The 144,179-nt window shown below is 46.0% G+C and overlaps 3 protein-coding genes and 1 long non-coding RNA gene across 7 annotated transcripts in view; 3 read left to right on the forward strand and 1 right to left on the reverse strand.

Moving 5' to 3' along the window:
• Positions 1-2,750: 2,750 nt before the first annotated feature.
• LOC142204466 (piwi-like protein 2) lies at positions 2,751-67,727 on the forward strand. The gene is made up of 23 exons (XM_075275778.1): positions 2,751-2,912; positions 4,328-4,418; positions 4,728-4,866; positions 9,691-9,782; positions 10,113-10,173; positions 11,780-11,890; positions 18,396-18,528; positions 18,620-18,744; positions 19,395-19,475; positions 23,124-23,237; positions 25,041-25,229; positions 32,794-32,878; positions 32,996-33,082; positions 33,935-34,075; positions 34,299-34,412; positions 40,271-40,459; positions 57,974-58,075; positions 62,279-62,395; positions 63,274-63,362; positions 64,099-64,204; positions 64,978-65,231; positions 65,316-65,423; positions 67,556-67,727. The coding sequence occupies exons 1-23, from the start codon at positions 2,751-2,753 to the stop codon at positions 67,710-67,712; spliced, it is 2,847 nt and encodes a 948-aa protein (XP_075131879.1). The 3' UTR covers positions 67,713-67,727.
• A 37,124-nt stretch (positions 67,728-104,851) lies between these two features.
• SLC39A14 (solute carrier family 39 member 14) lies at positions 104,852-123,181 on the forward strand. Of its 3 annotated transcripts, none has more exons than XM_075272719.1 (9): positions 104,852-105,140; positions 105,936-106,177; positions 109,097-109,277; positions 111,162-111,331; positions 115,483-115,605; positions 116,022-116,198; positions 116,311-116,518; positions 118,108-118,292; positions 121,976-123,181. In XM_075272719.1, the coding sequence occupies exons 2-9, from the start codon at positions 105,944-105,946 to the stop codon at positions 122,120-122,122; spliced, it is 1,425 nt and encodes a 474-aa protein (XP_075128820.1). In that variant the 5' UTR covers positions 104,852-105,140; positions 105,936-105,943; the 3' UTR covers positions 122,123-123,181. The 3 variants fall into 3 exon arrangements, with proteins under 3 accessions (XP_075128820.1, XP_075128819.1, XP_075128821.1); XM_075272718.1 differs by lacking the exon at positions 111,162-111,331 and adding an exon at positions 113,080-113,249; XM_075272720.1 differs by lacking the exon at positions 111,162-111,331 and adding an exon at positions 113,080-113,249 and having other exon boundaries at positions 116,022-116,171.
• Positions 123,182-130,567: 7,386 nt separating this feature from the next.
• PPP3CC (protein phosphatase 3 catalytic subunit gamma) overlaps positions 130,568-144,179 on the forward strand; it is a 45,140-nt gene continuing 31,528 nt past the window's right edge. Inside the window, exon 1 of one of the 2 annotated variants that reach the window (XM_075272716.1) lies at positions 130,568-131,052. In XM_075272716.1, the coding sequence (XP_075128817.1) occupies positions 130,998-131,052 (55 nt within the window). In that variant the 5' untranslated portion in view covers positions 130,568-130,997. Of the gene's footprint in view, positions 131,053-136,976; positions 137,141-144,179 lie in introns of those variants that run through there. The other variant, XM_075272715.1, reaches the window with a different exon arrangement.
• On the reverse strand, positions 130,961-131,572 carry LOC142202558 (uncharacterized). Its single transcript, XR_012716087.1, has 5 exons — positions 131,537-131,572; positions 131,394-131,496; positions 131,292-131,332; positions 131,141-131,189; positions 130,961-131,089 (listed from the first exon to the last, which is right to left on the reverse strand). It is a non-coding gene; the product is annotated as an uncharacterized LOC142202558 (long non-coding RNA).

Consider the following 144,179-nt stretch of genomic DNA (forward strand, 5'->3'; position numbering starts at 1 on the left):
TTGGACTTTTAAGATTTATTTACTCAGCAGAATTTGTGGGTGTATATGTGGGTGTAATCTGCTGTATGGGAACATGGCGGGGCTCAGAATGGGAAGATCTCTATTTGCCTTTTGAAAGGGAGATTTTGCTGGAATGGTTTTCAGGCTCCATGTCGCATTTGCAGAGCCCCTAAAGTATCAATACAATTGCAGTCCCCCAAACAGTGACTCCATTTTAGAAATAATGCCCCTCAAGGGATATTATTATTATTATTTTGAGCCCAAGACAGCTTCCCAAAAGTTAATGTACAAAATGAAATTAGAATTATTTTTTTTTTAGAAATCTGCAATTTTAGTGCCCAATATGTTGTGCCCACTTTATGTGATCAGAGACCTGCACTCCTAAAACTATTAAGTGGGCCATCTCAGGGGCAAAAATGTATATATGGGTGTAAACTGCTTCTTGGGCACACAGAAGGGAAGGAGTTCTGTGCTTTTTATACATTTAGAGGGACGTTCTGGACACCATGTTGTGTTTGCAGAGCCCCAGAGATGCCAGTAAACTGGAATTCCTCAAGAAGTGACTCCTTCTTGTTTTTAGAGTCTCTGCAAACATAACATTGCATTAAAAAACCTAAACCTAAGAATCTAAATCTGCGCTGTAAAAGTACATATTCTCCTTCACATCTGTAGCCTGGTGTGTACCCAAACGGTAGTTTATGCCCAGACTAGCTTCCGCCTGCGACCTTTTCTGTGGGTTGTTGGCGTTGATGATCGGCCTATCTTCAGCAAATTGCTGTCATCGATGGTTTGCCTGCCCCGGCATTTTGGCAGCTCTCAAGCTGTCCTGCTGCTGAATGTGTTTCTTACAGCATGCCTGTGATTGTTCCAGCAGCTCGCTGGAAAGCCATATAATGCGTGTGTTGTTGGTGTTGATGATCCACCTACTCTGGCATTTCGAAAGCTGGCCTGCTGCTGAACTCGTTCTTCGTGCTGTGCCCGTGATTGTTCTGGTATCTCAGCAGCTCGCTGGGACGCCATATAATGAGCGTGTTGTTGGTGTTGATGATCTGCATGCTCCAGTGTTTTGGCAGCTCTCAAGCTTGCCTGCCGCTGATCTTGTTTTTTGCACTGTACCTGTGATTGTTGCGGCATCTCAGCACCTCGCTGAAGCGTCATATAATGAGCGTGTTGTTGGCGCTGATGATCCGCCTGCTCCGGCGTTTCGGCAGCTGTCAAGCTGGCCTGCCGCTGAACTCATTACTTGAGCTGAGCTCATGATTGTTCCAGCATCTCAGCAGCTCGCTGGGATGCCATATAATAAGTGTGTTGTTGGTGTCGATGATCCCCCTCAGCTCCGCTTGAGGAGAACTCTGTGACTTCTGGTTACATTCATAGCTCTCGTTGTTTGTGACAAATTAGATTTTCTTTTTCCAGGCAAGTTGAAAATTGGCAAACTGCCAATTTGGTTTAAAGGTGTTTGCCTATGTCAGTTTGTCAGCAGTGCCTGGAGCAGATCAGATGATATGCAGATGCATGTACACAATCCATTGAGGATTAGTGTATGTTTACATAGACAAATAAAAGCCCTGGCTTTCTCAGAAGCTGAGATAAGAGCAATGTAATATAGTATGAACATAAATTCATAACAGTTGTGAAGCCATGTCATTTACCGGGATAAAAAGAAGCCGATGTTTTAATTGAGGTTACAATCTATCTATGTGCCGAATTTCATTCAAATCCGTTCTGCCGTTTTTGCGTGATTGAGGAACAAACATCCAAACTCACAAATTTTCCCATTTTTAAAATTAAATTAAATTTAAATTAAATGAAAATTAAATATTTAATTAATAATTTAATTTAATGAATATTTATATTTATAATATTAGTAGGATGTATGACACTCTTGTACCCAGGATAACAATGTCATATTTGGGTATAAACTGCTGTTTGGGCACAGAAGGGAAGGGGCGCTATTTTGACTTTTGGCCACACTTTGGTTTTTGGACGCCATGCCGCTTTTTCAGAACCGCTGAATTTCCAGTAAAGTGTAATCCACAGACATGACACCCTCTTTTTGGTAACTACACCCCTAAAGGGATTTATGAAGTGGGGTAGCGAGTAGAGATGAGCGAGTACTGTTCGGATCAGCCGATCCGAACAGCACGCACGCATTGAAATAAATGGAAGCACCTGGTACTTCCGCTTTGACGCCGGCCGCTTAACCCCCCGCGTGCCGGCTACGTCCATTCATTTAAATGCATGCGTGCTGTTCGGATCGGCTGATCCGAACAGCACTCGCTCATCTCTAGTAGCGAGCATTTTTAACCCTTGAGTTGCATTAATTTAATTTCCAGAAATGATTACACAATTGATAATGCAGAGATTCGCCATTTCAGTGCCCAGTATGTTGTGCCCAGTTTATGTCAGCAGAGATACACACTCCAAAATCTGGTAAGCAGGTATCCCGGGCACAACAGCTTTTGGAGCGTTCATCTCTGATACAAGTCGGGTACAACATATTACACTCTGACAGGACATATTCCTGGAGAAAATGACAATTTTTCCAATCCCCATCAGCTGCGTATTCATTTCTGGAAAATAAATTATAGAAACACTTGAGGGTTAGAAATGCTCACTGCACCCCAGGATAAATCCCTTGAGGGGTGTAGTTTCCAAAATATGGTCTCATGTCAGGAGATTCCACTTTAATGGCATTTCAGGGCTCTGCATCCAACAACCAAACCATCTAAATCTGTTTGTTTTTCAGAATGCATCCTACCAGACACCCGTTTGGGGGCTCTCGTGGTCCAACACCCTTTGGAGTTAAGTTACCATCGCCTGAATCCAAAGAAGGAGCATCTGGGAGAGCGGCTTATCTGACAAGGGGGCGTGGATTCGAGGTACCTGACGGTGTTGATCCAACAGTTAAGGTTAAAAAAAAAAACTGCAAGCACAGAGGTTTTTTTGTTTTTTTTTATCGAACCAGATAATATTTATGGAGTAGACATAATCTCTGCCTCCAGTTTCTTGTCCCCCTCCATCTCTGCCTCCAGTTTCTTGTCCCCCCATCTCTGCCCCCAGTTTCTTGTCCCTCCCTTCATCTGACCCCAGTTTCTTGTCCACCTATCTCTGCCCCCAGTTTCTTGTTCTCCCTTTCATCGGCCCCCAGTTTCTTGTCCCCCCATCTCTGCCCCCAGTTTGTTGTCCCCCCATCTCTGCCCGCAGTTTCTTGTCCCCCCATTTCTGGCCCCAGTTTCTTGTCCCCCCCCCCATCTCTGCCCCCAGTGTCTTGTCCCCCCCTTCATCTGCCACCAGTTTCTTGTCCCCCCCCTTTTTCTGCCCCAGTTTCTTGTCCCCCCATCTCTGCCCCCAGTTTCGGACAACTCACATCCCCCCCTCACATCCGCCCCAGTGTAGGTGGACTCACCTTGCCACGCTCCCCCGTCGCTCTCTCCGCTCGCTTGCTGCACATCGGTGTCGGGCGGCTGGCTGCGTGTGGCATATAGGAGGCAGAGCGAGGACCGGCGTCAGGTTGCTATGACAGCCGAAGCCTCACGCTGCCTCCCTGGCCTGTCAGACGTGCGGTTGTACTGCAGCCTAGGCAGGTAGCTGCAATACAGGCGCCGGTATTATACAGTGCATTGGCGAATACCGGCACCTGAATTGCAGTGTACCTGCCTTACGCAGCCAGCCGCCCGACACCTATGTGCAGCGAGCAAGGGGAGAGAGCATCGGGGGAGCATGGCAAGGTGAGTCCAACTACTCTGGGGCCGATGAAGGGGGGGGACCTGAAGCTGGGGTATATGGTTGATCCCTGGGGACCCCGACGTAGGGACATGGCCCCCGCCCCCGGGACACCCCCGTCCCAACCCCCTGTTCCCACTTACCTGTGGTGTGTCAGCTGCAGCAGCCTCCTCCGTCCACGAGCTGTGTAGGTGGGCTGGGACAGCTGCGGCGCTGGGACCATGTGGGCTGCTGCCTCAGTGTTTCCCTGATGAATCGGCACTCCCACCTTCAGCCCCCAACCTATGGTGCCACAGCCCTGGCTTCAGAGCCCGCCCACAGCCTGCCATGCACCAATAGGAGGTGCGTGCACAGTCCAGCGCTGGCGGAATGCCAGCTGCTGCAGCCGAGCCGGAGGATTGTTTGGAGGGTCACGGTGGCGATTTGGGGTGAGTGACCCACATTTAAAGTAGCCTACTACCTTTTTCTGGCAAATATGTGTGTGTGTGCGAAATTTCCCCAAAATCCATTCAGCCGTTTGGCTGTGATTGAGGAACAAACATCCAAACTCACAAACTTTCACCTTTATAATATTAATAGGACTTCCTAATTCTTTGTACAGGATCCCAGAAATGTGCTGCCCTCCCTGTCCCATGGGTTGGGCTTTGAGACACAGTCAGCTCCAGGTCTTGGTCGAGCAGGACCCTTTATAGGTAAGTCCTGTGTTAGTAGTGATGGGGATACCGTATACAGTAATGTATACATGTGAGTGTCACCAGGCAAAGCTCCTCATATTGAATATTGTGTGAAGTACAAGACTCTACTACATGTCCCTTCTCAGCCGCAGTGACAGAGCTCATGTCATACGTCACTTCTTGTTTGCCAGGGATTATTGTCCACCATTGTACCTTATTATTCTGATATATGAAGTGGCGGTGTAGAGATTCCACATTGCTCCATGGGCTTTTACTAATAACAGTGAATGTTTTCTAGCTAGTTTGACATTCCCTTTTTTCCTCCAGGCCGGGGAATTTTTGGAGCTGTTGGCCAAGACAAAGTCCCTACCCCTCATCCTGGTGCGCCTGTACCCTCTGCCATTAAACCTCTGGAGATGACACATTTAGGTAGTGGGGATTCAGCTGTACCCCTGGGCAGAGCCAGGTGAGTAATGACATGTATGCTTTGTGATGCCAAACACACGTCTTTAATGTTCCTGTAGGGGTAAATTCACACAGCATAGAAAATCTCTAGACTTTTTATGCAGATTTGCACAAATAAGGTTTGGCTGTGGAATGATAGTGAATTTGTCATTTTATTTTCCCTATTGTCTTCAATCACATCTATATATTTAGTGTTGCGGAATTTACTTCAGATCCACAGTGAAATCTGCAAATATGCATTTTAATTGAATTCTTCATTTCTTAGTATTTCAGGAATTTTGCAGGTAACGGTGTTCAGTTTGTTCCCAATTTGACGCTGTGGATTCTCTGCATAAAAGAACCGCATCAGATTTGACCTATGTAAGGCGGCGTACCGCCCACGACAAGGAGGGCCCAGCACTGAATGGCTTTTCTCCCTTCCTACAAAAAGTGAACTAGATTCACTAAAAAAAACCCGGGTGGCGCACAATCCCTTGTGGGTGGAATGATTGAAACCGATACTTCAATTACGGCAACAGTTTATTTAAGGACAATTTTGATAGTAGATAACGCGTTTCAAGGCCTATGGGCTACAAAGCCCACCCTTTCATCAGATCTTGTTCAAATCAAAGTCCAGAGTCAGATCTCCCTTCCTGACACAGTCACAGGGTTTTCCAGTAGAGTCCACTAGGGGGCGCACACTATATAGGGATTTGTTCTGCTCACATACTAGTTATATAAATCCATGTGCCGTGATCTCCCCCTAGTGGTACCTGCAGGCAGCAGGATCTTAATGGTTTTGTATGTGCAGGTAACCTATGAATTTGGGGTTAGCAGTGGGACATGTATCGGGGTATTTATGTCATGTTTTCTAGCATAAATACATTGAGAATACGGCATTAAACTCCATATTTGTGTCACATCAGTCTTTTCACTAATATAGAGGTGACATAAGATAATGGCAGGTGCGGCCATACCATCTTAATAGACTTTACGTGTGCGCCCCTGACTGTGTGGACTTACCCTAAGAGGTTCCTTAGAATAGTTACTTACTAGTATTTAGTATTCCAGCCTGGTATTACTGGTGAGATGGAACAGGATGAGATTATTCAGTAGTTTTGTAGAATATCTCATGAATTATACATTGGAGAATATACTCTTTTACATCAATTAATACATTACAGTACATTGATGCGTTTCCAGTTATCCGGAGTATTTATCAGTTTGGTCACAGGTCTAGCTCCGCGCCCGAGTTGAGCCCATGGTAGGTTCATTGAATAAGCTTTCCCTTTCTGGATGGCTCAGGATTGCTGGGCCGGTGTGACTGCGTCCTTACTAGTCCTTGCTTCCATATTCTCAGCACAACTGCCATATATACTCGAGTATAAGCCGACTCGAGTATAAGCCGACCCCCCTAATTTTACCACAAAAAATGGGGAAAACTTATTGACTCGAGTATAAGCCGAGGGGGAAAATGCATGACATTCTGTTTGTGCTCATGTTTATGCTAGCCGGCTTCAGGCCTATATGGTAATATTCCAGATGTCACGTGGTCTGGGATATTACCATATAGGCCCAAAGCCTGTAGTAGTAGTAATAGCCTGTTACTGCTAGCACAGGCCCAAAGCCTGTGCTGGGGCATTATCATACAGGCCCTAAGCCTTATAGTAGCACTAGCAGCCTGTTGTCATACAGGCCCAAAGCCTGTGCTAGCAGTAACAGGCTATTACTACTACCACAGGCTTTGGGCCTATATGGTAATCTCCCAGACCACGTGACATCTGGAATATTACCATATAGGCCTGAAGCTGGCTAGGATTAACATCGGAGTAAAACTGTTTATTATGTTCTCTCACCTCCACTGGGGCTCTGATTATTATACTCGGGGGTCTGAAAAGGGGGAGGGTATATAAAGAGCAATGGAACCGCACACTTTTAGATAGGGAGTATGGGTGCTAGAAGACAGAGAGTCCTGCGACTCACGTACAATGTAGATTAATGCTGCTGCACACCGTATGCATGTGAAAAGTGAAAATTTATTGGTACATATACGCCATGAATTGGATAAATTGGTTTGTAAAGCATAAAGAAAGCACTAGATCATTTCAGTAACGTTTCGGTCATATTAGACCTTCCTCAGACAAGATCTAGGAGATAGCAGAGTGCGCAGCGGGATCATGGCATGCATACGGTGTGCAGCAGCATTAATCTACATTGAAAAGGGGGAGGGGGCCGGGACTGGAGCGGACGCCCGCTGCAGCCGAGTCAATACGATCGAGTCAATTACCATATTGACTTGAGTGGTAATATAACTGGTCCGCAGTGAAAGACATCTGTGGGAGGCCGCTGGAACAGGTTGCGGACCAGTCATGTGACATTTTCAATTACCGTATTGACGCGAGTATAAGCCGAGGCGCACTTTTTCAGCACAAAAACTGTGTCTCCCTGTTTACATCTTGGGAGACAGATTTGCATATTCTTCCCATATTCCCTTGCAGTGGAGCAACTATGGCTGTCTAAGTCTCCACACACCTGAAAAGGTGGGCTCTCCCTAAGGATGGACGTTATCCCCATAATCTGGAGCATACTACGTGACATTACTTCACAAGCTGAAAGCGGAAATTGAGGAAAAACTGCCCCATTTGCAGAAGAAGAAAATTCTGTTTCACCAGGACAACGCGCCAGCCCACACCTCAGCGGTTGACATGGCGGAAATCCATGAACCGCTGTTTGAACTACTTGACCACCCTCCTTACTCACCAGATCTAGCCCCAAGCTACTTTTTTTTTTGTTCCCTCAGCTAAAAGTTAAGCTCGGAGGACAAAAATTTTCATCAAGTGAAGAAGCCATCACTTTCATGAACAACTATTTTAAAGAGAAAGATTCCAACTTTTTTTGGACGGGTTAGGGGGCGTTCACACTACCGTCGGTGTCCGACAGGTAGTGTCCGCTCCTAGTGTCCGCTCAAAATCTGTCACGGACATTAGGAGCGGACACTAGCTGTGTCCGTGACACCTGTCATTCATTTCAATGGGCATCGGGTGCGTTCAGGGTTTTTCTGTCCGCTTGAGAAGTCGGACATCTTCACTTGCGGACAGGGAAGGACAGGCACGGAGTGCAAAAGAACGCACCCGATGCCCATTGAAATGAATGACAGGTGTCACGGACACACATAGTGTCCGCTCCTAATGTCCGTGACAGATTTTGAGCGGACACTACCTGTCGGACACCGACGGTAGTGTGAACGCTCCCTAAAAGAGATGGGAGCATTGCTGGGAGAAGTGTATACAATTACAAGGAGATTATGTTGAAAAATAAAAATAAATTTGAAGAAAAAAAAAAATGTCTTATTTCTTTGTTCGGTTGGGAATCTTTTCAGACTACCCTTGTACAGTCTGGCCCTGGTAGCTCTTTGGTGCAATGAGAACAATTATGGCGCCCTCATTGCACCAAACAGATCCTTTGCTTATCGAGAGAGCCATTAACCCCTTCCCGACATGCGCCGTAATAGTACGGCGCATGTCGGGTCTGTAACTATGGTGACCGCCCGGGAGCCTGGTGGCCGCCATAGCCGCCGAGTGTCTACTGCTTTAGGCTGTATTCACACTGAGTAACGCTGGCGTTTTTTGTGCTTATTTTTGCACATAGCGCCGTGTTAACGCCGGGCAACGCCACCGCAAAATAGCGCGGTGTATACGAGGCGTTAAAGCGGCACTACGCGGCGTTAACGCGGCGCTATGTGCAAAAATAAGCACAAAAAACGCCAGGGTTACTCAGTGTGAATACAGGCTTAAGCAGTAGACAACCGGCTCTAATGCCTCCGATCGGTCCCCGGACCGATCGGAGGCATTAACCCCTCCGGCGCCGGCGCTCCAGAGCCGACATCCCGTTGCCATGACAGCCGGGAGCCTGTACAAGGCTCCCAGGCTTGTCTGCAAATCCTCTCTTTTGCAGGCTGGTCTATGCAGCCTGCCAAAGAAAGGATGATTTTTTGCAATGCATTAGCATTGTAATGCATTGCATTAGTGATCAGACCCCTGGGGTTCAACACCCCTAGGGGGTCTAATAAATGCAAAAAATAAAAAAAAAAGTAAAAAAAAAATATAAAAAAATATAAAAAGTATTAAAAGTTCAAATCACCCCCCTTTCCCTAGAACACATATAAAAGTAGTTAAAAACTGTGAAACATATACATGTTAGGTATCCCCGCGTCCGAAATCGCCCGCTTTACAAATCTACCTGTTCGGTAAACGCCGTAGCGGGAAAAATAGTCGAAAGTGCCAAACCGCCGTTTTTTCACTGTATTGATTCCGATAAAAATTTGAATAAAAAGTGATCAAAGCAATAACATTTCCCGAAAATGGTAGAACTAAAAAGTACACCCGGCCCCGCAAAAAAAGACGCCCTATGCATCCCCGTATACTTACGTATAAAAAAGTTACGGCCGTCGGAATATGGCGACTTTTAGAAAAAAAAAATTTAACACACTTTTGGAATTTTTTTAGGGGTCAAAATGTAAATAAAACCATATAAATTTGGTATCCCTGGAACCGTACCGAAACACAGAATATAGGGGACATGTCATTTTGGCTGCACAATGAACGCCGTAAAACCAAAGCCCGTAAGAAAGTCGCAGACAGTTTGGCTCCATTAAGTGCAGTTTGGCTCCATTTAGGCCACATCTTTCTCCCAACACTGTCACTGACACAGTAAATAGACACAAGTGGGATTGCCAGTTTTGGGGACAAGTTGATCCAGAATTCTTGTACATTTCTCTTCATCTCCGCTGTTATCTGACTCCTAATACAGGTAAATGTGAATAATATTTGTGTCACATCTTTTACAGGTCACCGGTGAGCCCTCTTGCTGCAGGACAGTCACTGCCAAGCCTTATTGGTAGGGGTGTAAGGAAGCAGGAAATGGCTCCTGTCCCAATCACTACACCTCCTGGCAGAGCAAGCCCTCCTGCTACACCTACTGGCAGAGCAAGCCCTCCTGCTACACCTCCTGGCAGAGCAAGCCCTCCTGCTACACCTACTGGCAGAGCAAGCCCTCCTGCTACACATCCTGGCAGAGTAAGCCCTCCTGCTGCACATCCTGGCAGAGTAAGCCCTCCTGCTGCACTTCCTGGCAGAGCAAGCCCTCGTGCTACAACTCCTGGCAGAGCAAGCCCTCCTGCTACACATCCTGGCAGAGCAAGCCCTCCTGCTGCACTTCCTGGCAGAGAAAGCCCTCCTGCTACACTTCCTGGCAGAGAAAGCCCTCCTGCTGCACCTCCTGGCAGAGCAAGCCCTCCTGCTACTCCTGTTGTCAAGAAAAAGGAGAAGAGGTAAAAGTAGAATTGGGATGAGCATTGTGTTTAATAAATGGGACTGCAAAGTTTTAGCAAATAATTGAGGTCACGATAATAGTTACTTGGTCTTTGAGCTGAGATGTAGGTGACTAAGGCGCTATTGTCCTGGTGTGCGCTCTCATATCACATCTAGATTTTTAGAGCTTTGTTATGACAAACCCAGAGCCCATCTGATCGGGAGAACTGGGTAGTTTTGTCCCCCTTCTGAATAGAGTAGCGGTTAGGCAGCATGCATCGTGCTTTATTCATTTCAATAGAACTGTTGGAAATAGCCGAGCACTATAGTTTGGTTATCTCTGACACTCTCTCCTTAGTGGTTTGGTGTAGTTTGGCTCTGACACCTCTCTCAGGTCTGTATCCTTGGTGGTTTATTACAGCAGAAGGGTTCATGTCTGTGTGCATGGCCATCTGCGTCTGTAAAGGTGTTAGTGTCCACATCCCTGGTGATCTAGAGCCAACATCCGATTAATGAATACAGGTCTTAGAAACCACCAGTTCTGGCTCCACAATTTGTTCCACAGCCCGGCTCCTCCATCATAAATGGCTGACAGTCCTGGTTAGTCAGTAAGGCGAGGTTCACATCTGCATTGGAGACTTCGCTGCAGAATCCGCTTAAAATCGGCAGAGAGAAAAAGTCATGCGGAGAGTTTTATACTGAAACCAGCAGAAATCTGGCAGACCCCGTATAGTCTATGTGGTCCGCAGGTTTCCATGTTTAACCGCTTTTTAAGTGGACAGGGTCTCTGTCTTTCAGGACACCATGCGGACCCGAAGGATGGAAACCCAAATGCTAGTGTGAACCTAAAGTACCAGGAAAGATCCTCTAATTGACAAAGCCAGTGATTGATTCCTATGACAGTAAATGAGTGTCAATATAATTAACACCCTACTTACTTAATTAATTAATTAATTATGCAATATTGATAATTGTGTAATATAGTCAGTACTATTAACTTTATCCAACTCTACCTAAAACTGACTCTGAATCCAACAGCCCTGGAAAACAGGGTAAGCTCAGAATCCCTCGCAGTGAAGCGTTAATGTCTGAAGATTAATATCGGAGTCCTTGGTGGTCTGGGGCCGTGAAGGGGTTATTCTCAGTATCCCTGGTCAGTCACATGATACATTGGTAGGATTGGTGGGGTTAAAGCTGCGTACCGGGGGTCACTTACCTCTCTAGACTCCAGTGTAGTCCTGAATACTGATAGGTACTGTATGACTGCTCAGCTCTCTGTGATCCACAAGATGTTTCGGGACCTTGTGCCCAATCATAAAGAGAGGGTAGGCTATGTGTAGAGACGACCTTCCTTGAGTTGGGGTAACATTTGAGCTCATGACAAAACCGCTTAGTGTGCATCTTGGACCATCTCTGTAGGTGAATGACTACTGTATAATTTTCTGTAGCTTTTGTGTGCCACTTTGGGTAACAAATAACTTTTCCAGACTATTACCAGCAAGTAAAACAAGATTTCCCATTGTGTAACCATTGTGCAGCAGAATGGTTTTTGCCATCTCTAGTTTTGTACCCCTTGTTTTATCCAGAGGAGCCCCTTCCCCAACACTCATTTATTTGTCTTCACAGAGAACCTCTGATAAAACAGGGCTCCAAAGGGACCAGCACTCCACTAGGCCTGAACCTGATAAAGATCCACTGCAAGAACGAGGCTGTGTATCAGTACCACGTCACATTCACGTAAGCATTTACCTGATGTGTCTTTAATACACATATATGTATACATTTCTATATAGGCTTTTTTCTTTTTTTTTTTTTTTTTGAGTTTTTAACATTAAAGTTTATTGAAAGTTTTTCGAAGGAATTTTTTACAACAAAGGGAAAAGGGGCAACAGGAAGGGGAGGAGGGAAGGGAAAAAGACCAGGGGCAACATTCCAGGTCCAAAGGGGGGCCAAGGGAGGGGAGGGGATAAGGGGGGCAAGCAAAATCTCTGACGCAGCAGAGTCAAAATATACAAAAGCGTAAAACATAAGATTGTCAAGTAACAATATCAACAAATGCAAAGAAACATGTAAACAAGACTCAAAAACACAGACAGACAGCATTCTCACAAGGGTACAGAGGGAAAGAGGGATCGGAAGTCGGCGGAATAGTAGAAATAGTCCCAGAGCAGCCAAGTCCGACGGTGATGCCCTTCATCGGGGCGAAGCTGGGCCATTAAATTCTCCATAGTACGTAAATGCAGGAATTCCTTCAGCCAGGAAAGGAGTGTGGGAGGGGTCTGAGACTTCCAGAGTCTGGGGATAACAGATCTGGCAGCTACTAGCATAAACCCCAAGAGCCTACGGATCGACTTTCTAAATTTGCGCGTGAACAAGGAGAGGAGAAGAGGAGCAGGATCATCTTTCAGATCTACCCCTGTAACCTGATGAATAACCCGCCTAACCCCATCCCAGAAGGGACGCAGGAGGGGGCATCCCCACCAAATGTGGGCCATCGTGCCTTGAGCAGAGAGACATCTCCAACACCTATCGGATGCGGAGGGATAAATAGCATTGAGGAGAACCGGAACTCTGTACCACCTGGAGAGGATTTTATAGTTCGTCTTCTATATAGGCTTTTACTCTTCTTACATTTTGGCCAATGAAGATTTGTCATTATTGTAAGACCTGAAATATGAGGCGATGAGCTGGGAGCCACACAGGGATATGAGAAAGGATAAAGTGACAGATATATACATAGGATATCCTCTATAGACTGGGCAGTCTAATGAGGTCCTAATACCAGAAATACTTATCTGTAAGGTTCAATATATTTTAATGGGAACTAAAGGTTTAAATTCTCCAATAGCCCTATACTAACTCTTCTGTGTCTGTTATGAAAAAATCAACCTTTTATATTCTGGCATCCCCGGCATTATATACTGCTAGAAAGCTGACAGTGCACTGAATTCAGCACACTCCCAATGTGTGCCAGGGTGCAGGGGATGTCAGTGCTGTTAATTTCGGCACCGATATCTCGCCACTGTCAGAAGGGCGGGCAATGAAGCTAGGCAGTGAGGAATGCCTTCCTTTGACAGTACTCTTCCATAGCTTTGTACTGACAGAGAGGGAGGTGCTGAGCATTAAGGCCTGCCCTTCTGACAGTGAAGGGATATCGGTGCTGTTAATTTAATATCTCCAACACTTGGCCATGTACTGTCAAAGCTGATGTCAGCGGTCAAGAGACGTCTCCGAGAAAAGGCTATACAGTATTCTATGATTTATCCAGCCCGACTTCGTGTCATCCATGGTGACCGTTCCCTTTTTTTCAATTCTCCCAAGGATGCGGAGGACTGGTTGTCCCTGTTGCCCCGATCTCCTCGGCGCTGACATCATATCCTGGTGGTGAGAGGTCCTGTTAGACCGGAGGCCCGGCCTTATGGCTTTTGTCGTTACAGTGTTTAATTGACCCGGTGGCCTAAGGTGTGTTCACTGCTTTGGTTCTGCACCTTCGGCTTTATTACATGAACGTACTTTGCTTATTTTGCGCAAAATTTTTTCGAGAGAGTGCCCAACAATCCATCTGTATTGGGTGCACTTTCTCCCCCGTTGATAGTAGCTACGAGACTGTACTACTCCGTATTTGGTTAATGTGTTCGAGACTGTTTGCGCCCTCCATGGGTGTGTTGTTCTATTTTGTCTGTGTTTTCACGTTTTTTTGTTTTTGTTATGCCACATACTGAATTGTCTTTTTCTCCTGAGACCCCGCTCACTGCCCTGTGCCTCCTGCCCGTGGCTCACGCTTTACAGATATAAGAGATTGTATTGTTATGGCGTCACTTAATGTTTTTTCATGGAATGTGAGGGGTCTAGGTAGTCCGCGTAAGAGATCTACTGTCTTCTCTCAAATTAGGCAGGTCCATCCTCATATTGTTTGCCTCCAGGAGACACATATGGTGGCGGAGACTGTTAGCCGGCTTCAGAAGCCGTGGGTTCAGTGGGCCGCTCATTCTATGCATACCTCCTTCTCTAGGGGGGTGTCTATCCTGGTGCATCGCAGTATTAGGTGGGAACCGGGGGTGATTGAGCGGGATCCCGAGGGGCGCTACATATTTGTCCAAGCATGGATAGACTCTACCCTGTATGTGATTTTAGGTGTATATTTACCGCCTGCCTCCGATATGTCTGTACTCCAGGGTGCGACTCAGTTTGTGGTCAGGTTTCCTGGGGCGGTGGTGTTATGCCTGGGTGATTTTAATCGGGTGATGAATGAAGCTGCAGACCGATTTCATGCTGGTGTGGATCCTCCGCTGTCTTCTCGTCCCACCTCTATGGCCAAATTGGTCCAGGAGTTGGGTTGGCAGGACTTGTGGAGGGTGGTGTTCCCTGATTCCCGAGTTTTTTCCTGTCATTCTGCTCATAGACATGCTCTGTCCCGCATTGATTATGCCTTTGGGAATGTTAAGACCTGTTCCATTCTACAATCTGTATCTTACTTGCCTAGGACGGTTTCCGATCACTCCCCTCTCTTGGTTATCTTGAATCATGGGGACACGATTAGATCGAGTTTGAGCTGCCGTATACACCCCTTTTGGCTCAAATTATTTACACCCAATGATAGGATCCCTGACCAGCTTCAGGTATTTCTGACCGTTAACTCCCCGGATACATGCCCCTCCCTCCTTTGGGAAACCACGAAGGCATACCTACGTGGGTGTATTAGGTCCTCCATTTCTTTTATTAAAAGGGAATCCTCGTTACTGGAGACTTACCTAGCGGCCCGGTGTACCTCCCTGGAGGCTGCGTATGTTGCGAACCCCACGGATGAGTCTAGATCCCAATGGTTGCATGCAGGCAGACAGTATTTGCATGCACTCCATGAGAAGGCCCGCAGGTCTCTGTTTTTTAGCAAACAGAAATTTTATGAACTCGGGAATCGGTCTAGCAGCCTATTGGCCCACCTGGTACACCAAAACACGGCCTCTCCAGCTATTTTCCGAGTACGCTCGGAGACCGGCGATATCCTCACCAATAGTAATGATATTAGAACCCGTTTCCACCAGTATTACAGTGACTTATATAGTTCTAAATTAGGAGTTGGTGATCAGGATCTGGCTCTTTACTTAGATTCCATTCCCTTCCCCGTTCTGTCTGAGGACCAGCGTGCTTTTTTGGACTCCCCCTTTACCTTGGAGGAGTTGACGGAGGCGCTGGCGGACATGGCGAGGGGGAAATCTCCAGGTCCTGACGGTATTCCGATAGAGGTGTATGCTCAGTATGGGGATGTGCTCCTGCCAGTGCTGTTAAAATGTTATGAACGTGCCTTTCGGGACCGCAGTCTTCCGGCGTCCTTTTATGATGCCACAATTGTTGTTCTTCTCAAACCAGATAAGGATCCGCTGGACTGTGGTTCTTACAGGCCTATTTCTTTGTTGAATATCGATTATAAATTACTGACTAAAATGTTGGCAAGGAGACTGTGGTTCTTGATCTGGTTCATTCGGATCAAGCTGGTTTTATGCCAGGCAAATCTACGTCTGATAATCTTAGACGTGTCCAGGTGGTGACCCAGATTGGCTCAGCCACTTCGGCGGACTGGGCAATAGCCTCGTTGGATGCTACAAAGGCATTCGACTCTGTCGAGTGGCCTTTTCTTTTACAATCTTTGCGTAAATATGGGTTTGGGGATGGATTTATTACTTGGATCTCCATTCTGTACTGTTCCCCTAGGGCGGCGTTGTCCATTAATGGTTCGCTGTCTCCGTATTTTACTTTGGGTAGGGGCACGCGGCAGGGTTGCCCTCTCTCTCCGCTGCTATTTGCTTTAGCTATAGAACCCTTGGCCATACTCCTGAGGCATGACCCTCTCTATAAAGGTATCTCCATTGGCCCTAGTGAGGAGAGGGTTGCGCTTTATGCTGACGACCTCCTTCTACTTATGTCTGACCCCTCTATATCCTTGCCCCGAGCCATGGAAGTGGTAAATGTTTTTGGCAATTATTCGGGCCTACGCACTAACTGGTCTAAGTCCTCTTATATGCATATAGGTGGGGTGCCGGCGGCAGCGGAGGGGGAGGTAGTATGTGGATTGCCGGTGGTCTCTGCTTTTAAGTATCTTGGGATCGTCATTCCCAGAGACTATAAGAGTTATCTGGACCTTAATGTTTTCCCCCTTCTCTCGCACTTCCGCTCTAAATTCCTGACCTGGGCTGCATTGCCCCTGTCCGTAGCGGGCAGGATAAACCTGATTAAAATGATTGTATTACCCAACTGTCTATATTCTTTAAGTAATTCGGCCGTGCCTGTGCCCCTCCGATTTTTTAGACAGATGGACTCCTTGATGATCTCTTTTGTGTGGGGTCATTCTAGATCCAAATTGAGATTGACTGCTCTCCAGAGGCCGAAACAGCTCGGGGGGGCGTCACTCCCTGATCTGTTTCTTTATTATCTTGCGGGTCAACTCCGCTTTATAAAGCCCTGGCTTTCCTCGGATCGGCTCCCGGGGCCGGAGAGGCATTTGGCTCACCATCTGGACCTGAATATCTTGTGGCCTGTGCTGGACCAGTCTCGGTTGTTCAGGGGTAGGCTTTTGCCCATTCATACTCTGGCGGCGCAGGTTTGGGCGCAGGCCCGGAAAGTATCTTCTTATTCGGACACCCCTGCAGAGACCCCCTTGTGGGACAATCCTGGCTTGTCTGATCTATTCGTGTTACCTGATGCTAGGTCTTGGTCACGATATGGGGTGTCTACTCTAGCGAATTTATATACACAGGGGGTGTTTGTTACTTTTGACTCTTTGACCGCATCACATGCGATACCAAGACACCAGTTCTTTAGGTTTCTTCAGATACGCCATGCCCTTTCCTCGATATTTCCTGCCCAACCGTGTGCCATTTCCGAATACCCGCTCATTGGTGTGCTACGCTCTCAGGGCCCTGGGGGTCTTATTTCGGTTCTATATAACCATCTAATTCATGTAAAGGTATCTCTGGCTGAGTCCCCGGCTCTGACGCGTTGGCGCACCAATATCCCGGAATTGACTGATGAGCTGTTTCAGGAGGTTTTGGAATCTCCTCTTTATGTCTCTCCTTCAGCTAATAATAAATTGATCCAAATTTTTATCATACACCAATGTTATTTGACCCCTGTCCGTTTGCACAGAATGGGCCGTATGTCTAGCTCGACTTGTCTCAGGTGTCCATATCCTCGTGCAGATTTTTGGCACATGATGTGGGGTTGTCCGGTGGTTCGCACCTTTTGGAGGGGAGTGGTAGACCTTCTGGCAGATGTCCTGGGCCGCCCAGTCCCGTTTTCTCCCGAAGTCTGCCTGTTTGGCGTTTTGGAGGAGGAGTTGTGGCAGCATCATACTCGAATTTTTCTTAGAGAGTGCTTGTTTTATGCTAGGAAAGCCATCGCCTTGCGGTGGATGGCCCCTAGATCCCCATCTGTCTCCCAATGGCGGAAAATGGTTAACTCGGTTCTCCCATTTAATCAGATTATATATAAAGGGAGGGGCTGTCCCCAGAAATTTACTACGGTATGGGGTGCGTGGTGTGATTCTCCCGTGACCCAATACTCTGCTCCCATGATGCGTTTGGCCTTAGACACCTTTGCTCCATAAATAGGAGCTACTGCCAGATAGGTTTGTGACTCCTCGTGTGGGGAATATATGTGACTGTTGTAACTTTGTTGTTGTGTCATGTGATATTGTGTTCAGAACTGTGTTGTGGTCGGGGTGGTTGGGTTGGGGTCGGGATGGACCAGTGCTGTGGCTTGTTTCTGGTTAACTGTATGTTTCTTGTGCTTATACTGTACCTGTGTTTTTCTTTTGTTTTGATTGTATTACTTGCTTTGTTATGTAATCTTCAATAAAACGAGTTTAAAAAAAAAAAAGCTGATGTCAGCACAAAGTCGGCTTTCCAGCAGTATATAAAACCACCAGTGCCAGAGGACATGAAAGGTCAGCACTGTCCCAAGTAGGGCAAGTAGTGCCAAGTACTCTTGCGTCATCAGCGCTCCCTTCACTTCTATAAGGCTGATGGTGATAACGGTGAATGGAGCACTGATCACATAACTGCACTGGCGCTTCATTCACAGGGAGACTTTTAATTCTGTTTTCTTCATCGCTGACCCTTCTTAATCCTGTGGATAAGTAATATAACAACCCCTCTAACTGTATGAGCTGGATAAACAGAATATGAAGTGGAGACACTAATCAGTGTATTTTAGTTGTATGTGGAGCTTTCTCTCTTGCTTTGTGCAGACCCAATGTGGAGTGTCGCAGCATACGCTTTGGCATGTTAAAAGACCATCGTTCTGTGACCGGACAAGTGACTGCATTTGATGGTTCCATTCTCTACCTTCCTGTCAAGCTTGCCCAGGAAAAGTGTCATATGGTTATTATATTCATTGTCACCTTGTCTGAGATACCGTACACCGGACAAACTATTATCTGTAACTAGATGTATGATTATTGTGTTTCTGCAGACAGTGGAACTTGAGAGCGAGCGCCGGACAGATGGACAGAAGATAAAACTCACAATACAGATGACCAAGATCCTAGAACCCAGTTCAGACCTGTGCATTCCTTTCTATAACGTTGTGATCAGAAGGTAAGGGACATGTTTTATGTACTGTAGCAGTGATCTCAGTGGTGCGACACATCACAGCTATGACAGCAGAGATTTCCTGCCACAGTCTCATATCAAAATGGCACGTTAGTCCTGAAGCCTGGTAAAGAGACAGACAAGACAGACAGACCGCTCCTTGTAATGTACTGTGGTATTTCCAACATAGCAGAACCTAAAGCAATACACACAGCTAGGACTGTAGGAAGCAGAAACAGCACAAATCCTTAATGTTTACTTCCAATTCTAAAACCACTTTTCCTAATTGAATAGTGCAGGTGAATATAAGAAACATTGTAATAAATCTTATTATTGTATCAGGCTGCTCTCTCTTCCTTATCGTCTAATGTCTCATATTGTCTGTTCATGTGCCCTCTGATTTGTAAATTGCTACAGAATATGTTGGCGCTATATAAATAAAGTTGTTAGTATGGAGCAGTTTTTTCTTGTACTAGGACAAACTTGTAAAACCCCAGTTTTGCCTTTGTATTGATGCCTCGGGGGAGGGGGGAGTCTTTGTGAAGCTGCTACTGTGATAATCTGAGACATATAGAGCTTTGTTTGGGACTAATGCTATATTTGGGGCTTGTGTGTTGGTACCATTATACTTGGGTAATGTGTACATTCTGTTCCAGAGTAATGAAGAGTCTGGATATGAAACAAATTGGTAGAAATTACTATGATCCCACAAGCGCCACAGTGCTGCACAAGTACAGGTAAGCAGTTAAAGGGGTATTCCTGTTACAACTTTGGATAGAGGGTAACTTTCTTAACCACTGAGACCCCCGCCAATCCTGAGCATTGGGGTATTTTGCACCACAGTTAGGCTCCGTTCTCTGCGCATTCAGACACATATACACGTGTCAGAGTGTGAGCGCTCAAAACAGATCCCATTCACTTCAATGTGTGCCATTTACAAAGCCTCCCATTGCATGGAGAACTTGACGGCCACACTTAACCATAATGTTGAGGCGTTCCAGGCTATATGGTCATCTTGGGACGCATACTGTATTTTGAATGGTCTCTGACTCCTTCCCCTTCCCTTCCTCGCCCACCCCCTCATTTCCACTCTCAGGTTTTTGTGATGTGTGTACATTCCCAGTCTATTTGACGATATGTTCATTGTTTCACGTTCATGTTTTTTATGTTTTCAACTCTTGTGTTGTATTTAGAGATGAGCAAACACTGTTCGGAACAGCCGTTCCAAACAGCACGCTCACAGCACACTCCCATAGAAATGAATGGAAGCGGCCGTCACACAGGGGGGTTAAGCGACCGGCCGCCAGCAAAGCGTACGTGCCAGGTGCTTCCATTAATTTCTATGGGAGCGTGCTGTTCGGATCGGCTGATCCGAACAGTATTCGCTCATCTCTAGTCGTATTGTATTTTACAAAAATCCTTTCAATAAAAATTGCAGTTAAAAAAAAAAGCCTCCCATTGATTTCAATGCGTAGCGCCCGTAAGCCGGCACACATTGAAGTGAATGGGATCTGTTTTGAGCGCTCACACTCTGACACTTGTATACGTGTCTGAATGCGCGGCGCGTTACTCTGTGGGAACGGAGCCTTATGGCCTCATTCATATGAATGGGGATTGGTCAGAGATGAGAGAGCCAAGTAAGCATTCACAATCAAAAAGATGCAGCGCTCCAAAGTAATGGGGAAGAACTGATGTGAATTCATTCCTAGAACTGCATTTCGGTCCTAGGAGTGTTAGACCTTTGTCAGGCTAAGAATCCAACACTCCTAGGACCGAAACGTAGTTATTGGAATAAATTCGCTTTATTTCTTTTTCACTACTTTGGAGTGCTGCCTTTTTTTTCATTATTACTCGAGAGATCAACCTCCGGACCCTATGGATTTGCACCCACATGTGAACACGTACATGGGGCTTCTCTAAATACTATGTATTTTTTTTCAAGTAAGCATTCAGCTATCTCTAGCAGTTCCCATTCAAATGAATGGAGTTATGGGCACTGTACGGTCAGGCTCCCTGGTCAGAACTGGGGTGCAAACCCCCCCAGTTTTTGAGATCAGTAGGAATCCCACCAAACAGCAGGTTTCCCCCTACCCTTTGGATGGCGATACATAACTGGAATATCCCTTTATTGTGTGTATATGGTGCGTGTATGTCTTTGCATCCTGTTTTAGCCCATTATTACTTTATTGTAAATCTTTGGATAGGATAGTATTACATTTATTAGATCTGTGCTTGTATATATTACCCTGTGACCTGGAGACTCAGTGATCTGAACGTGTCACAGTGACCACCAGGTTTATGGCACTTTATGTCATTATCTTATGGGAGTAATAGCATCAGACATGGGGTAGCACAACATTGCCCCAAAATATCAGGAATGGATACTATTAGTCTGATACAGTTCAGAAGAAATAATCTCAATGTGCTGCTGGTAGACATTGAAGCATTTTCCTGATTTTTAGATTCTAGGTTATTTGCCTTTTTGCTTGTCTTGGCTATACTAATTGTATACTAATTGTTGATGATGAGGACAATAAGTATTGTCTCCCTGCTTCCCTCCTCCCCCCAAACATAGGGTTACTCAGAGATCACAGCTTAACTATAAGTGCTCATTTTCCATGTAGAACATTCCCACAATTTGATGTACTTAGTATTATATTGTAATAGTACTTAAATGGTGTAATGCAGATGAGACACCTTGACATACCATCAATACATTGGGTGATTGCGTGGGCACTACCACCGGTAGAATTTGGGTAGGATCTTCAAACAAGGGCTCTGTTCTGTGAGTCTTCAATTCTTAAAGAGGAACTTTCATGACCTCTGACATTGCTGGTGTTATATACCACTACAAAGCTCACAGTGCACTGAATTCAGAGCACTGTAAACTTTACCGATATGCACCTCAGTGTCAGAGATATTGGTGCTGTTAACTTAAGCACAAATATCCCTCCATTGTCAGTAGGACAGGCCATATAGCTCAGTGTCATCTCTGGATTACGAGGAATTCCTCCTTGACTGTATTCTTCCATAGCCTGTACAATCAAGGGGGCATTTCTCACAGCCAAGTGATGATGCTGAGCTGTAAGGCCCGCCCTACTGACAGTTGAGGTATATTAGTGCCAGTACTAGCAGCACCGATATCTTTGGCATCAGGGAGAATAATAGCAAAGCTAACAGCATACTGATTTCAGCGCACTGTCAGCATTCTAATGGTATATAATACCGTCAATGTCAGAGGACATGAATAGTCCTTCTTAAGTGCCCTCTTGGGGGAAAGAAAAGGGAAAAATTCCAATCAGGAAGATAACATATGGGCAACACGGTGGCTCAGTGGTTAGCACTGCAGCCTTGCAGCATTGGAGTCCTGGGTTCGAATCCCACCAGGAACAGCATCTGCAAGGAGTTTGTATGTTCTCCCTGTGTTTGTGTGGATTTCCTCCCATTTTACAAAGACATACTGATAGGGAAAAATGTACATTGTGATCCCTATATGGGGCTCACTATCTACTTAAAAGAAATTTAAAAAAAGAAAGATAACATACAGGACAAGTAGAATCTGTGGCATCTTCTTCATGACCGTATAGTAATCTGTATATTTTATAATATCAGACATTATCATATAAAAATATCTTCCATCCAATGGTAGTGGTGCCTTTAGGTTATCGCTTCCAATCAGAATTGCCATAACATATAATGCATGTATACAATAAATGTATAGAGTACCCTCATCAGACAAAGAGATTATTTCACAGTATATGCAGAAGGGCGGGGAAGATGTATACAAAAGAACATCTGGATTCCAGTTGTTCATCAGTATTTTTGTACATCATGACATTGTAGGAGGGCACATCTATTGGTGCCCTCCTACAATGTCATCTAGGGCGAATGTCTGTGGTGACCTCTATGCGGGAGAACAAATCCCACCCCATGTATGGGACCCTGATGGGACTTGGCAGCACTGTAAGTGACCGTCTGCTTCACCCCAAGTGTGGGAAGGAGCTATCGCAAGTCCTTCCTTCCAACCACGACCAGGCTGTATAATCTACATCAGACCAAGCGTAGATAACTCCGCACAGACAATTAATGATTATGACGATGACCATGAGGTCTTCCTCTTTCTCTTCCGTTTTTCCTTAGCTGCTATGGACTCCTAGTATATCTTCTCTTCTCAGCATATGTGTGTCTACGTCTGTATTATATTACTGTGTATTATCCTGTACCTGTATTACTGTGCTGCTGTAAAATACTGAAATTTCCCCAATGTGGGACTATTAAAGGATTATCTTATCTTATGTCTGCTAAAGAACGTCACATATGTCCCATTACTAATGTCTGTCGGTGCCGTTAGACTGACTGACATGCTGTAATGTGCTGTGTTGTAGATTGCAGGTATGGCCAGAATTTGCAGCCAGTATACGCAGGACAGATGGAGGTCTCTTTCTTCAAGTTGGCATTACCCATAAGGTTATCCGTGATGATTCTGTGATGGACATTATGTAAGTACTGATCATCTAGTTATCTATTAGTTATTACCAAATTGACCTCCATTTTGCATAGTTCCTGATCTGTACTGTGGGAGGTAGAAGCAGCGGCGGACCCAGAGAGTCAGAGACAGACTCAAAAATTCAGGTGCAAACAGGTTTTACCCTGTACGTTTATTTAGCAAAAAACAGCAAAACAAAATAAGCCTTAACTTTAGGCAAAACAATAACAGAAATCCTGCTCGTCTGAGCTACTAACTATACAGAGAATACCCTAACTGTACGTGTGGCTTGCTTCAGCCACATGGTCAACACAAAGCACAGTAAAGACAACAGTTCACACTGGACTCTCACCAGTTTGCAGTGTGTTAGGACAGAACCCGGCTCCTGCCCAGAACTGAGGTGTTGACAATCTTTCATAGGCCTTTAATGAGGCCCAGCTCCCACCTGTGTTTGAAGGCTCCTTCCTAGTAGGACAAGAAGTAGTTAACAGAAGGAGCCGTCTCACAGCTAAGGTGTTATCTGAATTGTAACCTCACTTACCACACACAAGGAGGAATCTGGGAGAGATATAGCGACCTTCCAGAATCTCACCTGTCACCTTCTCATAGTACTTACAGGCATCTGAGGCCTCCTGTACTAGCGACGCTGAAGGGCCTGAAATTTTAGTGACTCTTCCCACCCTAAGGTGTTATTCACACATCAGTGTCTTCATCCGTGTTGGTAAGCCGAAAACCAGAGTGGCCTGAAATCGCAGTACAGGAGGAAATCTTTCCATGATCCCTTTTCTCTGTATACTCTACACTACTGGTTTTGGCTCTCAATCACTGATACAAATCACTTATTAAAGCTTATATCCACTTAGTCCTAAGCCTGAGTCTGTCAGTAAAGACACCAGACCCTGTTCCAGTGGGGCTCACATAAACTCACAGCGGACCCTTTCATGGCAAAATTACTATAGCATTATAATCGATCGATCAGGCATATTAATATTAAAACCACTGATAGATGAAGTGAATAACATGGATAATCTATGGTCAATGGGGCCAGTCATGAGATGGAATATTAAACAGGAAAAATGGACAATTGTAAGGATCTGAACAAATATAACAAGGGCCAGACAACTGGTTCATGTCTCCAAAACAGCAGGTATAAAGTGGCCCCAGGAAGGACTACTGGTGATGTGTATCCGAAGCTATTTGGGAGGTGAAGATGAGCCCGTCTGGTCCAAGAAGAGCTTTTGCAGCACAACTCTTTGTAAAGCTTGTGTATACACAGGGCACAGCTCACTGTATAGGGCTGCTTAACCACAAGCCAGTGATAGCGCCCATACTGACTTGTGTCCACTGATAAACGTATCTACAATGAACAATTGAGCATCAGAACCGGAAGCGGCATCCTGGTCTGATGAATCGGCTTGGCTTCTATATCATATGGACAGTTGGGTGCATGTGTGTCACTTACCTGGGGAAGAGATGGCACCAGCAGGCACTGTGGGATAAAGATAAGCCCGCAGAGACCATGTGATGGCCTGGACAATGTACTGCTATTATGTGGAGGTTACTCTGACTTGTATCACCTACCTGAACATTGTACAGACAAATGTCTGCAGTGGTATTTCCCACTAACAGTTTCCTCTAATGCCCCCGTCACACTACATTCATTGCTTAGGAATAGTTTGAGGAACAGAACAGAGGTCGAGGTGATGACTTGTCCTTGGATTATCAGGAATATCAAGAATCGATGTAACTTCTGCTAAATGACAGGAGGAGCGCTGTACCCTCGTGTCACCATTGTCTGTGTATGGTCACATTATAGGCATACCTTGTACCAGCAAAGTCGTGAACACTTTCAAGATGAAGTGACCAAGCAGCTGATAGGCAGCATCGTGATCACCAGATACAATAACCGCACCTACCGCATAGATGATATCGAGTGGAAGAAAACCCCTAAAGACGTCTTCACCATGTCAGATGGCACAAATATAAGTTTCATTGACTACTACAGGTAAGAATTGCTGTGTCTGTAATGACATTGTGCAGGTACATGGCAGAGCAAGAGAAGGGGATGAGATTTTGCAAATATTTCCAGTACAGGAAATTGTAAAAGCCGCAGATATCAATGTTGTCAATTTTCATGGCGGCTTTCACTACTTTCAGTGTAGCAGCCTTCACGTCCATGGTGATCTTCCTGCACTATGTGTGGACTTGCTGTAATGCTAGCTATGTCTGTGTTTTCCTATTTTAGCCACTAGGTGGCTCCATCCGCTATGTTATTCAGTCACTGGGGTTGTACATCATCTGGACATAACTATATCTCCTACGTTTCATTTTGGGGCATTTCTTCCATCTTTGAGTTATAACCTTGTTCAGATCCCAGATGTGAAGGAGCAGGGCACAGATTATTGAGCAGCCATGACACATTACATGTCACTTTTATCTGCCTATACCAAAAACTGAAGCTGCAGGCAAATCTTCCTTCACATCTGCTGGTATCTCATAGCAGGGAAGCACAACCAGGAACGACTTCTTATTACAACAGCCTCTACATAGTTACTTGAATCTGATACCAATGCTGGTCCCTAACACCAAAACACCCTAAGTCTACATTCACATCTGCATTGGAAACTCTGTCACGGCGTCTGCCTGAAATCAATGAATGAAAATCGTCTGGCACAGCGGAGACCCATTGGATTCCAATGTAATTCTGTTCGCATTTTAGTATCTCTATTACAGATTCTGTAACCCGAATTTGCTGCACTTTAGATCTCCTTGGTGCTGCTAGTTCGGGTTATTAGACCTGTGGTCATGGTGAGATTTACAGATAGGAAGGCTAAAATTCAGAAGCATTAGGTTGTCTGAATATGGCCTAAAGAGTTTTCTGCTGAGCTGCGGGGCATTTTTTGATATTGATCAGGGCTAATATATTAGAGAAAAAAACACAGATTACTCACCTATCCTTGTTCCCATGGACCTGCAGGCTCTGGCTGTAGTGGTGTCTATGGCTTGGCGCTCATTGCGCTTCCCTACTGCTGAATAATGGAGCTTGGAACTGATAGCTTTGCACTCTGTTATTGTATCAGTGCCTGCCGCCTGAAACAGCCGGACAGCACCTGAAATGTGGGATTGTCCCGCTCTATCCGGGGAGGTTACTACCATAGGGCCCGTTCTGGATACACAGATGGCCCTATAGTTAAAGCGAACCTGTAACGGATGACCCACCCTAAAATAGACAGATGGGGGTCTAACACACAGATCTGGCACTCATCAGCTGTTCTAAGCGCTGCAACCTATACAAAACATGGAGGCAGAAGCAGATGTTTCCATACAGTGTATAGCAGTGGTGGTGGAATACTGAAATCCACTCTGTCACACCTGCAATACAGGGTACAGAGCTTTCTGCTTGCAATTCCACCCCCTGTATAGGTTTTGGGGGAGTAGGCTGCTGGGAACAGCTGAGCTGTATGGGTTCTCAGTGTCAGACCTCACTAAGCTGACACTGATGCGAGTCCTGAGGATAGGTTATCAATAGAGATGAGCGAACAGTGTTCTATCGAACTCATGTTCGATCGGATATTAGGCTGTTCGGCATGTTCGAATCGAATCGAACACCGCGTGGTAAAGTGCGCCATTACTCGATTCCCCTCCCACCTTCCCTGGCGCCTTTTTTGCTCCAATAACAGCGCAGGGTAGGTGGGACAGGAACTACGACACCGGTGACGTTGAAAAAAGTAGGAAAAACCCATTGGCTGCCGAAAACATGTGACCTCTGATTTAAAAGAACAGCGCCGCCCAGGTTCGCGTCATTCTGAGCTTGCAATTCACCGGGGACGGAGGTTTCCGTCCAGTTAGCTAGGGCTTAGATTCTGGGTAGGCAGGGACAGGCTAGGATAGGAAGGAGAAGACAACCACAACAGCTCTTGTAAGAGCTAAATTCCAGGGAGAAGCTTGTCAGTGTAACGTGGCACTGACGGGCTCAATCGCCGCAACCCAGCTTTCCCAGGATCCTGAATGGAATACACTGACAGTGTATTCCCGTATACCCTATATATACCCCCGATCCCCGTTCCAACGGTGTGCCCCCCCCACCTTCACCCCAGAAATACACTGCAAGTCCCCTAGCAATAGAATTGGGGCTATATACACCCACTATGTTTGCTACTGCCATATAGTGCCATTGTCTGACTGGGAATTCAAAGAATATATTGGGGTTACATATAACTTCAATTCCAGGGAGAAGCTTGTCAGTGTAACGTGGCACTGACGGGCTCAATCGCCGCAACCCAGCTTTACCAGGATCCTGAATGGAATACACTGACAGTGTATTCCCGTATACCCTATATATACCCCCGATCCCCGTTCCAACGGTGTGCCCCCCCACCTTCACCCCAGAAATACACTGCAAGTCCCCTAGCAATAGAATTGGGGCTATATACACCCACTATGTTTGCTACTGCCATATAGTGCCATTGTCTGACTGGGAATTCAAAGAATATATTGGGGTTACAAATACCTTCAAGTCCTGCCACTGCCATATAGTGCCAGTTTCTGACTGGGAATTCAAAGAATATATTGGGGTTACAAATACACTCAAGTCCTGCCACTGCCATATAGTGCCAGTTTCTGACTGGGAATTCAAAGAATATATTGGGGTTACAAATACCCTCATTTCTTGCTACTGCCATATAGTGCCATTGTCTGACTGGGAATTCAAAGAATATATTGGGGTTACGTGCACCCACAATTTTTTCTACTGGTATATAGTGCCAGTTTCTGAGTGGAAATTCCCCAAATAATTTGAGGATACATTCACCCTACATCTCAGGCTCTTGCCATATTCACCCAGGTTGTCAGTGCTGCACCAGCTCGTTCCCAGACAGCTCGGCCCGAAAAACACATTACCTATATAGAGGATTTGGACAATGAAGACAACATGTTCTAAATCTAATGTCTGCACCTTCTCCAGAATTAAAATGAAGGCAGCTATTAACTTTCAAATAGCACTGTACAAAGGAAGATCTTATCAGCTTGTCTCATGACATGCTACTAAGAAGTGTCATTTGTGTATCTTAATGTAAATATAGTTGTATAAGCTTGTTGGGTTTTAGGCACTGCCAAGTTATTTATTACCACCCGCTCCCTTATAATGATGACGCCAAAGTCACTGTGGGTGTTCAGAGCTCACAGCTTTGGTTGACATTTGTCTTGCTCTCTGTCGGTACCAGCTGTCTTTTTGGATACTGTAAAGTTATGTTGACTTTATTAACAGCTATGGAAGCTTTAGCCAGGTTGTGACGGTGTGTAACCCTAACAACACTAAGTGGGATACACATTAATGGTCAGTCTATGTACGCTAAACGCATCACTGAAGTAATTTTTTTCCTTCTCCCCTAATATAAGAAAGGAACAGACATTAGACCTAGACCGTGGTTCGAGGCTTGTAAAAATCCAGTATTATTTGTTCTCCATGATGTGAAATATGCGTTAGACTCTTGAAAAGCAACCCAAGATGAAGTCAGCCATGTGTGCCAGTGTGTTACTTGGCATGCCTTTGCTGGCCCCAACTGTAAGGGTCACTCTCCATTTCCTCCATTTTCCACTCCCCTTCACACCATTTGTGGTGAAGCAATGGGATGCACTGAAGTGCACCCTCTAGCCTCGTGTGGGACAGGGACATCAGTTGCCACTCCAACCCCCTCGCCTTCCTCCGCCAGCCAACGGTGCGAAGATGAGAGGAGTGTGCTCTGAATGTTTTCTGCCTAGCAGTAGCCAATAGCTAATCAGTTGCTCAACCATGAGTGGCCATGGGTGGCAGACTTATGTGAAATCCCATCCCATCCATTGCACTGGACACGAAACATTAGCATGCGCTCATCACAACTCCGGATATGGCAGCTGCGTTAAGCAGGTGCAGGGTACAACACAGACCAGGCCCGAGCACCAGGAACAGGTGTTAGAAATACTGCAGCATCCGCCATTTCCTTCCAATTATGGGGTTTTGGACCCGCCACCGACTTTTCTGGACCTCAGTGGGGATCATGAGACACAGTTGCCATCAGGGCAAGCTGTGGTCATGTGCGGTTTGCAGTAAGGGGACAGTGCGCAATTGGAAGAGGAGTTGGTGGATGACGAGGCCACCGACCCCACATGGACAGGGGTGATGTCTAGGGGCTAAAGCAGTGTAGATGTAGAGGGAAGCTAAATCAACAAAAAACCTGGGTAGAAGCAAAGGCATAAACTGGGGTGATGTTTAGGGGCTAAAGCAGTGTAGATGTGGAGGGAAGCTAATTCAACAAAAAAACAGGGTAGAAGCAAAGGCATAAACTGGGGTGATGTTTAGGGGCGAAAGCAGTGTAGATGTGGAGGGAAGCTAAGCAGCAAAAACAGTGGGTAGAAGCAAAGGCATGCAAAACTCTACCCTATTGGAAGACTTATTCCTAGGTCTGGAACACGTTAATGGCCCCCCTGGACAAATTACTGCCACTCAGGGGCCTAGTGTCACCAGGAGGGACAAGTATAAGTGCATGTTGTGGGAATACCTGGCCGACACCAGCTCTGCCCTCTCCGATCCCTCTGTGCTCTACAGCCTACACTTATTTTCTCATCTTTTTTTCTGCACTGCACATCTCTTGCCTACTTCCTTTGGGATCTCAGAAGTGGTGGTCTCAGTGCTGAGAAACACATCTGAGTCCCCCATGCAATATGCATTAAGAGAACCCTGGAGCCTACCATAGCATCGAGCCTGGCTAAATGCAGAGAAAGATTTTGGACCACTTCCAGAGATGGTAATTTCAGTGCTGCAGTTGGCAATGGATGGTGTAATGGGATTAGCTGAGGGATCGCTGTCTTGACCACTTTTTGGCACAAAATGAAAGTCCAATCCAGCCAAGTATGGTGCAAGGATATGATGCAAGGACACCTACATATCTGTCTGTGACACATTGGGGAGTTCACCCTCATCCGCCCTTTTGGCCTGCACCATAATGCGCCTCTTCCCAGCTAAGCTAAGCGCTGAATTTAGGGACCGCCTCATGTTTGGGGGAAAGTGCTGGTGTGGACGGCACAGTGAGGTGGCGCAGTAGACACTCTGCCCAAAAAGGGCAGACTGTCCCCCAGCCGGGACTCCAACATCTCCTGGGCCAGATTTTTTGAGATGAGGCCGTTGAAGCCTTGGGCATGTGGGTGGGTTGCGCTGTACTTTAGCATGAAATGATAGGCCTGGGAGATGGGGAGTTGCTGGGAAGAGGCGCATGATGGCGCGGGCAAAAGGAGAAGTGGCAGGAAAAGGGGAGGATGAGGGAGAAGTCAACAAAGTGGCGGAGGCAGATGAAGTGATGTCCTGGCTCGTCCTCTGGCGTGCATCGCCAGCACTGTGAGCAGAGGCAGTGGCATGAACGGCGGGCGACGTTTGTCCTGCCGTTGCTGCCTTCCACTGATTCCAGTGCTTGGATTCCAAATGACGGTGCATTGAAGTGGTGGACAGGTTGCTCTTCTCAGGGCCCCTACTCGATTTCGAGAGGCAAATTGTGTAGACGACACTATATCTGTCCTCGGCGCATTCCTTGAAAAAACTCTACACCCTCGAGAAACGTGCCCTCGATGGGGGAGTTTTTCTGGGTTGGGTACAAAAGGGAACATCTTCGGACATTCCGGGTCTGGCCTGGCTTCGGCGAAGCTGCTGACCTCTGCCTCTAGCTACCCTTTTTGGTGCTGCACCTGCCTCAACATCCACACTACTTTCCCAGCTTGACATCCGCCTTGTCTAGGTGGGGTCGGTGTCCTCGTCGTCCACCACCTCCTCTTCCAACTCCTGTCTCGCCTCCTCCTCCTGCACAATGCGCATGTCAACTGGCTGCCCTGACAGCAACTGCATCTCATCGTCGTCGATGAGGGTGGGTTGCTGGTCATCCGCCACCAAATCGACCGGAGATGGAGGAGACTCCAGTGTTTGAGCATCTGGACACAGATACTCGTCTGTTAGGTCCATGGAATCGCGAAATGGAGGGGCAGGTTGCGGTACAGTCAAAGGAAGGGAGAACAGCTCTGGGGAGCAGGGACAGTTGGGGTTATTGTTCTGGGAAGATTGAGAATTTTGGGTGGAAGGAGGACAAGACTGTTGGGTAAGAGGAGGAGAGGAGGTAGAGGCTGACTGTCTGGTGGACAATGTGCTTTAAGCGTTATCCGACAGCCATTGCAAGACCTGTTCCTGGTTCTCGGGCCTACTAAGGTTTGTACCATTCAGCTTAGTTAATGTGGAACTTTTGTGCAAAGCGCAGAACTTAGGGCCCACCTGATGTTAAGGGACACACGCTGGTACAAGGCTCAACTCACCCTAAGTGCCAAAAACACTGCTGGTGCAAGGCTCTACTCATGGCGAGGGCCTCAATCTCTGCTGGTAGCTCAGCTTAAGGTCCTGTAACTTTGTTTGGAAGGGCTCATGTTAAGGGCTAGAAAAGTCAATTTTGGAAGGTCTTACCACATCTCACACACACACACACACACACACACACACACACACACACACACACACACACACACACACACACACAATGACAGTTGTGGGTGAGGACTAAAGGATTTCCCATTGCCTATTCCATCTGTGGTTGTCATGGTTTAAAGGGGTGGTTGTTACTGTTTGTTGAGCTTAAATTGGGGTTTGTGTCCATCCATTTGGGGAGTAAAGAAGGTTTCCAGGTATTTTCCCACTTTGATAGTGGTTTTTTTGAATGTGTAAAGTGTGTAGTTGTTAGGCTGTGATAGTGGTGTAACAGAGGGTCTTTGGTGTGTTAGATGCCCCCAGACATGCTTCCCCTGCTGTCCCAGTGTCATTCCAGGGTGTTGGCATCATTTCCTGGGGTGTCATAGTGGACTTGGTGACCCTCCAGACACAGATTTGGGTTTCCCCCTTAACGAGTATATGTTCCCCATAGACTATAATGGGGTTCGAAACCCGTTCGAACACACGAACAGTGAGCGGCTGTTCAAATCGAATTTCGAACCTCGAACATTTTAGTGTTCGCTCATCTCTAGTTATCAATAACAAAAATATCTCCAGCCTGGACAACCCTTGTAAAGTAATTCTGAGGGCAATTATCACATAACTACACACACAGAATTTTACTTAATATTAACACTGTTTCATTTCTCAATTATCTTGCTTTTTCCAGCGGCCATGATAGTTTCCCTAGTTGTCTGGCTGGCTAAGTCCAGTTTCATATATAAGCCTCTCTTTAGGCCTCTGATAGGAAATTCCTTCATGTAGATTGTAGTATAAAGATTATGTTAGTAAAAGCAAAATGCTGCCCATGTGCTTGTGGCACACAGTGACTGCCTGTACTTCTCTGTCCTTCCAGCACATGCTTTACAGTAACTGCAGATTAACAAATCCCTTTGCAAGCCACATTTTTGTTCATTGGATTTGCATAGATTATAGTTGCATTGCTGGTTTTATTGCCAGAACCCTACACCTTGATCTGAAAAGCATAAATGTACAGTATGTGAGTGCCCTTCCATACCTGCATCGGTCATACATATGATATACGTGCACTTATCTGGTATCTTTTGTCCTATAGCAAGAATTATGGCATCACAGTGAAAGACGTGGACCAGCCGCTCTTAGTTCACAGGCCTAAGGAGAGGAAAGATGTTCCTAGCAAGGTGATGTCTGTGCCTGTACTGTCTGCAGATGTTATGGATGTGTATATAAGATAAGATAATCCTTTAATAGTACCACAGTGGGGAATATCAGAGTTCATAGTCTCTTTTTACATTTAGATAGCAGGTATGGTCCTCCTCCTTCCAGAACTTTCCTACATGACTGGCATTCCTGAAAAAATGAAAAAAGACTTTAAAGCCATGAAGGTAACTGGGTGCTATATTTGCTGAAAACTGTAATATAGCCCGTTTTGGCAATATCTTGTTTATCCATTGTGGGGAAGGTAGCTCTGTAGCAGCGATGGTGCGGACCCAACTAGTCCGAGACAAGGACACAATGTCTGGTGCAAACAGGTTTATTTGGAAAAACAGCAAAATAAAATTAGCCTTCATGTCAGGCAAAAAATAAGCAAAATAAAATACAGCTTTAATGTCAAGTAAAACGTCAAACAAAGCCCTGCTTGTCTGAGCACTAACTAAACAGTAAAAAGCTAACTATAAGTGTGCCTTACTGCCACACAAACAATGTAGCACCGTACAGTCTCACCAGACTCTGTGTTTTGGGACAGACCCAGGCACCTTCTCTCGCTCCCAGGATCTGCAGCCTTTTATGGACCAGTAACAAGTCTGGGCCCTACACCTGGGCTGAGGACTACTCCAGACCCGCCCTGGACCACATGTATGTCAGAAACCTGGGGAGCTATACTGGGACTCCAGCACTCTGCCTGTCACCTTCTCACACCATCAACTTTCTCCATTATGTCAGTTTATCAGCATAGGACTGACTATTGAATCTTTTATAATGAATTGATATTGCTGGAGAAATCTACATAGTACCCATACAAATTACAATAGGTCTTTGTACCTGTTCATTGGTCAAACAACCCATTATCTATGGGGGAAGAGATCACAACGACGACAAGCTTGTAATACATATGTGGGGTGTAGGTGGGTGGAGGACAGCTTTACTTAATTTGACCTTTGCAAGCCTTTTCTCTCATGATATGTCTCCTTCTGGCTCAGCTTGTGGTGCCAACCATGTCCTTGTTCTGTTTCCAGGACTTGACCCAGCAGATACACCTCAGTCCTAAGCAGCACCACATATCGCTCGGAAAGATGATTAAGAGAATCCAGACAAAAGAGGAGGCGCAGGCTGAGATGCAGAGATGGGGCCTACAGATAGACTCCGATATACACGTGGTAGGGATTGTACAAATGCTGTATGTGCTGATGTATATTTATGTGTTATTTACATCAGTATTCCTTATATTCCCCTGTATGGAAATATTAAGTGGCTGTATGCCTTCTTACAGTAAGACATTCTTTACTTATCGGAGGAGATTGTTGTGATTTAATATTACACTGATGAGATTTTTAGTATTGTATAAGAATTACCTGAGTTTCCTATATACCTTTTCTGCAGACGTCTGGAAGGATTCTACCAGTGGAGAAAATTAACCTAAGGAACAATTCGTTCCCACCAGGAGAGGACCTGAACTGGACCAGAGAAGTAACCCGGGAACCATCCATTTCATCTGTGAGTATGTCTATATATATATATATATATATATATATATATATATATATATATGTAATTTAATTTTTTTTATAGTTAGGGTCAGCATCATACGCTAACAGCTGCCTGTGCAGATTTTTATTTCATTTAAAAGAATATATTATTTATATTCTTGTGTACATACATCATTTGTACTACAACATGTCTCCACCTATTTGGTACCCTCATAACCACCTCAATATCTCACCCCAGTGAGTTTTGCACTTGCAAACTACTTTAAAGGGGTGATCTGGTTTCTAAGATTGATGGCCTATCCTCAGGATAGCTAACGCTGTTAGATCTGAGGGTCCAACACGTGGGTCCTCCACAGATCACCGGTACCAAGACAGCACCAAATAGCAACACTGCTCACTCACCATTTAAACTGTACCAGCGAGTGTAGGTACTGCAAAGCTGCCCGATAGACTGCCGTGTCACCTCAGTACAGGTGGTCTATGGGGATCCCAAGTGTCGGACCCCCACAGATCTAATATTGATGGCCTATGGTGAGGACAGGACATCAGTCTCAGAAACCGGGTAAACACTTTAAGATCAAATAAACCCTAATGTATAAATCTCAAAATGAAACTGCAACTTGTCTTACAAAATCACAAACCCCTCTTATAGCTGCTTTAGTTGCTAGTGCTGAAAAATCGTGAAATCATGTGGGGCCTTAAGTACAAAAACAGACCTAAGGAGTTAAGGTATCTGAAGTGTTTGGTTCGTTCTTCTGTTCTGTGGACTAAATATTAAAATGGATCCGTCCAAGAATGGACAACAATTGAATCTGAGGGGCTCCTCTGACTATAATGGGGTCTCCTAGTTATCCATTGTTTTCTTTGACACGTTTGTATTTGACATGACATGTAACCTGCTCATGAAGGGTTTGAGGTTTGTCCTGCTGTATTATGTAACACATCCGCGTCAGCTGAACTCTCATCACTGTCTCTGGAGTCACCTTTGATCTATTGCACACCGCAACAACAACTTACAGGTTTATGGCCGGCTGTGAAAATAAACATGACTGTGATAGCAATGAGATTGTGTATTCAGGTCTCTAGTTTGTAAATATACTGTATATATATGTATGTACAGTCCTATGAAAAAGTTTGGGCACCCCTATTAATCTTAATCATTTTTAGTTCTAAATATTTTGGTGTTTGCAACAGCCATTTCAGTTTGATATATCTAATAACTGATGGACACAGTAATATTTCAGGATTGAAATGAGGTTTATTGTACTAACAGAAAATGCGCAATATGCATTAAACCAAAATTTGACCGGTGCAAAAATATGGGCACCTCAACAGAAAAGTGACATTAATATTTAGTACATCCTCCTTTTGCAAAGATAACAGCCTCTAGTTGCTTCCTGTAGCTTTTAATCAGTTCCTGGATCCTGAATGAAGGGATTTTGGACCATTTCTTTCTACAAAACAATTCAAGTTCAGTTAAGTTTGATGGTCGCCGAGCATGGACAGCCCGCTCTCAAATGATCTGAAAACAAAGATTGTTCAACATAGTTGTTCAGGGGAAGGATACAAAACGTTGTCTCAGAGATTTAACCTGTCAGTTTCCACTGTGAGGAACATAGTAAGGAAATGGAAGACCACAGGGACAGTTCTTGTTAAGCCCAGAAGTGGCAGGCCAAGAAAAATATCAGAAAGGCAGAGAAGAAGAATGGTGAGAACAGTCAAGGACAATCCACAGACCACCTCCAAAGAGCTGCAGCATCATCTTGCTGCAGATGGTGTCACTGTGCATCAGTCAGCAATACAGCGCACTTTGCACAAGGAGAAGCTATATGGGAGAGTGATGAGAAAGAAGCCGTTTCTGCACGTACGCCACAAATAGAGTTGCCTGAGGTATGCAAAAGCACATTTGGAGAAGCCAACTTCATTTTGGAAACAAAGATTGAGTTGTTTGGTCATACAAAAAGGCGTTATGCATGGCGTCCAAAAAGAAACAGCATTCCAAGAAAAACACATGCTACCCACTGTAAAATTTGGTGGAGGTTCCATCATGCTTTGGGGCTGTGTTGCCAATGCCGGCACCGGGAATCTTGTTAAAGTTGAGGGTCGCATGGATTCCACTCAGTATCAGCAGATTCTTGAGACTAATGTTCAAGAATCAGTGACGAAGTTGAAGTTACGCCGGGGATGGATATTTCAGCAAGACAATGATCCAAAACACTGCTCCAAATCAACTCAGGCATTCATGCAGAGGAACAATTACAATGTTCTGGAATGGCCATCCCAGTCCCCAGACCTGAATATCATTGAACATCTGTGGGATGATTTGAAGCGGGCTGTCCATGCTCGGTGACCATCTAACTTAACTGAACTTGAATTGTTTGTCCAAAATACCTTTATCCAGGATCCAGGAACTGATTAAAAGCTACAGGAAGCGACTAGAGGCTGTTATCTTTGCAAAAGGAGGATCTACTAAATATTAATGTCACTTTTCTGTTGAGGTGCCCATACTTTTGCACCGGTCAAATTTTGGTTTAATGCATATTGCACATTTTCTGTTAGTACAATAAACCTCATTTCAATCCTGAAATATTACTGTGTCCATCAGTTATTAGATATATCAAACTGAAATGGCTGCTGCAAACACCAAAATATTTAGAACTAAAAATGATTAAGATTAATAGGGGTGCCCAAACTTTTTCATAGGACTGTATATTATTTGTGAGTTGGAAGGGGATGTCTCATCAAGAAGACGTCTCCTCTGTAAGTTGTACAGGAACTTATCAGACCTTGCGTTCCCTGCTAAGAATTCAGGGAAACAGATATGCAAATAAGTCTCTCAAGTTCTCCTTTTCCACCAATAATAATAATAATAATAATAATAATAATTCTATTTATATGGCACCAACATATTCCACAGCGCTGCACAATTTTTAGGACTTATTTACATGTTTCTTGCCCACTTAGCAGGGTATGCATAATAATAATAATACATTTTATTTATATAGCGCCAACATATTCCGCAGCACTGTACAATTTATAGGGTTCAGATACAGACATACATAACAAAGAACGTCATTTCACACAATGGGACTGAGGGCCCTGCTCAAAAGAGCTTACAATCTATGAGGTAGAGGGGGTGACACAAGAGGTAGCAGGGGCGGCATTGCTTATACAGTGTTCAGACAATTTTGTGCATTAGGAATTGTGATAGGCTTGTCTGAAAAGATGCGTCTTTAGTTTGCGTTTGAAACTGTAGAAGTTGGGAGTTAATCTTATTGTCCGGGGTAGAGCATTCCAGAGAAGTGGTGCAGCTCGGGAGAAGTCTTGTATACGATCTTGTATAAGGTTCTGATAATAGAGGATGTAAGTGTTAGATCATTGAGTGAGTGGAGAACACGGGTTGGGCGGTAGACAGAGATGAGGGAAGAAATGTAGGGAGGTGCGGCATTATGGAGAGCCTTGTGGATGAGAGTAATAACTTTATATTTTATGGATATTTTATGCATGGTCTAAGGCCCCGTTCACATGGGGCAAGAGGGAGTGGATTTTGGCACTGAATCCACGTCATAATCCGCCCCCTCACAATAGAGGTCTATGTAGACCGCTAGCTTACTTTTTTCCGTGAGCGGCATGTTGCCGCTCATGGAAAACAGAAGCGAGCTGCCCTTTGTTCAAACGGATTCTGTGGCTGATTCAGCCCTGGCATCTGCCTCGGGCAGTACGCTCCGAACTAGACCCATTCATTTGGGCCTACTCTGGAGCGGCAAGCTGCAACTGTCGTGGAAGGTGCATTTTGGCCCTATTCTGGCACAGCTTCCCGCGTCAGAATCAGGACCAAAATCCGCCATTCTGCGCCCCGTGTGAATGGGACCTAAGAAGTCCCTGTACAGCTCACGATGGCCTCATAGAAGACTTCTTAATCAGACATAGTATCCCTTCTGTCTCACATCTAGGACCTCTCAATAACCTGACATGATCTGCACATGAGTCCCTCTTCCTTTTGGCTGCAGGTATTCTGACTTGGGTTTATTCCTAGATTATGCCGCTAGGTTTTAGGAAAGCCAGGCACTGATATTTAGCGTTGGCTCTCAACCTGCAGGATGTGTACTCCAGGGCTTACTCCCCGCAGTCCCCAGGGGTGTGCAACACATCATGGAACCACTGGTCTATTTTACATGTTGCACTGCGTGCAGGACCAGGCAGGATGCTGTGGGCCCTGTGCTTACTTTATCAGCACTGATGGAGGCGCTCATTGCACTGAGTGGTGAGCTGTACTCGTCACTCTGCGCCCCATTTTCTCTCTAATTCAGGTGCTGATATCACAGCATATCCTGGAACGGACAGTAAGTGGTAAGCAGAGGGGTGAGTGATATATACAGCTCACCACTTGCTTCTGTGGTGTCACAAACTACAATAAGCACCTCCATCAGTACTAATGAAAGTCAGCATGGTGCCCGCGGCTACACGTGGGTGTCTGTCCTGGGCAAGTGGGACCTGCATGTAACATAGACATCACTGGGTATGAGGGCCGCTATACTTCACGTAAGGCACTGCGGAGGCTATTATGTTACACTTTTAAGACCATTATGGCATATGTGGGGGTCATTGTGTTACATGTCGGGGTCATTACATAACTGTCAGAAGTAATATAAGAGATCGCTACTTTGGGGGTACTTGGTTAGGACTTTTTCTCACTAGGGGATACTATAGGGATCTACCTTTTCAAAAGGTGTCGCTAGAGCCAGACTTGTATGTATTTATATTTGCTGTTTTATACACATCCACTTTACAGGTATAGATGGAGATGACGTGAGGATTCAGTAAAAGTTGCAGCAAGTTTTTTTTTATTCTTTATTTTTCTTTGTTTGCTACATTCGCTTGTTTAACCCCTTCCCAGCAAGGCAGACTTTCAATTTTTCATGTTTACAACCTTCCCTTATGATATAGGCTTGAGAAAGGTTCAGGTTGAACCGAAACGTTGCGTTACTGGGCTACTAAAGTTTATTTGCATCAATTTTGGAGTGCTACCTCTTATTCCTTTGCTACTTTGGTGATTTTGCCCCTGACTGGAGGCTTGTACCCATTGCGCGTATTTACATAGTGCTGCTCTCTTTTCGGTGCTATACTGCTTTCCGATATGGCGATATGACAGCTTGTTTTTTGCAGGACAAGTTGTACTTTTTAACGGCACCATTGAATGTTCCGTCTAAATTAAAATTTGGTGGGGGGTGGAAACAACAAAAATGGAAATACCCAAGGTTGTAAAATGTCTGTTTGTTTTAGAGCCTGCAAAACAGATCTTTAGTGTAACAATAGCCTGATTCTGTGGGCCAGTATATAGCAAATTTATATAGTTTTTTCTATGCCTTTATATAGATCTTTTTTCCCAAAAAAATTTGCTTTGCATTGCTGTATTTTGATGCCTTTTTATGTTTCCATCTACAGAGCTGTGTGGTGGCTCATTTTTTGTGGGGTGAGCTGTAATTTTTGTTGATCTCATTGTGGAATATGTATGGGTTGGTTTTTTTAATCACTTTTTAATCATGTTTTCTAGGGGTGGGGAGGCGGCCACTCAACCATACAGTGGAGATTTGGGAATGTTTATTTTTTTTCTAGTTATGGCATTCATCATGTGATTGATTGCATTGATTCCGGTGATGTTCATACAATAGTGCACGCCGCTGTGACAACTGCTCAGCTTCCTATCATTACATTATAGGGGGGGAGGTCGTAAATTGAGCCCTTCCCTGTTGTAACTTTTTAGATGGTACAGTCTCAGTTGACAGCAGCTTTTTAGAAGATACACTTCCGGCATCAGAATCAGCGTTTTTCCAGGGTAAATCTTATTCTTTGTTTCCTCCTCAGGTTCCTCTGCAGTATTGGGTAGTGATATACCCTAAACGTGCCTGCACTCAAGTCAAGGGTTTTACTAGCGCCATTGAGAAGATTGCCAGCCCAATTGGCATGCGTGTGAATCAGCCCAGCTGTATTGAGCTTGGAGACGACCGTGTAGAGACATATGTCCAAAGCATCAGGTCACTGCTGGAGGGGGAGGTAAGGTCACTAGGCCCACTGTACGGGAAATAAACCTCAACATTCATCATGATAGGAAATGACTGATGTTGGTCAGAAGGACAATATCGGATACACAAATGAGTCATGTGAGGCTTTACTAGAAAATATACTAGGATTTAGCAAGTGGACTGGTGACCTTTGCATCCTGTTTGTGAGAACCGATGTCAGGCTTTTGTGTTTTTTACTTTTTAGGAAGGGGAGATTAGGACTATCAGACGTTTTATATCAGAACGGGTATGATGATGGTACATGATGTCAGTCACCAGTTTTTAGATTGGCTCCAACAGATTCTCAGGTAATTGTACATAAGGGGTTAAGACGACAGCTTTAGGGATGTGTCACCAGAAAATGAGCAATTTTTATATTTGTACATTTCTTATATTTTTGATGAGGTTTTTAAAACTTTTCCATGTTAGGTTAACAAAAAAAGAAAAAATCCTGCAGTTCTGACGTTGTCCACTAGGCTATATAATATTTTCTGTAGGAGATTTCTTTGCAGCAGTCACCTCACTTACCAGCACAATAACCATCACAGCTGTCATGTCTATGTATCTGCCAGTCACACAGTGGCGGATCCAGGGTTTTTGGGGCCCTGGGCAATTGACTTTGGCGGGGCCCTACTTACTGGGGGGTCTCGCACTTCTAACCTGTACTTCCCAACTGTTGAAGACTAGAAAGAGGGAATAAAACGTGCGGCGCGCGCAGCGCCCCGCCCACTTTTATGTTGACTCCGCCTATTCTCATTCATTTTCCATGTGATTCCACACAGTATAATCCTCCTACAGTCACCCGTAAATTATATGTCCCCCCTCCATCTCTCCCCCATTTTCATATACACCCTTCATCTACCCCTAGTTTCATGTCCCCCCCTCTATCTCTGTCCCCAGTTTCATGCCATTCTCCCCCTTTATCTGCCCACAGTTTCATGTCCCCCCCGTCTCTGCCCCAGTGTCATGCCGTTCTCCCCCCTTCATCTGCCCCAGTGTCATGCTGTTCTCCCCCCCTTCATCTGCCCCAATGTCATGCCATTCTCCCCCCTTCATCTGCCCCAGTGTCATGCCATTCCCCCCCTTCATCTGCCCCAGTATCATGCCATTCTCCCCCCTTCATCTGCCTCAGTGTCATGCCGTTCTCCCCCCCTTCATTTGCCCCAGTGTCATGCCGTTCTCTCCCCCTTCATTTGCCCCAGTGTCATGCCGTTCTCTCCCCCTTCATTTGCCCCAGTGTCATGCCGTTCTCCCCCCCTTCATCTTCCCCAGTGTCATGCCGTTCTCCCTCCTTCATCTGCCCCAGTGTCATGCCGTTCTCCTCCCCTCCATCTGCCCCAGTGTCATGCCGTTCTCCCCCCCTCCATCTGCCCCAGTATCATGCCGTTCTCCCCCCTCCATCTGCCCCAGTATCATGCCGTTCTCCCCCCCTCCATCTGCCCCAGTGTCATTCCGTTCTCCCCCCCTCCATCTGCCCCAGTATCATGCCGTTCCCCCCCCTTATCTGCCCTAGTGTCATTCCGTTCTCCCCCCCTCCATCTGCCCCAGTGTCATGCCGTTCTCCCCCCCTCCATCTGCCCCAGTGTCATGCCGTTCTCCCCCCTTCATCTGCCCCAGTATCATGCCGTTCTCCCCCCCTTCATCTGCCCCAGTGTCATGCCATTCTCCCCCCTTCATCTGCCCCAGTGTCATGCCGTTCTCCCCCCCTCCATCTGCCCCAGTGTCATGCCGTTCTCCCCCCTTCATCTGCCCCAGTGTCATGCTGTTCCCCCCCCTTCATCTGCCCCAGTGTCATGCTGTTCTCCCCCCCTCTATCTGCCCCAGTTTCATGCCATTCTCCCCCCTTCAGCTGCCCCAGTGTCATGCCGTTTTCCCCCCTCCATCTGCCCCAGTGTCATGCTGTTCTCCCCCTCCATCTGCCCCAGTATCATGCCGTTCTCCCCCCTTCATCTGCCCCAGTGTCATGCCGTTCTCCCCCACTCCATCTGCCCCAATGTCATGCCGTTCTCCCCCTTCATCTGCCCCAGTGTCATGCTGTTCTCCCCCCCTCTATCTGCCCCAGTGTCATGCCATTCTCCCCCCTTCATCTGCCCCAGTGTCATGCTGTTCTCCCCCCTCCATCTGCCCCAGTGTCATGCCGTTCTCCCCCCTTCATCTGCCCCAGTGTCATGCCGTTCTCCCCCCTTCATCTGCCCCAGTGTCATGCCATTCCCCCCTTCATCTGCCCCAGTATCATGCCATTCTCCCCCTTTCATCTGCCTCAGTGTCATGCCGTTCTCCCCCCCTTCATTTGCCCCAGTGTCATGCCGTTCTCTCCCCCTTCATTTGCCCCAGTGTCATGCCGTTCTCTCCCCCTTCATTTGCCCCAGTGTCATGCCGTTCTCCCCCCCTTCATCTGCCCCAGTGTCATGCCGTTCTCCCCCCTTCATCTGCCCCAGTGTCATGCCGTTCTCCCCCCCTACATCTGCCCCAGTGTCATACCGTTCTCCCCCCCTCCATCTGCCCCAGTATCATGCCGTTCTCCCCCCTCCATCTGCCCCAGTATCATGCCGTTCTCCCCCCCTCCATCTGCCCCAGTGTCATTCCGTTCTCCCCCCTTCCATCTGCCCCAGTATCATGCCGTTCCCCCCCCTTCATCTGCCCCAGTGTCATTCCGTTCTCCCCCCCTCCATCTGCCCCAGTGTCATGCCGTTCTCCCCCCCTCCATCTGCTTGTGTCATGCCGTTCTCCCCCCTTCATCTGCCCCAGTTTCATGCTGTTCTCCCCCCCTTCATCTGCCCCAGTGTCATGCCATTCTCCCCCCTTCATCTGCCCCAGTGTCATGCCATTCTCCCCCCCTCCATCTGCCCCAGTGTCATGCCGTTCTCCCCCCTTCATCTGCCCCAGTGTCATGCTGTTCTCCCCCCTTCATCTGCCCCAGTGTCATGCTGTTCTCCCCCCTCTATCTGCCCCAGTGTCATGCCATTCTCCCCCCTTCATCTGCCCCAGTGTCATGCCGTTCTCCCCCCTCCATCTGCCCCAGTGTCATGCTGTTCTCCCCCCTCCATCTGCCCCAGTATCATGCCGTTCTCCCCCCTTCATCTGCCCCAGTGTCATTCCGTTCTCCCCCCCTCCATCTGCCCCAGTGTCATGCCGTTCTCCCCCCCTCCATCTGCCCCAGTGTCATGCCGTTCTCCCCCTTCATCTGCCCCAGTGTCATGCTGTTCTCCCCCCCTCTATCTGCCCCAGTGTCATGCCATTCTCCCCCCTTCATCTGCCCCAGTGTCATGCCGTTCTCCCCCCTCCATCTGCCCCATTGTCATGCCGTTCTCCCCCCTTCATCTGCCCCAGTGTCATGCCGTTCTCCCCCCCCTCCATCTGCCCCAGTGTCATGCCGTTCTCCCCCCTCCATCTGCCCCAGTGTCATGCCGTTCTCCCCCCTCCATCTGCCCCAGTGTCATGTCGTTCTCCCCTCTCCATCTGCCCCAGTGTCATGCCGTTCTCCCCCCTTCATCTGCCCCAGTGTCATGCCGTTCTCCCCCCCTCCATCTGCCCCAGTGTCATGCCGTTCTCCCCCCTTCATCTGCCCCAGTGTCATGCCGTTCTCCCCCCCTCCATCTGCCCCAGTGTCATGCTGTTCTCCCCCCCCCTTTATCTGCCCCAGTGTCATCTCGTTCTTCCCCCTTCATCTGCCCCAGTGTCATGCCGTTCTCCCTCCGTTCATCTGCCCCAGCGTCATACTGTTCTCACACTCACACACACACTCACCTTTCCTCGTTCCCTCGCAGCTCTCTCCCTCATACACATATTGTAGCCGCGATGTGATGACGTCATCACATCGCGGCTACAAATGCCGGAGCTCAGCATTAAAGCAGGAGCTGAGCTGTGACAGCTCCTGCTTTAAACGCCTATGTATTCAGCTCATCGGCATCCATAGGAAATCGGGACATGCCGACCGGGACCATTTTGTTAGGTCCTGGCCGCGCCGCGGGGCCCCGGTTGCCCGGCTCGCCCGGCCCTGGATCCGCCCCTGCAGTCACAATAGAGAATTTTTCTGCTTGTCTATTCCCGTATCTATACAATGACCTGTTCAGGTATAAAAGAGCATACGTAGAAAACACTCTCACAAGTGAATAGGGTCTGCTCCAGATTATTACGTCTATGGCCCATGGTTCTTCTGTAGAAATCAAGAAATCACTGAATGTTTTAGGCTTAGTGGCAAGAGTTAGAATTTTAAGGGGTTTTTTTTTTTTTAGAATATTTTTAAATATAAATATTCTTAAAAAATATTATTTTAACATGACACATTTTAACCACATGTCTGCTGAGGCCCTAACAAGGACTGGTCTCACTAAAGAGCCCCTGGCTTATGTAGCCCCTGGCTTATGTCTCTGGCCATTACTTTTAATGGTTAGCATTTATTTCTACAGCTTTTATATGGGAAATGTCCGGCTAGTCGCAGCTCGCCACTGAAACGTTATGAGCTACATATGCAGCAATAAGCTGATCACTAGGCTGGCTTTAGTCCGAAAGAGTTTGCATTCATAAGACATCAGTTTTTAAAGGGTTATCCAATATTTTACACATGATAGATTATTATCAGGGTAGGCCATCAATATTAGCTCAGTGCCGAGGGTCCAGCTCTGTGCACCACCATCAGTGTAACTGCTTAAAGGGGCCTGGGCCCTCGGACGAGTGTTGTACCCCATTCATTGTTTATCTATACTGTGGCTGGTATTACGGCTCACTGCAGGTTTGCCCCATTTAAGAAAATGATACTGAGTTGTTATAGCAGACGTTGTTACACATACACAGCTGAATGAAAGGGATACATTGCCTACAAACCCATCATGCACCTTTATAGAGGACCTTTCATTTTCCCTACCAATTTACGTTCTTAGCATCTGTTAACGCCCTAACAGTCACATTAAAATTGCAAAAACCCAGAAGAAATTGTCACTTTTTTTATTGCGGATTTTGAGTTTATAGCTCAAATAAATATCACTGACCTATAACCCCGGTGCTTTATGTGCATTTTAACCCTATAGCAAGCTAACATATTTTATTCTTATATCCAATAAGCTTTTATCTCTCTCTGTATTCCCACTTTCACAACTTTCTGCTGAAGGAGGAGAGAGCTTTTTTCCCTGGTAACTTCAGAGATGAGCTTCTCAAGACCTTTACCAACAAGCCTGCCCTGTTTGTCCCGCAAGAAAGGAAGGGAGGCAATGGATTCAGTATTTCATGACCAAATCCACACTGTATGGCGGATGGCCACCACTTTGGCTGCTGCGTCCAGAGAGGCATCGCAGAGATACGTGAAAGCATGCAGGATCAAAGATGTGGAGCTGGTTGTCCTGGAGGGGGATTCCTTTTAACGCTATTTGGTCCATGAAACGCAGACCTTGCTGTTCCAAGACGCAGCAAAGTTGGGCCACAGAGGAGCCAGCCGCTACGAAGGCCGCCTTAGGAAGAGAGTGCACCCTCATGTCCGAGGAATTACTGAGAGAGTCTGCTAAAGGCAGAATAGTAGCCATGGATAGCCAAGCAGGATCCATCACCGGAGGCTCTGACACGCTAGTCAGGAAAAGGAAACAGGAAGTCCAACTTTATTGAAGGAAAGGGATGATGTGGATGAAGCCGTTCTTTTATCAAGATGTGTTCAAAGGCCCCATTAGGGGGCATTCACACGGGGGCATTCATACCCATTGAGTTCCGCGTCAGAATCAGCTCACGGAAAATCCATGTGAATGTCCCCTTAGAGGTGAAGACCAGGGGAGGGTGGTGATTGTGGTGGAAGAATATGTCCTCCAGGGAAGCTGGGTCAGGTTCTTCTGAGATATAGAGGGTATATCTGACCGCACAGATGAGCTCCTGCGTAGCAATAGATGTACCTGTGCCTAGCTGAGGCTCCAAGTCAGAGTTTGAGGCGTCCCCAGGAGAAGCAGACTGGTCAGTGGGAGACAAGGTTCTGCTTGTTGAAGTGGAGCAGCCCTGTCCAAGGAAGGCCTAGAGGGAAAGGGAGCGAGACGAGAAATTTCTGGACCATTTGCAAAGACGGCTCCTGGAGCGAGGTGAGTGCTTGAGGATGAGCGAATGAGTGGTAATCTGGAAAGGCAGCTGTTCCAGGGTCTCCACCACAGACTGGATAATTCCAGGGGTTGGGGGGGAGAGGATCTGTCGGGGAAGGGCCGGAAGGGTCCTGGACACACTTATGCAGAAGGCAGTGTGAGCAGATGAACTCAAACTGACCACTTAGCAACTTTTTATTGCAGCAGGCACAATTATAAAAAAGTGGAAGAGCAGATTGGCTCTTTATGGGGGGGACATGGTGAAAGGATCCCAAAGGAAAATAGGGGTTATCCAAGGAGGTAGCCTACCAGACCACCAAGAGAGTGTCCGATTTGCTGCAGGAAGGTTGCACAGAGAGGTTCTCCAGGTGCTGAGTCTCTCCAAGGCAGGCTGGAAGTTCTGAGGATCGATACAGAGCTTGCTTGTGAAGCAGGGGCAGAAAAAAGTGCTTCCTGAAGGGACAAAATCGTCTGCGGGCCTGGGAAGCCCTTGACTAAAGTTGAAGGCTTCTCTGTGGACTAAAGTTGAAGGATGTGGCCAGTGGCAATGCACCCCAGGCAGAGAAGACGTCCAGGGGCTTCGGAAGGCCCCATGTCGGCCAAGGAAGGATACCGGAGGCCTGATGAGGGTCCCAGAAAAAAAGAGGGAGAAACTGTCTTGTCATAGGAAGGTTGCTGGAGGTTGGGGAAAGGCTGCGGCGCAGAGAAGTGGGGGTTATTCACTAAAGAGGAGAATAGTAAGACCCCACCAAGCAGGAGATGGCCAGAGGAAGGGTCAATATATACCTGATGCCATGGTAAGGAGTACTGCTGAGTGAAACCCCAATGTCTAGACCCCACCTCAACATGTTTCACCCCTCTAAGGCTTTGTCAGGACCATGGAGCAGCAGGGGTTTATTGACCTGCATATGAATTATACAAGTGAGACTCCGCCATTTTCTGTTTGTTTCCAATTACATCTCGCCCTTTGCTTTTTAGCCGTTATATGAAGTTGTAGATGTTTTGTATTCATTTTATAACAACTTTTTGGCTTTAATAAAGTTCAAGATGTATTGTAATCTGCCTTCCTAATCTATCTCTGACTGTTCCCATGCCACACTGCCAATGAACCCTTTGCACCTGACACTCATACCACTTTATAATGTCTTTCTTTCCCGGCAGTGATTGATCGCTCTCTTGTATTTGTCACAAGGTCTACAAGTACATGGCGTACTTTCACTTACCCATCACCCACGAGGTCAATGTGATTATAACTGGAATAATTTCCCTACATGGAGTACAAAGTACATTACTATCTCTTTCTGTAAAATAGGTGGAGGTTTGTATATGCCATTCATTCATATTAATGTTATTAGATCTCCGGGGAGAGATGACAGATAGTGACCCCTGCTCTAAACCCCCTCATACATCTGTCTTCTTCCTTACTATCCTACACATGTACATGCTCAGTTCTGCCAAGAGTGCATGTGTTGTTAGTGAAAAATTGAAAAGTGGAAGTTCTGGGACTTCCATATTGATGACCCATTCTTAGACATAGAGGGTCTGATGTCTGGAACCCCCAATGATCATCTGTTTGAAGATGGGGGGGTCATGTTTATTGGTCACATCATATAGCAGCTCAGTCCCATTTAATTGAAAGGTCTGAGCAGCAATACCAAGCACAGCCTCTATGGAGCACCACCAATCACAGGATCGATGTATAAGACCCAGAAATGAAGACCTTGGTTGTTGGAACTATTGTATTGTTTGTTTAGTGGTTTTACAAGTAAAAGATCGTCGTTTTCTTTGGAATCCATGAACGCTCTGACTTGGAATGAACGCTTTGGGGTCCTGATAGAATCCTCTAGACCAGGAGTCCTCAAACTTTTTAAACAGGGGGCTAGTTCACTGTCCCTCAGATCATTGGAGGGCCAAAATATAGTTTAAAAAAAATTTAAGATTGTACACGCCACAGTAACTCCCCCACAGTATTATGTGCTCCACAGCAGCTCACCCCACAGTATTATATGCTCCACAGTACACCCTCCCCACACAGTGTTATATGCTTCTCAGTATATCCCCCCCACAGTGTATTATATGCTCCTCAGTACGTCATACACACACACACACAATATTATATGCTTCTCAGTATGCCTCCCACACACAATTATATGCTCCTCAGTACGCCACCCAACACACACACAGTATTATATGCTCCTCAGTACGCCCCACACACACTATTATATGCTCCACAGTACGCCCTCCCCACACAGTGTTATATGCTTCTCAGTATATCCCCCCACACTGTATTATATGCTCCTCAGTACACCCCCCACAGTGCATTATATGCTCCTCAGTACGTCATACACACACAATATTATATGTTTCTCAGTATGCCTCCCACACACAATTATATGCTCCTCAGTACGCCACCCAACACACACACAGTATTATATGCTCCTCAGTACGCCCCCCACACAGAATTATATGCTCCTCAGTACGCCCCCCACACAGTATTATATGCTCCTCAGTAGGCCCCCCACACAGAATTATATGCTCCTCAGTACGCCCCCCACACAGTATTATATGCTCCTTAGTACTCCCGCCACACTGTATTATATGCTCCTCAGTACTCCCACCACACTGTATTATATGCTCCTCAGTACTCCCGCCACACTGTATTATATGCTCCTCAGTACTCCCGCCACACTGTATTATATGCTCCTCAGTACTCCCGCCACACTGTATTATATGCTCCTCAGTACTCCCGCCACACTGTATTATATGCTCCTCAGTACTCCCGCCACACTGTATTATATGCTCCTAAATACGCCCCCCCCCCCCCCCCCAGTATTTTATGCTTCTCAATACACCCCAACCCCTCCCCACAGTATAATATGCTTCTCAGCACATACACAGTATTATAGTTACCCATGAAGAGCTGCTGGGCGTCCTCCACCTTCAGACTGCAGGCGCTGATGACTTACATCATCGCGCCTGCGCCGGGGCAGAGGTCACACTCTGCAGTCAGTGTAGGCTGCGGTAGTGTGGCCTACACTGACTGTTTTCAGCTGTATGTGCATTTGCACATACAACTGAAAGCAGCGATCACTCTCTAACGGGGAATCCTATACCGGATTACCCGTTAGTGAGTGCTCCGGGCGATGGTGGGCCGGAAAAATGCCCTCAGTGGGCCGTAGATTGAGGAGACCTGCTCTAGACTTGTCTGACAAACATGGCAGCATTATAATGGAGGTAGATTAGAGGGTGGGGTAAAATGTGATAATTCAACACTGCTAGTATGTATAAAAGACATGGTATTGTAGACTAAGGTAGAAAAATAAATCTGTCCGAATGCAATTGCATAAAGCAACACTTAAAAGTCACCACTTATTATTTATTTATATAGCACCATTAATTCCGTGGTGCTGTACATTATTATATTAATTCCGTGGTGCTTTACATTATTATATTAATTCCGTGGTGTTTTACATTTGGGGGTTACATACAGTACACAAAATATACAGACAAATATAATACTAACAATGACCGACTGGCACGGTGGGGTAGAGGGCCATGCCCGCGAGGGCTTACAATCTATGAGGGAAAGGGGGTAGGGAAAGAAGGAGAGGGGGAGACTGTTCAGATGGCGGTGCGGTGATAGTGTTATTGGAGGTTGTAGGCCTTCCTGAATAGATGAGTCTTCAGGGCCTTCTTGAAGCCTGTGATTGTGGAGGTCAGTCTTATGTGTTGTGGTAAGGAGTTCCAGAGTATGGGGGATGCACGGGAGAAATCTTGGAGATGGTTGTGTGAGGAGCGGATGAGAGCAGAGCGGAGTAGGAGGTCATTGGAGGATCTGAGGTTACGTGTGGGCAGGTAGCGGGAGATTAGCTCAGAGATATATGGAGGGGACAAGTCGTGGATCGCTTTGTATGTGAGTGTTTGTAACTTGAACTCTATTCGCTGGGCTATAGGTACTTGTCTAGTACTGGCCATGGGATTATGAGCTTCAGTGAGTAGCGAAAGAGAGTGCAGGTGTCGTTCTCCAGCCCCTGCCCAACACATATCACATGTATAATAATCCAGGCTCAGGGGGAAGAAATACCTGAAGTGCAAACTCACCAAAAAGTGACCTACAAAGACAGTCTATGTTGGATGACACAGTACCCCCTTTGTCCCACCAGAGGGGCATCTTGAAGCAACTGGGCACCACTTACCATGTGCTACCTATAATATTGGGGTCGTCTTATGTTGTAGAGAGACCTGTGGGACCCTCGACGCTACAGGGCCTGATAGTGATTGTTACTTCTGCACCCCCTGTAGGTACGCACCTCTGTGTCTCACATCTGTGACCTTTCACCTAGCCCGCCAATACCCAGCTTTGCACTGATGAATCTGCTTTCTGCGGATGGGTCTATCTTCATTTTGGAGTATTAGGTCCAACCAATATTTATTCCTTTTGCAGTAGATATTCTCCTTTGGTTTTAATCCCAGATCATGTCAAAAGGTTTCCTGAAATCCAGGCATTGATCTATAAGGAGCTACCCTCCTAAAGTTGGCACTTTTCCAAGACAACTCTGCATATTCTTTTCCCAGCACATTTTTATCTCTATCATCTTCAAGCTGATCATCAGGACTGAGCGAGACGTATAAAGCTGAGTGCGCGGCCGGTCACACGTTTACCACAGCTTCTCCCATTTACTTTATACACAGTACTAAAGCACATTACCTCACCTATGGCGCCTCCATCTTGCCATAGGAGAACACTTTAGACAGCTGAGCGTTTGGCTGACGGCTTACCCTCCCAATCTCCCACCCCATACACATGCTGAGAATTCATCTAAAGTGTGTAGTTATGGGATGGCATAAACATGGCCACACACATTAGCTGACCCTGCCTTTGTATGTGCTGGTGCAGCGACTGCCAAAAAACAATGAAACATGTTATCTATTGCATATGTATATGACCTTTCCCTATAGTGATAGACATGCACAGTTGGAGGTTTGTGTTATCTGGGGAGATAGTGGTCTGGTATATATAATGAGAATTCGCCTTATATATTACCTGCCAGTCAGATGCCGCTTCTCTAGGTCAAGTTGTCCAGAAGATGGCGGCAGAGGCAGATGTACATTTTTCGGTCTTGCTATAGCAGGGTAGGGAACCTTCGGCTTTCCAGCTGTTGTAAAACTACAACCCCCAGCATGCCTACCTGCTCTGCTGTTCTTGGAACTCCCATGGAAGTGAATGGAGCATGCTGGGAGTTGTAGTTTCACAGCAGCTGGAGTGTTGAAGGTTGCTGAGCCCTGTGCTATAGTGTGTTCATGTCCTTGTTCTAGGCTACAGAGCTATGCCCACCCTAGGGTAACTTCTCATCTGTGTTGGAGTTTCCATTCGAAGACCCCGTCACAGTGTGTGTTGAAAATCATAGCTCCGTTTTTTTTGTCTAGCCATTTCAGTGTTTAAGAGCGTACAACTGACAGATCCCATTATAGTCAGTGGGGTCTATCGGTCACCATTGTTGTCCACAATTTAAGCGTTCTGTGTGTGTGTTGTTATGGTCCTCCGATGAAGCAGAACAATGGACTGCGCAGCATAAATGTGAACATAGCTTTAGACATTAATGGTATATCTTAGTAAATAACAGCTGAGGCATATATAGAAACCTATGTGGGGGTATATAACCATAGCAACAAAACAAGTCAACCACACAATTGTACAAAAATATAAAAGATAACTTTTATTGAATACTCATAAAATAGTATAACAACATGACACATACAAATAATGCAGGAAATTACAAAGGGGTAGACAAGACTACATGTACTAATATGCCAACATAAGGATATGGAATGGATGGCTCCATGAACATGACTATATATCAGGCAAACAAACCATGAGGTTTAAACAGCTTAATAATAAGGCAAATTGTGTGAAGACACCTCTAAATGTACTGACCCCAGGTAAGTAACATGCCCACAAAGAATAACCAGAATATTGCCACCATACATACCCAAAAAAATGCAAGGACCCGACGCGCGTTTCACCTGTATACAACAGGCTTCGTCAGCCGCGTCTCTCTCTTGTCAAAACCCGCCTGCCGCGACCATCGCGGTCGCGGCTTTCCCCTCCGCTGTCGGCTCAAATGAATGAGCCGACATAGGAGGGAGCTACCGGGGGCTTCTGCCTGAAGATAGGGCAGGTCGTTTCTTTTCTCTGCCGCTAGCGGAAAAAAAAAGCCTGGCGGTCTACATAGACCACCATTGTAAAGGGGCAGATTTTGAAGCGAAATCTGCTGTCAAAATCCGCCCCTTTACCCATGTGTGAACTAGCCCTTACTGTGGCCACACTAGCAGGTCATACAAGGGGTCAGGGGTCTTCCATTCACATCTACCAGGTAACGCTAGTACAGTGGGGCAAAAAAGTATTTAGTCAGTCACCAATAATGCAAGTTCCACCACTTAAAAAGCTGAGAGGCGTCTGTAATTTACATCATAGGTAGACCTCAACTATGAGAGACAAAATGAGAAAACAAATCCAGAAAATCACATTGTCTGATTTTGTAAGAATTTATTTGCAAATTATGGTGGAAAATAAGTATTTGGTCAGTAACAAAATTTCATCTCAATACTTTGTTATATATCCTTTGTTGGCAATGACAGAGGTCAAACGTTTTCTGGAAGTCTTCACAAGGTTGGCACACACTGTTGTTGGTATGTTGGCCCATTCCTCCATGCAGATCTCCTCTAGAGCAGTGATGTTTTGGGGCTGTCGCTTGGCAACACGGACTTTCAACTCCCTCCAAAGGTTTTCTATGGGGTTGAGATCTGGAGACTGGCTCGGCCACTCCAGGACCTTGAAATGCTTCTTACAAAGCCACTCCTTCGTTGCCCTGGCGGTGTGCTTTGGATCATTGTCATGTTGAAAGACCCAGCCACGTTTCATCTTCAATGCCCTTGCTGATGGAAGGAGGTTTGCACTCAAAATCTCACGATACATGGCCCCATTCATTCTTTCATGTACCCGGATCAGTCGTCCTGGCCCCTTTGCAGAGAAACAGCCCCAAAGCATGATGTTTCCACCCCCAGGCTTTACAGTAGGTATGGTGTTTGATGGATGCAACTCAGTATTCTTTTTCCTCCAAACATGAAAAGTTGTGTTTCTACCAAACAGTTCCAGTTTGGTTTCATCAGACCATAGGACATTCTCCCAGTACTCTTCTGGATCATCCAAATGCTCTCTAGCAAACTTCAGACGGGCCCGGACATGTACTGGCTTAAGCAGTGGGACACGTCTGGCACTGCAGGATCTGAGTCCCTGGCGGCGTAGTGTGTTACTGATGGTAGGCTTTGTTACATTGGTCCCAGCTCTCTGCAGTTCATTCACTAGGTCCCCCCGCGTGGTTCTGGGATTTTTGCTCACCGTTCTTGTGATCATTTTGACCCCACGGGGTGAGATTTTGCGTGGAGCCCCAGATTGAGGGAGATTATCAGTGGTCTTGTATGTCTTCCATTTTCTAATTATTGCTCCCTCAGTTGATTTCTTCAATCCAAGCTGGTTGCCTATTGCAGATTCAGTCTTCCCAGCCTGGTGCAGGGCTACAATTTTGTTCCTGGTGTCCTTTGACAGCTCTTTGGTCTTCACCATAGTGGGAATTTGGAGTCTGACTGTTTGAGGGTGTGCACAGGTGTCTTTTTATACTGATAACAAGTTTAAAGAGGTGCCATTACTGCAGGTAATGAGTGGAGGAAAGAGGAGACTCTTAAAGAAGAAGTTACAGGTCTGTGAGAGCCAGAAATCTTCATTGTTTGTAGGTGACCAAATACTTATTTTCCACCATAATTTGAAAAAAAATTCTTACAAAATCAGACAATGTGATTTTCTGGATTTGTTTTCTCATTTTGTCTCTCATAGTTGAGGTCTACCTATGATGTAAATTACAGACGCCTCTCATCTTTTTAAGTGGTGGAACTTGCACTATTGGTGACTGACTAAATACTTTTTTGCCCCACTGTATATTCTGCAGCAGTCTGCTGTTTGTTACAGTGCATCAGTCTGCAGTGCAAACTGTTCAATCCATTTTACAGCCGTATAAGCTGATAAAGCAGGTCTAGCAGGTAGAAATCGCTTATCTAAGCTTCAGTATATGGCTTTTTTCCACTGTGAATTAATCTTTACATGATGAAAGCCGCTGAATTATCCCATATTATTATTATCAGTAGAGTTCAGGTCGGGTTCTCTCAGGTGTACCTGGATATGGGCACGTTTAAGGCTATAGTCACATCTCTGTTGTTTGTGCCGCTTTTCTGTTCCTTTATAGGGATAAAGAACGGACTAAACACTAAAACAAATCCATCTAATGTTTTCTGTGATTTTGCTAGATGAAACAAGAGTGTCCTAGCCAAAGAGTCTCCAATACAGATCTGGACACAGCCTAAATGTGACAGTATATTAGTGGGCAGCACGAGACTTATTAAAGTGGATTATTTCTGAAAACTTTTCATGTGCTAGTGGTATTGATCAACAGGGTCCTAATGCTGACACCCTTTAAGGGCTCGTTCACATGGGGCAAGAGGGGACAGATTTTGGCGCTGAATCTACCTCAGAATCCGCCCCTTTACAATAGAGGTCTATGTAGACCGCTAGCTTATTTTTTTCCGTGAATGGCATGTTGCCGCTCACGGAAAAAGGAAGCGAGCTGTCCTTTCTTCAGGCGGATTCCGCGGCTGATTCAGCCCCGGCGTCCGCCTCGCAGCAGCACCCTCCGGACTAGGCCCATTCATTTGGGCCTACTCTGGAGCTGGAAGTGGCTTCAGACAGTCGCGGCAGGCGCATTTTGGCCCTATTCTGACGTGGCTTCCTGCGTCACAATCAGGACCAAAATACACCATCCCGTGCCCCGTGTGAACTAGCACTTATAATATCTGCAATGCAGGGGCTGGAGATCTCAGTTGATCTTGTTTCCTGCCAGGAATCAGGAGGAGGGCAGGGAGTTCGCCTTAGGCCTGGTTCACATCTGCATGGAGAGCCCGCTTGGGGACTCCCCCGATCGGAATACCGAACTCATTAAAAAGCGGTGAGCATTGAAAGCGTATGGACCCATAGACTATATTGGGGTCCATGTGTTTTCCCAGCAGTGTCCACATGACTCGTGCGGACACCACACGGAAAACACACAAACCCCATTATAGTCTATGGAGTCTATTTTTTCATCCGATAGGTTCAGTTTATAACAATAGACACTCAACGTAACCCAGTATAGTCCGAGGGGTCCGACAGTCACTGTTTTAGCAGTCCTCTGATGGGCCAGAACAATGGACACCCCAACACGATGTGAATATAGTATTAGATGGATTTTTCCTTTTTTATGCACAATTTTGGTATTCTAGTTCACATTGGCAGAAATGGCTGACTATGGGTGACAGCACATGACTTGTGCCTGCAGCAGGCATACAATGGTTCCTGTAATCTCTGCTAATCCTTCCGTCCATAGGAATGTGTTACTTGACCTAAATTATTGAGCTTATTTCTAGCTCCAGAGTTTCACTGACTTCTGTATCTCTCTGAATTCGCCCTGTAGGTGATATTTAGACTTCAATGATAAATTTTATCACTTTAACCCCGTACTGACACTGCCTGCACAGCGCTCCTCTATCGATTCAGAACAGGGAGCAAAACCCACAATTCTTGTGATCATTGGGGGACCCATTGTAGTAAATGAGGCTATTCATACAGCGCAGCGAGCAATACTTTCATCTGTTTTGCATCCTAGACTCAAGACACTCAAGTTTGTGGCGGGTGCAAGAAAATGAACTGCATACAGACACAGATTGTTATGGATGCTAGGAGGGGAACGGAGGAAAACCATTGTAGTTCAGCGCCTACAATATGCACAGGACTGTGCTTGGTATACAGTGATGAGGCCGCAGCGCTCACCTGAATACTATGGGGGTCTGGGCGGTCAGACTTATTACATACTGATGGTCTGTCCTAAGAATAGGTCATCAATATGTATGCCCTGAAACCCCCATTAAACCTCTTCTCCACTTCATGATCTGGTCTTTGCTCTATCTGCTTCTATTACTTTCCACTTTAAGGCCATAGCTATGCATTGCTATTTATCGATAGCTACTTGTTTTCGGTTATCCTAGCCCCCTCGGATCATAACATTGCTGATTCTCTCTGACCGGTCACTATTTGGACACATCACCTTATAGTACCACTTTGTATCACTTGGCACCTGGTCAGAGGAGGTACCAAAAAAGTACCAGGTACCGTATTGGATTTATGTACTGTGGAAAACAGGTAGAGGCGAACCAGTGTGCAGGAAGGGGTTAAATATCCTCCACGTGCAATGATCTCTCCGCAAGGGTTTTTTAGTGTAATAACTAGAAAACAAAGTCACCAGCTCTGTTTGTGGGCAGACAGACCGCTCTGCTCCACCTCGTCCCCTGCTCGCTCCCCTTGTCACATCACTTTCCTCTTTACGTCTCTTTCGGCTCAGATCCATTCCTCGGCAGCGTTATGTCGTCTTCCAGCACGTTGCTGACATTATTTTGTCATCTTTTGCTCTCTTGTGCTGCTGTGGAGTCATAGTATGACAGCGTGGAGCTTGTAGAGACTTGTCATAGAGGAATGTGGCGTCTGATGCCGCTCAGCACCTTAGGAAGAATGCGGAGAAGACTTAGACCAGCAGAGCTTACACTCACTAGTAAGATGGCCCCATAGACGATAGCATTGGGTCCTTAATAAAGTCCCTGGCTTCTTCCTGACAGCACATGCACACTCAGCCAGGTATACTTATGTTTGTAGTGGGAAGAGTAGGGTAAGGATTGTGGTGGGGAACAAGGAATCAGGTATGATAAAATTCAGTATATCCAATCCTACTTTTCCTGACATTACCTGTTGTGGGGAGGGTCCCCATACACCTAGGACAGTCTGCCTGTTCCTCCGAAATAAGTAAGTTTGGCTGGCTTTTCTTATGTGTATATTGAGCCTTTAGAATTGGCTTCAACTCATAACATCAGAACACAATGGATGTATCTATGTGCTGGTAGAAATCGGATAACACATTACTGGGTAGATGCTCCCTCTTATTCGGGTAGGGTCACACTACAGAATATGAGGTGGTCTTCCTCCTCCATTTTCTCTCCTGTGGAGCCCACAATGGAAAATGGAAGCAGAGCTGAGCCGCTGGTATAGTTGGGTGGTGCCATTGGTGTAGCAGAGTTGAGTTTGATGCTCAGTGCTACTAGTGCAGCATTTGGTAAAAGACAAGACTGCAGTGGACAATCCTGCACCCGGATAGGCAAGTACAGGAGGGGCTGCCGATGCTTAAAATGAAAAGGAAATAATTTTTTAAAAAACATCATCTTGTTGAATTGATTTTACTTGTGCAGGTCAGCTTTTTGAAGATCCATATAGTATAACACATTGTAAAGTTATCACCCCCCCGTGATCACGTCTTTGTTGTTGACAGGCCAAGGTGCAGCTTATTGTCTGCATAATATCTGGGACCAGGGATGACCTGTATGGTGCCATAAAGAAGATGTGCTGTGTACAGACCCCTGTCCCATCTCAGGTAAGGATCCTTCTACATTCCTGCCTTGTGCTACTTACAGATTTCCTGTTTTCGAAATTTGAGTTAAGATCTCAACTTGACAGAAGCAAAAAAGCCATATCGTGTTATATTGCAGGCATTTTAAGCCATAGTAAATATGTAAATCCCGACTGGGTTTTCAGCTGGTGATATCTCTGGAAATTTTACCGGTAAACCTATGATCTTGGATTCCTATGAAAGATGATAATGGCACAAAATGGACATTTTTAAGTTTTCTAATACCCGAGATATGTCTGTCTGAGGTGACACCAGACACAGCGTCTCTGTATTATACAAGATCCTGCACACCCATACATTGGTGAAAGCAGTAATAATACTACAGGTTTTAGATTTTGGTAAACATAAGTTGATCCAGGGTTTTATACTGACGGCCAGATCAGTCGGGAAGAAATTTTATCACCTGACATGGGACAATTGGCATCAGTCTCATGGGGTCATTGCCTTCCCCTAGATCAGGCTGATGGCATGGCTCTTGTGCTAGAAGCTTAAACATTTCCTTGCTGTTTTTGGGCTAGTTCACACGTAAAAACCTCCTGGCTTATTTTGGTCCTGAAAAAAACCGCTTCCTAATTAGGAAGCTTTTTTTTTACATTGCCAGGCTTTTTTTGGAGCTTTTTTTTGTAAAAACCGCTTCCCAAAAAAGCCAGGCTGTTTTCCCCTCCCATAGAAGTGAATGGGCTAAAAAAAACCGCTAGCGGTTTTTTCCGTGCGGTTTTTTGCAAAAAACAGCTAGCGGTTTTTTGCAAAAAACCGCGCTGAAAAAAACCTGCGCTGTTTTTGCCTCCCATTCACTTCTATTGCTTTCTTCAGGCGGAAAACGCCTGAAGAAAGGTCATGTCGCTTCTTTTTTCTGCTAGCTGAAAAATAACTAGCAGAAAAAAAAAGCTAGTGGAAAAAAAAAGCTAGCGGAAAAAAAAAAGCTAGCTGTTCACATAGGGCTCCATTGTAAGGGCTAGTTCACACGTAAAAACCTCCTGGCTTATTTTGGTCCTGAAAAAAACCGCTTCCTAATTAGGAAGCTTTTTTTTGACATTGCCAGGCTTTTTTTGGAGCTTTTTTTTGTAAAAACCGCTTCCAAAAAAAGCCAGGCTGTTTTCCCCTCCCATAGAAGTGAATGGGCTAAAAAAAAACGCTTCTTTTTTCTGCTAGCTGAAAAATAACTAGCAGAAAAAAAAAGCTAGTGGAAAAAAAAGCTAGCGGAAAAAAAAAGCTAGCTGTTCACATAGGGCTCCATTGTAAAGGGGCTGATTTTGAAGCGAAATCCGCTGTCAAAAAACTCCCCTTTGCCCACGTGTGAACTAGCCCTAAAGGGGCTGATTTTGAAGCGAAATCCGCTGTCAAAAAACTCCCCTTTGCCCACGTGTGAACTAGCCCTTTTAATAGCACCCCACATAGCGCCATCTGCAGGATAGTGTACTGCGACAAGGAACTAAGGTAATTGTTCCCCTCATAAAACACACATGAGCACAGCACTTGTATTGCCCCACTTGGGCAGTTACTGAGAAACACCATGATGGCAGTAATGACATCACATGGTATATACAGATCACTTGAAATAGAGACCTATTGAGGACACTGATAATGGGCTGTTACTATTATATCAGTCATCAGTGCTCTGTATATGCCGGCAGCAGGGAACACAGAATATGGGATACATTCCCATTAGTTTGGGATATGGCTAGCCCCGTGTTAGGACATGATATGTGTCATTTCATTACTGCAATCTTGCTGCCAAACAGTACAATGCACCCTAGGTGAGGCCATTGCACCAGCGCCTGTGACACCCCTAGTCCTGTCACACCACATATTTCTTTGTTTTACCATCACTACATGTTGTTTGGAAACAAGTTCATTCAGACAATACAGGTTGGCCTTAAGGAATCGGGAAGATCTGTACATAAGAATCGCTGCACACCTTACTGATGACATTTGCATACTCAGTAATACTTATTGTAAACCTTTAACCATCTCTCCCTTTTCTGCTGCGGTGTATTGTAGTAGGAAGAGATTTCTCACTTCTCATCATAGCATTGCAGTGAATTCAGAACTAGTCCTAGAGCGGCAAGTTGTTATTGTATCTATATAGCACCAGCATACAACACAGCGCTGTACAAATCATTAGCATCACTCGCATCCGTCACTCTTCCCATTGGGGTTCACAGTGTAAATTCCAAATGATCCCCGCAGTCTGTTTCGAACATGTCCAAATATTCACACAAACACGGGGGGAGTGCACAGACTCCAGGCAGATGTTTACCTTGGTTGAATTTCAGCCCAGGGTCCTGACTCTGCCATCGAGCCAATGTACTGTTATAGGGTACCTGGGCAGTCTGTTCTATGACTGTGTAAGCCTTCATATATGGAGTCCTATCCGTTTTCTGCTGATAATAAAAAGAAGAAACAATCTCCTATGTTTTCCCTATTTCCAGGAACATATACTGGTATCAGGTAACCAAATAGCACTCCTACCAAAAACAGCCCCTACGTACCTTTCTCTCCTGCATCCTCATGGGGTTGGAGAAGCCAGGGCGAAACGTACGTAGGTGGAGGCCATGATCCTAACTTAGATTTACTCTGTGTACCTTTGTCTACCTACCATGTCTTTTATGTGATATGTGTGCTTGTGGTATCTCATTTCTTATCAGTCTCACTGTTGAGTTCACTTTTGATGTATGCCCTGACAAAGCGCTGTATCTATGTAACTACCGTATACACTCGAGTATAAGCCGAATTTTTCAGCCCAGTGTTTGTGCTGGAACCCCCTCCCCCCCCTCGGCTTATACTCGAGTCAGCAAAAAAATTAAAAATTATTTTTTTTAGGAGGGGGGGTGGGGTCTATGACCAACCACAATATCAATGTATAGAATCTCCCGTAAAATAGTGCAAAAATAAAAAAGAAGATTTAAAAAAAAATAAAAGTTCTAAATCCCTCCTTTCCCTAGAATACATACAAAAGTAGAAAATGACTGTGAGACACATACACATTAGGTATCCCTGTGTCTGACAGTGCCCGGTCTACTGAATATAGGGGATCTGCAGTGCTCCTGTTCTGTCTGGAAGGGGTTAATAGGAGCACTGCAGATCCCCTATATTCAGCCAGACTGAATTCCAAGTGGGGGAATTAAAAACAGTCCTCAAGCTCAGGGAAGGGGCAGACAGACAACCAAAACACCCCCTCCCCAGCACCCAGCAACTACTGCACCCAAAAACTCCGACCATTTTAATTTTTGAAATTTTCCAGCAGCTGCTGCATTTCCCCCCTAGGCTTATACTCGAGTCAATAAGTTTTCCCAGTTTTTTGTGGTAAAATTAGGGGCCTCGGCTTATACTCGGGTCAGCTTATACTCGAGTATATACGGTATACACGTGTCTTGGCTTGTAGTATACAGTATAGTACATTAATTGACTTGCAGCTATTACTCACATTGTTATTGCCACTACCCGGCCAATACATAATATTATATATCTCTATTTACTGCCAAGTCTATGTGGCTTTCCGTATAACTATTGTGCACTTTACTTTTGATACACGGCTCATGCGCTTTATAGACCCCTCATAGACTAACCTTATATCAGATGTGAGATTCTAGAATATCACGTTTCATCCATGTATCTTTGTACTAAAGCACATTTTTACTTTGTGTTATATGTTTCTGCATGCACATTTATGATAACCTTGTACATTCCCTATATATGAACTAATGTATTGATGGAATTATTTATGACTAGCGTGTGCCCGCGACTTCGTCTGCGGGTTGGTTGCGGCGCAGGATCAACACCTTATTATGTGCCTTTGTGAATTCCATTTTTGATGTTTATGCTCAAAATAAAAATTATTGTGTTTTTGTTATAAAGTGAGAAGCTCTGGAGAAATTTTGAGTTATTTGGGGTTTATATTTGGAGAGTAACACTTACATATTAGGTCACATGGATATCAGAGGGGAGGGTGGTCGTGCTTGGACATATCTAGCACATCCATATGGACAGTTCTGCATTTATAATACTACATTTCCATACAGTAGCCGCTGCCGGGGTCAATTTCTAATAGCCCGTACCTGTGGCCACTAATGGTAGCGGTGGCATGGCACAACCACTTCTTTTCTAGCTTACTCTATACACACCATATTTCCCTCTTCTTATTTTTGTATACTTTTCATTTAACAGGTTGTGAACTCCAGAACCATCTCTAATCCACGGAAACTGCGGAGCATTGCCCAAAAAATTCTATTGCAGATAAACTGCAAACTAGGGGGTGAGCTGTGGGGCGTAGACATCCCATTGGTGAGTGACTTGCAGGCTGATAAGGAATGGACCATTGTCTTTGTGTGTTAAGAGAAAGGCTACGGCCTGTAAAGCCTATGGAGATGTTTATATTAGGTTCACATTAGCGTTTGGGTTTCCTTTCTTCCCAAGTGGAGTCAAAAAACGGAAACCCAGTCCGCTTAAAAAGCAGTTACTCACAGACCCCATAGACTTTAATGAGGTCCGTCTGGTTTCCGCCCGAAAAATGTGGAGAGAGAAGTCCTGCATTTTTCAAGTGGAATGGGGAACAGAATCCCTGAATGTGGAGCAGGATAGATGCATGCTTGTGTTGATCCATCGTGCCTTCCAAAATGATGAGTGCACCCAGATGGCTGATGACACGTGACTTCTGCAATTGGTTATTTAACAGTGACGTCAAAAGTAGGAGGTGGTCACATTAATATGACTGGACTGTGTATGAGAAATAGGTGACTTTAGGATGAACATCTCCATGTAAAATAACCATTGCACTGCTGAGTATTGTAGATGAGGTAAATGAAGCTGTATAAGGACCATCAGACATAAATCCACCACAATGCAACGTCCTCATTTTCATGTTATACTTAATTATTTATTTTTTATAGAGGTTGCAGGGTTCACTGTGGGCCCTGCAACCTCTATTTTTTTGTAGATTGTGAGCCCCATATAGGGATCACAATGTACATTTTTCCCTATCAGTATGTCTTTGTAGAATGGGAGGAAATCCACGCAAACACAGAGAGAACATACAAACTCCTTGCAGATGTTGTTCCTGGCGGGATTCGATCACAAGACTCCAGCTCTACAAGGCTACAGTGCTAACCACTGAGCCACCATGTTGCCCCTTGTTATATTTGTTATTTGTCTTCTCCACCTAGAAACACTTGATGGTCATTGGAATTGATGTTTACCATGACCCTAGTCGTAGATTGCGGTCAGTGACTGGATTTGTGGCCAGCATGAACCAGTGAGTATCTGCACATTTAATGCTTGCTATGGCTTTATATGGTGTTGAAATTTTTAGTTTAATGTTAAAGGACAGCTTCAACCAGCACTAAAATTTTCCATGTGATCCCTTTAAAAGGGGTTTTCTGGGACTAAAGCTATGGAGCTGGAAGCAGCGGGCTTCATATGTTATATAGTGGTTGACCTGCAGTAATGCCATATGGCTACTATATAATATGCAGTCATCTGCTTCTGGCTAAGTATTCTGTGTAGTACCAGACCCGACAGAAGTCCTGAACAACAGATCAGTGCGGGGGGCTGGTTGTTGGCCCCATCTATCCTAACAAATCCCTCAAAATGCCTTTAAGCTGTTACCCTGCTTATTCAGAACTAAATAGAAAGACCTGAGTAACATATTAAAGGGGCTACAAACAGGAAATGCCATAAGCCCTGAATAAGCTCTGCCCATCCATTAAACCCCCCACTGATTTCAGTGCAGCCACTTTGGTTTCTGTGGTTACTTTGGTCACCGTCTCCGATCCTGCACTGATATCGTGTACGTCATACACACGACTGCTATGGCAGATCAATGGCTTCAGCTGTGACACTTGTATAGCAGGTGACTTCTGAAGCCATTAATGATATCACTGCAGTATCCCGCCAGTATAGGGTGTTGCTTTATTTCTTCTTGACCAGAAGACAACCATATAACAATGTGATGAAAGAGAATAACACAAGCGCTTGTGATCTCCTTGCAGCTGCTTGACCCGCTGGTACTCGCATGTTGTCTTCCAGCTTCCCCATCAGGAAATCATGGATGGGCTAAAGCTTTGCCTAGTGGGGGCCTTGCAGAAATTCCATGAGGTGAGCAATGGATGTTACTAGGTTTTACTGTGAAAGATTATTAATGTGCTTGCTTTTTGTCTAGCAATGAGGACCCCCCCAGTCTACTAGCACTTCATTAGGCCGGTCACTGTCCTTAGGTTTAACATTGGTTGTAGTGACCTCCTTTAAGGATTAGAATCCCTTTTTTAGTAATACCATGTCGGAATAGCCTTAGTAAAGGCTATTCTTCCCCTACCTTTCAAATTCTCCTCCGCGCTGCCGTTCCAGTGATATTCCTGGGTTTCTCCATATGCAAATGAGTCTCCAGACAGCACAGGGCAGAGCCGACTGCGCGTGTTTTGTCGGCCATTTTTCAGTGGCCACTACATGAACGTCCTGCGCATGCGCAGTAGAATCATGTAGTTCTACAGAGTATAGAGCATATGGAGCATGCTCAGTATCTCTGTACCGGCATCCAATGCGTAATTGATGCCGGTACAGGGCTATTGAGCATGCTCAGTGTGCTCTGTACTCCGTAGAACTACACAAGTGTATTGAGCATGCACAGTACGCTCATGTAGCGGCCACAGAAAAATGGCTGACAAGACATGCAGTCGGCTTTGCCCGTAGAAGAAGAAGGGCTGGAGAGTCTTCAGACAGAACCTTTCTTAAGACTATTCCTATGTGGTAGTACTGAAACAAGGGATTCTAATGATAGAATCCCTTTAAGTAAATGGCATAGAAAAGTAGAACAATTTTCCTTGTTGGTTGGATTTTTATATCAGCACATTAGTATTCTTTTTTCCATGTAGGTGAACCACATGCTGCCGGAGAAGATCGTCGTGTACCGAGATGGCGTGTCAGACAGTCAGCTGAACGTAGTGCAGAATTATGAGATCCCGCAGCTCCAGACTTGCTTCAGTACATTTGAGAACTATTCGCCCCGCATGGTAGTGATTGTGGTGCAGAAGAGAGTTAGCACCAATCTCTACTCTTCTCATACTGGGAAATTTGTAACTCCGGCAGCAGGGACAGTGTTGGACCATACTGTCACCTCCCGTGACTGGTGAGCCGCTCTACCATGTGCGTTACACCTTACACCACACTTGTCCTAATAGACGTATTTACAGGGTTATGTCTTATTCTATAGGGTGGATTTCTTCTTGCTCTCTCACCATGCAAGACAGGGCTGTGGCATTCCCACTCACTACGTATGTGTCTTGAACACCGCCAACCTTAGCCCTGATCATTTACAGAGGTAATAATAATAATAATACATTTTATTTATATAGCGCCAACATATTCCGCAGCGCTGTACAATTTGTAGGGTTCAAATACAGACAGATACATAACAAAGAACGTCAATTCACACAATGGGACTGAGGGCCCTGCTCGCAAGAGCTTACAATCTATGAGGTAGAGGGGGTGACACAAGAGGTAGCAGGGGCGGTATTGCTTATACAGAGGTCAGACACTTTTGTAGTAGAGGTTACTCTCATTACACAAACAAAACTTTATGAGCCATCACTAGTGGTGTCCTGTAACATGTGGATGGAGCTTGGACATATAAAGTTAGCCTGAAAAGACATCATATCATGCGGGGTAATGTGGGAGTGGGGACAGAGGAGGGTTAAATTTTGGGGATTCTAATTATAGTACGGAAGGGTTTACATTAGAAATTGTGATAGTCCTGTCTGATAAGATGTGTCTTTAGTTTGCGTTTGAAGCTGTAGAAATTGGGAGTTAATCTGATTGTCCGGGGTAGAGCATTCCAGAGAAGTGGTGCAGCTCGGGAGAAGTCTTGTATACGAGCGTGGGAGGTTCTGATAATAGAGGATGTAAGTGTTAGGTCATTGAGTGAGCGGAGAGCACGGGTTTGGCGATAGACAGAGATGAGGGAGGAAATGTATGGGGGTGCGGCATTATGGAGAGCCTTGTGGATGAGGGTGATAACTTTATATTTTATTCTATAATGAATAGGCAGCCAATGTAGTGACTGGCACAGACCAGAGGCATCGCTGTAGCGTCTAGCCTGATAGATGAGCCTGGCCGCTGCATTCAGAATAGATTGTAGAGGGGAGAGTTTAGTGAGGGGAAGACCGATTAGTAAGGAGTTACAGTAGTCAAGGCGAGAATGAATCAGAGAGACAATAAGTGTCTTTAGTGTATCTCTGGTAAGGAAAGGGCGTATTCTGGAGATGTTTTTGAGGTGGAGGTGACATGAATGTGCGAGTGATTCAATATGAGGGGTGAAGGAAAGGTCTGCGTCAAATATGACCCCGAGGCAGCGGGCCTGCTGCCTAGGAGTTATAGTAAGGCCTGAGACTGCAATGGATATATCAGGGACAAATCTATTAGATGGTGGAAACAGTAGTAGTTCAGTCTTAGAGAGATTTAGTTTCAGATAGACCGAGGACATGATATTAGAGACAGCAGAGAGACAGTCACTGATGTTCTGTATGAGTGCAGGGGTGATGTCATGGGAAGATGTGTATAATTGGGTGTCATCAGCATAAAGATGGTACCTGAAGCCAAATCTGGGGATGGTTTGTCCAATGGGGGCTGTGTAGAGAGAAAAGAGCAGGGGGCCTAGGACCGAGCCCTGAGGAACCCCAACAGCAAGGGAAAGAGGGGAGGAAACAGACCCCGCAAATGATACACTGAAAGTGCGGTCTGAGAGATAAGAGGAGAACCAGGAGAGCGCAGTGTCCATGAGGCTGACTGAGTGTAAGGCATGTTGTACAGAGAGATTATATCCTGCCTTAAAGGGGCAGTCCAGATATAGTGAAATAAAGGCCTGTGGAGTTGGGACCAATTTTGGCTGGAGTTGGAGAGACACATTCTGACGCAAGCTTCAAAAGAAATTGACTAATTATTTTTAATTAGAAAATTATTAGTATAATTAATTAGATGGATAGTTTGTTACATATTTACTTACATAGGAATCATTCAATAGATTTTTAATGACTGACTGACCATAGCGGTCAGACATTTATGAAGAGTCTGTGAGGTTTGGCCTCCCAACTACATGGTGAAAAAAAGATGCTGAGGAACAAGGGGGCGCCAACCTCAGGATAGCCTTTTTTTCTTAAAGTGGTTTTTTGGACTAAAACAGATTTTTCATACTAATGACTTATTCACAGGATAGGTCATCCATATTTGATCTATTGGGGGTCAGACACTCGGACCCCGCACAGATCAGCTCTTCTAGTAGACTCCAAGTGCTTTAAGCTTGGCCTGATAGGTTTTTAGTAACATTTGATCACTTTTGACAAGACGTCCTATCTCTGGCTGTCGCTTTGGTTGTGACTTTGCCTTTCTTTTATTATATATTTGATCTGAAATGAATATGTCTCCATTTAATATTTGTTTTTCCTGTTTTCTTTTCAGGTTGACTTTCAAGCTGTGCCACATGTATTGGAACTGGCCGGGTACCATCAGAGTGCCAGCCCCTTGCCAATATGCCCACAAACTGGCCTTCCTGTCTGGCCAGTTCCTCCACCGCGAGCCGTCCATTCAGATGTGCGACAAGCTGTTTTTTCTTTAAATGACACAGTCTTTGGACCCCCCTAAATGTTGGTTACTTTAGAATGATCCCCTTTCGGTTTTTATTGCCCTACCTATAGCATCATGCTGAGTCTGCAGATTTAGCATTATCCCTCTCCTATTTTACCACAGTTCATTTAGTTTTTTGCTTGTTAGAGAACCTGAGATGTCTACGATGTTTTCTCTGGACATATTAAAACTTACAACCACCTACAGATTACACGCCGGTGATGATGTAGTTTTGCTACGACTTGTCTGTCACAGGTTGGACACCACTGCTATAGATGAAACCTGAATGTGTCTCGTGTTACCTAGGAACTTATAAGCTATAGTTAAAACAAAGTGTGCAGAAGGTAGGTCAGTCATTTTATTTACCCCCTTGCTCTTGTAGTGGCAACATATTCTGCAGCGCTGTACACAGATTGCAATCGTCCTAAGGTTGAAGTGGTTTTCGGGGAGTTGCATATTGATGACCTGTCCTTTATAGAGGACAACAATATGAGAAAGGCCGGACGAGCAGCGAAGATGCTGAGGGGAGGCCTGCATGACAGGGGATGACACGAGGAGAAGGTGTTGGCACAGCAGGGGTTAAAATGTGCCTGTTATCTGGCGGTGACTTATGTGAGGGAAAGTGGTGAAGGAGTGGGAGGGGTATAGGGGGTATTTAAGCAGAAGGCGGGAATCTTCCCGCCATTCCTCACAGGATTCCTGAAGGAACCAAGCCCCTGCCCACCCGCCCTTTTAGTTACGATAGTTGGTAGGGATGGTTGGGTTAGGAGGTGGCTGCTTATCACAGTGGCCTTGGCCGTGGCTGTCCTCAAGGTGGGTAGATATCTGGGAATGCTCTTGGTGGGGAAGGGCCCCATGGTAGGGTCAGGAAAAGTTCTAAAAGGGTTTGGCCAAAGGATTTGAACAAGCACCAAGGCGCTTTGAGTTGGTGCCCCCAAGCTGGTGTGGAACGGCTGGGGGTAACGTTGCCGGTGCTAATAATAGGGACATATACATGGGCTTTGGGGCCTCGAGGACCTCCGTCATCGGTTAGGAAAACATACAGGGTACTCTACTTTATGTTGGGGAATGCTGGTATTTTTGGTTTCATTTATTTTGTTTCTTTTATCAATAAAATGGCTGCTGTGGTCAATTAATCCAAAACTGTGGTGGAGTCTTTGTTTCAGGTTGTGTAGTGATGCTGAAGATGAACTGAGTTGGCAGTACCATTGTCAAGACAGAGCTAATATGGCACAGGACAAAAATCTGATCCAGTATACAAATGAGCTCACGGGTGCCCCAAATCTGGCAAGTGCTCTGGATCTTATCAGTAAACTTTAATCCTTGGTAATGAATGACTCCAGTGTTTTGTGTTCAGTTGCTGTGTGAAGTATGGAAATCTCCTAGTCCAGCCACTATGGGCAATAACATCATGTCATAAACTGTCTACCAATATGTATTTGGACACCTGTGGTAGAATACAAGGCAACATTTATTCCTATTCAGTATTTGGTAGAGCCTCCACGAGCGGCCATTACAGCCTCAGCCCTCCGGGGCTTTCCACAAGTCCTTGTATGACGGCTAGTGGCATTTTATTCCATTTGGCTTGGAGAAGACAGGTAAGTTCTTTCACCGATTTTGGAGGGTGCAGTTTCAGGGGTCTGCCGACTCGGGGCACATTCTGACAACCATTGTTCACCTTCTACTTTGTAATCACTGTCGATTTTGGGTAATTCAGTTCGCTTGCTATCTCCCTTAAGGAGCGACCATTTCTGTGGTACCCCACAATTACCCCTTTCTTGAAATCGGACAACTCTGCACTTCGTGGCATCTTGCATGTGAATAATGCCAATGCTGTTTCTTATTTAACGGCGGAAGGCGAGACGTACATCACGACCGCAGAGATCTCCATTTGCATGGGTGTCCAAATACTTATTGGTAGACAGTGTATACTGCACTGAGAACAGGGGCAAGACCATAGTGCGCACACCCCGGGGATTTTAGTGCCTCACAGTGACCTAGAGGGGACCTTACAGGACTTATCGATAACCTGTATGAAGAGGCCACGGCACTCATGAGCACTGTGACCTCTTCACTTTGCTAATGGCGATGCGTTCACCGGGCACATGATATAACAGCAGCTCAGTCCTATTCACATGAATGGGGCAGGCTACAATACCAAACACAGCCCCTATGATATGATTGCCTCTGTGCTTGGTATTTAGTGAGGAAGCCACAGTTCTCATCGAATGCTCCAGCATCTTCATCCCCCTTGGTGTCCGACCTCCACCGATCACATATGGATGGCGTATCCTAATGAAAGGTTATCAATATATACTAATTATCCAAATTATTTATAGAACACCAACAAATTCCATACCACTTTACAAATTTAAAAGTTTCAGAAAACCTTTCGACCATGAAGAGGAAGGGTTGGACAAGCTGCAGAACTTGCTAGACCACATTTACGTATTGGAGTTCTCTTTCTATAATGCTCACCCTATGAGGTATGTACATGTCACCTCCATGCAGTGGGATTGGTTTAGTACCCATACGACACTATTTAGAAGGATTTTTGCTATTTAACTAAATGATCTTTGGGATCCTAGCAGCCGGACCCCCACGGATCTTTACTCACACGACCACTGAATGGTCCATAGACTGTATGAAGCCACCATGGAGATTCCTACAGTAAAGTGTGCACCGTAATATTAGCATCTATGTCTAAAAGGTATTTCCCACCACATAGATTTGTCCCAAACCAAAGGCCTCATTCATGGAAGCAAAACCCTATTCATTGAGCCTGTGATCACTCAGGCTGTATATGTTAATAGGACCATAATAACAAGGGGGGCAGATACACGAAGACCACCCGGCTGTGACCACCCCCCGAGTTCTGCTCTGTAGCCCAAATACAGCTTTGTTTTATTCAGCAAGAAAATAGACTATCATTTAGTTCCATCTGAGAGCATCTTCTGGAGGGTCATCCAGGCCCATCTGATTTACACCCCAAAGGCAAACGTTTTCATATAGTTAGATTTACTTATAGAGATATGGAGGTTTTGTTGCGGTGTCTTCTTCTTGCAAACATGTCAGACAGAGGTGCCGCCATATTAGTGAGTGGCAATGTCTCTAAAGAGCTGCAGAATATTTTGGTGCTATACAAATAAGCTAGGAGATGTTACCTTAAAGGGGGTCTCCAACTAATAACACTTATCTCTAAGACCCCAGAGATCACAAGACCAGGGGTCCCTACATTCCCGTAGTGCTCCATTTACTTCTATGAGACTGATAAAGATGGCTGCATTGAATTGTATGTTCCATAGCAGTGAATGATATGGTGGTCACACAATGGACTCCAGGACAACTGGATACTTATTATTAGGGAATATGTGGTGATAGTGGCAAAATCCTTTAAAAGCTACAACCAATATGGCGCACTTCCGGTTGTCACTTTTGAAACAGTGGTCTCCATAATGGAACAGAAAGCCTCCAATCTGTAAACACTTGGGCTATTGGCTTCTGCTCTGCCTTCTGCTCCACTTGTGCATGGTCATTTTATACATGTTTTAGCTGCAAATCCATGTCGGTAATAGTCACAAACTCCATTTTAATCTGCACTTGAATGGAGTGATGCTCGCTGCCTGTGCTGCTGCTCCGTTCCATCTGGGCTGCAATAAGAGCGGCACTGCACATGCTCCCCATCCACTAGCAGCATCCGGTACCCAGAGGCTGCTGCAACAGCTGCTCTGTGCAGGATCTGGGTGTCAGACCCCCATAGGGCACATACTGATGACCTATTCTAGCTGTTCTGTGCAGGATCTGGGTGTCAGACCCCCATAGAGCACATACTGATGACCTATTCTAGCTGCTCTGTGCAGGATCTGGGTGTCAGACCCCCATAGAGCACATACTGATGACCTATTCTAGCTGCTCTGTGCAGGATCTGGGTGTCGGACCCCCCCACCCCACCCCATAGATCACATACTGATGACCTATTCTAGCTGTTCTGTGCAGGATCTGGGTGTCGGACCCCCCATAGATCACATACTGATGACTATTGTAAGCCCTCACGGGCAGGGCCCTCTACCCCACTGTGCCAGTCGGTCATTGTTAGCATTATATCTACCTGTATATTCTGTGTATTGTATGTAACCCCCAAATGTAAAGCACCATGGAATTAATGGTGCTATATAAATAAATAATAATAATATCCTGGCCGTTCTGTGCAGGATCTAGGTGCCGGACCCCCACAGATCATATATTGATGACCTGTGGATAAATCATCAGTATGAAAAAACTATTTGGGGCCATAAATCCCCTATAAGGCCCCATGCACACAACAGACTGCCATCTGAGAGACCTTTGTATGCTCAATCCCAATGCTTATAGAGCCTGCTCTGTAACTTCAGAACGGTACTGGATACCCCCCCCCCCCCCCCCCATTGAAATCAGTTGGGGCCGGACCTAGTGCATTCTGCTATATAATCAGCTCCGGCTCTACTTGCTGCTGACTGTGGCTTACTCAGCATGTTGGGGGAAGTCTGGAAAACCAGACTGTCTTCATTCATTTGAATTGAGAAGAAACCAGTCCTATGTATTACCAATGAAATAATCAGGACTGATATTGTGCCTTGCATAGCATTGCTGCTCCTTAAGGAGGGGGCTGTGTATGATATTGTGCATCTTGTTCAACTACTTTTACCAAGAAGTATTTAAGGAGTGGTAGTAGAGCAGGAGGTCAGACTTTGACCTTCACGTTCCATTAATATACAGTATGCCTCTTCATTCACTTCACCTTGGAAAACATGAGTTGGAAAGTGCTAGTTGTTTATAGATCTCACACAGTGTGAACTCTATGCAGTGCGCTGTATTGGCCTCCATGATCATTTGTCACTTCTTTCTACAAAGCCATATGCAACAGACCTGAGGAAAATTTGACTTGTTTGCCATATGGCTCATTATTGGCGTCAACCTGTGGTAGACCTGGTAGTAAGTGTTCAGTTTCCCTGCAGGGCCGGGCAACCGCCCGGGGCCCCGCACCCAGCGGGGCCCTGCGGCCCCGCCCAGGTCAGATCGGTCGGTTAGAAGCGCGAGGCCCTTAAAGGGGTATTCCCATGTCTCTTACTCACCAGTCTTCGCTGGTGTAAACTCTTCTTTCTTCCTGGTTTTCTTGCGTCAATTGGCGGGCAGGGTTTCATATGCAAAGCCAGCAGCGAGATGACGTTGCTTCAATGCCGCTGGCCTTGCGTGCACGCTCTCAATGCAGCTAGGCATTGGACATATAGCTCTATAAATAGATGGTGAGACCAGTCCCCCAGCCTTCACATACGTCACTCACTTCCCCCTCCTCTATCTGAAAACAGAAAGCTAGGTCACATGTGGTGCAGACACAGGAACTAGTTAAAAAAACACCTCAAAAACGCATTTTTAGGGCTAATTTTTTCAAAAAATCCTGGGGGGACCCCCAGACCACCCAGTCCCCTGGGGGTATTCCATACTCCCCAGACCCCCCGGTAAGTAGGGCCCCACCAAAGTTAATTGCCCAGGGCCCCGCAAAGCCTGGATCTGCCACTGTCAAGACAGGAAGAGAAACCCATGTGCAGACAGCTGTTTGGAGGATATTGCCCCTCATCAGAGTACTGGCTGGGTGAGTGAGAGGTCCTAGACCTGGGTCAGCAGTGGTACTATGACTCATTACAGAGATGTGCCCTTTCTGACTTACATCTATTGACTATAGCTAGCTGTCTGTAGATGGATCTCTTAGGCCTGGTTCACTTCTGCGTTCGGTATTTGATTATGGAAAGATTGCTTGGGTCCCCCCTCCCGCCCCCCTCCCCCAAACGGAATACTGAACACATAAACAAGCGGTGAGCAGTGAAAGCACACGGACCCCACAGACTATAATGGGTCTTTGTGTTTTCTGCACAGTGTCTGCACGAGTCATGCGGAGAGGAAAGTAGTTCATGAAGTACTTTTCTCTTCACATGCTCCATGTGGACACTGCATGGAAAACACACGGACCCCATTATAGTCTATGGGGTCCATGTGCTTTCACTGTTCACCGCTTGTCTATGTGTTCAGTATTCCGTTTGGGGGGTCCCGAGTGGACTCCCTGAATAGAATACCGAACGCAGATGTGAACCAGGCCTTACTTTTGGAAGAGGTATTCTGTCTTGGCTTTATTCCCATATTATGCCACTAAATTTCAGAAAAAAACAGATATTAATCTATATGGAGCTACCTTCCAAATAAGTGGTGCTAGAGCAAGTTCCCCTTTTCCGCCAAGGAGGTCATATTTTATATTCCCTTCCCTGAGGACCGACACCAACATTGGACGAGATGGCCTGGCTCATAATCGCCATTTTAGTTCCCCACAAACGTCCTGGATGGGACTGAGATCAGGGCTCTGTGCGGTCTCTCTCGCTCTCCATAGACGTCTATTGGCAGCAGCTGTAACCAGATCGCTGCAGATACATCAGTGATAGTGAGAATTTATGGGAGGTGGTGAATGATCAGACGTAAACTGTGGAATGAATGCCAAACACTATGAAAGCCTCACATTAGATATGTTACAGGAATATTCCCATCTCAGACTTTTATGGCAAATCTATAGGTTATACCACAAAAGGCTGCACCTATCTCAATAGGAATAGACCCAGTTTTTTTTTCTCTCTTTTTTACATGTTTTCTTGCTGATTAAAATAAAATGTCTTTGGGTTCTCATTCAGTATTCCATATTTCCAGTATATAAGGGGCATCCAGCCATACGTCAGTGCCCTATAGATGTGGGATTTATGGGATATCATTGTAACAGGTAGTTACTGTGTATTGTACTTATGTTTTCTGAATAAATCCCGTCCTTGTATGCGTAAAATACTTCTGTGTTTTATTGATGGCTTAATAACCCTTTCCTTTATTCTGTTATTTACAGGGAATATTACACTTTTAGTAGGAAAACAAATCTTATTCATTGCATGAGGAAAAGCTTTCCAGTCTTTATAGGTATTCTCTGCCTTGCGGCCATTTAGTGGGAACCTTCCATGTTTCCTGATGGGCGCCCGGCTCCTAGGCTTGTGACAGGTACAGTAGCTACAAGCCATGTGTGTCCAGGACAGGGTTACATCCTCTGAATGAATACAATGAAGGATCACATACACTTGGGCAGATTTATCTTAAAGGGGTAGTCCAGGAATGACAGTTCTTGGCCACCAGGCTGAGGAAAGGGGAAACATGAAATTAAAAAACCAGACTTGCTTGTCCACGAAGCACCAGTGTCCGGTCCAGCAGTTCCCAGAGGTTGTTCCAATGGAAGTCCTCAACACACGTTCCGTCACAGGAAAGGACACGGAACATCACCTATGACATCCCAGGTCCTTTTTCTGTGACCACTGATGCCACAGAGTGGTCGTGTACGGCGAGGCCTTCCACCAGAACAAGCCCCCAAGCACTATGGGACCGGTCCAGAGGAGGACACCGGAGTACGTTCCTTTTTTTCACCTTTTCAGAGTTTCTCCTTCCGCAGCCTTCCGGCCTAGAAATGTAATTCCTAGACAGTCTCTTAAATAACGGCCCTGACTGGCACAGGGAACAAGAGATTTAGGATGAGGCTCCAGCCGCAGACAGCTAAACCCTTTCCTACAGATGGAGAATACAATAGTTTTAAATGGAATACCCCCTACTATTTTGCATACGTTACATATTTTTTGATGGATCTTATTAATATTAGCGGAATGTATTGAGAAACTTAGGCCTCATTCCCATCTACGTTGACAATCCGTTTGGAGGAATCCGCATGGGGCCCCCCTCGAACAGACTACCGAACGCATTGGCAAGCGGTGTACAGTGAAAGCACATGGACCTCATAGACTATAACAGGGTCCACATGCTTTCAGCACGATCTCCACACGAGTCATGCAGACAGAAAAGTAGATCGTGAACTACTTTTCTGTCCGCATGTTCCGCGGAAAGCACACGGACCCCATTATAGTCTATGGGGTTCGTGTGCTTTCACTGTACACCGCTTGCCAATACGTCCATTCAGGGGGGGTCCCCATGCAGACTCCCCTGAACAGATTGTCGACGTAGATGTGAACCAGTCCTTATATGTATATGGGAAGCAGATGGATAGCAGAGCAAAGGATAGGTCATCAATATGTGATCTGTGGGCTCCAACACCCAGATCCCACACAGATCAGCCACTGCTGTAGTGGTCAGGGAGCACATGTGTCAGGTGGGATTATCAGGACCCCTACAGATCAGGGATGGCGTTCCTGACTGTATTGCAAACTTTCTAAGTTTATGCCCCTTTATAACTGTTATACCATCTTCTGGCTTCGGTCGCTCTGGTTGCCTCAGCCACCTCGGACCATGCCATAGGTCTTAGGGGAGGACTGTTTTGGTTAAGTATTGATACTGTTTATAATATTAGGCCAGGTTCACACTGAGTATTCTGACTCGTCATTTGGTACGTAGACGCCGCGGGAGGATTTGCGGGCCGTATACGCTCCCATTGTTTTCAATGGGAGCCGGTACCGTACACGCGGCGCTATTTTGCAGCCGTGATTTTGCGGCGGCCACAAGATAGTGCCGCATGTACGGTACCGGCTCCCATTGAAAACAATGGGAGCTTATACGGCCCGCAAATCCTCCCGCGGCATCTACGTACCAAATGACAAGCCAGAATACTCCGTGTGAACCCGGCCTAACTTTTATCCCCCCGCCACCTCAATGCTTGAACTGTTGGTATTGTCTAGTGCAGGGGTCCTCAAACTTTTTAAAACAGTGGGCCGGAGGCAGAGCAGGTCGCACAGACATCGGGAGCGGTGCCCTCCAATAGGTAAAGTGAAGTGCGCTCCATGGCCTGGCCCGAGCTCCCCAGGAACTTCATTATAAATGCACGCCTGCCAGCGTTGTCGGCGGGGCCAGACAGAAGTGCTAGGTGGGCCGCATGTGGCCCGCGGGCCGCAGTTTGAGGACCCCTAGTCTAGTGTATTATTTGGGCTGTGCCCTCCCAACTGGCCTCTTTCCAGATCCCCTGCAGAGCTTTTCCCGCCCTCCCTCCTTCTTTTTACCTTGAGCTTATTGGACTGTGTTTTCGCAATATGCTGACATTTGTCTGTTTTCTAGAATCTTCGGATTGTTTCATTGAAAGTCACAGCTGGCGGTTTGGTGTGTAATTGGGGAGTGGAGGTGACGTGCCCCCGAGGAGTCTCACGGCTGGCATACCACGTCACGCCCACCTGATTATTTATATATATAGATTTATACTAGCATTACCCGCGACTTTGTCCACAGCCCCCTCACCCCCTGCGCGACCTACCTGCAGCGCCGCCCCGCCCCCCTCCTTTGCCTTGTGGCCGCAGCGGGGCCTTCCAACACCAGTGCGCTCATGGACCCCCGGGCCCCTCCTTACACCCCGCTGGCCCCTTTCCCCTTCTCTCCACCCTGGCCCCCCCCTTCCTTTTTCCCTACCCGCTCCCCCATTCCCTTTCTCCTTCCTCCCCCGCAACCCCGGGCCCCCTTTCCCCAGCCGTGCCCCCTCCCCCCTATGTTGTAAACCTTGAGGAAAAGAGAAAAACCAATACTTGTTGAGCTTCGTTCACATAATGTTTTACAATCCTAAGGCCCCATTGACCTAATAAGCCAAATCAGTGCTCATGGAGTGTATCTGGAAGAAATTGCGTCTGTATGGCCTTTCTGTAGGTATGGACATTAGGAGAACCTATGAGTAACGTATGTCACTGTATTCTATAGGTGAAGGATATACTTGTGTATAACATTCATGGGAAAATATATAGCTCTGACAGTGCCAATGTGCACATCTTGTAAAACTCCTGTGTATATCAAATAAAAAAGGGCAAGGTTAAAATAAGGTTTACAGAAGATCCTCTGCAGACCTAGGTACAGGGACACGGCTATAGAGTATACACCGGTAGTATCTGCTACAGGACTGTGGACCCTGAGGGGCCCCAAGCTATTCTAACTGGTAGGTAAGGGCCACATTACAGGTACTGGCTCGCCAGTCCTCCGTTCACATGGAACGTTCGGGCCCCTGTACCTCTGATCGCTGAAGGTCCCAGAGGGCAACCCCTACTGCTTTGTATTTATTCAATACACTGTGGCACAGGTGTAGCCCCCCAGCCCCAATGCTAAATCTGTAACATGGCCTCCGTATCTGTGTCCTAACTATAAGACTAGTGTTTTATGTTGTAGAGAGGTCTATGGGCTCCCTCACACTCCAGGGCCCGGCAGCGATTGGTAGCTCTGCAGCACCTATAGCTACACAACCCCTGCCCTATGGATATCTCACATAGACTTTTGTAAGCTATGTGTTTGGAGCCTTATCTGACCTTGGGCGTGCTAACCACTGAGCCAGGGTGCGAGGATACTGGCAGCAGATCCAAGGTCAGCTCCAGCACAAGCTCCAAGTCAAAACTAGGAGGGAAAGAAAATATCAGCAGATTCAAGCATAACAAATGTGTGGCCATTGACGGGAGAGAAACCCTAGAAGACGAGGGCAGTAAAGTTGTAGTATCACCGCATTGCGACCATACAAGATATAAGTTCTCCGACAACCTTCTACCACCTTCTGCTCATGTTTCTCTAATGGCTGAAGGGTTGCAGGTAGATACACCATGGTAATGCTGCGGAAATTTTACCTCTCAGGTGACCAAACGTTGCTGTGTACCCTTGGTCCTAGAGAATCTGTTACATTTTTATTGCTTTAATCTTCTTATTTTCCATTCTCACATGCTGCCATTTTAGAATTTCGGTATCAAGGGACAAAACCCTGCCAGTCGGTGACTCTTTGATACCGGTGCCAGTCGGTGACTCTCCTCTTGTCTATGGTATTTCCTCAGCTCTCCTCACCACTGACTGGAGAAGAGCTGCCGACAAGTAAGTGAGGGTTCACACGGTGTAACGTGCCGCGTGATGTGGCACGTGTACGCCGCGGGAGCCTTTGCGGGCCGTACACGCTCCCATTGATTTCAATGAGAGCGGGGATCATATGCGCTGCGCTAGTTTGCGGGCGTGATGTTGCGGCAAAGGCTCCCGCATCGTACACGTGCCACATCATGCGGCACGTTACACCGTGTGAACCCTCCCTAAGAATGTTATAGCTGCAGATTATATACACAGATGCCCTTGGCCATTTTGGGAACTCCTGTGCGAGCACGGAGTGAATTCCATGTGTTTGGCCGCCTCTCCTTCATTGCAACCATCAGTGCGGGTAAGGGAACTCAAGATAGATAAGATAAGATAATCCTTTAATAGGCCCACCATGGGGAAATTCAGGGTATGGGACCCACATTTATTGGGCAGTCATGACGTATTCCATGGATATGCTATACATGCTTTGATGGAATTCTGACATTCGCCTCCAACAAGGAGAGGAATAACTATATAAAGGTGTCACAAAATTGGAGCAAATGAGAAGCAGCCCAGGGGGAGTGGTAAAATTATATATATATATATATATACTCACCTGTCCCCAGCAGTCACTGGTTGGTCTCAGCAGTCACATGAGGTGCAGAACTTCTGGTAATGAGGTTCCAGCTAAGGATGGGCAAACCCCAGAAAATTTGTCTCGGCCAGTGTTTGGACAAAGTAAACCTCCAATTTTTTTTATGGCACTGGTTAATGGCAGATTTCTTCCAAATACAGCGCCACACCTCTCTATAGGTTGTGTCTGGTATTGCAGCTCCATTGCAGCCAGTTCCGCCGTTGGTGACGGCTCATACAACTTCACTTATATGAATATAATAGATGGCTGGACCATTGTACCAAATAATCCACGTTACCTCTCGTGCCCCACTATTTCCTAGAGCAGGGGTCAGCAACCTTCGGCACTCCAGCTGTTGTGAAACTACAACCCCCAACATGCTCCACTCATTTCTATGGGCATCCCAAGGACACCAGAACCAGTATGCATGCTGGGGGTTGTAGTTTTACAACAGCTGGAGTGCCGAAGGTTGCCTTCCAGGGTCCTAGAGTGTAAGCTCTCGGGAACAGGGCCCTCACTCCTATTGTTTGATATGTGACATTGTAACATCTAATATTGTCTGTTCATGTCCCCTCTGATTTGTAAAGTGCTGTGGACTATGTTAGCGTTATATAACTATAATGATTATTATCATCATATTATTATTGGCACGATTGAGACTGAGCTGTAATACAATGTCCACCTGTACGCTGTGGATAGAAAGCAGCCATGTTTTTCCAATTCTCTGCAACCCCTTTAACCTGTGCATTAGTATTAGGGGCAATGTCTTGTGTCCAGGGCCGCAGAAGTGACACCTTTATATAGTTATTCCTCTCCTTGTTGGAGGCGAATGTCAGATCTGTCAGTATACTGTGCAAAGTAATCTGCAGCTCCTTCTGTGCAAACACCTTATGGTGACTAGAAGAGGTTATTACACACCGTGGAGTACAATCTAAGGAAGAGTGTTACTAGTAATGTGTGCTTGGAACGTTGTCTAGGTAAATAAATCCTGAAAATTCGCCACAGGTCAGCGGAATAATACAAGTACACAGGGCCTGCTTCTCAGCGGCGTGTTACCTGAGGGATTTTACAATACAGTTACTGCAGAGATTAACATGGGATTAGCAGGTCACATATGCTCCAGCCGGGCGCTGGGAAAGGATTTCGTTCCACTGGCTGTGATCCTGGATTTAATGCACAATTTCCCATATATATATAGAAGACTGAGCCGGGTATTCATGTGTATGGGGGTAGGGAGAAATAGCCAAACAAACAAATCTATAGTGCATGGCCAGCTTTGCTGTGTAGTTGTATCCCACTATGGGGCAGTCAGATGTCTTCTTGTGTCAGCTCCTTCTCCCCTCTCACAGCATGCCATGCATGGCAACATAAGAGGTGGAATTTATGTAGAGTTGTAGAAACCAAATATTTTGTGCTCTTTATGAAGGCATTTGCAAAAGGTACTGATAAGAAATAAAATGCCCTGGGATTTTGCGTTCAGATTTTTGAAGTTAGTTTAAGAGAGACGTAGAAAGGGAAAATCGGCTGATGCGCCCCCTCCAGGAAATCTGGATCATCCATTATACACATCTATCATCCTGAATGTAGTCTGGATACTGGATAGTGATGTTAGGAGTCCTTTAAAAATAAATCCCGTAAGTTGTGATGTGCAGTCTCCATGGAACGGACATGTTATTCCAGCACATCCCATAGATGGTCCCTCAGATTGAGATCTGGGGAATTTGGAGGCCAATGCACCACCTTGATCTTTGCCATGTTCCTCAAACCATTACTGAAGTATTATAGCAGTGGAGCATGAGCTGCTTGGTCCAGTTCTGATGCTCATGTACCAACATGCATTCAACATGGGTACATGACCAGTCACCACATACATAGCCCCAAATGCCGCAATTTCTGATGCGTACTTACACCTTTCTATCGAGGCTGGAGTTACTTTTTCAGCCATGTGCTATCCGTTGCGTCCCACACACATTGATGCCCATAGCCTTGTCACTGGTTCACCAGTTGTGATGAAGTTGTAGGGAATCTAAACACTTATTGCCAAATTTCTCTGCAGATGAAGGACTTTCTATGATCTGCTTATTGTAAAGGGATCCTTCTTAATCCTTGACCTTTACATTATTATTAGAGATGAGCGAACAGTGTTCTATCGAACTCATGTTCGATCGGATATTAGGCTGTTCGGCATGTTCGAATCGAATCGAACACCGCGTGGTAAAGTGCGCCATTACTCGATTCCCCTCCCACCTTCCCTGGCGCCTTTTTTGCTCCAATAACAGCGCAGGGTAGGTGGGACAGGAACTACGACACCGGTGACGTTGAGAAAAGTAGGCAAAACCCATTGGCTGCCGAAAACATGTGACCTCTAATTTAAAAGAACAGCGCCGCCCAGGTTCGCGTCATTCTGAGCTTGCAATTCACCGAGGACGGAGGTTTCCGTCCAGCTAGCTAGGGCTTAGATTCTGGGTAGGCAGGGACAGGCTAGGATAGGAAGGAGAAGACAACCACAACAGCTCTTGTAAGAGCTAAATTCCAGGGAGAAGTTTGTCAGTGTAACGTGGCACTAACGGGCTCAATCGCCGCAACCCAGCTTTCCCAGGATCCTGAATGGAATACACTGTCAGTGTATTCCCGTATACCCGATATATACCCCCGATACCCGTTCCAACGGTGTGCCCCCCCACCTTCACCCCAGAAATACCCTGCAAGTCCCCTAGCAATAGAATTGGGGCTATATACACCCACTATTTTTGCTACTGCCATATAGTGCCATTGTCTGACTGGGAATTCAAAGAATATATTGGGGTTACGTGCACCCACAATTTTTACTACTGGTATACAGTGCCAGTTTCTGACTGGGAATTCAAAGAATATATTGGGGTTACAAATACCCTCATTTCTTGCTACTGCCATATAGTGCCAGTTTCTGACTGGTAATTCAAAGAATATATTGGGGTTACGTGCACCCACAATTTTTACTACTGGTATACAGTGCCAGTTTCTGACTGGGAATTCAAAGAATATATTGGGGTTACAAATACCCTCATTTCTTGCTACTGCCATATAGTGCCAGTTTCTGACTGGTAATTCAAAGAATATATTGGGGTTACGTGCACCCACAATTTTTACTACTGGTATACAGTGCCATTGTCTGACTGGGAATTCAAAGAATATATTGGGGTTATAAATACCCTCATTTCTTGCTACTGCCATATAGTGCCAGTTTCTGACTGGTAATTCAAAGAATATATTGGGGTTATAAATACCCTCATTTCTTGCTACTGGTATATAGTGCCATTGTCTGACTGGGAATTCAAAGAATATATTGGGGTTACGTGCACCCACAATTTTTGCTACTGGTATATAGTGCCAATTTCTAACTGGGAATTCAAAATGCGCAAGGCTCCCGGAAAGGGACGTGGACGAGGCCGTGGGCGAGGTCGGGGGAATGGTTCTGGGGAGCAAGGTAGCAGTGAAGCCACAGGGCGTCCCGTGCCTACTCCTGTGGGGCAGCAAGCATTGCGCCACTCCACAGTGCCAGGGTTGCTTGCCACATTAACTAAACTGCAGGGTACAAACCTTAGTAGGCCCGAGAACCAGGAACAGGTCTTGCAATGGCTGTCAGAGAACGCTTACAGCACATTGTCCAGCAGCCAGTCAGACTCTGCCTCCTCTCCTCCTATTACCCAACAGTCTTGTCCTCCTTCCTCCCAAAATTCCCAAGCTTCACAGAACAATAACCCCAACTGTTCCTGCTCCCCAGAGCTGTTCTCCGCTCCTTTCATTGTCCCTCAACCTGCCTCTCCACGTCACGATTCCACGAACCTAACAGAGGAGCATCTGTGTCCAGATGCTCAAACACTAGAGTCTCCTCCATCTCCGTTCGATTTGGTGGTGGATGACCAGCAACCCACCCTCATCGACGATGATGTGACGCAGTTGCCGTCAGGGCATCCAGTTGACCGGCGCATTGTGCGGGAGGAGGAGATGAGACAGGAGTTGGAAGAGGAAGTGGTGGATGATGAGGACACTGACCCGACCTGGACAGGGGGGATGTCAAGCGGGGAAAGTAGTGTGGATGTTGAGGCAAGTGCAGCACCAAAAAGGGTAGCTAGAGGCAGAGGCAGAGGTCAGCAGCTTAGGCGAAGCCAGGCCACACCCGGAATCTCCCAAGATGTTCCAGTTCGTACCCAGCCCCGAAAAACTCCCACCTCGAGGGCACGTTTCTCGAAGGTGTGGAGTTTTTTCAAGGAATGCGCCGAGGACAGATATAGTGTTGTCTGCACAATTTGCCTCTCGAAATTGATTAGGGGCTCTGAGAAGAGCAACCTGTCCACCACTTCAATGCGCCGTCATTTGGAATCCAAGCACTGGAATCAGTGGCAGGCAGCAACGGCAGGACAAAGGCCGCCTGCCGTTCACGCCACTGCCACTGCCTCTGCCACTGCCTCTGCCTCTGCCACTGCCACTGCTGACTGTGCTGGCGATGCACTCCAGAGGACGAGCCAGGACACCACTTCATCTGCCTCCGCCACTTTGTTGACTTCTCCCTCATCCTCCCCTGTTCCTGTCTTATCTCCTTCTCCTGCACCATCAAAGGCACCATCAGGCGCTTCTTTACAACAACCCACCATCTCTCAGACATTGGAGCGGCGGCAGAAATACACTGCTAACCACCCACACGCGCAAGCCTTGAACGCCAACATCGCTAAACTGCTGGCCCAGGAGATGTTGGCGTTCCGGCTTGTTGAAACTCCCGCCTTCCTGGACCTGATGGCAACTGCGGCACCTCGCTATGCCGTCCCTAGCCGTCACTACTTCTCCCGGTGTGCCGTCCCCGCCTTGCACCAGCACGTGTCACTCAACATCAGGCGGGCCCTTAGTTCCGCGCTTTGCACAAAGGTCCACTTGACCACCGACGCGTGGACAAGTGCATGCGGACAGGGACGCTACATTTCACTGACGGCACACTGGGTGAATGTAGTTGAGGCTGGGACTGCTTCCCAAACTGGCCCGGTGTACCTCGTCTCCCCGCCTAACATTCCTGGCAGGGACACGAGAAGAACACCCCCCTCCTCCTCCTCCTCTACCGCCTCCTCCGCCACCGCCTCCTCCTCCGCCACCGCCTCCTCCTCCGCTGTTAGATTGACCCCAGCTACGAGTTGGAAACGTTGCAGCACTGGCGTTGGTAGACGTCAGCAGGCTGTGCTGAAGCTGATCAGCTTGGGGGACAGACAGCACACTGCCTCCGAGGTGAGGGATGCCCTCCTCGATGAGACGGCAATATGGTTTGAGCCGCTGCACCTGGGCCCAGGCATGGTCGTTTGTGATAACGGCCGGAACCTGGTAGCAGCTCTGGAGCTTGCCGGACTCCAACATGTTCCATGCCTGGCCCACGTCTTCAACCTAGTGGTGCAACGTTTCCTAAAGAGCTACCCCAATGTTCCAGAGCTACTGGTGAAAGTGCGGCGCATGTGCGCCCACTTTCGCAAGTCGACAGTAGCCGCTGCTAGCTTAAAATCTCTCCAGCAACGCCTGCATGTGCCACAACACCGGCTTTTGTGCGACGTCCCCACACGCTGGAACTCAACGTTTCAGATGTTGAATAGAGTGGTTGAGCAGCAGAGACCTTTGATGGAATACCAGCTACAAAACCCTAGGGTGCCACAAAGTCAGCTGCCTCAGTTTCTCATCCATGAGTGGCCATCAATGAGAGACCTTTGTGACATCCTACGGGTGTTTGAGGAGTCCACAAGGAGGGTGAGCTCTGAGAATGCGATGGTGAACCTTACAATCCCGCTCTTGTGTGTTCTGAGAGAATCCCTGATTGACATCAGGGATAACTCAGATCACACAGAGGAGTCAGGGATAGCATCCGATCCGTCACAGCTGGAGAGTAGGTCCACACATCTGTCCGCTTCATCGCGTTTAATGGAGGAGGAGGAGGAAGAAGAGTTGTCCGATGATGTGATGGTGATACAGGAGGCTTCTGGGCAACTTCGAATCGTCCCATTGTTGCAGCGCGGATGGGTAGACATGGAGGATGAGGAGGAAATGGAGATTGAACTTTCCGGTGGGGCCAGAGGAGTCATGCCAACTAACACTGTGGCAGACATGGCTGAGTTCATGTTGGGGTGCTTTACAACCGACAAGTGTATTGTCAAAATCATGGAGGACAACCAGTACTGGATCTTTGCTATCCTTGACCCCCGGTATAAAAACAACATCTCGTCTTTTATTCCGGTAGAGGGGAGGGCCAATCGCATCAATGCTTGCCACAGGCAATTGGTGCAGAATATGATGGAGATGTTTCCAGCATGTGACGTTGGCGGCAGGGAGGACAGTTCCTCCAGTAGGCGACCAAGTTCTCACCGGTCCACACAAACGAGGGGCACACTGTCTAAGGTCTGGGACACCTTGATGGCACCCCCTCGCCAAAGTGCCGCCACAGAGGGTCCTAGTGTCACCAGGCGTGAGAAGTATAGGCGCATGTTGCGGGAATACCTTTCCGACCACAGCCCTGTCCTCTCTGACCCCTCTGCGCCCTACACGTATTGGGTGTCGAAGTTGGACCTGTGGCTTGAACTTGCCCTATATGCCTTGGAGGTGCTGTCCTGTCCTGCCGCCAGCGTCCTATCGTAGAGGGTGTTCAGTGCAGCCGGTGGCATCATCACTGACAAGCGCACCCGTCTGTCAGCTGAGAGTGCCGACCGGCTCACTTTGATAAAAATGAACCACCACTGGATAGAGCCTTCATTTTTGTGCCCACCTGTGTAAAGCACCCCAACATGAAACTCCATGTCTGTACTCAACCTCTCCAATTCCTCCGCATCCTCATACTCATCCACCATAAGCGTTGCACAATTCTGCTAATACTAGGCTCCCTCCAACATGATTTCCCCCAACTCTGCTGGTTAGAGGCTCCCTCCACCCTGATTTCCACCAATTCTGCTGGTTAGAGGCTCCCTCCACCCTGCTTTCCCACAACTCTGCTGGTTAGAGGCTCCCTCCACCATGAATTTGCCCAAACTGGGCTGTTTAGAGGCTCCCTCCACCATGAATTGGTCCAAATTGGGGTTTTTAGAGGCTCCCTCCACCATGAATTTGCCCAAACTGGGCTGGTTAGAGGCTCCCTCCACCATGAATTGGTCCAAACTGGGCTGGTTAGAGGCTCCCTCCACCATGAATTGGTCCAAATTGGGGTTTTTAGAGGCTCCCTCCACCATGAATTGGTCCAAACTGGGCTGTTTAGAGGCTCCCTCCACCATGAATTGGTCCAAACTGGGTTTTTTAGAGGCTCCCTCCACCATGAATTGGTCCAAACTGGGGTTTTTAGAGGCTCCCTCCACCATGAATTTGCCCAAACTGGGCTGTTTAGAGGCTCCCTCCACCATGAATTGGTCCAAATTGGGGTTTTTAGAGGCTCCCTCCACCATGAATTTGCCCAAACTGGGCTGGTTAGAGGCTCCCTCCACCATGAATTGGTCCAAACTGGGCTGGTTAGAGGCTCCCTCCACCATGAATTGGTCCAAATTGGGGTTTTTAGAGGCTCCCTCCACCATGAATTGGTCCAAACTGGGCTGTTTAGAGGCTCCCTCCAGCATGAATTGGTCCAAACTGGGGTTTTTAGAGGCTCCCTCCACCATGAATTGGTCCAAACTGGGGTTTTTAGAGGCTCCCTCCACCATGAATTGGTCCAAACTGGGGTTTTTAGAGGCTCCCTCCACCATGAATTGGTCCAAACTGGGGTTTTTAGAGGCTCCCTCCACCATGAATTGGTCCAAACTGGGGTTTTTAGAGGCTCCCTCCACCATGAATTGGTCCAAACTGGGGTTTTTAGAGGCTCCCTCCACCATGAATTGGTCCAAACTAGGGTTTTTAGAGGCTCCCTCCACCATGAATTGGTCCAAACTGGGGTTTTTAGAGGCTCCCTCCACCATGAATTGGTCCAAACTGGGGTTTTTAGAGGCTCCCTCCACCATGAATTGGTCCAAACTGGGGTTTTTAGAGGCTCCCTCCACCATGAATTGGTCCAAATTGGGGTTTTTAGAGGCTCCCTCCACCATGAATTTGCCCAAACTGGGCTGGTTAGAGGCTCCCTCCACCATGAATTGGTCCAAACTGGGCTGGTTAGAGGCTCCCTCCACCATGAATTGGTCCAAATTGGGGTTTTTAGAGGCTCCCTCCACCATGAATTTGCCCAAACTGGGCTGGTTAGAGGCTCCCTCCACCATGAATTGGTCCAAACTGGGCTGGTTAGAGGCTCCCTCCACCATGAATTGGTCCAAATTGGGGTTTTTAGAGGCTCCCTCCACCATGAATTGGTCCAAACTGGGCTGTTTAGAGGCTCCCTCCACCATGAATTGGTCCAAACTGGGGTTTTTAGAGGCTCCCTCCACCATGAATTGGTCCAAACTGGGCTGTTTAGAGGCTCCCTCCACCATGAATTGGTCCAAACTGGGTTTTTTAGAGGCTCCCTCCACCATGAATTGGTCCAAACTGGGGTTTTTAGAGGCTCCCTCCACCATGAATTTGCCCAAACTGGGCTGTTTAGAGGCTCCCTCCACCATGAATTGGTCCAAATTGGGGTTTTTAGAGGCTCCCTCCACCATGAATTTGCCCAAACTGGGCTGGTTAGAGGCTCCCTCCACCATGAATTGGTCCAAACTGGGCTGGTTAGAGGCTCCCTCCACCATGAATTGGTCCAAATTGGGGTTTTTAGAGGCTCCCTCCACCATGAATTGGTCCAAACTGGGCTGTTTAGAGGCTCCCTCCAGCATGAATTGGTCCAAACTGGGGTTTTTAGAGGCTCCCTCCACCATGAATTGGTCCAAACTGGGGTTTTTAGAGGCTCCCTCCACCATGAATTGGTCCAAACTGGGGTTTTTAGAGGCTCCCTCCACCATGAATTGGTCCAAACTGGGGTTTTTAGAGGCTCCCTCCACCATGAATTGGTCCAAACTGGGGTTTTTAGAGGCTCCCTCCACCATGAATTGGTCCAAACTGGGGTTTTTAGAGGCTCCCTCCACCATGAATTGGTCCAAACTAGGGTTTTTAGAGGCTCCCTCCACCATGAATTGGTCCAAACTGGGGTTTTTAGAGGCTCCCTCCACCATGAATTGGTCCAAACTGGGGTTTTTAGAGGCTCCCTCCACCATGAATTGGTCCAAACTGGGGTTTTTAGAGGCTCCCTCCACCATGAATTGGTCCAAATTGGGGTTTTTAGAGGCTCCCTCCACCATGAATTTGCCCAAACTGGGCTGGTTAGAGGCTCCCTCCACCATGAATTGGTCCAAACTGGGCTGGTTAGAGGCTCCCTCCACCATGAATTGGTCCAAATTGGGGTTTTTAGAGGCTCCCTCCACCATGAATTGGTCCAAACTGGGCTGTTTAGAGGCTCCCTCCACCATGAATTGGTCCAAACTGGGGTTTATAGAGGCTCCCTCCACCATGAATTGGTCCAAACTGGGCTGTTTAGAGGCTCCCTCCACCATGAATTGGTCCAAACTGGGTTTTTTAGAGGCTCCCTCCACCATGAATTGGTCCAAACTGGGGTTTTTAGAGGCTCCCTCCACCATGAATTTGCCCAAACTGGGCTGTTTAGAGGCTCCCTCCACCATGAATTGGTCCAAATTGGGGTTTTTAGAGGCTCCCTCCACCATGAATTTGCCCAAACTGGGCTGGTTAGAGGCTCCCTCCACCATGAATTGGTCCAAACTGGGCTGGTTAGAGGCTCCCTCCACCATGAATTGGTCCAAATTGGGGTTTTTAGAGGCTCCCTCCACCATGATTTGGTCCAAACTGGGCTGTTTAGAGGCTCCCTCCAGCATGAATTGGTCCAAACTGGGGTTTTTAGAGGCTCCCTCCACCATGAATTGGTCCAAACTGGGGTTTTTAGAGGCTCCCTCCACCATGAATTGGTCCAAACTGGGGTTTTTAGAGGCTCCCTCCACCATGAATTGGTCCAAACTGGGGTTTTTAGAGGCTCCCTCCACCATGAATTGGTCCAAACTGGGGTTTTTAGAGGCTCCCTCCACCATGAATTGGTCCAAACTGGGGTTTTTAGAGGCTCCCTCCACCATGAATTGGTCCAAACTAGGGTTTTTAGAGGCTCCCTCCACCATGAATTGGTCCAAACTGGGGTTTTTAGAGGCTCCCTCCACCATGAATTGGTCCAAACTGGGGTTTTTAGAGGCTCCCTCCACCATGAATTGGTCCAAACTGGGGTTTTTAGAGGCTCCCTCCACCATGAATTGGTCCAAATTGTGGTTTTTAGAGGCTCCCTCCACCATGAATTTGCCCAAACTGGGCTGGTTAGAGGCTCCCTCCACCATGAATTGGTCCAAACTGGGCTGGTTAGAGGCTCCCTCCACCATGAATTGGTCCAAATTGGGGTTTTTAGAGGCTCCCTCCACCATGAATTGGTCCAAACTGGGCTGGTTAGAGGCTCCCTCCAGCATGAATTGGTCCAAACTGGGGTTTTTAGAGGCTCCCTCCACCATGAATTGGTCCAAACTGGGGTTTTTAGAGGCTCCCTCCACCATGAATTGGTCCAAATTGGGGGTTTTAGAGGCTCCCTCCACCATGAATTGGTCCAAACTGGGGTTTTTAGAGGCTCCCTCCACCATGAATTGGTCCAAACTGGGCTGGTTAGAGGCTCCCTCCACCATGAATTGGTCCAAATTGGGGTTTTTAGAGGCTCCCTCCACCATGAATTGGTCCAAACTGGGCTGTTTAGAGGCTCCCTCCACCATGAATTGGTCCAAACTGGGGTTTTTAGAGGCTCCCTCCACCATGAATTGGTCCAAACTGGGGGTTTTTAGAGGCTCCCTCCACCATGAATTTGCCCAAACTGGGCTGTTTAGAGGCTCCCTCCATCATGAATTGGTCCAAACTGGGGTTTTTAGAGGCTCCCTCCACCATGAATTGGTCCAAACTGGGGTTTTTAGAGGCTCCCTCCACCATGAATTGGTCCAAACTGGGGTTTTTAGAGGCTCCCTCCACCATGAATTTGCCCAAACTGGGCTGTTTAGAGGCTCCCTCCACCATGAATTGGTCCAAACTGGGTTTTTTAGAGGCTCCCTCCACCATGAATTGGTCCAAACTGGGGTTTTTAGAGGCTCCCTCCACCATGAATTTGCCCAAACTGGGCTGTTTAGAGGCTCCCTCCACCATGAATTGGTCCAAATTGGGGTTTTTAGAGGCTCCCTCCACCATGAATTGGTCCAAACTGGGCTGGTTAGAGGCTCCCTCCACCATGAATTTGCCCAAACTGGGCTGTTTAGAGGCTCCCTCCACCATGAATTGGTCCAAACGGGGGTTTTTAGAGGCTCCCTCCACCATGAATTTGCCCAAACTGGGCTGGTTAGAGGCTCCTCCACCATGAATTTGCCCAAACTGGGCTGTTTAGAGGCTCCCTCCACCATGAATTGGTCCAAACTGGGGTTTTTAGAGGCTCCCTCCACCATGAATTGGTCCAAACTGGGCTGGTTAGAGGCTCCCTCCACCATGAATTGGTCCAAACTGGGGTTTTTAGAGGCTCCCTCCACCATGAATTGGTCCAAACTGGGCTGTTTAGAGGCTCCCTCCACCATGAATTGGTCCAAACTGGGGTTTTTAGAGGCTCCCTCCACCATGAATTGGTCCAAACTGGGGTTTTTAGAGGCTCCCTCCACCATGAATTGGTCCAAACTGGGTTTTTTAGAGGCTCCCTCCACCATGAATTGGTCCAAACTGGGGTTTTTAGAGGCTCCCTCCACCATGAATTGGTCCAAACTGGGGTTTTTAGAGGCTCCCTCCACCATGAATTGGTCCAAACTGGGGTTTTTAGAGGCTCCCTCCACCATGAATTGGTCCAAACTGGGGTTTTTAGAGGCTCCCTCCACCATGAATTTGCCCAAACTGGACTGTTTAGAGGCTCCCTCCACCATGAATTGGTCCAAATTGGGGTTTTTAGAGGCTCCCTCCACCATGAATTTGCCCAAACTGGGCTGGTTAGAGGCTCCCTCCACCATGAATTGGTCCAAACTGGGCTGGTTAGAGGCTCCCTCCACCATGAATTGGTCCAAATTGGGGTTTTTAGAGGCTCCCTCCACCATGAATTGGTCCAAACTGGGCTGTTTAGAGGCTCCCTCCACCATGAATTGGTCCAAACTGGGCTGGTTAGAGGCTCCCTCCACCATGAATTGGTCCAAACTGGGTTTTTTAGAGGCTCCCTCCACCATGAATTGGTCCAAACTGGGGGTTTTAGAGGCTCCCTCCACCATTAATTTGCCCAAACTGGGCTGTTTAGAGGCTCCCTCCACCATGAATTGGTCCAAATTGGGGTTTTTAGAGGCTCCCTCCACCATGAATTTGCCCAAACTGGGCTGGTTAGAGGCTCCCTCTACCATGAATTGGTCCAAACTGGGCTGGTTAGAGGCTCCCTCCACCATGAATTGGTCCAAATTGGGGTTTTTAGAGGCTCCCTCCACCATGAATTGGTCCAAACTGGGCTGTTTAGAGGCTCCCTCCACCATGAATTGGTCCAAACTGGGGTTTTTAGAGGCTCCCTCCACCATGAATTGGTCCAAACTGGGTTTTTTAGAGGCTCCCTCCACCATGAATTGGTCCAAACTGGGGTTTTTAGAGGCTCCCTCCACCATGAATTTGCCCAAACTGGGCTGTTTAGAGGCTCCCTCCACCATGAATTGGTCCAAATTGGGGTTTTTAGAGGCTCCCTCCACCATGAATTTGCCCAAACTGGGCTGGTTAGAGGCTCCCTCCACCATGAATTGGTCCAAACTGGGCTGGTTAGAGGCTCCCTCCACCATGAATTGGTCCAAATTGGGGTTTTTAGAGGCTCCCTCCACCATGAATTGGTCCAAACTGGGCTGTTTAGAGGCTCCCTCCACCCTGCTTTCCCACAACTCTGCTGGTTAGAGGCTCCCTCCACCATGAATTGGTCCAAACTGGGCTGTTTAGAGGCTCCCTCCACCATGAATTGGTCCAAACTGGGTTTTTTAGAGGCTCCCTCCACCATGAATTGGTCCAAACTGGGGTTTTTAGAGTCTCCCTCCACCATGAATTGGTCCAAACTGGGGTTTTTAGAGGCTCCCTCCACCATGAATTTGCCCAAACTCTGCTGGTTAGAGGCTCAATCCACCCTGATTTTCAAAACAAATGTTGGTGCCAACCTCAACTTACTACAAGGGCCAAATTCACTGCTGGTGACAAGCTCTCCTCACTGCAAGTGCCAAATACACATGTTTCAAGGTGTTTTCCTACTGTCAGAGAGGTGGTATTGAGTGTGTAAAGTGTGTAGTTGTTAGGCTGTGATGTTGGGGTAATAGAGGGTCTTTGGTGTGTTAGATGCCCCCAGACATGCTTCCCCTGCTGTCCCAGTGTCATTCCAGAGGTGTTGGCATCATTTCCTGTGGTGTCATAGTGGACTTGGTGACCCTCCAGACACGGATTTGGGTTTCCCCCTTAACGAGTATATGTTCCCCATAGACTATAATGGGGTTCGAAACCCGTTCGAACACACGAACAGTGAGCGGCTGTTCGATTCGAATTTCGAACCTCGAACATTTTAGTGTTCGCTCATCTCTAATTATTATGGATCCATAATAACGGATAGTGTACAGAACTATTAATTTCAATGACCCCATACATGTCCATAGCTTTTATGGATCCATATGGGAGCCACAAAACCCTACAGCCGTGTGCGTGGAGCTTAAAGGGGCTCTATCATTGGGAAAAGTCATTTTTAACTAAGCACATACTTGCATAGCATTTAGAATAGCTATTCCACACGTACCTTTTGTATGTCAATCGCCTCAGTAGTTTTTGAATGAGCCCATTTTTATTCATATGCTAATTAGCCTCCAACGAGCACCGGAAGTCTCAGCGAGCGCAGTCTCTGCTATTCTCTGTTATGTGTATGAGAGCAGAGAGGCTGATGATGATGATGGCTCATCTCCCTACTCTCACACACATAGCTGTAGCTCTTCACTGTCAGAAGGGCGTTTCTGACAGTCAGGAAGGCCCTTCCTCACAGCAGTGTCTATTGCGCTGTACTGTGAGAGCGGTGAGGAATGCCCCCTCCACTCCTGATAGTGCTCAGTGTCATTGCTAGAGGGTAAGCAACGCCCCCTCTCACAGTACAACGCTAGAGACGCTGCTGTTAGGAGGGGCGTTCCTGACTGACTGTCAAAAACACCCTTCTGACAGTGAAGAGCTACAGTACCGGCACCAATAGCTCTTCACCGGGGGCACAGATCGTGAATTCAGCACACTGTCGCCTTTCTAGCTGTGCATTAAACCGCATGTGGCCCAGATAGTGAAAGGTCTTCTTTAAAAAAAACTTCATGCTTGCAATGCCACTGCCGGGTCATATGTGTAGAGAAGACGGCACCAAGGATAGTTTTTATGTTACCATGGAGATCTGGTAGTTTTGGTATAAACTTTATACACCTATAGATTATTTTTTTTGCTTACTCTGTGATCTATACTGTGACGATATTAAAAGGAAGTGTGGCGGGTGCAACATTGTTTATTATATCTTTTTCCATGAGCTTAGTATTGATCTCATTTAATGCCATCCTGCCTATTACTTAGTAACTTCCACTCCTTACAAGTACAATCATAATCCCATTAAATTGTAAAATACCAAAACTCTGTGATAAGAGCATCAGACTACATATAAACTGAGCCTCCGACAGCGACCATTACCCTAAGCGGCCGGGCCAGAGGTAAGAGGCACAAGCGGGTCTTCTCTCTCCCTTGTGTATTCTGTATTTTTATTGCTTTACTGTCCATTCAGATCCAGGGCCATGTTGGATAGATAGATAGATAGATAGATAGATAGATAGATAGATAGATAGATAGATAGATAGATAGATAGATAGATATGAAATAAATAGATAGATAGATAGATAGGAGATAGATAGATAGATAGATAGATAGATAGATAGATAGATAGATAGATAGGAGATAGATAGATAGATAGATAGATAGATAGATAGATAGATAGGAGATAGATAGATAGATAGATAGATAGATAGGAGATAGATAGATAGATAGATAGATAGATAGATAGGAGATAGATAGATAGATAGATAGATAGATAGATAGGAGATAGATAGATAGATAGGAGATAGATAGATAGATAGATAGATAGATAGATAGATAGATAGATAGATAGATAGATAGGAGATAGATAGATAGATAGATATGAAATAGATAGATAGATAGATAGATAGATAGATAGGAGATAGATAGATAGATAGATAGATAGATAGATAGATAGATATGAAATAGATAGATAGATAGATAGATAGATAGATAGATAGATAGATAGAAGATAGATAGATAGATAGATAGATAGATAGATAGGAGATAGATAGATAGATAGATAGATAGGAGATAGCTAGATAGATAGATAGATAGATAGATAGATAGATAGATAGATAGGAGATAGATAGATAGATAGATAGATAGATAGATAGATAGGAGATAGATAGATATAGATAGATAGATAGATAGATAGATAGATAGATAGATAGATAGATAGATAGATAGATAGGAGATAGATAGATAGATAGATAGATAGATAGATAGGAGATAGATAGATAGATAGATAGATAGATAGATAGATAGATGATAGATAGATAGATAGATAGATAGATAGATAGGAGATAGATAGATAGATAGATAGATAGATAGATAGATAGGAGATAGATAGATAGATAGATAGATAGATAGGAGATAGATAGATAGATAGATAGATAGATAGATAGGAGATAGATAGATAGATAGATAGATAGGCGATAGATAGATAGATAGATAGATAGATAGATAGATAGATAGATCTCAATATTGATCCAACAGAGTGTTCTTTTGCTGAGTTTCATGGGAAAATTTCCTTCTTGCGTTGAGCTGACATCTATCCCTCCTACTTGACTCCCCCTTCATTCACTATACACATGCACTTGACCAAGTCTGCATGTTGCTTTAATGGTGATAAAGGAATGGACGCCTCTGGTGCTGGTTTATCTCACATGCAAATAATTGGACTGGGCATGCTGAAATCCAACATGCCCTACCATTATTTTCCCAGACATCTGCCAAATGGGAAGCTCAAGGCTTGTGGAAACGCTGCTTTATTTGTTGCAGATTTTGCCCCTTTGTCTTGCTCTTTGGATGCAGGGTGATTGTATAACCACAGTTTACATAATATACAGATAGGAAGCAGTTAAGTGCTTATTAAGTGGAACATTAAAAGGCGATTTCCTTTAATGACCAGGAATAATGGAGGATTTATTAGAACTCTTCACAGGCCTGGTTTGGCAATCCACCAGGGCAAACATTTCCCATAGGATGCTTGCACATTATAAGATGCTGGTCTATTTCACCAGTCTGCTTTACTTATACTAAGCTACTACACCTAAACCAGGCCTCAAGTCCCACGTGATCCCTAAATGATCCTATATAACGGCACATGGAGTCTCTACAGTTCCATTTTCAGAACCATAGACAGCCCATGAACCATCATATTACCCCCAAGAAGCTTCTAATATGGAACATGTCACCATTATCTTCTCATGGATCCATATTCCAGCTTTTTGGGTCAGTGTTACCATGTTTTACAGTGAACATCTGCAGGTAGAGCCCATAAAAGATACCGCAGACACGGAAGTAGTTTCCATATTTGTCACACGGCAATAGTCCCATAAACACGCTTATTGTTCCGGCGAGATCTTCAGTCGTATCCTGTTTATGACATCCATCCATGCTATAAATCACAAGACCACTTGGCACGTGCTGGAAAATGACTTATGCCATAACCAAACATACCTTGCAACTTGTTGGACTGTCAAAAAGTATCTACAAGTGTGAATAGTGTTTTTAATCAAAGTAATAGCACAGACTGTATCTGACTATAGACATTTTATGATCTAAAATGCGACCTATTATGACTTATCATATAATACACTAATGTAATACTACCCTAAAGAGCCCACATACACTGCCTGGCCAAAAAAAAAGTCGCGAGTGTTGATATTTAGTTGGGCCACCATGAGCACGAATAACAGCACGCATCCGTCTTGGCATGGAGCCTATAATATTCTGTAGTGTAGACTCAGGGATTTTGATCCAATTCTCAAGTATCAGGGAGCCCAGGTTACGCAGATTTGTTGGGGTTGGTGAGTGACAGCGCAGGTTCCTTTCCAGCACATTCCAGTGTTTTGTGTGCTTCTCGTCGCACCCGGACACGACCATCACTCTGGAACAATGTGAAGCGTGATTCATCTGACCACATGACCTTTCTCCACTGCTCTAGGGTCCAATCCTTGTGGTCTCTTGCAAATGACAGGCACCGACGTCTGTTGGTCTCTGTCACCAATGGCTTTCATGTGGCGACACAACTGTTGAGACCCATTCCTTTTAGTTCTCGTCGCATTGTTCGCTCCGAAATGTGTCGCTCCGTCGAGTTGAACATCTGTGTGAGCTCAAAGGTGGTTTTCCGATGGATATTCTTCACCAGTCGCTTTAGGGACCTACGACCTCGAGTTTCGAGTATAGTTTTACGCCCACACTTTCCACGGTTGGAGGGGGGTTCTCCACCATCTCACCATGCTCGTATGATACGCTGAACAGTTCTCTGTCCGATACCAGTTACTTCGGCTATCTCCTTGGTCGATTTGTTGGCCTGATGCAATCCAATGACTTGCCCCTTCTGGAAGGCACTACCATCTCTTCCTCTGGTAGCTCTTCCGTTGGTAGACATTGCTTCACACCTTTAATTATGATCTGCACTTGACAGGCTACAGCTCAATTATATATTCAAGAATATATGCAAATTCCTGTCATGAACAGTTCATAATTATATCAGGGGTGGAACGGGACCTTGTTGCAGAACGTGACTTTTTTTTTTGGCCAGGCAGTGTAATATTGCCATTAGATTCCCTAATAACACTGTGTGGCTTTAGTTTATTTCTGGGGTTCCCTAGTGAAGAGTTACATCTCTTACACTGTTATGTCTGTTGTTCTGGTCTGCTGGATAAAAAAGTTGAACTTGCTGCACAGAGACTCTGATGTAGGTGTGAACTCAGCCTTACTGTGCAACCCCCTGGTCTAGTATTTGTGCCACGTGTACTGATAGAGCTCCATGTCTTTAGGGACAATTCCATTGTATTACGCAGGATTCAAGTTCCTGAAAATTTGGCACAATGCATTTCACGCCCTACTTCCACATGTGTATAAAGTAGGCAAGGTTGTTATGTTAGTCAGGGATTTATTATGTTATCAAAAAGAACACAAAGCTACGTGGCCGGGATTATGCACACGAGTCCCAAATAGATAGGGACATTATACTACAATAGGTATCTTGTATACATGTATCAGACATAATATCTGCAGCGGAGTGAACCGGAGTGTTCTCCATTATCTATGAACAGAGAGGCAAGTACTGACCTGTCTGTACAATCCATCATAGAATAATATATGTATAATAGCTATGTATATCAGCCAGGCATAATAATCTATCATATAATAATATATGTATAATAGCTATGTACAGTATATCAGCCAGGGATAATAATCTATCATAGAATAATATATGTATAATAGCTATGTATATCAACCAGGCATAATAATCTATTATATAATAATATATGTATAATAGCTATGTATATCAGCCAGGCATAATAATCTATCATATAATAATATATGTATAATAGCTATGTATATCAGCAAGGGATAATAATCTATCATAGAATAATATATGTATAATAGCTATGTATATCAGCCAGGGATAATAATCTATTATCCTATTAATATTATAAATGTGAAAGTTTGTGAGTTTGTGGGTTTGTGGGTTTGTGTGTTTGGATGTTTGCATGTTCGGATGTTTGTTCCTCAATCACGGAAAAACCGCTCCACCGATTTGGCTGAAATTTTCCACAAACATAGTTAATACACCCGATTAAACAATAGGCTACTTTTCGTCACAATAGCGCACATAAGTTTGTGCCAGGACCCCCACAAAACCCAAACTCACACCACCATCTCTGCAATCTCACACACTTTGGACCATAGCAAGCCACAAAATTCATATTGCCCTCTGCAGCCTCGCCCCTAGCCCCACACAATCTCATATACATATACTTTACCACTTTGCCCCTCACCTTACCGATACTCCAGGAGGTTCTCTTTAACACTCCGGAGCAGCTATGTTTGTCGACCCCCACCACTCTGACAATCCGCGACACCGCCCACCCATGTCAATACCCCTAGGCAGTCTAATAAATGCAAAAAAAAAAAGTTTAAAAAAGTAAAAAAAATATAAAAAAAGAAAAAAAAAGGATTAAAAATTCAAATCACCCCCCTCTCCCTAGAACACATATAAAAGTAGTTAAAAACTGTGAAACACATACATGTTAGGTATCCCCACGTCCGAAATCGCCCGCTCTACAAAGCTACAGAAATATTTTTCCTGTTCGGTAAACGCTGTAGCGGGAAAAATGGTCAAAAGTGCCAAACCGCCATTTTTTCACTGTTTTGATTCTGATAAAAATTTGAATAAAAAGTGATCAAAGCAATAACATTTCCCGAAAATGGTAGAACTACAAAGTACACCTGACCCCGCAAAAAAAGACGCCCTATGCATCCCCGTACACCTATGTATAAAAAAGTTACGGCTGTCGGAATATGGCGACTTTTCAAAAAATAATTCTTTAACACAGTTTTGGATTTTTTTTAAGGGGTCAAAATGTAAATAAAACGGGGCCGCACGGTGGCTCAGTGGTTAGCACTGCAGCCTTGCAGCGCTGGAGTCCTGGTGTTCAAATCCCACCATGGGCCAAAAACCATCTGCAAGGAGTTTGTATGTTCTCCCCGTGTTTGCATGGATTTCCATCCCATATTCCAAAAAAAGACATACTGATAGGGAAAAATGTACATTGTGAGCTCTATGTGGGGCTCACAATCTACATTTAAAAAAAAAAAAAAAAAATGTAAATAAAACCATATAAATTTGGTATCCCTGGAATCATAACGAAACACAGAATACAGGGGACATGTCATTTTGGTTGCACAGTGAACGCCGTAAAACCAAAGCCCGTAAGAAAGTCGCAGAAATGCATTTTTTCTTCAAATCCCCCCCATTCTGATTTTTTTCCTGCTTCCCAGTACATTATATAGAATAAATAATGGTGGCATCATGAAGAAAAATTTGTCCCAGGAAAAATCAAGACGTCATATGGCTCTGGGAGCGGAGAAATAAAAAAGTTATGGGGTTTAGAAGGAGGGGAGTCAAAAACGAAAATCAAAAAATGCCATCGGCGGGAAAGGGTTAACTTCAAATACTTCTGTCCCAAAGTCACTATGTAAAGTTTCTCACAACACCGTATATATAGCAGCTCAAATACAAAGTAACTTCAACACAAAAGTCTCACATACTCTCTGAATTACAGCAAAAACAAGATACAAAGTTACATTTCATATCCCATACCTTATACACAGTACGAACACCTTACCCGCGCCTGTATATACCCACTGCTACAATCACCGCAGACGAAGTCGCGGGTACCAGCTATATAATATATACATGTATAATAGTCAGCTATATATAATCAGCCAGGGATAATAATCTATCATATAATAATATATAATAATATAATATTCACCTACATATAACCAGCCATAGATATGAATGTATTATATAATATATATGTATAATAGCCATCTATATACCGTATGTATAACCAGCCATAGATACTAATCTGCTATATAATAATCCAGGTTATTTCGGAGGAGGTCTGATGGGAGGAGACACATTTTGTTTTCGCGATGACCCATTTCCAGCGGCCCCGCTGATAATAGTGCAGGGACATATTTCTGATAAGGATGTTCCTATAAATAAGTTTCTGACATTTCAGCATCACATTTACACATTGCACACAGAGAAGCTCCTTAAAGTGCCCCGGATCTAGGAGCTGCATCTCCTCCAAAACAAGTGACACCTGGCCGCAGCAGGTCTTGTTAACAAGTCTCTTAGTCTGTGTTCACACCTGTGTTGTGATATCCGTTCCTCGGGTCGATCTCAGGATTGCAAAATGCTTTCATCCATCAATTTCTGTCGCGAACTAACACAGATGTGATAAATCCCCTGTTTTATTTTAACTTGGACCTGTACATTTTTTTGTATTGTTCCAGTGCATATGAAATAAAAATATAAGCAACGTTGCAAATCTCCATGGTTACAGACTACAAACAGGCCCTGTGTAGTCTGAAGGAATTCTATTTAAGGTGTATTTTGGGAAAGTGTGACACTATATATACATATAGAGCGTCTATACATCATCCACTGATCACAATGTAAAATATAACAGTACTAGCATCTGCCCACGGGTTGGTGGTGGCGCTGAGCCGCGTAGCGGCAACCCTTCTCCCATGCTCCCCCTGGCTCACGTGGCCGGGCCCCCCTTGTACCCCCGAAAGTGGGTCCTGCACACCATCCTCCCGCGCACTACCCAGGGTTACAAATGCTTTGCCCGTGGGCCAACCGTGACCGTACTCACACTGTACAGTCCCTCGGGACTCCCCAGGGCCCCACACACCTTGCCCGCGGCACGATGGTTCGCTCACCCTATCCGCACCCTACAGTGTCCCGGTGTACTTACTCCGCTCGCAGAGCCGATGGACTTGTTGCCCTTGCAGAGTGCGCTGCGAAGCCACGTCGGTTCCTGAGGGAGCTTGCACACTCGCCGCCGCCATCGATAGAGTGATCTGGCCAAGTAGAGCAGGCGGCATGGCTGTGGCGTTCCGGAGCCGTGAGTAGCTGCCATGTTGGCCGGGTCGCACAGCGGAAACCGGCCCGCCCACAGACTGCCTTGTACGTATCGGGCCGTGCCGCTTCTCCACAGGCCCGCCCACAGCCTGCTGCGCACCAATGGCAGCGCCGCTGAGATGACATAATCTCAGGTCCTACAGCGGAGCCGGAGTATCGTTTCGCCAGTCACGGCGGGGCTGTCGGGGGAGTGCGCGTCTCGTGAAGTGGCCTATGTTTCCTTCCAGCTAAATATCTAGGTATGTGCGAAATCTCAGCCAAATCCGTTCAGGCGTTTGGCTGTGATAATCGAACAAACATCCAAACACACAAAGTTTCACATTTGTAATATTAGTAGGATTAAAAAGCGATGAGTAATGAAAGCACACGGACTTCATAGACTATAATGGGGTCCGTGTGTTTCCGCGTGGTGTTCGCACGAATCATGTGGAGAGAAAAGTACTTCAAGAACTACTTTCCTCTCTGCATGATTTGAGCGGAAAACACATGGACCCCATTATAGTCTATGGGGTCCGTGTGCTTTTATTACTCATCGCTTTTTAATGTGTTTGGTATTTTGTTTGGGGGGGTCCCCAAGCGTTCCTACAATGGTGCATTACATAATCCCTTATTAGAGTACTGGACTCTGGGGGCTGCTGCGGTGGTCACAGGTCAGAGACCACCAGTATAAAGGCACTTCTACTAATACAGAATGGAGGCTTGTATAGAGAGGAGAACATTCCCCACATGGAGGATCTTATCTGGATGAGATGTAGGTAACTATTAGTTTAGGCAGTGACAGTCCTGACTAATAATAGCTGCCCTGTAATTATAAGGTGGAGGCCATAATGTCTCCCTCTATGTAGCTCAGTCCTCCGTCATCACACGCACGCCCCGCACATCTCCACCAGGTGCGCTCTGCTTTGGCTTGATGCCGTAGGGCAGATGTTTCCTCCATAAGATATAATCTAAAAAGCACACCACATAGTAGGTCCTCCAGAAATGAAGTATTCGGCTAGGGCTACATGGCCACTTTGCTCATGTGACACTAAAATCACGTTGCCAGATTATAAGAAAAGATTGTGAGATTCCCCTAGAATTCAAAGGTACAGCGCTGCAGTACCTGCACAAGTCCCGGCCAGGTGTCAGACTGGATGTACACACAGGATTGTCCAGACAGGGTTTTGGGAAGGGGGGCGCCCCAGGTCCCACACAGTATAGTGCCCCCACAGATACCATATGCTACAGCGCCACCAGGTGCCCCACAACAGCAGTACATGATGTCAGCACAAAGAAGGGGCAGAGGGTCCTACTCACCTCCCAACTTTCAAGGAATACTTTCAAAAAGTGCACCATGGCAAATTTAGCTCCACCCACTTCTCATCCATTGACTTTTCATCTATTTTTCTTTGCTCCACCACGCAGTATAATGCACCTACAGTCACACTGACACCATATGCCCCCACACTATAATGTTCCCCTCCAATTGCCCCACAGTATGAAGTTCCTCTCCTCATGTCCCAGTTTAAACTGGTGGCAACTAGAGGGAGACATTAAACTGGGGCATCTTCAGGGGGCCATTAAACAGTGAGGGAAGTTGGAGGGGAACGATAAATTAATGGCAGCTGGAGTTGGAAATTAGGCTGGGGGCAACTAGGGCAGGACAATAAACCATGGGGGTTTATTACATCTAGAGGCAGACATGTTGCCTCGAGTTTAATGTTCCTTTCCAGTTGCCCCCAGCTTAATCTCTCCATCAAGTGACCCCCATTTTTTAATGTCCCCCTCCAGCTGTCCCCAGTTTAATGCCCATCTTACTCTCCCCCCGTTTAATGTCTCCCCTTCAACTACCCCCAGTTTAATGTCCCCCTTTATCTGTCCCCAGATTAATAACTCCCCCCTCCATCTGCCCCCAGTTTTATATCCCCTTCAATCACTGCCACCAGTTTCATGACCCACTACGTCTGCCCCTTCTTTAATGTTCCCCGTTCATCTGCCCCCAGTTTAATGTCCTCCTTCATCTTCCTCCAGTTTAATGTGTCCCCTTCATCTGCCCCTTAGTTTCATGTTCCCCCTCAATTTGCACTCAAAGTTTAACATTAAAAAAACACTGATACTCACCTCTCCTTGCTCTCCTGCTGCTCTGTCTGCAGTGCCAGTCAAGGAGTTCTGGGAGCTGCAGGCATGATGTGAGTGCGCGGGGCTGGAGTGCACAGGGAGCAGAGTGGTGTAGCAGCAGCTGTCCGCACATAGCTCCTGCTTCATTCACTATTGTATTCAATTCATCTGCATCCTCTGGACGCAGATGAGCTGAATCCAGTACATACCTCCAGCCGACTGGACTGCAGGACAAGACCCACTATCCAATCAGGGACTGTTCCGCAGAATCCAGGACAGTGAGGTATGGTGCTTGGAGCAGTAAGTAATGTGCATTGTACTCACAGCTAACTCCTCATTCAGGGGAACAGGGTCAGTTCAGGGTCAGTAGGTGGTTTTAACCGTGAAATTGCCCCTTTCTTTATGCCCCTGACCAGTCCCGCCTCTTTTTCCTGACGTGACTGGCACATAACATGCCCATGTCCTGTATAATATGTCTGAGACCCTGGCAGATGCTGGAGATTTGACTACTCTTCCGGGATTCGGGGAGGTCACCCCTTTTCCCAGTAGCCTCCCAGATATATCAGGAGAGTTGACAGAGCCGGCTGCCCTGGGCATTCGCCCTTGGCATTTAGACTAGGTTCACACGTGAAGGTCTTCCATCTCAGATTCCTCTCCAAATTTTTGCTCTGTGCATCCCATGTTGGTTTTGCCCATTGTCTTGTCCATTAGCCCTGTCACAATGGAGCCGCAGTAAGTTCAAGCAGGGTACTGAAAAAAGTTTATGTCGCTGCCGCCATTTAACGCAATAGGAGACAGATTCTGTCTGGAATTTATTGATTCTGAAACAGAATCCACCTCCAAATTCCTCTGTGTGAACGGCTCCTTAGAATAAAGCTTAAACCATAAGGCCAGTCACAGGGACCAGAACAACAAGGTCCATGTGTCATCCACATTTCCTGTTCCATTCATGGCTTGATTGAACCGGTCATCCGAGAAATGGCACTGACACATGGACCTTGTATCTGAACATGGCGGGTGGTAGGGCCCGTAGTCTATAAATATCAGCCATTGATGTATTCTAGGTAGTGTCTGGGGAACGCAACCTCCATGTTTCCCTATGGTGACGCCTGTAGATGCCCCATGGGACAACACTGAGCCATGGTGACTCCATCTCACTGGCAACCAACATACCCGGCGGCCATGACAGCAGCTATTATTACGTCTCCGGTTAAATCTGCGTTAGCCCTGAAGCCTCTTAGGTGTTCATTCACACATGGCAGCTTCGTTGCAGTAATCTGATATATAATTTGGCCTTGCAAAAAAAAATAAAAAATCTAATTTTCTGCAACAATCTGCTCTGTGTGAATATACCCTTATTATGCTGTTTTTTATGCTTTCATTTAGTTTTATTATATTAGCTTTGACAAGTTCTGCAGTGTGTGTCACTTCATGTTGTGCCAGGGGCTGTGTGGGTGGCACAGTGTGGGCACACATTCCCGCCAAGTACAACTGATCAGGTGACTACGTGACATTCCCCGGTATCAGAACCGAAGCGAGTTGTTACAGTTCCTCACGTGATCGTCACCGACCAATCACAGGGCTAGTTGCGAACAGTATTCCATTCATACAGAACGCGGTATTCTGACACTAGAGGGCGAAGTGTCTGATTCAAAGGGTGATAGGAGAAGACATATTACCGGAGCCCTGTCATCACTAGCCTTAAGCGGCGGGCTCAGGGAACATGGCCGCTGTAATGGATACGTTATACTAAGGCACGGAATACTTGAACTTGACCTCTTTAGTTGCTAGCAGGGCATGTGCTGGGGCAGGTGAGGTGTTGACGATTCCGAATCCTTGGTAGCGCCCACTTTCGTCACGGAAAAGGTGGAGTTGAATTTGGTGTGACGTCAGGCTTTAAAGAGCCAGCTCCAGAGCTCCACGTTGCTGACAGGGAGGCCGTGATGAGCACAGTGACCGGGACACCGTGAGAGACTGGATGTGTGTGAGGAGAGCGGGCTGGTGAGGTGAGAGGGAGCCCGGGGCTCTGTATATGGGGACAGCTGGGATGTGCAGCGCAATGTCATTGTATCCGGCTGCTGCCGTGTTACCTGTGCTGGGGCTGGCACCAGACTTGTCCTTTACTGTCACCCAGGTGCCCAGCTCTGGCTTTATCTGTGTGCCTGCCCCCTGTGCCCTGGTTGCTGTGGCCCCAGTTTCTGCCTGGCACCTCTTTTAACTATGGCTGTCACCCAGGTGCCCAGCTATGTCTCTCTGTTTGTGCTGTGGCCCCCTGTGAGCTGGCATCTTGTTGATGCCCCTCTTTTAACCATGGCTGTCACCCAGGTGCCTAGCTCTGGCTTTATCTTTGTGCCTGCCCCCTGTGCGCCAGCTGCTGGGGCACCCAATGTGCCCCTCTTTTAACTATGGTTGTCACCCAGTTGCTCTGCTTTGCTGCTGTGGCTGCCCCCTGTGCGCCGGTTGCTGTGCCCCCCCCCCCCCCTGTGCACCTGGCACCTCTTTTAACCATGGCTGTTTTCTGTTTGTGCCTTCCTCAATGTGTGCCAGTCACTGCGGCCCCTTGTGCACCTACCACCTGATATTGACACCTCTTTTAGCCTACGCTGTTGCCCTTTGTGCCCTAATCTGTCACCCAGTGATTGTTGTCTCTGTGCCCTGCGGTTCTGTCTCTGTCACCCCTTTCCTGATGTTGTCCAGCTCTTACCCTCTTTCTTTGCGACTGTCGCCTTGTTTGCCTGCACTTTTGGGTTCTTACCCTCCTATGCCTCATCCTATGTGTTATACATTTTCTTGTCCTCCAGGAACCATCATGACTGGCACGTGGATCCTTCTGGCCTCCTTGCTGTTTGCCTTTGTACCCGCCAGCTCCTTAGCAGAGGTGACTTCTCCTGACTCCAGGGACCAGCTGAGTGCGGCGTCTTTCCTGCAGGATTTATTACAGAGATATGGAGAGAATGAGACCCTCTCACTACCGCAGCTGCAGACCCTGTTGGAAAGACTGGAAGTAGGAAAAGGGGCACATGAGTCCAGCAACATATCGCAGGTAGGGTCAGCATTGTACGAGCACTAACCCTAAAGCCAGTACCTTGTAGAGGCAAGTCATTCTGCTAATATTCCTAAATCACCAGGGTGCAAGCTGTACTATGTTGGGGTTGTGGTGCCTTCCTATTGATATTTGCTGTGTACAACAATGTTCAATTCTAGAAAATCCTATTAAATACCCTTAGTGTAGAGATGCCAATGTTCAGTGAAGAAGGGCATGACCAGATTGTTATCAGACTGCTCCAGCACATTGGTAAAAACTTTGACCTTCTCAGCAGGACTAGCTATATACAGGGTTACAGCTTCTGAATATAACTGCGAAGGTTCTCATTCACTCACCAGAATCCTATAATAAGGAACTGAAAGTTTATGAAATTTTAATTTATAAAGTTATGACGCTTTTTAGAAAGCTGAAAGACTTTACAGCAATTTTTTTTTTAAGGCCGGGGCCCCATGGGATGTAAACGCCGTTATTTGCCCGGAGCGGAGATGCTGTGGGAAAAATCGCGGCATTGTACAGTGAAGGCAAAGTGGATGGGATTCATGCGAATCCCATGCCCACTTTGCAGAAAAAATCGCAGCGTGTCCGTTGCGGCTTTTCAAATTGCAGCATGTCAATTATATCTATGGAAACGCCAGCGGCTTTTCCGTAGATATAATGTTTAGAGATGAGCGAACGCTGTTCGGATCAGCCGATCCAAACAGCACTCACCCATAGAAATGAATGGAAGCACCTGTGACGCTAACTTTGCCGGCGGGCAGCCGGCGTCACAGGTGCTTCCTTTCATTTCTATGGGTGTGTGCTGTTTGGATCGGCATCTCTAATAATGTTAAGAGAGAGTCCGCAGAGGAAAACTCTGTGAACTTTCTCTTAAAAGTGCTGTGGAAAGAACCGCAATGCATTCATGCCGCGGTTCTTTCCGCAGCACTTTAGCGCTGCAATTATGGCCCGTGGGGCCTTAGCCTAAAGGGTTTTGTGGGTTTATAGTGTGTGGTGAATGTGTATATGAGGTCTGTACACACACATTCAATACCACATGGGATGGATGCCGCAAAAAATAGCGAGATGAAACTGCTTTGCTCAGGATGAGAAGTACCAAAGGGTTTCTACTATACAAAGGGAAATCTTTATCAACTATAATCTTGGTAAGTGGTATGAGAACTCTCTGCTGCGCCAAAGGGGTTTGAGCTTTAAATCGAGCCATGATGTCTGCAAATAGACTGTATATACAGTTAACTTAGATCATTTGGATAATCTATGATCAATCATGTATAAATCGCATGTCAGATCCCTTTGGTACGGCACAGAAGTTGGTTACAGCCTATAAATTGTTCTTTCCTTAGGGTACGCTTACACTTTCATTAGTTATACACATGGTTCAGCCAAGGACATATACTTGGTGACCATAAAGTAAGCAGCTGACAGATGACTGTAGCAGGTTATGTGCAGGGTGAACAGAAAAGCTCAGGTGTCGACATTGAACATGCCTGATCCTTCTTTCCTCCTCATTTGGGCTAGTCGAGAAGCCCCCCATACTCACTGACCTTGAAATTATGAGGGAGCCTTTAGAATATATTGTCAGAAATCTCTGTGCCGTGCCAAAGGGGTTTGATCTTTCTATAGAGCACTTTTGTTCTAATGATCTAGCGGTGATGTAATATCATAGACTTTACCAACGTGTAATGTTGGCGTATGTATCTATGACTTCCAAAATCTCTCCCACTGGATTACAACCTTGCTTGGATACTTCAGTAACGTGCCCATAGACCAGTCATACAATAGTTGTCACACACAGGCTTAGCGCTGACAGGAGGGTGCAGTATCACTTTAAAGCCTGGTCTTGTTCTTTCTCTAATAATGGTGTAAAGTAGTTTATCTAGGTTTTTTTCCAATAGATTAAAACATTCAGCAAGGCTTAAGAGAACAGAGGACTCTTTATAGCAGCCATAACCGCCGGCGATTTCATCTATAGCTCATTGTAGACCATGAATCCTACAAAATCCTCCATAAACAGTACCTGAGACCTGCCAGTTTCCTGCTTCTTCTGTGACTCCCGGACCGTCAGGATTACTAGTTGCTGGATTTTTTATCTTTCCCCCTGTATGGCCACTGGTTTGCTGTATAAGGATTGCTGCCCATATGGACGTGGTATAGGATTCGATTGCTCAGTCCCCTGGCAATCTACAGGATCCCTTTTGGACTCATTGCCGGCACAGCTTTGTCCCCTAGTGGTGATTTTGGGAATTTACAGAATTGTTGACAGTGACTGGCCAGTAATGTGTCACAGATGACGGATTGCTCCGTGTTAGGTTTATTTGGCAATGTGTGGGTGGTGAGGAGGGGGATGTGTTTACAAGACCCAAGGTGAAATCTCTCCATTGCCACATTGCTGACAACTAGATTGTTTATCATATGGCTTCTTATCAGTGTCTGAATTTACAGCGTGTCTATACCGTGTACTTATGACAACTCTTAGTGGCCGGTGCTGTTGCATGACAGTGGTCACGTATATAGACACGATGTAAACATGAACTTGTTGATCTACACATCGTGCTTGTGCTAAACCTATTACTAATTACCTAGGTATTACGTATAATAAGAAACTAAGTGCTAAACAACTCCACCTACATCTATGTACCTCCTCTATACCAGCGGTAGGGAACCTTCGGCTCTCCAGCTGCTGTGAAACTACAACTCCCAGCATGCTCCATTCACTTCCATGGGAGTTCCCAGAACAGCAGAGCATGTATGCATGCTGGGAGTTGTAGTTTTGCAACAGCTGGAGAGCCGTACGTTCCCTACCCCTGTTCTATACTATACAGCATATTATGCCCCCTCCCCGATGGCTTCTCTATAGGTTGTTTGGATAAGGTCACCCCTGATATATCCTGGTCTAAACCATTCTCCTTCTTCCTTCAGTGTCTCAGCGCCTCCACCCTATTCTCTGCTCACAACCTGACCTCTGATGCTACGGTGGATGCAGGGGGTCTGCAAAGTCTCTGCCCATCAATTCTCCAACAATTGGAAACCAAAGCGTGCCAGGAGAGCGCAGTCTTTCACAATGAGACCCAGACCGAGGGAAGACCCAGCAGTGCTGAAGGTAAGAGAGGAGCCAATGCCAAGGCAGATCAGTGACCCTCAGACATAAGGCCTTGTGCAGTCGGAGATGTTATGTTATACTTTTATGCCACCCATGTATTGGCATTGGTTCACTTTTTCTGTTTGCTTAAATCGCATAAGGTGTGAGCGGTGATAAGCCTGGTGACACGAGTGTGAACCTCCCAGCTGGTTTTGGCTTCTGTTCACTGTTACCTTCTGTCAAGGTTTTCCATCAGCCACATTATTATAAGGACATGATCTCCCTAAAATCATATCAGGCCATGTTGTGCTCTTTTGGGTTTTATATAAATGTGTAGGGCTGAGTTCACACGCCTCTCGTTACAGTCCAATGTGCTCATCTCTCATAGGGCTGTAATGGCGGCATGTCAGCTATTGTAATACACTTTATTTCAATGCCTCACCATATGTTTGCTGTCACTGAATCAGGACTCGCTTGTTTCCATTCAGAATAACCCTGTATGTATCCAATCCTGCTCTCAGCTGAGAAATGGTGGTAATTGTATCTAGTGTAGACAATGCTCTGTGAGCTGAACGGACCGACACACTGTAACAAACTACCTGAGATGTTTGTACTGCTTTGTCTAGACTGGATGCAGTTGTATTTGACACAGGTATGAACCTTATGTGAGGTGTAGACTTTCTGGTCCATCGCAGGAGCAGAAGAACTGAAAAATATAGTGGATGCTATAAGGGGCCCCATTGACTATAATGGAATACACTTGGTGTCCTATATATTTATAGCTGAGAGCAGGTCTAGCTATATACTGTATACTGCCTCTGAATTTAATCTAGACTGAATGACCTGCATTGTAACTGTATACATAGTTCTGGTCCTGCTCTCACCTGAGCTGTAGCTGTATCCAATCTAGACAATGCTCTGTGAGCTAAATGCCTCTGCACCAGTCTGGAGTCCAGGCTCATAGAGCATTGTCCAGACTGGATACAGCTCTCTCCGCTAAGAGCAGGACCAACTATATTGACGGGGTTACTGTCTCTGAATATAACCAAGACTGTTCTCATTCACTGACCGTATCTGAGATGTCTTAATGAATTAAACATAAAGTGATATATAATTTATTTGAGTCCTTCTCTATTGGATACCCTTTGTAGTTGTGTGACATCCCTACGTAATGGGTCACGCAGCTTTCCAAGAAACCCGAAATACTAAGAAACAACTGAAAAGAAACGGTTTGTCAGAAGGGAAGGGCTCCAGTATGTTGTTACTAGTTATAAACCTTCCTTTGGTTAGAATTTGCTGCAATTTTGGGAGGCAAACAGTAGATTTATTTTTTTGCCAAGGTTCTGCATAACCTGATTCTAACCCAATTCTGATTACTGGAGCCTTAGGGGGCATTCACACTACGTAACGCCAGCGTGTATCACAGCCGTACACGCCGGCGTTACAGCAGGGCTGCCGAACACTTCCCATTCATTTCTATGGGAGCCAGCATGCGAGCGCTCCCCATAGAAATGAATGGGCTGCTTCTTTCACTGCGAGCAGTCCCATTGAAGTGAATGGGGAGTGCCGGCGTGTACGGCTCAGCATGAGCAGAGCTTGCCGTATACGCCGGCACTTCCCATTCACTTCAATGGGACTGCTCGCAGTGAAAGAAGCAGCCCATTCATTTCTATGGGGAGCGCTCGCATGCTGGCTCCCATAGAAATGAATGGGAAGTGTTCGGCAGCCCTGCTGTAACGCCGGCGTGTACGGCTGTGATGCACACTGGCGTTACGTAGTGTGAATGCCCCCTTAGAGGTTATATTTTATTTGCCCAGGTCTATGTCTAGTCCTTGTTATATTGTAAGTGTTTTTTTTGACCCTATATGTCATCCACATCCCTCACTTTGTCCTCTTGTCCCACAGTCTGGGGTTTTGGGTTTGCCGCAGTCACCGTGATCAACCTGTTCTCCCTAATGGGTGTGTTCTTTGCCCCGTGCGTTAAGAGACCCATCTTCCGACGACTCCTTATCTTTTTCATCGGCCTGTCCATTGGCACGCTGCTGAATAACGCTCTCCTGCAGTTGATCCCTGAGGTGCAGTACCAGTTTACACCACAGAGGGAGCCCACGCTCTTCAGAACAATCACATACACTGACAATACATGTATCATCATTACTGGGGGGAGCCATTTTATAATTGTATCCTCATCAGCGTCTTATGTTCTTCTCTTCTATGTATATGTGTGATATAAACTATTGACGACAGATCGTATCCCGTGGGGCTAAAATCTACTGACACACACAGATTCTGTCTTCATGTAATCCATATAACGTACATCAGTCTTGTCTAATACAACATACACTTAGCTGACACGTTCATGTAACCCCGGGGTGGGCAGGTAGTGATCGCTCACGTCTCAGAAGGTGCTGCCTCCATTCCCCCATGTCCTTGATGAGCTGACTGATCTATCTCTAATTCAGTTTGTACGTTTTCGGCACACGGTGCAGGCCGCCATTTTGTTGGATGAGCCTCTCTTCTTATCAGCAAAAAATTTGGCAACCTCACTTTGGATACTGTCCTCCATATTGGTTCTCTAATCAAAATGGCGGCCACCGTGACTAGCGAATGATCATATGCTCTCTCAATCGTAAGAGCCATGATGTGATGTGACTACAGAAGGCGGAGTATATAGAAATGATTTATCATATTGTTAATAATTTCATGTCAATTCAATGTCCTTCTTATTTACAGGGTGGAATTAATGTCGGTAGGTCTGCTGTAGCTGATCCTCCATTTTGTGTGTTAAAGGGAATGTAGAAAAATAGCCGTCCCATGGGTTGTCGCTCGATACCTCTGGCAGCAACACATCCCCTTCTGTCCATTGGGAATAGATGCATGCTCGGCCGAGCCAAGTATGCATGTGTATATAGGAGCAAGCAATGCAGACCATGCAGTCTAAGCCCTGCCTTTCTTTCCCTTGTAAAGAGGAGTGGATGACAGACAACTAGCAGGTACATCTCTGGATTGCGTGTCCTTCGTGCAGTATCCGCTACAGCAGAACTACCTGGTGGTTTTGTTTTCCTGTCCCTCAGTTATCTATGGCTGGGGCATTGGATCCATATAATCTTGTTTCAATGTACTAGTGCAATCCTCCCTGGTCGGGGGATTGGTGGACATCATAGGATTCGTGCACACTTATACTGGCTACTAAAATGTACATTGGCTTCTTAAAGGGATTGGCAAAACATGGCTGCTTTCGTCCAGATACTACACCTCTGTGGGGGGTTGTGTCTAATATTGTAGCTTAACTTACTAAAAATGGATAGACCTTAGCTGCAATATCAAGCACACCCTGTAGACCAAGGGTAGGGAACGTACGGCTCTCCAGCTGTTGCAAAACTACAACTCCCAGCATGCATACTAGCTCTGCTGTTCTGGGAACTCCCATGGAAGTGAATGGAGCATGCTGGGAGTTGTAGTTTCACAGCAGCTGGAGAGCCGAAGGTTCCCTACCCCTGCTGTAGACAGACATGACATGGTTTCAGAAAGGAGGCAGCCATGTTTTTCTGACCTGGCACTGACCTACTTCTCTAGATAAGAAGGTGGCTCTTGTTGGGTTTGATATAATACCATAGAATAGACTCCGCACAGGACTTTGTCAGTACTCAGGTTATGTGTGCACAGGGCCTATGCCTCCATTGTTGGAATCAGACCAGTAATCATGTCTGTTCTCTCTCTCTCTCCCCTTCCTCTGGTTTTAATCCTCTGTCACGTCCTTCTATATCTCTCCCTGTTGTGTCCTCCATTTATGTTGTGTCTCTCCCCCCTATTCCTTCCTCAGTGTGGGGTTATGGCTTCCTCTGTGTCACCGTCATTTCTCTCTGCTCCCTCCTGGGGGCCGGCGTGGTTCCCTTCATGAAGAAATCCTGTTACAAGCGTCTTCTCCTCTTCTTCATTGCTCTGGCCATTGGGACCCTCTATTCCAACGCTCTCTTTCAGCTCATCCCCGAGGTATGGGGGACCGTGTACGATCCTGAGACACTGTATGGGTGCATGCGGCTGGTGTATATAGTGCATGCGTAGTATAACATGGTAGCTTATTACCGCATGCTAGTGTTACAGTGGACATAAAATGGGCAGGAACGTTACTGTATTTCTCCGGTATCGCTTTTGACTTTTAGTCTGTTTTCTTCTCCATTCACAGCAAAGGTAAGGCGAAGTTCACATCAGCGTTGGTGTCTGTTTCTGTGATGCGTCGAAAGATCGTAAAAACTGATTGGAACGGGTCATTTATAAAACCCATAGATGTCAGGTTTGCGTTTGGAGCATTTCCACTGCGTATCCACTCTTTTGGACAGACAGAACAAAGATCAAGGGTGCGGAAGGGAAATGCATTCACCACAAACTGACACTGATATATTTTTTTTTTTTTTTTTTTTTTACTGATTTGCAACTGGCGGACACCAAGCGCAGATGTGAACTTGGCGTAAGGATTCTGTCAATTTAAAGGGGCCTGTTAAACTACAATCTATCAACTCGTCTATGCCAGATGTGTTATCTATGGCGCAGATGTGTGTTAATGAGGTCGTCTTTGGCACAAGAGCCTTTCTTGGACCAAAGATACACCACATTCTCCATGACAAGGGGGTGGGGATTGTGCATATAACATGTGCTACACATGTTAAACCCTTAAGCCATTTCTTTAAAAAATTAAATTGAATTAAAAAAAAAATCCCTTTAATTCTAATCTCCTACAATGAGTGCATGTCAGTAGGTTATGCCCCCAGTGAGCCTGAGAATATCCCTTTAAGGCTGGGGCCCCACGGGACATAAACGCCTTGATTTGCCCGCAGCGGAGACGCTGAGGGAAAAATCGCAGCGTTGTACAGTGCAGGCAAAGTGGATGGGATTCAAAAGATCGCAGCGTGGACATGCTGCAGTTTGCAAAGCCGTTACGACTTTGCAGATCGCAGCATGTCAATTATTTCTACAGAAACGCCGGCGGCTTTCCTGTAGATATAATGTTAAGAGAAAGTCCGCAGCGGAAAACTCTGTGAACTTTCTCTTCAAAGTGCTGCGGAAAGAACCGCAATTCGTTCATGCCGCCGTTCTTTCCGCAGCGCTTTAGTGCTGCAATTATGGCCCGTGGGGCCTTAGCCTAAGAGATGGTTTTGGGGTGAGGTTCATATTGGATGTGTCGCACATGTACTACATGTACAATCCCCAGCCCTCCCCGTGAGCAATAAGAATCCTCTTTGGTAAGTAGTGACCATATTATCTGGTTACAAAGATGCCCAAACATAGAGCAAGCCATATGGCAATCTCTGTGGCTTGAAGGGCGGTATTGGACGTCTGTATCTTTAGTTGTGAATGGAGGAGAAACACAGTATTCAGCATTTTATACACCGTTACAAGTGGTATGTTGTAAAAAAACAAAAAGTGTATGGGAAACACCATTGTGTCTGCAGCTTGTTGGCCTGGCATGCAGTAGTATGACTATAGACCACAGGTGAACGCTCACACAACAATCCCCTGTTATCAGGTTATTACTGGAGGTGTCCTATTAGCTGTAGGAGTCATATATAATATTACAGCCTGGCTACCCAGGGAATGGTAGATTCCTTAAGATTTCCATGTTCACCCCTGAACATATAAGGTGTTAGTATTGGTGCCTGTACCTTATATTGGTGCCCTGTCATATGGAGTGTTGTATCCTATTGTGCCGTATAGCGGTGTAGTTGGACATACATCGTTCCACAGGACATTGTATGTGGGTGTCCAGGCCATTTGGGTCAGTGGTGATCCCTACTATAGTGAAACAGATGGTGCAGATCATGCAGTGCTGTATACGGAGGACAGAGCTGTACGCTGCTTTTAGGGGAACATGAGCTGGCAAGTGGCTGCCTGGTGTAGAATGAATACACGGCCATTGTTAGTAGGTGGATATATGGGGGGGTAGGGTAGATACATGGGTGTAAGTGGAGTTGGGTATATGTAGGAGATGCATGGTATGTGCTGGGGGGGATTTCTTTGGGGGGTTATATTGGGGATACATTGTGGGGGTGGATACGTTCAGGCTAAACAGAGTTAGTAACCATAATCCAGCCAAGTTACAGGGGATCAGGGGATTGCTATCTGAGCGCCCGCACTCTATACCCTGTAGATGAGCTTTCCGCTGCTGTATGTCTCGTGTCCTCCATAACCACCATGCTGGTCCTGACCCTTCTCTCTTACCGTACTGCAGGCATTCGGCTTTAACCCTCAGGAGGACTCTTATATCTCCACGTCCGCTGTCGTCTTTGGGGGGTTTTATCTTTTCTTTTTCACCGAGAAGGTCCTGAAGATGCTTCTTAAACAGAAACATGAGGTAATGTCTGGGCAGCGATGGCGCAGCGTTTACTTGTGGTCTGCTAAATAATTTCTGTCGCTTGTTGTCATGGTTACAGTCGGCGTATCATTACAGGGGTACGAAACCCACAAGCGAGGGACTGGAGAAATCCAGAAGTACATATCACACTGGAGTTATTATGTACAATGGTCCTAGGTGGGCAGAGAGCCACCGCGGGCATTACTGGCATGTGTCGCATAACCATGTGCGCGGTGTAACGTTCCATAGGGTTATATGGTGTCCACAGTCGTTGTAGAGGGCTCAGGTCATAGGTACGGCCATACAGATGTCTATTATTGGCACTCTGTACTGATGTAGATTAGTGTGTTTTCCTACTATAATAAGTAATAGAGTATACATATTGCAAATTACTCACTACTTCTGTTCCCCTACAGCATGGACACAGTCACTACACAGCTGACGCCAGCAAGCGGGATGCCGAGGAAGGCGTAACTGAAAAGCTCCAGAATGGCGACTTGGATCACATAATTCCTCCACCAGGTGGCAGCGAGTCTGACCTCCGACAACACCTGGGCGATGAGAAGGTTGTGGTGGGGTCCTTGGCTGTGCAGGTTAGTTATGGATCCTCCTCTATGCAGGTTAGTTATGGATCCTCCTCTATGTAATGCATACATCTTTTCGGATGAGAATTACTAATGCTTCACGTGTCGTCTTCCCATGTAGGACCTCCCAGGGCAGCAGAGTTCTTGTTACTGGCTTAAGGGGATCCGCTATTCTGACATTGGTACCTTAGCCTGGATGATCACACTAAGTGACGGACTCCATAATTTCATAGACGGTTTGGCTATCGGAGCCTCGTTTACAGTGTCCGTCTTCCAAGGGGTCAGCACGTCCATTGCCATCTTGTGTGAGGAGTTCCCTCATGAACTTGGTATGTTTCCTAATGTAGACCAAAGCAAGATCCCTCCATGTTCTGTATTGTCTTAGCACTTGAGCGACACTCTGCATAAATGACAATTCTATATAGTTAATCATAAAGGCATAAACTGTGGCCATTGCTATAAGATGAGGCCACTGCTGTATAGGAGCCCCTTGTGCCAATCGAGCGGTATGTGCATATGTGACCACTGCTCCATCAACTCAACAACCCCTATTTTTTTAATTGTTGGAGGTCCCAGTAGTCTGATCTCCCCCAACAGTCTGACACGTATCCATTCTCCTGTGGATAGAAGAGAAGTGTCATCGAGAGATCCCTTTTTAAAGGGACATTCCGGTAACGTTACCTGTAACCTTTGCACCCCCGTTTTGAATGGAGTGTCTGGTCGGACCTCATGCACCACTCCACTTATTTTTTTGGGATGGCTGTATTTCATATTGGTTGCTTTGAAATGTACGGTGGGGACTCCCACTGATTTGTAAGCTACCCCCCTATCCAATCCCAACTTGCTGTATTTCGAATACCCCTTTAACTTCTCAGTTTACCAGTTTTGTAGAGGTCAGTGCCAGGTTTGTATCAAATCTTGTGCAAAGACCTAAATATAAAAGATGCTATTCTGACCTCTTGCACTCACCACTAGGGGCAGTTTAGTAGCTTACTGTGTTTTCAGTGTATGATCAGTATGCAGTAAGCTCTTAAGCTCCCTCTAGTGGTGGCAGCAGGTAGTAAGAATGGCATCTTATAACTCTAGGTCTTTGTTGAGCATTCAGAGCTTTGTATCGGAACAAAACAAACTCTGACCACTATAAAGATTTATTAAGCTATATGGCAACCATGCTTGTACCGAGCTTGGATGATGACTGTATTACACACCAGTATTGTATACACTGGTGGAGCCAGACTGTGTTTTGTAATGAAGGTGTGTGAATATAACCTGGATATTAAGAACCTGAAATACCAGATGTCTCTACAAAGATGGGATTTATTATGGGTTACGCCTATATAGCTGAAGAGTTTTGGGATAACATTGTGACTCCAATGATCAATATATTCCTTGTACATCACAATGGGTTTGTTTTTTTTCTGTTTATCATTTATAGTATGCATTTAGTCAGGTTGAAGGTTTTATCGCAGTCTCAGGCTCTGCTAAAGTCTTGCTCTCCTTAGCAAAGGTTACAGTACATTTGGTCATGAACGTAGAGATGAGTGAGTACTGTTCGGATCAGCCGATCCGAACAGCACGCACGCATTGAAACGAATGGACGTAGCCGGCACGCGGGAGGTTAAGCGGCCGGCCGGCGTCAAAGCGGAAGTACCAGGTGCTTCCATTCATTTCAACGCGTGCGTGCTGTTCACATCGGCTGATCTGAACAGTACTCTCTCATCTCTATTGAGTTTAATGTTTGTGTCATTTTTGTGCCATATCTGTGGATTCAGACCCGCTACAGCACTGTAGTCTAATAGAATACGAATGACACAAAAAAAAACAAAAAACGACCTATTGGCTACATGGATGTGATCTTTGAGACTTTGTGGCGTCCTCTGCTGTTTGTCATTTAACCTTCCCTCATGTTGTGTTGCAGGTGACTTTGTCATTCTGCTGAACGCAGGGATGAGTATTCCTCAGGCTCTCTTCTTTAACTTCCTGTCTGCTTGCTGCTGCTACCTCGGCCTGGCGTTTGGGATCCTTGCTGGCAGCCACTTCTCTTCGAACTGGATCTTCGGTTTAGCTGGAGGCATGTTTCTATACATTGCTCTGGCTGACATGGTGAGTAGACCAGGATTATTTGGGCTTTTAGGCCGGGGCCCCACGGACTGGAAACGCCGCAATTTGCCCGCAGCGGAGACGCTGCGGGAAAAATCGCGGCGTTGTACAGTGCAGGCAAAGTGGATGGGATTCATGCGAATCCCATCCCCACTTTGCGGAAAAGATCGCAGTGCGGATACGTTGCAATTTGCAAAGCCGTTGCAGCTTTGCAGATCGCAGCATGTCAATTATATCTACGGAAACGCCGGTGGCTTTTCCGTAGATATAATGGGAAGAGAAAGTCCGCAGAGGAAAACTCCGTGAACTTTCTCTTCAAAGCACTCCGGAAAGAACCGCAATGCGATCACGCAGCGGTTCTTCCCGCAGCGCTTTAGTGCTGCGGATACGGCCTGTGGGGCCTTAGCCTTAAAGGGGTATTCTTAGATTTGTATATTGATGACCTTTGGATAGGTCATCAACATGTGATAAACACACGCGGCGCACTATCCGCTTTTCTGTGCCTGCGGTGAAGAGCTATTGGTGCCGGTATCGTAGCTCTTCACTGTCAGAAGAGCGTTTCTGAATCAGGAACGCTCTTCCTCACAGTAGTGTCTATTGCGCTGTACAGTGAGCGGTGAGGAACGTGTCATGGCTGGGCAGTAAGCAACGCCCCCTGAGACATTACAGCGCAATAGACGCTACTGTGAGGAAGGGTGTTGCTGACTGACTCAGAAACTCCCTTCTGACAGTGAAGAGCTACGATACCGGCACCAATAGCTCTTCTCCCGGGGCACAGATCATGAAAGCCAACAGTGCGCTGAATTCAGTGCACTGTCGGGTTTCTACTGGTGTATTAAACCGCATGTGCCCCAGGAGATGAAGTCATTAAGGAGGCTGCAGTGTTAGGGGTTATAACTGTGCCATGCATTGTGTAGGGGTTATGCTTGGTGTTGCAGCTCGGCCCTAGTCAATTGAATAGGCCTAAATTGCTGCTATACCATGTGACCGATGAATGTGATGTCATGTGCACTGGAAAGAGGATTCAGTGCTGCTCAAACCGCAAATCTGTGGGGATCCCAGGTGTCAGCCCCCTACTGGGCACCTATTGATGGCCTGTCCCAAGCATAGATCATCAGTATATAAATCTAGAAAATCCCTCCTTCCAGTTTGTATTATTGTATCACTTGGTATTTGCTTGTACAACTCCTACATTTCCATAGCGTTGTACAGAATACATGATCCGAGTAGGGCTAACAGTCTAAATTCTCTATCTTTGTGTTTGGAGTAGCTACAGTGCATCTCCTCCTTATGGGGTTCTCCTGATTTTCTTGCAATGACTTGGAACTTGTCAGCAAGATTTTCCCCTATAAACTGCTCCCTGCAATCTATACATTAGGTCCACCTCCCCCTTGGTCCACTGTTTGAGGTGGAGCCGAGATCCCACACGTGTACAGTGTGTTTGCCCCTTGCTCAATCTTTATTTGCATATGCATCAGTCCTGAGCTCACTACTGGGTCATCATGACCATTGCAAGCACCGACCAAATCAGATAGCGCTGCACCCATAAGGTCAAACATTGTGCACACGTGCCTGTTTTTAGCTCTACCATGCAAGTGCTAGATATTTTTGCAGCCTGTGGATGACTGAGGACCTTTTCACGTCCTCTAAGATAGGACTTGTTATATACCGCTGAAAGGCTGACATCGCACTTTGCATCAGCTTTGCAGGGAACTGACCCGGTTTTGTACATATTGGTGCTGTTAGTTTGGCCGTATCTAGTCAGTTCTACCAGAGTAGGGACATGCCATTTTAACAGGTTGTAAATGCACAACATTGAGTTCTAGGACGTGATACTCCAGAAATCATAATTCATGATACATAATTCATGGATACAAGTATTTAGGGGGGTTCACACTAGCGTCGGTGTCCAACAACTAGTGTCCGCAGCTAATGTCCACGGAAGATTTTAGCATCGGACACTAGCTGTGTCTGTTTTCAATTTGCATGATTTTAAATGGGACATCCTGTAGTGTCTGTGGGTGTCCTTAAGTGTCCGTAGGATTTTGCTGTCCGTTTGAAAAATCGGCCATCTTTGTAAACGGACGCTTAAGGACAGACATGGACACTACATGGTGTCTCATTTAAAATCACACAAATTGCAAACGGACACAGCTAGCGTCCGATGCTAAAATCGTCTGCGGACACTAGCTGTCGGACACCGACGCTAGAGCGGACCCAGCTTTACTGAAGGATTGCGGGGAGATTCTTGGGTGTGCTTTTCACTAATCCATGTGGGATCTTTGTTTTTATTTTGAGGAGCAGGGGTTATATATATAGGAGAGTCTTTCACCACCTCCACCAAATCAAGTTCTTAGTATCTGTCAGTAAGCTCCACTCCACTGATTCCAGCTCCGTTAGAATTTTTTCTCTAGCCTCCACCCTTCCTGAGCAACAAGCGCAGGTAGTTTTGGTGCCTGATGTGCTATATAAGCTCTGTAATGTCAGAAGGGCGGTGTCAGGCAGGGGGTGTGATTCAGAGCTCCAATCTGAAGCAGCTCAGAATCACACCCCTTGTCTGCTTCTGCCTGACACCACCCCTGGACAGTACAGAGTCTAAAGTTTTGTTGCCTCATATGCGAATAGCAATGATTGTTCAGGAATGGTGGGGACTAGAGAAAAAATTCCAACTGTGCTGGACTGATTGGAAAAAAACAGCTATTAAATGATGTCAAGAGCTGGACTTGCTGGAGGTGGTGAAAGGTTCTCTTCAATTGGTTAATCTGGTCCAAGAGTCTGATCTGGACATGCAATACTATTCATAGGTCAGCACATGACCTGGCAACCCATTCATTTGAATATACCCTAATGGGGAACTTTAATGAGAGATTTTTAGCACTGAAATGGTGCCGTTGCCTGGTTAGATGTAGAAATCTTTAAGGCTGGGGCCTCACTTTGCGGAAATGCAGCTCTTTTTTTTTTTTTTGGTAGATTTTGTTGCTGTTTTTGAGCCAAAGCCAAGAGTGGATTGAACAGAAGGGAGAACAATGAGAGCTTCCTCTATATCTCCCATTCCTTATGTAGCCATTCTTGGCTTTGGCTCAAAAAACCACAACAAAATCTGCAACAAAAAGATCTGTGTTTCTGCAATGTGGGGCCCAGGCCTAAAGGGGCTTACAGGAATCTTTTGTTACTTATGTACTGCCCAGGTCACATGATCAGAACCGGCACCCAGCTCCCCCCTCATAGAGGCTAATCCCTTATATATTACTATTGCTATAAGGTACCCCTGTGCTGTATACTGGGTCCAGAACCAAGACATGAGTTTAGGCAGGAAAAACCTCCAAGTGCAGATAACTCCATCCTTAAAGGAACCACTACTGCCCCCTGGTGCACGGGAGGGGAATTAACAACCAGAACAGATGAGTCTCCTTCAGGATAGTTACTTGTTGTCTTCTCCTTGCCCAAGTGGGGTTGAACAGATCTTGTTCCTTCACGGTTACTAGAAACTTCTGAGATGCTAGTCATGCCGGCTATATGTGTACTTTACATGGTCATGTGACCGAGGAGATCTCCTGTAACATGAGCTGAAATGAGATGCATCTCCTATTGTTCTCAAGGCTCTGGTCTGGACCTCATGGTTTTACAGGGGTAAAGTTTCTCCTGCCCATCCTAATGCTTATTAATTATTATTTCTTTCCCTCCAGTTCCCAGAGATGAATGAAGTCAGTAAAGAGGATGAAGAAGGTGGCCGCCCCCTCACGGCCTTCCTCATACAGAATGCTGGACTGCTGACAGGGTTCTCCATCATGCTACTACTGACAACGTTCTCTGGTCAGATCCAGTTGGGATAGGCCTAGGAAGGAGACTCCTCTTGATAACGAATATGGGAAATTGGACCAAAGGAGGAGCGTTTTATAGCAGTGTTATACCCTTGCACCATGGAGAGCGGCCGAGATGTCCAGAAAAGCTTTCCCAGCGCCGTCCTGACACCTCTATGGTGGCCTGTTCTTAGACAAGAGAGCTGTAGGGGTCACTGCCCATTTTCTTCCCAATGATGAGGCCTGTACCAAATTCATAATCACCAAAACCCATAATTGCTTGCTCTGTCTGCCGTAGAGTGTCGTGACCATCGCACTGCGCCAGACACTCATTTTACGTCAGTCTCTTTCGTGGAGATTTGAGGACTCTGTTTTTAGTACATTTATCTTATCATATTGATAAGCGGATTATATTCCTCCCTAGAGAAATAATGGACCAAACGAAATGAACAAAACGGGCGATTTTTACATTTGCCACATGGCGGAGATGACAGACCCTCAGCCATTGGAGCCGTACCGAACACTAGTCCATTGATACATTGCTGTAGCCGTTCTGTTACCTCTTAATCCGCTAGCGTCTAATGAACTGACGGAGAGCTGCGGGTTAGAGAGGGCAACCCTACAATGACCGGACCTAATATATCCCCCCCGCTGCTGCTGTCTTGACACCTAAATAGTGTTTGTTTTATCTTGATTTACAAGGGAGAAGAGAACCGAGAAGCTTGTCGGTACATGAGCCGGTGACAGGGCCGCGCTATGGTATAGGATAGCACCGTGATCTAATAGCACAGTCGTAGGGATCGTCCAGTGCTGGGTTGGATTTGCACATTTTTGCATTTTGTGTGAATATTAGCAATAGTTGTGCTGAGCTGGTTTGTCTACTAGAACAGCAGTGCTGGCGTGTATGAGTGTGTGTTTGTACAGCTACAATAGTAAAGACCTTCCTTACTGTACTGCCCCACAATACTCTGCTGGATGAGCCACCACTGACTCCTTCCATTGCTATTTCTCAGTTGGCAGTACAGCAAGGAAGAAGATGGCAGCCATAGTGTGTTCTCTTCTTCCTCCAAAACTCCCGTCTCAGGTTGACAATAAAATTATTTAATTCCAGAGGCTTTGTGTCCTTTCTAGGTTCTAGAAGAGACTCCGGCAAACTGTTGGGGTGATGCTTGACCTGAGAGATGCTAAGTAATAGGATTTATCATGCTACTGGTTATAGTGGTCATAGGCTGACGTGTCTGGATGTTAAAGGGAGTCTGTCACCAGAACCCAGCACCACAGCTTAATTCAGGTGGCCCTAGGTGAGTCCCTTTAATGGAAGCTGTTAAAGGGGTTGTCAGCAAGAGCATGCCCTCTACAAATCCGACCCAGTGCAGTGGGTGTAATTCCTGGAATTCTCAGCAATAAGATGGGGCTCTGCACATGAGGTGTTTTTTTTTTTTTTTTTTTAAATCCTACACAGTCCAGTCATATTAATGTGACCACCGCCTACTTTTGACGTCACTGTTAAATAGCCAATCACAGAAGACACGTGTCATCAGCCATCTGGGTGCACTCATCATTGTGGAAAGCACGATGGATCAACACCAGTATGCATCTATCCTCGCGGACCATGTTCACCCCTACATGCAAATTGTTTTTCCTCAGGATGATGGCATCTACCAGCAGGACAATACGTCGTGTCATAAAGCTCGCAGTGTACGTGTGAGGTTCGAGGAGCACCAGGATGAGTTTACCGTACTCCTTTGGCCAGCAAATTCCCTGGACTTGAACCCAATCAAGAATCTGTGGGACCACCTCGATCGGATTGTTCGCGCCATGGATGCTCAACCGCATAACCTAGCGCAGCTGGCCACGGCACAGGAGTCGGCATGGCTCAACATCCCAGTGACCATCATCACAACATCCCCTCTCTTCCTGCACATCTCGCAGCGGTCCGCTCTGCCAAAGGGGGTTATTCTGGATTTTGACAGGTGGTCACAGTAATGTGACGGGACTGTGTATATCTCCAGCAAATGGCTCTCGTGTATGGTATAGCCATGATAGGCGCATATGTTGTCTTTTGGCTGCAATAGGGGAGATTTTCTAAGCTAAATGTAACTCTGCACCAAGATGCTGCTCCAGATGTGTTATGTTTTTTAGGCAGGAGACACTTGGTGCTTTTGTGTGGGTGTTTTTTTTTTTGTTTTGTTTTGTTTTTTTTTTTTACACATTTTGATGCAGGTTTTAGAGACAAAGCCAGGTGTGGATTTAATAGTCCTTATCTCTTCTGTCCGTAAAAACTTCTTGTGGCAAATATATGAAGACTGGCAAATTGGGATGCAGAGATTTATGGAGAAACTGGGGCTGTGATCCCTGCCCTGCAATGTCCACATTCGCTCATCGAGGTTTGAGGTGTCTTAATGTCATCATGTTGTCTATCTTTGCCATTTTTTTTGGTGTGTAGAGATTAATGAATTTGCCTTTGTGTCTCTCCAACCTTGGGCTGAAGCCAAATGGTCTGGAAAGTCACACATGGTGGATTTTGTTGCAGATTTTTTTTACATTTTTTTTTTTTTTGAGCCAAAACCAATAGGAATTATTTTTCAGCATGGTGGGGGTGGGTGGGTTAGCTTTTAGACACTTGGTGTCTCACAAGACGTGGGGTCATAATTTTATCACAAAAAATTGTTGTCAAGTCTCAGCAGTTTCTGCAACAAATATATCTCGTATGAACATGCTGAGGTCCGTATTGTGGAATAATTTTTGGAGCTAAAGTCAAGAATGGCTTGAGAAGGAATGGGGGATATAAATGAAATGCTTATACTTTTCCCTTCCATTCAATCCACTCCTGGCTTTGGCTTAAGAAAACAAAACTGCTTTTCTGCAACATGGGGCCTCGGCCTAATCGCAGGATACAATGACCTGTTTTACCTGTATAATCACCGGAGATAGGAGTCAGCACAAGCCCTGTGACATGACCGTGAACAGGCCTGTCTTTTGTCACCCAGATTTACCAGCCCAAACGTGGCTCAGGCGGACTGAACTCGGCATGTCGCTTTGTCTTAGCTGAGCCATGTTCAGACCGGTATATCTGGCAGATGCCATGTTTCCCTTGGGCTGTGAAAAAAAAAAAAAAAATCACAACATAGTTTACCTGGTCTCTGCGAATGTCTGTCTACACAAAGAACTTCATTGAGGGCTGTGGAAAGATTTAGTGACTTGCAGCCAGAAAATTCTGAATGTTTACTATGCGGGGAAGGTTGTAAGAAAGTGGCGGAATAATGAATAGATCTGGTGTTACGGAGCGCAGTTATGTGCTGGCTAAATATGGATGTAGCAGAGCTGAGCGTACCCCTGTTACTGCTGAAGTGTGCAGTATAGTAGGTATGTAGTGTGCTATGGCTAGGATATTAGGCCTATATTTTGGGATCGTATTAGTTTTCAGATACCAGGATCCATTTTCTAGGTGGAGCATTTGGGGCGCAGCGTTACATAGTATACGAGGAAAGAAGCTTCAAGTGACAGCAGGAAGATAATGACCTGTCAGTGTCTGGCAATCCCCTAAGAGTCTCCAGTGCCCCCTAAGGTTGGATACAGGAACTTTTCGTCATGTTATCACCCTTCGTATCAATTACAGCCTGGTTGTCTGTCCCTATACCATTTCTGTTAGTAGATCTGTATGGGAGCTTGTTTATTGTGGGATAGGTGGCGCTTTTCAGTGGTTCCATATATAGGATAGAGAGGGAATATAGTAAGACTGGGATTTTCAGCTCCCTGAATTATTAATGGGCTCTGATCTCTTTGCATGTACCAGTCAGAAACTGGCATTGCATTCACATATAACACAACAGCTTACGGAGGTGAGGTATAGATATGTTGTCAGGCTGCGGCATGCTGACGCACCTTCGTCTCCACACTAAGTTATGAGAAGGAACCATAGTGGTGCAAGACAGGGCCGTGCGCCACCCGAAAAGTGGTGTATGGTATATATCTTTGCAGATCTGGAGTTATTTTTGTAGTTTTTTCCTTTTAATACCTTTTACTTTATGGGATAAACAACATGAACGTTTTACAATACAGGTCGTTGCAGATGCGTCAAAGCCAACTTGAAAATGTGATTCATTTCCTCTTGTCTGTGCTGAAGGAGGCGTCAGGGGACCTTCATTCTCCCGATGTACAGGGATCAGAGAGATTGAACTTGCATTTATGAGATATTCTGGCACATCCTGTGTGTGTGTGTGTGTGTATATGTGTATATATATATATATATATATATATATATATATATATATATATAATCTATATATATATATCTATATCATAGCTAGGCAAATAATCTCTCCTCTAGAAGGAAGAAACCTGTCTCTGTATCAGCCAATATCTGACCTATAATGGAGTTTTATGGAATGAGTAGGGATATTGGCTAAACACAAGCCTCAGCAGTAGACAGCGTAGTATTAGTCTCAGGACGGATGTCTCTATATACAATGGGGCAGAGTTACTAATGGACATCTGGTGTATACGGTTTGTGCCTTGGTGGACAAGTATCAATTCATTTTCATTGTGTTTGGAAAGCATCCTATTATGTCCCTATTGCGCCATACAAGGGGATTTTCTGTGCGACCCCAGTCAAAAACGTTTGCAAAGAATATTCTGCCATGGGGTACCAAACAAATACCGCTGGGAGAACACTAAATACCAGTGTATAGAAGAAAATACACCCCAGAAGACCCAAATATCACAGCGCTGCATATCATCTCACCCCAGCAGTGCAAAAATACTAAAGTAAACCTCAAATACATCGATGATCGAAGCATTACGTCGCCTCGACCTTCCTCTCTCCTAATTACAGGTATAGTCTTTCCACCTCTAGCCCATTGGCACCCATTATAAACCCTTGCAAGCTGGCAGCAAATGTTTCCCCAATTTTGCACCCCACAACAACAGAGGAGATGACAGAAGACCCTCCAGGATCAGCCTATGATGTCTCTACCGCCAGATGATAGCGTCCGCTGAACTGCCCTAGGTGAAGGACCTGATGCTGTTCTCACAGGTCCTTTAGTCTTTCTAGCCACATACTCTGTACTGCTTATGCATGGCTGGTATCATCGGTGTAATTTCTGCTTGTGAGTCCTGTGACACTGGCACGGCCTCAGAGTTTGCGAAGCGACTGCTCTGAGCTACTGCACCTATCCGGCCAATGGGATGTCTGTATCCTTTGCGTTTCTACACATTGATTATTGTTAAGCATTCATAAATTTATATTGCTGGGTATTAAATAAATAAGCCCACATATAGTAAAGCTGCGGTGCCCAATGTGTCTCAATTTGGCGCAGCTCAGCCTCTAGGTGGGTTGGGAGAGGGGTGGTTTAGTCTGACAGAAAACGGGTGGGAGTTATTCTACAAATCTACACTGGCTGGCATAGACGTAGGCCCAGGACCCCACGTAGGGCAAAAACTGTACCTGCAAAGTGGTAAAATACTGTCATTTCGAAAACAAAATAATTTTTGGGAAATCGCAGCATGTCAATTATATCTACAGAAATGCCGTCAGATCCCCTGTACGTATAATAGAAACAGAGAATCTACATAGAAAAACTCTGCGAGCTGAGGAAAAAAAACGTAATGCATTTCCGCCGCTGTCTTTTCCGCAGCACTTTTTTTGCAGTGGCCTACTACGGGGGGACCTTAGTCGAAAAGCGTCGCAGGAAGGACTGCAGCAGAAACATATTGTGGTTTTTCCTGCAACGCTTTTCACAGAAAGTACACCGTTTTCCCTTGAAGACTTTCTGCTTCAATTATACCTATAGGGAAACCGCCGGCATTTCGTTAGGTATAATTGACATGCTGCGATTTTCAAAAACACAACAGCTTTGGATATCGCAGCATTTCTATTACACATATTTTTCTGCAATGTAAGAATGGGATTCGCTATGGCGTTTACACCACGTGGGTTACTGGTCCTTGGTGGTCTTCCTAAAACAGGACTTGGTCACCCTGTGTGCGGTGGTTTTCTGGAGATGTTTGCAAGTATGGCCGTATACGAAGGCAATAGAGTACAGGCCAGTCATCTTTGTAGATGGAAACCCATAGTTCTGCACAGGAGCTGTATACATACAGTATAGGGGTAGGGTTACTAAGCCACTTCGCAACTTTTATCGGATAAAAAAAAGAAGCCGCAAACTGGACAAATATTGATGGATGTGCCATTTTTAAGCCGATATTGCAAAAAACCACATTCATCATCATTTACGTCAGCGGTTTCATACATTGTTTTCTACACCGGCGTACGGCCCATATTTATAACAATGTGTGCGCCTCATCATACATCAGGCTGTCCAGCGGTGCCGGAATACAATACGCCAGTGGTTGTCCTCTTATCTCTCAGACCACACCTTCAGTGTATCATTTGCGGGCTCTGTTTCCTCCCCGCTTTCCTTTGCTGTTGGGGTTCCTCAGGGCTCAGTCCTAGGCCCCCTGCTCTTTTCTCTCTACACAGCCCCCATTGGACAAATCATTGCCAGATTTGGCCTCAGGTACCATCTTTATGCTGATGACACCCAATTATACACATCTTCCCGTGACATCACCCCTGCACTCATACAGAACACCAGTGACTGTCTCTCTGCTGTCTCTAATATCATGTCCTCGCTCTATCTGAAACTAAATCTCTCTAAGACTGAACTACTACTGTTTCCATCATCTAACAGATCTGTCCCTGATATATCCATTGTAGTCTCAGGCCTTACTATAACTCCTAGGCAGCAGGCCCACTGCCTCGGGGTCATGTTTGACGCAGACCTTTCCTTCACCCCTCATATTGAATCACTCGCACGTTCATGTCACCTCCATCTCAAAAACATCTCCAGAATACGCCCTTTCCTTACCAGAGATACAGTAAAGACACTTATTGTCTCTCTGATTCATTCTCGCCTTGACTACTGTAACTCCTTACTAATCGGTCTTCCCCTCACTAAACTCTCCCCTCTACAATCTATTCTGAATGCAGCGGCCAGGCTCATCTATCAGTCTAGACGCTACAGCGATGCCTCTGGTCTGTGCCAGTCGCTACATTGGCTGCCTATTCAATATAGAATAAAATATAAAGTTATCCCCCTCATCCACAAGGCTCTCCATAATGCCGCACCCCCATACATTTCTTCCCTCATCTCTGTCTAACGCCCAACCCGTGCTCTCCGCTCACTCAATGACCTAACACTTACATCCTCTATTATCAGAACCTCCCACGCTCGTATACAAGACTTCTCCCGAGCTGCACCACTTCTCTGGAATGCTCTACCCCGGACAATCAGATTAACTCCCAATTTCTACAGCTTCAAGAGCAAACTAAAGACGCATCTTATCAGACAGGCCGATCACAATGTCTAATGTAAACCCTTCCGTACCGTTATTAGAATCCCCAAAATGTAACCCTCCTCTGTCCCCGCTCCCACATTACCCCACATGATATGATGTCATCTCAGGCTAACTCTATATTTCCAAGCTCCATCCACATGTTACAGGACACGACTGGTGACGGCTCATAAAGTTTTGTTTGTGTAATGACAGTCACCTCTATTACAAAAGTGTCTGACCTCTGTATAAGCAATGCCGCCCCTGCTACCTCTTGTCACCCCCTCTACCTCATAGATTGTAAGCTCTTGCGAGCAGGGCCCTCAGTCCCATTGTGTGAAATGATTCTTTGTAATGTATCTTTCTGTCTGTATTTGAACCCTACAAATTGTACAGCGCTGCGGAATATGTTGGTGCTATAGAAATAAAATGTATTATTATTAATGTTTAATTTCACCCAGAATTGTGATTTTTTCATGAATTTTAATATCAGTAAATCACTTCATGACTTTCGCCAGGTTACTTTATAGTGACATTAGTCAGATTCATTAACCTCAAGGAAAGACTGTGCTTCTCGTAGCAACCAATCACAGCATAGCTTTCATTTCTCGAAAGAATACAGTATAAAAGCTGCGCTGTGATTGGCTGCTATGAGAAACCATTTTTTTCTTGTAGGTCACTTAATATCCCCCATTGTGTTTTGGGTTGTCATGGGTTAAGCAGCAGCTGCTTTCTCATAGACCATGAGGGCTCTAGTAGCAGGCCTTATGTTAATAGCCAAAGGATACAGCAGTTGCCCCTAGCACCCAATGAGATTGCAGCTTTTATTTTCCTAATGCCGGCTCACAAATGAAAGAAGTGATCCGATTGGTTAGTATAGACAATTGCTACGCCCTTTCTTCTGGAACGAAAGCAGTTGCCCTTAGCAACCAATCAGATTACAGCTACTATTTTCCCTTCGATGGTTATCATATAAAACAAGTCATCTGATTGGCTAGTACAGATAACTGCTCCGCCCCTTGCTCCGCTAGTTTTCGCCACTCTTGCGGTCTACATCCAGCGGGTCACTGCCCGAGGTTGCCCGTCATGCTCTGGTTTCTAAGCCGCTACGAGAGGTGCATTCTGGGAAACGTAGTTTTCAAGCGTGTGACGAAGGAGGGGGCGTGTTCTGCGGGCGCGGTCCCGACACCGGCAGGTGGGCGGGGGTACGCGCCCGAGATAGAGAGAGACTGTCAGAGGCAGAGACAGCCCGGGAAAGGGTCGGGGCAGAGACAGCAGGGGAGAGCTGTGCTATACAGTGTTCCATCCGGGTGTAGACAGACTAGAGGGGAGAATTACCGGAGAGAGTCTCAGCGAGGAGGATGACATAGAGATTATCAGCTGAGAAGAGACAGGCCCGGGCTGACAGCTATGTGAGAGAGCTTACCTACAGGAGACAGTGACAGGGGCCTACTCAGAGAGACAGCCATTGTCAGTGTAGGGGCTCAGCTTCTGGGGCAAGAGCAGGACATGGCGAGCAAGTGACAGACGGCGAGAGTCACACCTGCCCGGCAACCACCAGAGACGTCCCACCATGTCAGCACCACGGGGTCCGAACAAGCTGTCCAGCACTGAGCGTGCTGTCCGAGGTACCTGACCGCATCACGACGTGACAACCACCAAACCCTCCCACACCACCACGTCACCTGACCGACCACCACGTGACCTGATGACCACCACATTACCTGACCACACCACCACGTGACCTGACCGACCACCATATTACCTGACCACACCACCACAAAGGTCTCCCGCAGCACAATGTGACCTGACTACACCACCATGTGACCTGACGGACCACCACGTGACCTGATGACCACTACATTACCTGACCACACCACCACGTGACCTGACCAACCACCACGTGACCTGACCACACCACTATGTGGCCTGATCACACCACCACATGACCTGATGACCACTACATTACCCTCCCACACCACTATGTTCCCTGACCGAACACCACATTACCTGACCACACCACTATGTGACCTGACCGACCACCACGTGACCTGACCACACCACCACGTGACCTGACGACCACTACATTACTTGACCACACCACTACGTGACCTGACTGACCACCACATTACCTGACCACACCACCACAAACGTCTCCCGCAGCACTATGTGACCTGACTACACCACCATGTGACCTGACGGACCTCCACATTACCTGACCACACCACCACGTGACATGACAAACGTTCATGTGATCTGTAAGCTCCAGCACATTACCTGACCATACCGTCACTTGACCTGACCGAGCGGCACATTACAGGACCACACATGAGCTGACTGACCATCATATGACCTAACCACACTGCCCCATGATCTGACCACACCACGACGTAACTTAACTGACCACCACATGACCTTACGGACCATCATGTGACCTGACAGCCTTGCCACATGACCTGACTGACCACTACATGACCTGAATGGCCACCATACTCCTACCCCTCCATACCCTTGACCTTACTGTATGTCTATGAAAGTTGACCAATATAACCTCATATTAATGCTCGTACCATCTATGGTGACTAGACCAGCCAATGGAAATGTGTTAATATTGGGGGACCCCTCAGGATCCTCATGTGTCAACCAGGGTGGCTACAAAGGGTGTCTCTGAGCCGTTCATGGGTTATATAGACATTCCATTGGTTTGTTAAAAGCTGTAATATGCTTTATTTCACCTGTGGTGGCGCTGCTGGGAAATTGCACACCTGCCCACAGGCTCCCCAATCACTGGAGTGCCACCTTGTGATCAGGTTATCTTTCGGGGACCACAGTAGACATCCACTTATTCTGTTTTTTGCTACGACTTCCTTCTGCAGATCCTTCCTAATCCTTCAGGAATCTTCACGTTTCAAGAAATTAACACGCATTGGTTAGAATTGTCCATCTAATGGGGGTCTGTGGTTTACTTGGAGTGTACTTGACCATTGTGATCATCATAGACATGTCTTAAGACTGCAGATCCTTCACCACCAGCCATTACTGACCCTTGGTGACTCCATATTACTATGTACATGACTTCATGACCTCTTGTGACCACCATATTTATTTCCCACTAATCTCTCTTGACTTAGAAAGCACCAGCTGCTACTAACCATATGGTCATGGTAACAATGTAAAAACCTTCTCAAAACTGAAGGCAACTATGTCTCCCTGAGCTTTGCTCTGCATCCAGATACTTGTCCCTTCTCCCATTGATAGCTGTTGTCTGCGGTAGTACCTGTGTTGTGTTCTGGTTATGGCTGGTAGTCACCCATGGGTATGAGTATCTTTTATGGGATGTTCTGTTGTGTTACCTAACCCATATCTGTTCTATTCCTTTCAGTTTATTGCATGCCTGGTCATATCTAGTCACCTGTGGAAGATTCTGCTGTCGTTTTTACCTATTAACCCATAGTTGTTCCTTTCTGTTCTGATTATCTTGTGGTTGGTGCTAAATGCTCACCCATAGCCGTCCAAGGCTCTGTCTAGCTGCTAAGCCATAGATTTTTTTTTTTTTCTTTTCAGTATAGCTCTTGGTTGGTCCTAGATAGTCACCCATGGGCATTCCTAGCCATTCACAGCCTGCTCTTTGCCATAGTCTAATTTTTGACTATTCTCTTGGATTGGTTTATCTCCTGTTTGGTCCTAGATAGTCACCCATGGGTGTTCCTTGCAGTTTACAGTGTGATCTTTGCCATTGTCTAATCTTTGACTATTCTCTTGTATCTAGTTTATCTCCTGGTTGGTCTTATATAGTCACCCATGGGTGTTCCTAGCAGTTTACAGCCTGGTCTTTGTCATTGTCTAATCTTTGACTATTCTCTCGTATCGAGTTTATCTCCTGGTTGGTCCTAGATAGTCACCCATGGGTGTTCCTAGCAGTTCACAGCCTGCTCTTTGCCATAGTCTAATTTTTGACTATCCTCTTGGATTGGTTTCTCTCCTGTTTGGTCCTAGATAGTCACCCATGGGTGTTCCTAGCAGTTCACAGTCTGGTCTTGAAATCTTACTTGGGTTTAGGCCATGGTTAGTTACCCACGGGTGTTCATAGCCGTGTACCGCCTGGTCTTACTATTCTACTGGTTGCCATCAGCCCATTGGTCCTAACTACTCAGCCATGATTGTTCCTTACCATTTAGTACCTGGCTTTACCTTCCTACTAACCCAAGGCCAGTCCTATCTTTTGGGTCCATTACATGTTTCCCTTGATCTTTATCACTTTCTGGGTTTTCCTATGACTGTTTATCCCTCACCCTTTATGTCATGGTCATTCTAGTTTCTCACCCGGGGCTCTTCACATCCATCGAGTCAACCACATGACTGGTCTTTAAAGCTATGTTATAAAGTGATGGTATATGTATTATATACAGAGCCAATGTATGGTTCTGACACCCCAATGAGAATGAGGGAGATGAACTTCTGGTATAGTCTGTAGCCCCTCATTGATGTCCCCCTGGTCCCTACATGGACAAATACTGTTGTGGGCACTGCAGCCCAGGCAGGTGGAAGCTCCATGTATAGCTGGACAGCGAGGAATGGCCATGTACAGAGAAAACTTGGGGTCGCACTGCTAAAGCGTATTCCCACGAACATAGTAACCCTTTAAAGGCATTATCCATTGTATTCAGCCCCTTCGTAGTGCCATATATTTCTGGGTTTTAGGATTGACAGGTTCTTGGCCCAAATCTGTTTGGACATTCTGCAATGTTGCTGCCTTATTGTTGCCACCATGTTCTCCAAAAGTTAAAGGGCTTTCCAGGGAGTCTTTTCTGATTTACTTCCTTTGGGGGTTTTGTAGATGTTGTTCCTTGGGGTTTCTGGCTGGTATTGACCTCAGACATGGGATTGGAACCAGCACCAGGCCCATAGATCTTTCCACCTTCTCCTTCATCTCCAGTTTTTCCCACTTGTTACCTGTGATATAGGGCTTGACCTTAATATAGATTTCCAGCCGCCATTGTACCTGTGAAAATAGGAGAGGAGGGAGGAGTCAGAGCATTTGGGCCACATGATCATAACCAGGAGGGAGGAGCTAACAGGGGCCCCATTTACATGTCCTAGGGTTGACACTCGCATGGGACCCATAGGTATAGCATCTAAAAATGCCCGGAGCAAGTAAATCAAATAGGACTACTTGGAGAACCCCTTAACTGAAGAGGACAACATTACAACACCGTGCACAAGCAAGCTTTCATGTTTTCTAATTCTGGACAACCCCTTTAAGTTGCTGCTTCGCTAGGTGCCACAAATAACCCTGCTATTTCTATATGTATCGGAGCTCCTTCCAGGTCTTGGACAGTCTGTGCTCTCATGCGCGTGTTAACTTTCACAAGGGGTGTCATTTACAGTAAGGAGAACACAAGCGTCTTGTTCTTCTTTGGCTTCACACACCTGAGTTCACATCTGCACGCCAGGGGATGCCTGACATAACCGCACACAGATTTGCAAGGCAAAGTGGTGGAGACTTATAGGATTGCTGCAAAGGTCACTAGCAATACCTTACTATCAGGGAGTGTTTGTTCCGCAGCACTATCGGCTCCTTCCATCCTATGCATACAAGTAACCCTAATGCTTTTAGGACCTCAGGCTATACAAACATATAGGATTGCCTGCCCATGGATTATCTCGGCTGTGTCACGTTTCACTGGAGGTCAAGTCATTGGTAGGTGATAGGAAGGAAGAGAGTAATTGTAGTAACGGCCGAGGGGGCTGGGGTTCCCCCAGAATATATCACCTTTGTCCTGTTCTCACATTGAAGTCAATGGATCCAGTTTGTATAGGGTCATGTTCTAGTATAGAGGTATAATGATGGGAAATTACATTGCTTGTTAAAGTCTAGAACTGGCAGGTACGGTCTAGATAAAGGGGATTAGAATAATATGGCTATAGAGCTGATCCATTACACTGTTGTTAAAGGGAGCATAACCAGGTTCTTTTACAGGGGTGTTCCCAGCCTAAACGTTTATGGCATATCCATGGGAATTAGGGTATCTATACATCGCCTCATTGGGTCCCTACTAATGGAAGAGAAACCACGTGCGAAGAAAACCCTGCCCACATGTGGCTGCTCAGGTTAACACCACATATAGCTGCCGCCATATTCGAAGGCTTTTCCAGGATTAAAATATTGATGATCTATCTATAGGATATCCGATTGGTGGTGGTCTGGCACCTGAGACCCCTATAGATCAGTGGATTGAACCTCATGTCATATCTATCAGTCGCGTGCACAACCGCTATACAATATACATTACTATGCCGCAGTGCTCATCCATCTCTTCGGTGGGAGTCCCGGAGGTCGGACCCCTGTCAGTCTGATACTGATGATCTATCCTAAAGATAGATCATCAAGATTGTAAGCCCTCGCGGGCAGGGCCCTCTACCCCACTGTGCCAGTCGGTCATTGTTAGTATTATATCTACCTGTATATTCTGTGTATTGTATGTAACCCCCAAATGTAAAGCACCATGGAATTAATGGTGCTATATAAATAAATAATAATAATAATAATAATATTTTATGTCCTAGAGTGAAGGGGTTTTCCCTCTATAGTAAGTGACGGCTTGTTGCTCGGATATCCCACCCTTATCAGTGGGGGTCTTATACCCTGGGCCCCCATGATCCTCCGATATTCTCTGTATCCACTCTGCAGGAAGCTATAATACTTCTGGGTATTCTGAGTATATAGTCATGTAAGCAGCAGATAATGGACAAAGTTCAGATATTCTTGATATTATATATGGAAACTTTCCCAAATTTTTGCTATATGTGCACAATCCTATCTTTATGGGGGTGAACAGATCTGGCTATGGTCACCAAGATTTCACATGCTGTGTGTTTCCCAGAGTACAGGGCAAGTATGAAATATTGCAAGTCCTTCAGTCATTCCTATGTGCAGACTCCTGTGACCGGGTGACCACAATGATGGCAGCCATATTGGTAGACATCCAGTTATAGAAGCAGAGTAATACTGTATATAAGGACGTGTAGGGGTTATCTTTTTTAGCACATCTGCTCTATCGCCTGGGGTCAGCCCAGGACTATGCCATTCATGGGGTGTTACATCAGCCCCGCTCTCGTCTCTGCTGTGCATCAGGGCAGAATCTGCTGGTGCCTACACTTTCCTGACAGGTCCGCCTCATTAGAGGCAAAGATATGATCACATCTCCGTTCTTTTTCCCTGGAAGCGTTCCAGCCAGACAGGAACCCGCGAGCACCTATCACATCAGAATATTTTTTTTTTCGGATGAAAGTCTGTGCACGCCTTGTCAAATCTGACCTAGTTTCCCTATAAGTTGCATATGTTTCTAATGCACGGTTGCGGAGGTGACGCACAGGTACGGCACGTTCTATATAAGATGACTATCCCAGTTCTCTGCAGGGTAATCTAGCAGTTCTGTGTCCCTGATCAGGGATCTCCCTCCCCCTCCTGACTCACTAATAGGATTTCCTGCCCTCCTCCCCCACACAGCAGCTTTGCTGTGAGGTGTGTGGCGCGGCATTAAAGTGTCTCTGTCCCTATGTAATCCTCCACCTGGTGGGACACATGCAGTATGGGGACAGGTAACAGCCAGCCAACCCGTGATGGGGGCACCACAGGGGGCAAGGCTGAGGAGGAGGAAAGGATCCTCATTACTCCGCCTCCCGTCATCCCAGAAGCTACAAGGGGAGCATCCGGTATGGGGTAAATTTGGGGTGTAGTAGTAGGGGCAGCTTGCTCCCTCTCGCTGTAGCTAATAGATAGCGGTGGAATACTACACCCATTTTCCCTCGGCATAGACTACGGTGCTTTTTCTGCTGCGTATACACCTTATAGCCTGCTTCGCCACTCCTGGATTGAGGTCACTGATATGTTAGTCACAGCTTTAGATTTTAGGGTGCACGATAAAGAGATTTGCAGGTAACCCCTATGCGTGTACACCTACGCCTGCCACATTGCCGCTCACTTATCACAATGATATATTACATAGGCAGGGCAGGAGTCAGCCAGTTTATTGATTCTTCTGTCTGTTCACTTCGTGTCCTGACATTATGGCAGTATATCTGTTTTATTACCACCCCAGAGCAATAAAATACACCTTATCGGCCATGTCAGCGTGTAGCGTCATATACTGAGACATGGGTAGTGTATTCTGCCGGTTATAGACATGAGATATCAGTCACCGAAACGTGTCAGGACACAGTTGTATCCCGATACTTGCCCACATTCTTCTATCCAAAAATATTCTAGTGTTGGGTTGTGCAGCTAATAGTCCGTTGGGATTTGCTTTTGGACCCATATCTGAGGCTGATTCATTTTAAGGGGGACCTGTCAGACCTTTCGGCTCCCCAAAACCACCTCGGCTACCTGTCTGTGTCGCGCCTTTGCTTTCTATAGTGTCTGTTAGAAGCAGCGTTTTGTTACTTACAGTCAAGGTAGTGGGTGTCCATGAAAGAAGAGTCGATTTGGCCGTGCTAGAATCCCACCATCGACATCTCTCGGGACAGGGTACATTATTACGAGCTGATCCAAAAATCCACATGCTCACTGTTGTCTTCTGGTTCCATCTGGCCGGTGCATGTGCAGTAAAGTTTGGATATAGCTACGTTGAAAAATTTCAGACCAGCTTGTGATGGTGTACCCTGCCAATATGACCATTGGTTCTCACTGATACTGGTGCATTGATCTCTGCTGTAATTGGAAGGGCCATAGTTTTGTGTTTTTTCGTTACGATTTGACAAAGTCCACCACTGTCCCTTTTGTCAAGCTTTGAGTTTTTTTATGTAGATTGTGAGTCACATATAGGGATCACAATGTACATTTTTTTCCCTATCAGTATGTCTTTGTAGAATGGGAGGAAATCCACGCAAACACGGGGTGAACATACAAACTCCTTGCAGATGTTGTTCCTGGCGGGATTCGAACCCAGGACTAACCACTGAGCCACCGTGTTGCCCAGTCAAGCTTTGAGTTTCGTCCTACAGATGATTTGCCAATCTTGGCATACTAAAATGTGATCCCAGAAGCAATAGACCTGAAAACACCCATCAGCTCAGTAACTGGGATCACAGTCGCCCCTTACCAATAATCGGTAACCTTTGGAACTCTCTGCCATATTAGGCACCTAAAACATGACTACATAGAAAATCCCAAGTAATAAAGTTTATCAAGGAAAATAGTGTGTTACCCTGATGGCGGCTGTGCCAGAAAGGGTTCAACTTCTAAAAATAGGGTATGTCAAACCCGTGTAGGTCAACCCCTTTCAAGAGAAACTTTCCACTCCACTGACATGTCTGTTTTAGTAGATCCTTGCTTTTTTTTGCAAGGATTTGCTTCAACTTGCCTGTGAAGGTCCATACTTAGAGTTGTTCTGCTGCCATTGAAGATTGATGATCTAATCTTTGGATAGATCGTCAGTGGAGACACGCTTGTCCTCTACCGATCAGCTGTATGAAGCAACAGCTGCTTCCGATTCACAGACCAGGTGACGCCATGTCATCGGTCACGTAACCTGTTTGAAGCTCAGTCCCATTCAAGCACAATATAATTATAGAGGAGTTAGACCCCGGTCTTCTATTAGTTACCTATTCAAGGGATAGCTCACAGGTAAAACAGATCTGTGCAGTAAGTGGCTAGAACTTGGCCGCGCCACCTATTCCTCTTTGGTCAGCAGATCTGTGTACATAGTAATGTATCATACTGTACATCTAATCCACTAAGGAGAGCTGTATACGGTATATCTTATGTATCGTATACATCATGTGCTCTTTACCAGATTCCTGTAAGTGCCAAATATATTCTGATCATCCATAACGTTAACGTGGATGACGTAGATTATCTATAGACAATGGGTATATCCATTATGGACACTTCTAACCTATTCACATCCACAGTGACTGGATCCCTAGTGATCAGGAGGACAGGAGACAAGTCTGCATGTGTGTCCCCCGTCCTCCTGATCGCTGGGGTACCCGATTATCGGGCGCCCAGCGATCGTACACTTAGGGCAACTAGTGCACCAGGTATCACAGGTATCTGGTCCGTTCCCACAGAAGAGCTACAGGAATACAAATTTCTGGAAACTTCCAGCTGGCTATGATAGAAAGGTGTCAGTACACACAGGACATCACAATTGTATATGGGGCTGTGTAGGTGCGGACTGGTCTAAGAGCCCGTGTTGACCCCTGTCAGCCACTGAGGTGGGCACACGAACATCAGACTGGACCATGGAGCAATGGAAGAAGATGTCCTGGTCTGATCAGTCACATCTTATGGATAGTCGGGTGTATATGTCACTTGCCCAGGTAAGAGATGGCACCAGGATACAGCATGGGCAGAAGACCAGGCTAATAGAGGCCGGATGATATTCTGGACAGTGTTCTGTGGGAAACCTTAGGTCCTGGATGATGTCTATGTTACTGTGATACGCACCACCTACCTAAATATTCTACAGACAAAGTACCCTCTATCATGGCAGCGGTGCCCCCTAATGGCAGGGACGTCTTTTAGAAGAAAAAGGAACTTGACAAAGAGTTTAGGGTGGTGACGTGGCCTCCAAATTCTCCATGGGAAATGCAGGAAAAGGAAGTCCATCAATGGAGGCCGCACCTCACAACTTACAGGACTTGGTGCCAGATACTACAGGACACCTGCACAGATCTTGTGGACGCCATGTCTCTACGGGTCAGAGAGCTACACCATATCGGCTGATCTGTGGATTTCACTTCCTCTTTATGTAATCTTGGATTTAGAAAGCAGCCCTGTCATGGGTGAAGCTACACTAGGGAGTCCATATGTCTGAAGATTTGGCCTTTGCTAGATTTAGAAGCTGAAGGTCAAGTCTGATGGCCATAGACTGCCATTGACACGGATTTAAAGGGGAGGTAAGCGGTGTTCTAGATACAACACAGGACCACCAGTATTATTACATCAGGTATGGTCTAGCCTCCCAAACCTTCATATTGCCCACCTTCATTATACAGACTGACGTGAATGGTGACAATCTCTGTACGGTGCTACAGATATGTTGGCACTATACAAGCAATGGGAAATAAAGATACAAAGTCCTCAAACCAGCAATGATGTGTGCCCTAAAAGAGTGTGAACCAGTGCTGAAAAGCCCACTCTGCCATGAATGCGACTATTGCAGTGCCCCCTACTGGCAGAGGGTACAGCCGTGTTTCCAGTCTCTATGCAGAGATTGTAGAGATGTATATGTTACATTGCAGGAATGAAATCTGTCAGCGCACTCGGCCCTGTACGCGGTGATCTGTCCTAGGACACATGTGGTACAGGTGCAGGGCTCGGCTGAATGTCCTGGCATTAGCCCCTTCCCTGGCAGAGCCGCTGCCTCCTGTGAGTAGATGCGGTAAGATTATAGCACCTTTAGCTGCTGGGCCTGCAACCTTCTGACTGCTCAGGAGAGACGTGTCCTAATTATCGGGATCAGCAGAGGGAGGGGGCGCTGTATCGTATCACTGGACATCCCAGCTATGGACACTATATCTGTGGGTATATTTATCAACATCTGTCCACACATGCCGCCAGACCGTAACCTTGAGGAACAGGTGCTGCATCCCCTGACCTCAGAGCTGCAGACACGTAGACTGTGCGACCAGGAACCTCAATACTTTACAGAGACATCTAATACTACAGCAATCAGGAATAGTCACTGACTGACCTATAAACCCCATTATATAGATCAGCTTGTGTGACTCTCTGCTGGATCCGCTATACACTGACTTATAATGACGTCCTGACAGAGACAATAATAGGACTATTGTTACTGTCATATCTGCTGCGACTACTGACAGTAGGGATCACAATGCACATTTATTTCCCTATCAGTATGTCTTTGTAGAATGGGAGGAAATCCACACAAACATGAGGAGAACATACAAACTCCTTGTAGATGTTGTTCCTGGCGGGATTCAAACCCAGGACTCCAGCGCTGCAAGGCTGCAGTGCTAACCATTGAGCCACCATGCTGCCACAGAAATTTTTTATTTATTTTATTCTTACTTATACAGCGCCATTATATTCCGCAGTCACTGCCCCATATAGGACTGACAATATACATTCCCTATCAGTATGTCTTTGGGGTCTAGGAGGAAACCCACACAAACACGGGGAGAACATACAAACTCCTTGCAGATGTTGTCCTTGGCAGGATTCGAATCCAGGATGCCAGAAGACCTTGTGTAGAGTTTCTTAATTTCATTGGCACTGGGGCCACGTCACAGATCTGTGATCAGGACATGTGACTGATGACATCACATAGCCTGATCGCAGCTCAGACCCATTCAAGTGAATGGACTGAACTGCAATACCAAGCACAGCCGACATACAAATGTGCTTGGTAAGTACTGAAGAGGCCTCTACGGACAGCTGATCTGCTCGGGAGCCCTTTAATTGTTGACCTATCCGGAGTGTAGGTCTTTGATTATTCAGCCTGGAAACCCCCTTTAATTTGATATCAGGTTGGAGCTCAGCTGGCTGGATGACCATCAGAATGACGAATGCGTCTGATGGCAGTGTGTACATGGCCTGGCTATTGTTTGCAGCTTTTTGCAATGAAAGGGTTACACTGCATGTTCTGGTGTTTATCTGGGATGTACATCTCTATCCCACACACATACACTTGTGCGGGCAGCCATGTCTTGTGGGGGCTGATTCTCTCCCTGCCATGTAATTAGCACTCTGCTCCTCACACACTGACAGCCCCTTGGCATTGCCACAGAAACTGCACAGACAGACCCTATATTTGGGAATACTGTGTTCCTCAGCAGCGGCAGAAGGCACTGTGTGTATGTGTGCAGCTACACTGTATGGAGCAACCATTCATTCTTCTCCGCTCCACATTAGCCTTCATTATTCACCACAAAGAAGAGACCAAACAGCGTCATAATATCATATAATCCTATTAATAATGAGCTATAGAAGACGGTATAAATATGTGCTTTGTTATACAATGGGTCTGTATATTAGTGTATAGAGCGCAGGCTCCGCTGTGTATATATAATATGATACACCCTCTTAGAATTCTCTGCTTTTTTGTGTCAAGACAGAAGAAAAACTAAAAATAAATCAAGATAATTAATACAAAAAAAATGAGACCAAAATGCAGAAGCAGTGTATGAAAAATTAAAGGGATTCTCCACTTTCATAGCAATATTAAGACACAAATGTTATTACTTGTATAAGAAAAAGTTGTACAATTTTCCAATATATTTTCTGTATGAGTTCTTTACAGATTTCTAGATCTCTGCTTGCTGTCATTCATTCTTCTTACTTCCAGTGGATAAAAATCAGTACATGGTCATGTGATGGACAGGCCATGGTCATGTGATGGACAGTCCATGGTCATGTGATGGACAGTCCATGGTCATGTGATGTACAGTCTATGGTCATGTGATGTACAGGCCATGGTCATGTGTCGTACAGTCCATGGTCATGTGTCGTACAGTCCATGGTCATGTGATGTACAGTCCATGGTCATGTGTCGTACAGTCCATGGTCATGTGATGTACAGTCCATGGTCATGTGATGTACAGTCCATGGTCATGTGATGTACAGTCCATGGTCATGTGATGTACAGTCCATGGTCAAGTGATATACAGTCCATGGTCAAGTGATATACAGTCCATGGTCACGTGATGTACAGTCCATGATCATGTGATGTACAGTCCATAGTCATGTGATGTACAGTCCATGGTCATGTGATGTACAGTCCATAGTCATGTGATGGACAGTCCATGGTCATGTGATGGACAGTCCAGGGTCATGTAATATATCGTTCATGGTCATGTGATATACAGTCCATGGTCAAGTGATGTACATACAGGTGCACAGCTCCATACCAGGCAGATGATTTAATACCGTGCTGTGATTGTAATGAGACAGTACATCACATGACCATGCACTGATTTTTATCCATTGGTCGTAAGCAGAATGAATGACAACTAGCAGAGATCTATATTGAAAAATTGTACAAACAGTAACCTTTGTCTCTCAATATAGGTCTGACAGTGGCCAACCCACTTGTAGCTCTTCTATAGGAATTGAGATGATAAGTAGCAGCTAGGAGAGGTTAATAATATCTCCTTGATCATCTGGTAGCGTCTATAAAAGCAGAAGTTTTGGCAGTTTTCTGTTGTGGTGCATTCATACATATGTTGCCACAATGCCAAGGAGGAAAGACATCAGCAATGATCTTAGAGAAGCAATTGTTGCTACCCATCAATAATGGTTTATAAAGCCATTTGTAAGCAATTTGAAGTCCATCATTGTACAGTGATAAACATTGCTCACAAGTGGAAAGCATTTAGGACAGAGGAAGTCCGTGAGGCAAATTCACCCAAGGTCAGAAGATCATAGCATTCAGAAAAATAAAAACCAAGCCAAACCGCTCAAACTCAAGGGAACATCCAGAGACCAGGTGTGGTTGCTCGAGAAAAAATCCACTGTTATGGAGTTAGCAAAACTCATAGACCAAAAAATATATTTACGGCAAACCAAGGTAAAAATAAAACGTAACTTTTACTTATAAGAGATAAAACGTGGTATTACATCACCATACAGTCGAACATGAGCATTGTAGTTCTTCGGCTGACGAGTTTCGGGACTATGATATTGTGAGTCCCTTACTCATGGCTATGAGTAAGGAAACACTTCGCCAAAAACTGAACTAAAATTTTGGCAGAGTCTTTGACTGAATCCGAGCCAACTAAAAAGTGA

The sequence above is a fragment of the Leptodactylus fuscus genome, chromosome 5 (genome assembly GCF_031893055.1).
Source record: "Leptodactylus fuscus isolate aLepFus1 chromosome 5, aLepFus1.hap2, whole genome shotgun sequence".
Taxonomy (NCBI): Eukaryota; Metazoa; Chordata; class Amphibia; order Anura; family Leptodactylidae; genus Leptodactylus; species Leptodactylus fuscus.

What these genes read in the sequence shown, in the direction of transcription:
- SLC39A14 (XM_075272719.1), top strand. Translation starts at nt 105,944, where the DNA reads ATGACTGGCACGTGGATCCTTCTGGCCTCCTTGCTGTTTGCCTTTGTA. An exon ending in TCCTGCAGTTGATCCCTGAG is followed by an intron (nt 111,332 to 115,482) that starts GTGCAGTACCAG and finishes ACCGTACTGCAG; the next exon opens with GCATTCGGCTTTAACCCTCA. An exon ending in TGGGGTCCTTGGCTGTGCAG is followed by an intron (nt 116,199 to 116,310) that starts GTTAGTTATGGA and finishes CTTCCCATGTAG; the next exon opens with GACCTCCCAGGGCAGCAGAG.
- LOC142204466 (XM_075275778.1), top strand. Translation starts at nt 2,751, where the DNA reads ATGCATCCTACCAGACACCCGTTTGGGGGCTCTCGTGGTCCAACACCC. An exon ending in GGAAAGATGTTCCTAGCAAG is followed by an intron (nt 32,879 to 32,995) that starts GTGATGTCTGTG and finishes TTTTACATTTAG; the next exon opens with ATAGCAGGTATGGTCCTCCT. An exon ending in AAGACTTTAAAGCCATGAAG is followed by an intron (nt 33,083 to 33,934) that starts GTAACTGGGTGC and finishes TTCTGTTTCCAG; the next exon opens with GACTTGACCCAGCAGATACA.